Below are 144,179 nucleotides of genomic sequence, written 5' to 3'. Positions count from 1 at the left end.
TCCTTCTCCTTTTTTACATTTGCCCCTTCCCTAAATGGACTCAGAAAAACCTCTCTTGGTGTTTTGTGTCACAATGCCATTTTGTACACCTGTGATTCCCATGTTTGTGATTAAACCATAAAACCTGATTTGGAGCTGCTGCCCTGTCCCTAGTCCTCCTTTCCACATGCACCAATGCAGCTCATGAGCAGGCTTCAAAGGGGAGCAGAGGGTCTCAGTTTAGCTGGAACAAAGCATCTCACAGAGCCACAGCTTTCACTCACCTCCCATGCTGCAGGTCACTATTTGCTTTCCCACACTTCCCTTTGGGCTGGAATTGAGGCAGGCACAAACTCTGGTTAAACCTGCTTAGATAGATGAATGTGATCATCAAAATCACACCTAAAGCTTCAGAAGCTGAGGAAAAAGCAGACTTGTTCCCCTGAAAAGCTCCCAGCCTAAAAGTGCTCCAGGGTTATCTTTATAACAAACTTTGTGATGCAGTTTATTGAAGTCACCTGCCCCCCATTTGCAAGTGGGGTTTTTCTCATTTAGTGGGCAAGGTAAACCCAAACCCTCTCCCTCCCACCTGAGCTGCTCAGGCCTCTGCTTAGAACCCTGGCTTTTGTATCTCCCTGACAATAAAGGTCTGTTCTGTGGGCAAGCCAGCCTCCAAACCTATGGCTGGCAGTGGTTTTATTAGGAGCAGTTCTGGGAATTCTCCTGTAATTGACAACAATTCTCCTGGACTGACAACAAGCTCAGGCATCCCATTTTGGAAACCCAGCAAGGAGGTGACCCCATGGGCTGCTTCTCATCCAAGGCCCACATTCAGCCACTTCCTCATCATGAATCAAAAGAGAATTTGGTGCTGTGGCCACCCAGCACTTCAGAGACAGTTAATTTGTGCTTATTTCAGCATCACACTGTCCTTCCTCTGCTCCCACCCTGGTACAGAACCTCTGGCTTCACTTCACTATATGTGCCTGTAAGTGGACACAGACAAAGCACATTTGCTGCACATCTGCCTACTTTGCACTGAGGATGAAGCAGATCAAGCACCAAAAGTCTGCCAGAGCCTTTGTAGCTCCCTCCTGGAGAGTGTTTCTCTTCATTCCTCCTTCCTTTCCTTGCAGTCCTACCTGAGCAAGGTACAGCGCCCAGCTCTGGCAGTATCCTCACATCTTGTCAGCAGCATCAGAATTCTGGTGTGAAGCTGTGAGAAACTCTAATTTGATGGGAGCTAGAGGTAAGTAGCTCTGCTTGGAAAGAAGGGGTGGAACCTCATTGTGAGGAGAAATTAGCTTTCTTGAGGTTATCAAAACACACCCTGGGCTCTTTCCCCAGGCTGGCATTGTGACAGTCCAGTGAGAATGATTTCACCCCAAAAGAAGATAGGAGTGAATGGTCAGTGCTCCCTGGGTGTGGGGGTTGTGTTCACAGCCAGCTTCTGAGCCTTGGCAGGATGGGGGAGGGAGGTGAAGCCAAGCAGAGCCCAAGCCCAGGCACAGGACTGCAAGACCTCATCAAACACTTGTTCAGTTCAGTTTAGGCTGGCCTAAATTCTAGTCCTCTCTTGAATAATTGAAAAGAAAACAATTGTGGGAATAGTTTCATGTAACAGGAAGTCCAAAGGATGTGCCAGGTTTTGGCAGCTCTGTGCTTCCCTGTGCAGCTCACAAGCCTTGTCCTGTCATGAACTGGCCTGTCAGTCACTGAAATCAAAATAATTCCAGGGCACAGATGGACAGCCCTGTGCTAGAGGCCAAGACAGCCCTGGCTCCTAGTCCAGAACCTCCAGATCTGCCCATGCCACCGCAGCTGAAACTCTTCAATAATCTTTTTGTTTTACTGCTGTCTGAACAAAAGAACACCAAAAGATTCCTTAGTGCTTTTAACAATTAATCCAAAGTTATTCCTCCCTGCTTAAACAAGACTTTCAAATCAAAGCATTTGTTCTTGGCTAGAATTGATACAAGTAAGGTCTGAAATCTAGAGGGAAGAGCAGAAGAGTTATTGCAGAAGGAAGCAAAGTGCTTTCAAAGAGTTGATCTCCTTACTTTGGTATAGTTTAAAAAAAGTTTATTACAGTATTCCATGCTTGGCACAACATCATCCAAGCCAAAGGAAACTTCAGTGGTCCTTAGGACAGAGAACACAGGCAGGGCTAATCCTTCCTGCAGCCACTCACACAGCCCTGCTGAATGCCTGGAAAACTGCACAGAATTACCGTGGTTCAAATGTCTGCCAGAGTCTGTAAATTCAGCTCCTTTACTTCCTTTAACTTTAGGGCCATGACACTTAATTCAGTTACTATCCCAGCTCTGGTATGCTCATAAAAAATTCACACCTGTTTCACAAATGTTCACCTGTTTAACAGACTCAGGTTTAAAGGAAAGGAAATTTTTGCTTAATTATGAAAGTATAACTTGCTATTTTTAAAGGAATTCCTACTATTACACTTGTTGTTTACAGGCTGTAAAAGCAAAACTGCCCAGTGAATCGAAAGGGGAAAAAAAAAACAGGGAGGGAGAGGGAAAAATAAGAGAGAAAAGAATGACTGGGATTAAAATATCTTTCCTTAACCTTGTGGAAGAGAAGCTCCTCTGCCTTGGCAGCGCAGCACAATGAAAACGAAATCAATGCCAAGTGTCTTACCCTGAACTCTGAATGGGCCAAGTTCCCATTGACTTTCAAGATTCGCTCCCCTGCAAATGGCATTACCTGCACCTAAGGCACGTCCAGCACCCTGCTCTGTCTCTCCCCTTTGTGTCTCTCCCCTTTGAGTGGATGTATAGAATTTTTGAAATCAGCACAGCAAGCTGTGAATGATGCATGAAATGAATAAGCTGAGTCTTGTACAAAGGGGAAATCCTGAAGGCTCGGTGCAATCACTGCTCTACTATTTCCTATGGCCTGCATAGAAAAGATGCATAATATTCTCCCCAGAGACAAAGGAAAAAGCTCACCGAGGCCAGAATCTCAATCAGAAGCTGCAGAAGAGATAAATGACAGCAGCTCACAAGTTTTGAACGTTGCTTAATTTCCCTCTTATTGCTGAGCTGTTCCCCTGGGATGCCTGGCTCTCTGAGCCCCCGGGTGCACGTGGAATATCCTCACGGGCTGGGGTGGGATGGGGGCTCTGAGAGCCCGGCTCACTTTGCATTTCTTTGGAGGCAGCCCGGTTTATTTTATGCAGGAGTTTGTGTTTCACACCTCACCCCATCAGCCAGGGGAGTTTGCACCAATCCCCCAGCATGGGATGGCCAAAGCATGGAAAAAAGTGCAGATTTTTCCACAAGATCCACGGGATGTGTTAAAACCCCATCTCTTCTCCCTCATGTGGACTTGAATCAGAGGCTTCACTGATATCAGCACAAATATTTTCAAGCCAGGCCAAACCATGCTCTGATTAGTCTTATTTTGGTGTATTCCTGAATAAATATAAATATATTACAGTTGAGCTCAGAGACAGCAATAAAGATGAGCACAACACTGTGGTACACAATTTTTTTTTTTTCATCATGGAGAAGGTATAAATACATCTTTTTATGGATGTGCTGTGACCTCTCCCATTTCTCTTGCTCTCTCTTATGTTTGCTCAGGTGCTTTGCCATCTCCCCTCCTGCACTAGGGAGGTAGAGATATTTTTTAAACTGGAAAACTGAGGTTTAATAGGGGTACTGAGCTTCTGAAGATGCCTTTGGAAGAAACAAACCTGAAATCCTGTTTGCTTGACTAGCATCACAAAGAAGCTGGCTGTGAATGGCATTTGCAGCAAAGAATAATTAATTCCTCATCCTGAGGACATTCTGTTGGGAAAAAGTCACTGTGCTGCTCTGACTGCTTCATCCAGTGGCATCAATTAAAAGTTGTCACAGGGAAGTATGTGGATAACTATTCTGGAAATCTGCATTAACCACTAAATAAATAGGCCCATGCAAACACATCTGAAATGATGGCTATCCACACCTTCCTTGAGAAATCATAAAAGAAATTGATTCAATTTTTTTTTCTTTGTTATTTCAGAGTTGTGTCAGAATTTAGTGATGGAATTTGCCATAGGAATAATCTGAATCTGCAGCATGTGAATAAACTGTATATGATTACAGGAAATCTGGGATCAAGGTCTGTGTAAGTGGAAAAGAAATCAAGCTCCTCACTTCTGCAGGCACGGAGAAGAGCAGCAACATTCCAGCCCTGAGCATCACCCAGCTTCACATTTCAGGTGTGCTCATTCCTGAGAAATCATCCTTTCCCTTCGCCTTGGAGGATGGTTAGACAAGTTCCTGTCTTGCTAATAATGTTCCTGAGAAGTATCTTTGTATCTTTCTTAGTCCCTTGTTTGAGATGGGACAGCTAAAAAGATAATTTATGAATGTTTTCACTAAGTGTCTATCCCAATGCTTTTCCTGAATTTAGTCTTCATCTCTTCTTGTAGCACAGAAATAGCAGAAATACAAAAGCATGCAGTTTAACATATATCCTTAAATCATTCTTAAAATACCCACAGTTTCCTCTGCTAATTATTATACTTTACTCACTGTTTCAAAAATATAACTTGAAGTATTTTTACTTACCAACTTTTTTTGCAATAAATTAACTCTGAAGTTCTTTGGCACAGGAAGGAACCAGAAAAATGTAACCCAATACACAGAGTTTAGAAAAACCAGCAGCACCAAATGTTATCTTCCCCTCAAAACCAGGTTAAAATAAAAGCCTAAATATTGTCATTACACTTTTATGCCAGCATTAACCTCTTCAGAACCAGTGCTCTGTCACTCTAAAGATAAAGGGTGCACTTGCATTTATCCTGGGTGTTGTAGAATAAGGCTGGAGTTGTTTTAACTGTGCAAAGAGCTGCTGCTGATGGTGCACATGCAACAGCCCAGCACTTCAGTTTGGAACTTTACCTGTGAATGTTAATGGCTCCATTCTGAGCTCTCCCACACCAGCAGGGGAAGGAAATCCTGCCTGGGCAGTGCTCAAAAGGCATTTAGAGTTAATGCCTGCATGCATGCTGGAGGGATGTCAAGGGCCAGATACCCTGCAAATTTAAAAATGGAGTTCAGCACAAGTAAAACAAACTTACATCAGATCTGAAGAGAACACATTTCTGCATTTGCTCAGGAGGAAAATCTCCTGGGCCCAAGCAAAGGATATAACTGTTCTTTGGGGGAAAAAAAAGTTGTCTTTCAGGCAATGTCTCCCTCTATGCTGTTTGCTTTCTAATTAAAAGCACTCCAGTTGATGGAAGAAGAGGCTGTATCTGTATTTATCATTAATGTACAAGGCTGGGTTCCATGGGCCTGTCCAGAACCCTTCCCACAAGCTCTGACCACTGTTTATGAACTTTGAGATGAAGTTTAGGCCCAGGAAGCTGAGAACAGCATTGGGAATTTTACCTGGACATCTCAAAACCAGTAAATCAGGAAAAGCAGCCCTAAGCCAAACCACTGGTAGGAGCTTCCAGAGGGAGCAAGGCAGAAACATTTATACAGAGAGATTTATTTCTCTGTGACCCCTCAGGAACTTGCTGACAGACTCTTCCTTCAGCCCTGACTTAGGCCAAACAAGGATAACTTGAGCCTAAGAATACTACAAACTCTGAAAAAACCAGTGTTTCTCCCCTTTCATGGCAGAGAATCCACTTCCACACAACTCAGATGTAAAGAACAACTATTTATAATGATGCAGCTGCAGTTTGACTCTGAAGACACCAAGTACAATTCCAGTGCTGGCAGCTGCTCACCTGCTCAGGAGCCCTGGCTTTTGTCAGACCTGCACCTGCACACCTGCCTGGGAAGGTGGAGGGAGAATTTTTTCAGGGAATGGGAATTTCACTCTTCCTCACTGAGAGCTGTCCTGGCACTGCCAGTTCTGGAGAGCACTGGGGAGCAGTTTGAGTCCAGCTGAGATGAAATCCACCCTGCTGCTGCCCTATGTCCTGTGCTTTACTAACCCTGCTGATGCTACCACCTTCTCTCAGACTTCCAGGTTATTTATGGATCTGCTTCTCCTCAAGGACTAGCAGGTCATGGTACCAGCTACTATACTCTCCTGCTCCTACCTGAAGGACAGCAGCACAAACAGGCAGAGGCAGCGCCACAGGCTCGCCAGATTTCACCAGAAACCTTATAGAAGATAATGGAGCTGTGGGTGTGAAACACGCTGGGTTCCCATTCACCGGGTGATCCCCCAGCCCGTCCCGGGGGCAGCGAGCGGGGCCTGGGGCTGCCCCGCTGTGGGACCCGCTCCGGGAGCTGCCCCTTCCCCGGGGGCCAGGAGCCGGGACCCCCGCCAGAGAACGGGGCTCTGGGGGAGCTTTGCAGAGCATCCTCGCCCTTCGGGAGAGCCCGAGGGAAGCCCTGCCAGAGCCCGGCCGCGCTCGGCAGAGAAGGCAGGAGCAGCCCCGCTGCGGGCCGGGAGGGAAGCGGCGGGGAAGGAGCGCGGATGAGACCGCCCGGGCAGCCAAGGGGCGCAAAGTGACCCCGAAACCGCTGTCGGTAAAGGGGTGGCAGGGCAGCTCCCCGTGCCCAAACCCAAAGCCCAGCAGCGCCCTCGCGGTCCCTCTGCCCCTGTCCCAAGGCGAGCAGCAGAGGGGCGGCGGGAACAGGCAAAGCTCGAAGCGGGGATGCGCTGCGGAGCGGCGAGCTCGGAGCCAGGGCCCTGCCCAGGAGCCGTGGACACACGTGGGGACCCGGCCAGAACAGGGCTCGGAGGGAGGGAGAGGCGATGCTCAGCTCCGACGGCCGCCCCGGGACTCCGCGGTGCAGCCACGAGTAACGCACATCCCTAAGAAATAATTAACTAAAAAAGATATAAAATGGGCAGGGAAAGGAAAGAAAAGTTGTCCGGGACTCCAAGCACTCCGTCAAACATACTGAAAAGATTGAATTATTTATTTCCTCTGGGGACTCCTGTAACCATTCATTTTTAATGGAGTCTAATTAAGAGTTCCCCAACGGGTTTTACCTTTGTAAATATTTTAGATGACCTGGCGTATCTAGGCAAATCCTCCTGACAGAAAAAAAAATAAAAAAAAAAAAGGAAATAAAAACACAACAAGCCGAGGCGGAGCCGTAATCCCCTTCGCTCCCCGCCGGCCGAGAGAAGGAAGGCAGCCGGGCCGAGAGGCAACAAGTGGCCGCGGCTCGCAGAGCGCCAGCCCCGGCAGCGACGATCCCCGGCCCGGCTCCCGCTTCACTTGAATAGAAAACCAAATCCAAGGTCCGCGTTGTCCCTCTCCCGCCCCCCAAAACACAGCCCGGGGCTCGGCAGGCGGAGAGGCGCAGCCGAGCAGCGCTGGCAGCTGCCGGAGCGGGCGGTGGGGCTGCGATCGGTCTCGGCCCTGCCCCGCTCCGCGCTCCCCGCACAAAGCGCCCGGACACCGCCGACGTGCCTGATAGAAAATTTATTGATCTCTCTTCGTTTGGAAGAAGGAAGCAAACGAGGACTAGGAACAGGGAAGGAGTATTTCGATGACTTTTTTTTTTTTTTTTTTGGAAGGAATCCGGTAACAAAACTAAAACGTTTTTTATCCGATATGTCAAAACATGTTTCACAGTAAAATTCACAAACCCATTTACATAAGTTTACAGCTTAAGAAAAACCAAGACATACAACTTACTATAAATAAAACAAACGCGTTTGCGACCCGCACAGCTCTGCTCTCTCCCACCTCCCCTTTTTCAAGGAATAAAACCTCAAAATTAAAAAGTCGTGGAAGCTACAGATTGTGGATGGAAACCAAGCGAGGGTCGGTAACAAAACACTTAATAAACCACAGCGATTATGTGAACAACCGAGTTTAAAAACAAAAGCCCGCGGTTTTTGTTTATGTCATTGCAACGCTAGAAATCAAACTGGAAGATGAAAGATTCTTTTAAAAACTTTTAAGCGAATAAAACAGTGCCCAACCTAGCCGAAACCAGGAAAGGAGTTGCCGTGGTTTGAAAACTTCACAGCGGCTTCTAGGAGGCAGGAGTTGTGCTCTATTAAAATAACAACTTGCTCAAATATTATTTCTTGTACCAAAAAAAAAAAAAAAAAGGAAAAAAATAATAGGACACAACTAACGGATTTCCTTTTTAAAATTTCTCCAGAGTTAGTATTAAGTCTGCTAAGCCGAGCAACACTGCCGTACGTCCCGGTGTAGTCAGGGAGCGGTGGTGGGGTTAGGGATTAGGACGGGGAGGCGTCCGGAGCAGCCAAGTTTATATGTGAGTTAGTGGTACGGTACCATTCACGGCAGTCCCGGCACTCTGGTAGTGCTGGTGGTGCACGCTGTGTAACCTGCTGCCCTGCAGGGCGGAAGGGTCTGTGGCATCCCCGCCGGGGGGCAGGTACATGCTGATCATATCCCGCAGGTCTCCCAGGCAGGCCCTCTGCGAGTGGGAAGTGATGGCCGGAGGCGGCGAGCTGGGTTCGGATTTCACCACGGAGCCCATGGAGCCCAGGCTCATGGCCGTGGAGGGCTGCTGGCCGTAGGCGGCGGGGGACATGCTGTAGGTGGAGGCGGCGTTCATGTAGGTCTGGGCCGTGGACATCATGGGGCTGTACTGCAGGCCCGTCATGTCGTAGCGGTGCATCTGCTGCAGCTGCGGGCTGTTCATGCCCGGGTGCTGGCTGTAGCCCAGCTGGTCTTGCATCAGCGAGTAAGCCCCGTTGGTCCAGCCGTTCATGTGGGCATAAGTGTCAATCCTCTGCCCCACCCCGACGGGGCTGCTCACCGCGTTGCCCCCGCCCGGGGCCAGCAGGTTACCGGGCAGCGAGTATTTGTCCTTCTTCAGCAAGGTCTTGGTCTTCCTCCGGGGCCGGTATTTGTAATCCGGATACTCCTTCATGTGCACGGCCCGCAGCCGCTTGGCCTCGTCGATGAAGGGCCGCTTCTCGGCGTCGCTCAGCAGCTTCCAGTCGGCGCCGAGGCGCTTGCTGATCTCCGAGTTGTGCATCTTGGGGTTCTCCTGGGCCATCTTCCGCCGCTGCCCGCGGGACCACACCATGAAGGCATTCATGGGGCGCTTCACCCGGTCCTGGTCCGAGCCCGCTCCCGCTCCGTTGCCGGCCCCGCCGCCGCCGCCGCCTTTGCCGGTGCTCCCCGGAGCGGGGTTGCCCCCGGTGCTGCCCTGCGTGGGCTGCGGCGCCTTGATCTCCGTCTCCAGCATGCTGTACATGGCCGGGGCCGGTAAAAGGTGCGCCAGGGCGGCGGCGGGCAGGCGGGCACCGAGCGAGGAGAGGAAGTTCAAAAAAAAAAAAAAAAAAAAGAAACAAAACAAAACAAAAAAAAAAAAAAAAAAGAAAGAACCTGTCTGGGCGGCTGCCACGAGAGAAGGAGGAAGTTTCGGTGCCTGGCAGAAGTGCCGCTCCCCGAGGTGCCGGCGGCGGCGGACCTGCTGCTGTGCGGAGCGGCTCCCGCGGGCGGCAGCGGGCGATGCGCGCAGGGATCGCGGGGGTCCGTGATTGACGGGCTATAAATGAGGGGGCGGCGGCCAATCAGCGAGCGGTTCCCGACAGCCCCACGCCGGCAGCGGACCGGCCGGGGGCGGGCGGAGGGACCCGGGCCCGGGGATGCCGCTGCCGCGGGTGCCGGGCCCCTCCCGCCGCGTCCCGCAGCCCCCTGGCCCCGCACCTGCCCCGGGGTAGAGCGGCTCCCGCAGCTGCGGCCGGGCCGGGGGTGCCCTCGGGGCCGCGGGGAGGAGGAGCGGGGCGGAGCTGCGCGGCTGCCGGGCACAAAGGGGTTTGGGGCTCCCGGGTGGATGCACGGTCCCGGGCCACGCTCGGAGAGGCTGCCCGCAGACCGAATGAGCCCGCACTGCACCGACGCACCTCCGGAGCGGATAAAGGGGCGGGGGAAGGATGGATGGGCTAAACTCTTCCACTCCTGAGCTGTCGCCTGGGGGAGAATCTACATTGCCGTGCTGGGATCGGGCACGGCTGTCCGTGGCGAGGGGCTGCCCTGCGGGGCTGGGATGGGTGGCTGCCGGCCGGGCACTCCCGGCTATCCCCACCTACACCCACCCCGCTGCCACTTGAGCTTTTCCACTCGGCTGCCCCAAAAGAGAGGAGGGGGGGTAGAGGGGACGGCGCTCGTGAATCCCCCGAGTTTCATGGCAACAGAAAGTTCTCTCCGTGTGAAAGAAAACTTTGGCGGCGGATATGTGAGTGGAGCGGCGCCCACTTGAGCTGTCAATCATCGGCTTCCCTGTCCGTCCCTCCCTCCGCTCCCTTTACCTCTCCTTCCCTTCCTTCGCCAGAGGCACGGACACCGCACCTGCATGGACAGGGCCGGCAGCTCGCTGGGAGCACCGCGGGCACAGCGCTCTCCACCGGGGCGGGCTGGGCTGGGCTGCCCCATCCCCGCGCCTCCCGCAGTCCCCGCTCCAGCTCCGTCTGCAGAAGCCGGGCGGCTCTCCGGGCTGGGGAGCGCTGGGGCAGGAGAGGCAAAGCGAGCCGCAGGCTGCTCCAGGAGAGCCTCCCTGCAGGAGGATGCGGGCAGCATCGCCGCTATGGCCTGGAGCAAAGTGCTCCAGGGGCGCCGGGGAGGGTCAGGGGCCTTGAGGTGCGGACGTGTCTGAGCCTCCCCTCCCGTCCTGGGCGGCCGGCGAGGAGCGATGCTGCCGCCGCAGCTCCCCGGCTTGGCGGGCACCGGGGTCACCCCAAAGACAAGACCGCGAGTGTAAGGACGGTAATGGGTACGGGGAGGAGGAAACCTGCAGGGCAGGGCGGGGATGCGGAGCTCCCGGCCCTGCTTGCAGCCCGCACGGGCACTGGGGGGACGCTGGAAACAGCGCGGTGCGTGGAGGGGGTTGAAGTGAGCACCGCTGGGATTTAGCAATAGAAGGTCTCGCTCGTTTTGCACGGATTTCTTTTTTGACAAAATGATCTGTTAAGCAACGTCGAAGGGGAAATAAATCCCGCTTGCGACCGGCTATGGTGTTGTCAGAGCTTTGGTTTTTGCTTGGTTTGCTGCTGGTGTATTGAGCAAAATCAAAATTTGGCAGCCCGAGGGGACAGGGTGACAGGGGAAGGGTTGTTCCAGGAGGGAGTGGTTCGCGTGTAACTTTTGCAATATATTCGAAAAGCGGTTGTAATTAACAAAATAACCTTAATATATTTTGGCTCCTCCAGTCGAGGTTTAAGACCTGCCAGGCTGTCAGGAAATCGGACTGACATATATCCTGACAATACTTTGATATTTCTTTATATGAGCGTTTGTTGGAGGGACTGGACACGCTGGGGTGCAACGAAAAATTGGGCTGTATGGAGAATTAGAGGACGCTCTCAAATCCCCCTGAATAGTGTTTCCGTCAATGCTTAAATAAATATTAGAACGTGAAGTTTCTGACTCTTACTTTGTCTTTCAATTCGTCTTTGAACTGCCTGAGTCTCAAATTAGAGATTTTCTTTCCTCTAAAAGCCAAGCTCTTCAACACTTTTAAAGTCCATATTATTTCAAACCAATACGTTTCTCTTGAACGCTAATCTTGTAAGATGACTGAACCTGACTGAATAAAAATATAAGTACAGACTGATGGATTTCAGACTTCACAGGTCCCTGTAACGCTCCCGCTACCCTTGGCTCCCCACGCCGCACATGTTCTGAGGAAAACTTCAAAATCCGGCTGATTGCTATTTCCAGAGGGGATGAGCAGGACCCCGCGCTCCAATCCCCCCGCCTCGGCGGCAGCGCTGTGCGCTCAAACGCTCGACTGGGATTTGGGGAGAGGAGAGGGGAGCCCGCAGCCGCCTTCCCTCAGGGCTGTGCCCGGGACCCGGCTGAGCTCCCCGGGCACGCTGCTGCCCGGGGCTGTCGCCGCTCGCAGGTCTCCACCAGGAGTCCCTTCCCGCGGCCACCCTGCACCTGTGACAGCTGTGGCTCTGTCCTTCCTTGTGCCTGCCCTGCAAACGCCGGTGGGGCGGCGTGGGGAGCAGGAGGAAGGAGGCGAGCCCGCTGGAGCAGCTGCTGTCCCCAAAGTTACCCGCAGTGCGCTTTGAGAGCCCGTTCCAGCACCCCCTTGGCAGCAAATTCCAGCCTCCGCCGGCTCCCCGGGAACGGGGACGGAGCCTGCGGAGCTGCCGGGAGGCAGGGAAGGGGCAGAGAGCAGGAGGGGACCCAGCCCGGCACAATAAACCTGATGCCTGGAGCCATTTTCTTAAATTCACTACGAGAGAATCCCCGTGTGTCTGGTGGGGGTCGGGAGAACACTTGAGGTCGTGTAAATACAGTTGTCAAAGGCTGAGGAGCCTTTTATTATTGTTATTTATTTATTTGGGTGACAAAGGAGCGTGAGGAGAGATAAGGAGTTTACAGCACAACCCAACTCGAACTCGAGAGAGACGCCGAGATTGAAAAGGGCCGTTTGAAAGGGTCTGTCTGGGGTTTCTGCGAGATCAACGCTTAATAAGAAAGAACCATTAATATATGTTAATTACAGCTCCAGAAGAGCTCGAGGGAATCTTGGAACTGTGTCAGGGAGGATCGCTGGCTTTTAATGAATAAGTCTATGTACGGACTCGGCCCCGTCTAATCCTGTTATTAAAACATCCCCTTGGTCACCAGCCTAATTCCCGACCGAGATCAACGAGGAGTAGTCGTCGAAATTTGCCCAGACAAGGGAGTTGGGCGCCCCTTTCGTTTGGACCCTGATGACCCTCTCTAGGTTGATCCTCCGAAAATGTCCAGCCTTTTAGCGATGCTTAAGATAAAAGTTCACGTGATCCCTGTTTCAGGCTGGCATTCACATCCTCCCCAGAAGTTTTCAGCGTGGTAATGTGGCTACTAAATGGGCCATTTAAGGCCGATTCTACAGCTGAAGGTCGTTAGGAGATTTTTTTTGGTTTATTCTCCATTTAAGTGTCACGCCAAAACACAGCTCGAGATTGCCTCGCAGCGCTGCTGCCTCCCTCGCCGCGGGGCTGACACGGCTGGAGCGACCTCCCAGCCCGGCGAGGAGGACAACAAAATCATTAGTTCCGACAAACGAGCTCCCAACTCCTTCCCGTGGCTGCCCCAGCGCCTTGGCGGGTGGAGATCGCAGCTGTACCGCCGCTTCCAGCTGTCCCTGCTGCTCCCCGGTCCGGGCAAGCAAGGGTTACTTCTGATGACATCATTAAAAATCGCAACATTTAGGAACAAAAATCTGAAGTGCGTGGGTAAACCCGGCCAGCGTCGTTTGGTCGATCCCTTTGAACTGAGCCTCCCAGCGCGTTCAGGAGGCAGCGGTGAATGTTTTGGGAGTTTTTTGGGGTTTTTTTTTATGTAATCACTTCCCTCCCCCCGCCCCCCCAGCTGAACTTTTATTTGGCTTCTGACAACAATAGAGGGCTGCAAACAGACCTCTCGGAGCGCCCTCTGAATAGACCCTTTTCGAGCCCGGATTGTTTCCACCGCCACAAAAAAACAACCAGTAGCTCCCGTTTTTTAATTGGGTTGTTCCTGGCCCTGGCTCATTCAGGTGTTCGCCAGGAATTTGTTTATTAGCCTTTGACAAATAGCCCTTCCTGGCAATCGCCTCCCGGAGCTGTCTTCGGCGGGAGGGGAGGGATGCGGAGGGGGCAGTTTGCTAATAAGGACTCTCCCCATCCCCGAGTTACCAATTAACAGAGTTCTGGAGGGGACCACCAGCACAGGATAATTCGCCAGGGCTCGCTGCGGAGCCCCGAGGAAAGCAGAGATTTAGCTCATGTGTTTTCCCGCAAAACCACCGAGGGAAAAACGAGCCAGAGAATAGATGCTAAAGAGACCACCCCCGCTGCCCAGCGCCTGGCAGAAATCTCATCCCGGCGGATGAGCCAGTAACAGGAACTTTCTGCAACTTCTCCTCGCTGTTACAGCGTACAGAACCCCCTGAAAGAATTATCCAGCCCCAGCACGGCTTGCCCGCTGCGCTGCTGGAGCTCCCATCCCCTAAAAACCGCGGGGATGCGGCGCTCGGGGACATGGCTCGGTGATGGGCTGGCAGTGCCAGCTTCACTCGCCGATCTCAAGGAGTCTTTTCCAACCTGAACGATTCCATCGTTTTCTCACACCTCGGCTCCGTTTGCCCGCCCCGCCCCGAGCGCCCCCGGCAGGGGCAGCCCCGCTGTCCCCTCCGTGCGGGGACACAGCCCCGGGAGGGTGGCCCTGGCTGGCAGCAGCCCCTCCGTGCGGGGACACAGCCCCGAGCGGGTGGCCCTGGCTGGCAGCAGCCCCTCCGTGCGGGGACACAGCCCCGGGCGGGTGGCCCTGGCTGGCAGCAGCCCCTCCGTGCGGGGACACAGCCCCGGGCGGGTGGCCCTGGCTGGCAGCAGCCCCTCCGTGCGGGGACACAGCCCCGGGCGGGTGGCCCTGGCTGGCAGCAGCCCCTCCGTGCGGGGACACAGCCCCGGGCGGGTGGCCCTGGCTGGCAGCAGCCCCTCCGTGCGGGGACACGGAGCGGGCGAGCCCCGGGCACAGCAGCCCCTTGCCCCGGGCCGCTCCCCGCAGGGACAGGGCACCTCCCCCGGCCGGGAATCCCCCCCTCCCCGGTACTTGTTGCTGGTCATTAGCGAAGACACAAAAAAAAATCAAACCGAACAAACCCCACAAACTCAAATAATCTCTGTTTTTCCAGTTTAAAACTTCGCGAATCTTTCCTCTGGCGTTTTCTATACAGCTGCAATAACCGCCTTATTTACTGGTAATCATGGCCGTGCTCCTTTTTAGCAGTTGGATTAGAAATCGGACATTAATTGTAAAACTCTAACTTGCTAATTAGCTGCAAATAAACTATTCATTAGTAGCAAATTAAAATCAAAACACACCTTAGTCCTACTCTCTGACACGCAGTTTTGAAGGCACATATTGTTTCAAACTACAGCCTGTATCACTGGCACAGCAAATTGAGATCCTGAAAGGTTTCTCTCCAGGATATATAATTAAAATATATTCTACTTTAATTGACATTATAGAGGACACAAATGAGATTTTCCTTTTAGAAAGAAATAGCAGTTTCTAAATAAAGCTTTGCAGGCTGCAGAATGGAGGTTCCAAGCAAATGAATAGTCATTACTACCTTTTCAATGATGTGGGCCTTTTGATCAGAAAAGAAATTAGCTCTAAAGGACAGACAATAGGAAGCCTGCCCTGCAATAGGAAGAAAATTAGATGGCTAAGGCTCTTAACAACACCTATTTCTATAAACCATGGAGCTTCTTGCTTTTCAATTACAGCTGTTCATTTCAAATAAGGAAAGTGGAAAAACACAGAGGGGAGTATAAACTCTGTTGCACCAAAAAAAAAAGCCGGAGACAGGGCAGGCAGGCAGCTTTCCCATTTCCCTTTTGTTTTTATTATAATCAGTTAACTAATATTACATATTTTGTAATAGTCAGACAGCCCGGTGTGGCATTCTCCAGGTCAGTCAGGATGGATTATGTTCAGTAAAGGAACTGGTGAAACATGAGAAACTTCACATTAGCTAGCTGGATGTTTCCACTGCACATCAAATAATTACATTTTGCACATGCACCTCATACTTGTGTGCCTTCTGCAGAGGAAACAAAACAGGACTGCGGAACCTGAGGCAAATGAAGTGCTGAATAAGACTCTGCTGTCTTTTGATTATAGTCAAAAACTAACCCCAGTTGTTCTGAACTAAATTGAGTTCTTTCATCACACTCAGGACGGAGAGATTACTTCAGGCAGGTTCTCCCCACATTACTTTTAACCCATTATTATTTTAGAAATAATACTTCTACTCTCAATATATAAAATTAACTTGCCATGTAATAGCTTTTAAATATGAGCTCTCTTTCATGTTATTCAGTTTGAAACTTATTTTTGAACATTATTCTCCTGCTTATAAAAATAATACAAGTCTTCTTGTGAATCTGAGATACAATCACAGAAACAATCCTTTCTTCCTCTACCATTTCTCTCTTTTATGATTAGGTGCAACAAGTAAATTATAATTGGTTATTATCCAATCAATATGGTGTAATTGAAATTGTCTTTCAGTAATGATTTAAACATAATAATCACAAAGCTTCATTGTAAACAAGTTCTGTTCTCATATTAACTCAGCTGGACTATTGAGATGTCTTTAAAAAAACCCATAAAATCACAAAGATTACATACACATTGTTTTTCATCCTTCCTGTTAATCTATCTGTGACTTTCATAGTTTCTCCTTTCCCTCTCCCCACTCCTCTGTCTTTACTTTTCTTTCTGTCTCCTTCCTTGTTGTATTATTTGTTTAGAAATCAGGTTAGATGTTCAATTCAAAGACTTGATCAAATAAATATGAATTGGTTTTGCTGTGATGAGGTGTCTTTAAATCCTTTTCATCTCTGAAAAAGTGAGCGCTCAAGAAAAATTATTTTTCCTTGTCCAAAAACCTAAATCATGTTTGTCTTCTACCTAGAAGTGATTTTAGTATGAAATACAAATGACAGCTTTCTATTTGGTGTCTGTATCTCCCTTCACTCCTGCCTGGCCCTGAGATAGAGCAGAATAAAAGAAATACTTTAATCTGGTAAAGAATGATCTCCTAACTCCCAGAGTGGAGTCACTCATGTCAGTATTTGAAGTAATCTCCCTGCTTGAGAGCAGTTAGAAAATTATGAATAATGCAAACTTCAGCCTCAGTTTTTAGTGGAACAAACCTTCCGGGGTTTTTGGGGGTTTGGTTTTTTGTTTTGTTGGGTGTTTTTTTTTTGTTTTGTTTTGTTTTTTGTTTTTGTTAGATCTTAATTACAACGTCATTTGATTTGAAATTATTTCGTCTCAGTAAAGTCACCCGAACTAACTAGTGGGAGAAACTTCCCTCCATGCAAATGAGGGCTCAAGTGTCGTTGAGACTGCGATTTACAATACAAAACCCACAGAGAGATCTGCATCCCTGAGGAGATTAAGAACTTGGGAAAACCCAGTCCTGCTGCTCCAGTTCTCAGTCCTGATCGTGTCTTCAGCCCCTGGAAAGGAGCCGAGGGTGAGGAGCTGCCCGCACGAGAACAAGTGCATTTAAACCGAGCTCACACTCAGAACCTGAACATTCCACCTGAAATTGTTTTAACTATCGGAACAACGAGATCTTGGAGCAGAGCTCTACAGAAAACCAGAGAAATAGGGAGCCTGATTTGCAGAGTAGAGCGGGCAGTTTGTGAGTGGGGCTGTGCCCGAGGGCTGGGACCTGTTTTACCTCCAAGACAGCAGCACATCTCACTGCGGCAGGAGAGGACTCAGCTCCTGGGACCATTCCAGTGCACGTGGCACTCATGAGAGGACTCCACTAGCCCTGAAAATCCTTTCTGCTCTTTTTTCCCCCTAACACACTGATAAATGAGGGCAGTACGGGCTCCCCAGCCTTCAGCAAAGCAAATATATACATCCATGCATGTGATAGATATAAAATAACAATAGATAGATACAATATATCTAAAATAACAATAGATATATACAACGGATATAAAATAACAATAGAAATATACAATAGATATAAAATAACAGACGAGGAGCTCCCCGAAGAAACAATTATTACACGGGCTGTTTCCATGGGACAAACCCATTTCTGACCTGAACGTGGTCACAAAGAGCTGCACCATTTAAATGGATATTCATCACTCATCCTTTATTTCTCTAATAGCTCAAATCAACTGCCTGATTTTCAAGGTTTCCCAAGAACTACTCAGATTCCTGCCTTGCAGTGGTGCAGCTCTTAGCTGTCTCTGTGGACAACAATTCCTCTCCCAGGAGGGCAAGTGCAGCAGGCACTTGCAGGGGAGGAATTTATGCAATGAGACATAAATTAAGGACTTGTAAAATAGGTGTAAAATAGGTGTAAACATTGTAAAATAGGTATTTCCAGGCCATTTTTGAAACAGAAGTACCGATTACACTAGGGGCATCCACACAGTGGATCTCGCTGCTGGTGTACCCAACAGATTTTTCCATGCAGAGAATTTGGGGCAAATCCAGTTTTCACTGGTTAAGAAGCCTTTCTGATGGCACTGGACACCCTTCTCTCACCAGCAGGGTGATTATTGGGAGCTGGTGCTCCTTGCTCTGTGGTTCAGCAGCTCCCGGGGGATGAGATGTGTGATCTCAGTCTGTGTGAGGGTCACAGGACAATCTGGGTGACAGAAAAGAGGGAAGAACCCACCAAACCCAGCCTTGTTCTGGCAGAAGCAAACAAAAGGTGGCTCAGTGAGGGGATCATGGAGGAAAAGAGAACCTTTGGGATGCAGTCCTGAGCCTACTGCCTGAAGAACCCTGTTAGGAAGTGAGGAAGGGAATGCAGGAGGACCTGCAGGGGGAAAAAGCTTCAAAAGGAGCCATGGAGGGGAAGCCAGGGAAGGGCCACCACACAGTTTGTGGCTTGTTTCCCTTTTCCTGTTGTCAGTTGCCTCTGTCCTGGCTCACCCCATTCCCACTTTTGCAAAACAGCCCAACAGGTTCTGTTTCTTTTTAAAAAAGAACTCCACAACCCCTTGGAAAATGGTGAAATCTCACAATACTCTCATATTCCACTTTGATTTAACTTGATTAAGATCTCACAAACAAGGCATGTCTAAGCTATGTCCAGTGAAGTGTTGGGATTAGCTTGCAGAAATATATTGTATACAGCTTCTTTCATCCATAGATTGATTTGGATTGGAGCTGTAAAACCACTGCAGGTTGTTAGGAAAAGAGGTGGTATTTATAATTTTGTATTTTAATCAGTGCAAATGCAGATGATTTCTGTATCTGCCTTCCAATTTCTATACACAAAGTCCATAAAGACCCAAGCCTGCTCTATTTGCACACCAATGGCTCCCAGGAAAGCTGATGGAAAACTAGAGGGTGGCACTTGTGCCTTATTTTTGCTAGAAAAAACAAATTCTGCTTATCAACAGTATTGCTGCCTCTCACTTCAGGTTGAGTCAAGCTCAACTGCTCAAAGAATGGCAGCAAACCCATCCCAAGCACTGCAACACAGACAGCCTTTAAATAAAAAGGAGAAGACCTCGTTCTTCTGTTCTCCAGATTCCATTTACAAAGGGAACCACAAATTCCACTTGATGCTTTTATGGCTCTTCCTATGGCAGTATTTGGGTATATTGCAATAAATGCAGTTTTTACTGAACACAATTCCACGTGAGGGAAGGAAGCCCTGGGTGTATTCACAGAGGTTCAGAAAATGGGCAAAAGAGCAATATGGGGAAAGTCTCTGAAATAAACAGGAGATATAAAATAAGTGGGAAATAAACAGGGGATGTGCTCTGTGGGAACAGATCTCTGGGGCTAAATCACATTAGCACAGGGCTTGAACCATCTTGTATTTCTGTGATGGATCATGCCCATAAATATCACAAGCTGGGAAGTACTCAGAATCAGCAGGGAACAGTCAGATCTGCACTTTGTAACCCCCTGGGAACACTCCAAACCAAACACCAGGACAAAACAATCCAGAAAGAGAAGAACTGTTAGTAATCCCGTCCAAAGCTCTCTCTCCTTGTAACTTGGTTCAGGATATGTAAAGGTCTGAATGAGGTGGGAACTGACTGCAGTGGCATGGGAAATACTCTACTGCAGTATTATAGCAAAAAAAGAAAAAGAAAAAAGAACTTTGTAAAGAGAGTTGAAAAAGATGAGGCACTAGGAATTCGTCTGAAAAAAACCCAAATTATTTATTTCAAGCTCATGTAAGCCACTTAAGACAGACACTGACAGCTAGGATGTCTTCCAAATAAGAAATCCTACACCTTGGTGTGCCAGCAAAAATGGGAATAATCATCTCATGCCCCACAGCTTCTGCAGAAAGAGAGGGGATAACTCCCTACCCCAGGAGAGGGCACCCTGTGCCTCCTGCAGGTGCTTCTCCAGTGCTGCCACAGCGCCAGGGAAAACATTCTCTGTTACTATTTCCTCTTCTCAGAACTAATCCCGAGCCATAGAACACTTTTAAATCTACAGTGTTATTATTCCTTTAATTATAAATGCCTGAGGAAATGAGAGCTGCAGAGAAAAGCTGCTTTTGCTGTTGTATGAAAATGCACAATCAGAATTCTGCAAGACTCCAACTTCCCAGCTGATCATTTTCCATTGATAGTTTTACACCAGGGCTGGAGATTACCCGAGGAAAGCCTTGAGCTTGAACCAAATGCACATTTTGAAGGTTTGCAAAGCTGCACACTCCCAGGTTGAAGGGGGATGTGAGACCTGCTGAGCTGACACAGGATTGAGATTTATGCTGTTATATTTTACTTTAAAACCCTGGCTGGAAGATGAAGAGCACAGAGAGTTCCACTGTTTGCTGATAACTTTCTGCTCAAGAAAGGACAAGGTGGCACAGAGGATGTGGACTGGTCAAAAAAATTCCCTTTTTCTCCAGGTTTTTGGGGCTGATCCCAGACGGTTACAAAAGAAAATTGCCACTGTTTGTTGGGTGCTGCTGCCTTATGTACACTGAGCTGGAAGTCCTTGGTTCCCTGTACTCATTTGTGCATCATTAACTCTTCAAGAAGTTGCAATTGGGACGTAGTGAGTGTGAACTGAGTGTTCTGAGAGAAATGTGTACAGTGCTCCTGCACACAAAGAGCCCTCCCAGTTAAGCTGCCAGGAAAGTGTGGATGAACAGGTCTCCTTTCTGCTCATACCATTGCACTCGAGGTGAAAATAGAGGATTTTTTTATTTCAAATAATTGCTAATCAGATCTTTCTCCTTATTCCTGCATTCATATCACACTCAGTATAAGAGCAACATTTCCCCATTCGGATTTCTATCAGAAAAACTGTTTTTACAATTTAAAGGTGCATTTGAATTTTCCTTGTCATTTATCAGCTTCTGGCCCTGCTGCTGCTACTCAATTGATGCATTTTGCTTTGAGCTAATTAGACAGCCAGCAACATTTTTATAGACTTGAAGTAATACCTGATTAGTTCCTTTATTGCCTCGAGTAGAGCCAAAATCATTATAACAATCACACACTTCCTATTTTTGTCAGTCACACGTTTGCAAAGTGAGAGGGATTTTTAAATCATGATTTTTACTCGTGATGCTCATGGCATCAGGCAGATCATGCTTGTTGGTTCAGTAAAAACCACCACAATTACATCTCAGATACCTGCAGGTGATAGCATATCTAAAGGATGATGATAAATACTTCTAACACATTGATCAAACACAGGCTCTGATTACACTGACTCACAGAGGCATCAACACTGTTCAGCTTTTCATGTTATGCTCCCCAAATTCTGGTGTTTTACAGCTTGATAAAAATGCTGCAGATAGGACAAATACAGGTGTGTACACACCCACGGTGGCAGACACAATCACTGAGCAATTCAAAGCAAGAGCAAGATGAAACTGAAAAAATCTCCCTGTTTTGTTTTTGTGGCCATTGTGTGAGACTGAATCTGTATTTCCACTTAAATAACTGTGGAGTTGCCAGGCAGGAATTAGACATCACAGAGCCCAGCTTGGTCTATTTATTCAGCAGCAAGGTAGTATCACACAGTTACGAGTCTTTCCCAGAAATTTGTTCTGCACACGAGGGGGTTTGTATTCTCATTTCTGAAGTTTGAGGGGTAGGAGCAGGACCTATTTGAGAAGACTCTCTGTTTTGAATTAATCCCTGCTGTCTTCCCACTTTAAGAGTATTTTATGACAACGTGATGAAATTATAGTTGATAAAGCATAAAGAATTCACAATAAATAACTATTGATGCAAATTTTACAGTGTTCCTATACCACTGACTTTGATTATTGTTGGTTATTGATGCACCTGCATCACACTGAAATACATCCTACTGCTTGATTCTATTTTTGGAAATAGATAAGCAGTCCTTTTATTCCATCTTTAGAAAATGGGTAGAAAAATGACAATTCAATTCACTGAGGGTATCAGATGATTTTACAAGTGGCTTCAACTGATTTACTTAAACTAGTGAAATTCATGGGTGTGCCCACTTGCATATTCCTTATGATGAAAAGGAGCCCAAAACATGACAATTAAAATGATTCATAAATAAGGGCTGTGCGTGGCATATTTTTATTTGTTTGGTGTGAATTCTGTGTCACAGGAATGTGCTTAGGGATGTTACTAATGGTGATGTGCTTCTTTCCAGAAATCCAGGTAAAAAAAAAATGCAGATAGCTGAGCAGGAACAGAAGGATACAGAATGAGGTAAAATCATTTTAGCAAAAATGCCAGGGTGATTTTAAGCGGGATTTTTCAGTCTTCAGGACGTGCAATAGAATTTATAATCTGCATGAGAAGCTGCCCGGGCTGTATGTGCATATGGGCCCTGAGCAGGTGTGAATGGCCACCAGGACAGCTCCGTTTGCATGTGGCAAACACGAATTAACCTCTCCTGCATATTCATTAGGTGGCCAGGGCAGGTTTAAGTTTTGAGCTCCGGACCTCCAAGGTCCAGCTGTGAGTGCCTGGAGCAACAAGAAATTCGGAACTGGGAGGGTCGGTGTAAACGCAACTGGCACCGGGCTGCCAAAATGCAAACTGGATTTTTTACCATTGAAATCGAGCTCCCACTCAGCGGCAGCTTCCAGACTAGCGAGGAACAAACAGGGTGTGAGGCACATCTGCAAAGTTTGATATCAAGCTCAAATACTCATTCTGCCAGGTGAAGGATTTAATCTTGCTTCTGAAACAAATTATCTTTTTTTTTTTGTTGGCCTGGTTCTCAAATGGAAAATATTCTGGTTTAGAACACTTGCCATGCAGTCCAAATCCATTGCATCAGAACAATTTTGTTCCAGTTCTGCAGGAAAACATGAATAGAGCAGAAGCTTCTTGACAAAAAAAGATTTTAGAGCAATAATTGAGATCAAGCAGCAAAGAATAACTAACCTGAAATGTGGCAAGGCTTGCATGTGCTATGTAGTTAAAACTAATAAATTATAAAATATAAACTAATAAACTAAAACGATATACAAATGAAGCTAAAATGCCAGAAGTGTTTCAGGGGAATTTGACAGCAGCTTCCAGGAGCTCAAGGCAATGTGGGGAGGTGGAAGCTCAGGATATTTTATTGTAGCAGCAGACTGCATAAGGGAGCTCAGGACAGGTGGGATTATACACCCTCAGTTCTGAAAAAGAGAATAAATTGCCATTTGAACTCTTACTGCTTTTCAAATGCTCACTGCTTCCTAATTAATCTCACCCTTGAACTCAACATCTTTTTTTTACATTTTGTGCTTTTCAGCTATCCCAGCTGAGTCCTGCTCTGCTCTTCTGAGACTCAAATTTCACTAAGTACCTGGATGCCAATTATGTTTTTGTCTTAATAACAGCAGTTTGATAAGCAGTCATTCTTATTTATATTACTTTTTATTATTTAGAGACTTCCTCTTCTCTCTGCTCACACAGTCTGCAGTACATTCCTATTGCTCTGTCACGTGTGAATTTAACCTGGCCTTACAGCACCTGTTTTCCTAAAAGTATTTACAGATCTTTATTTGTGAAATAGGACCCCAAGTGGCAGACTGAGAGCATTCTGATCTGAGTGTGAATCCAATGCCACAAGTGGGACTGATGCTGAGTTAAGCTACAGTAATCTCTGAAATCCAACCAGAAACAGGAATCTCCTTTCTCTTTTAATTGGACCCCGATTTTCACTAAGAATATTTAGCAAAACTACAGGATAGAAGTCAAGGGTTTTTTTTTTAATAGGAGTCAGAATCAACAGCAAATCTTCAAGCAGGAATTTTCAGACTTGTTATTTAAGAAAATCCAGCCCAGGCAATGCAGGTGTGTGAGCCTCTTGCCCAGATTTAACCTGCAGAGACAGAGAGAGCTCCCAGCTCTGCTCCTGCTCCTCTGCAGACAGACTCAGGCTCTGCAAATATAAATACAAGATGTGTTACTGAAGGATCAGACCCTTAAATCAGTTATTATGAGTCGATTAAAAAAATGAATTGCCTTTAAGGAAAAAAAAAATCCTCAATCATCCTTTTTATACCAAGCTGCAACCAGTAAAATTTGATTATAAAAGGAAAGTCGTGCTTTGTTTTCCTCAGCAGTTACTCAGTCATTTTAAAGTCAGTTCACTCCCTAAAGCCAATGTTATCTGTATGAAAAGAGTAACTAAATTGTAGGTGTTTCTTTATTCCACCATAAATTGACATGTTCTAACAAGACAGTCTGTTTGCTTTTATTGTTCAAAAGCCCCTAAGTCTTTACTGCCTGCTTCTCCACTTGTCTTAAATGTTTGATTAAGCACTGTGAGAATTGTCAGTATTGATAAACTTCTTTCCAGTACATTAAGCACTCTAATCCTTTACATTCCTACTCCATCTCTATTGCCAAATCACTTAGCATTTGATTTTAGGCCAATATTTGCATTAGAAATGGCCTATAAATAAAAATTACTGTGAGAGCAGGAAAAGCTGTTTTTCTGCATCTGAAGATTTCTGACAGAAACAGTATGTGAAAGGCTCTGCTTGCTCCTCTGTAATCACAGCAACTAAAGAGCTGTCTGGTGAGCTAATTAAAAGGGTAATTAAGCTCAGCACTTTTCCCCCCAGTTTTCGAAAAATCTTAATTTTGAGGAGTGACAGTGTTATTTATCTTTCCTTCAGGAGCCTGAATGAAGCAGGAGGGTTTTGGTGTCCGTGCTGTATTTCAGATTAAACTGCTGTTTGCTGGGATAATTCCACATCGGGGCTGTTCATAACTCTGCCCACTTTTGGCACTGTTGGGGTCAGCATTTTGGGTTTATTTTTATTGCATTCCCTTCTCCATACCACTCCAAGATTGAAATTCCCGTGTCAAATACAGAACATGTCAAAATCTGTTTCTCAGTGCCTAAGATTTCAGATTCAGAATGCAATAATTTGGTTTTTTGTACTTTACTTTGGCTTTCTCTCTGTGAATTTCTCACTCAGGTGAGTTCTGAGGAGAGAAGGACACTCCAGGGCAGCAGGGACATGCTGGAAATGATGTACACCCCTATCAGGATCACACAGACATAACTCTGGCAGAAAACTCTAATATCCCCTTTTCCATATTTAGTGTGAGTAAAACTGTAAACTCAGATAATTTGGATGCCAGAATTATTTGGTATTTCAACACTAACACCAATCTATCAGGAAACATGATGACACAAGCTCAATCATGGCACAAGGGCCACAGAACTCTGCCACTTCCAGGTGAAACCCAGCGTGGCCCACACTTGTTCTGGCCAAGGTGAGGGCAGTATTTGGGTATGTCCCTCTTTAAAAGATGATTTGGGCATGCCACGTGCAGCACAGAACAAATGTCAGTGATCAAAGTGCATTTCCCAGGTCCTAACCCTGTGATCTTGACACAGACTTTGTTTCCAGGCACAGCAATGATTATTTTGCCTGGGTAAAGGCAAGGAGGATCAGGCTCCACAGTGCAATTTCATATGAAAATGAAGTGGATGAGATACTTCCACCAGGCTCATTTGAAATAAAATAGGAGGGCTGCCTTTTTGTCTGTGCTGCTAATAAGAAAAATATGCCAGAATAGAAGGTAATTGTAATAAGGAATGTCCCCATTTTTCTCAATTTTGCCCAGTTTTCTTTGATATTATTATGGATGTCATATATAAATGGTATTCCTTCAGGGTGGAATCATTAATTTTGGAGCTGTACGTCCTTCTAGTACCTATATAAGAATTGACCATTTATACACAGGGGAGGGGAAAGAGTAGAAGACCCACAGGAGACAGAGGGTGCAGCAGAGAACATTGTGTCTGCAGCTTTCTTCATAAATAACACAAATCACACACAATTGCCACAGATTATTTTAATGGCTCGACCCTTATGCTGTTATGGTAATTACTGAGAGAGTTTTTTGAAGCCCCTCCACCAGGGAAATTCTGCATTAAAATAGTAAAATTTTGTAATGAGCTTCAACTGATATTCAAAAGTCTTTATCAGCACTTCTGGGATTAATAGTTGCACTATTTTTAATTATTTTTTCCTTCTGGACAGCCATAAACAGAGCTTTAAAAATGCAGCAGAAAACATGCAGGATACCTAAAATTGATGCAGGTCCTGTTGATTTCAGTGAGATGGGTGTGACTTCCCCCAGGGAATTCCTGGCTAATCTCTTCTAGATGGGGGAGAGAGCAACTTGGGTGAGAGGCTCCTGCATAGGCAGGGATGCACTTCAAGGACACTGAAACCCACTGAAGCCTAAAGTTCACCTGCTGGGTTAAGGAATCATTTCAATTTGGATATGGGCAGAGTTTCTCAGTCTGCCCTTCCTCTCCTTGTGGAAATCTGCCCAGGGAGGATCTGTGGGATCACCTTTTGTGGCTCTGATTTCTGCCCACCCAGCATCAGGTCAGGGAGGCACCTGATGCACCCCGTGCCTGAGCACTGATCCTGCCAGGGAATCATGGACAGACCTTAATGTCAGTGGTGGCTCAAAAACCATTGGGCATCTCCTGGTTCAGAGGGAGGCACTGAGCAACAGGTTTTCAGTATTATTTTGACCTTCTGGTCTTCTGCCACAGGCTGAAGGAGTAGAACAGTGACTGTTGCCTCTGGTGCTGCTCCATCAGCACAGAGCTTGCCCTCACTGCTCTCACTGCCACAAGCTGAGCTCCCTGGGACTCTTCTTTCATCAGTTACCAACTAACTGCAATGGATCCCATTCATTTCACCACCAAACCTCAGTGCTGTGGGCAGAGGACTGATGCCTCAGGTTTCAGCTTTTCTATTTCTCAGATTCTGTGCTGCTTTAGTGTGTGGGTCTGGGCTTCATGTGAGGGGATGGTGAGCTCTGTGCACAGAGCAGGGAGACAAAACAATTCCTGCTCCAGTTAGGATCAAGGACAAATGATCCAAATCTCAGCCCAAGAGCACAAACACCGTGGGCTGGAGAGAGAAAAACAAGGATGGGACTGCCTGGGCTAAAGCTGTAATTGGACAATGAACTCCAAGATGCAAATGGAGCAGAACAGATAAAAGTGAGAGACCCCACAGCCATTTTGGGATCATTTTGGTTCATCTCGGGTGCAGCCCTGGCTGGGCTCTTGTGCTGCCCCAGGTGCACCCATGGAGGCCTGTAATAAATCCCTGCTTTATTCTTTATCTAGCCTCTGCTCTAGGTCAGCCTTCACAAGGCACGAGGAGGACAGGATCTGGCTCTGCAGAGCTGAACACAAAGAGTTAAAGGGTCTGTTTGCAGAGCAGGTGGGCTACAAGCAAGGTGCTCTCTCTGGGCTGACTGGAGGTGCAGATTTTCCAGGAGAGGATAAGGCATTGCCTGCTTGTGGATTTGGTACCTCCTGGATTCATATTGCAGCTTAATGCTCTCTTGCTGCCCCCCTAGACAAGCCCAAAGATAATTGTTTGTATTCCAAAAAGCTGTTCTTTCTTTAGCAGGAATCTCCTCTCTCTCTAAAGGAGTATATTTAGGGAGAGATTAAAGGGAAACCCTCAAAAGCTGCTCCTCAGATGTAAACAAACCCACCAGGGTCATTAGACACATGAAAATAATGATACAAGAGTTTTCCAAGCATGATAACATCACTCTTTGTATCACACTAAATTAATAACATCTCTCAAGCACCTGCCTAAACCAGAAGTCTTTCCAAGAGACTGAGCACAACCTCTCTCATTAAATCAGCATTCAGGGAGCTAACTAGCAGATGCTGCTGACATGAACCCAAATGTAATCTCTTTAACCTTGTCCTGTGGGGAGCAGACAAGTCATGACCGAGTAATTCCAACTAAATTAGATTTTATGTGAAAGTGTATAATCTAAATTAAATTTGATTAAAATGATTCACTGATTTGTGTTTGCTTTTAAAGGTCCTAATGTAGCCAAGGTGACCAGTTTTCTGTAATCTGTGTAATCAGATTAATCTGTTTTTACATGGTTGGATCAAGATTCTTTTATCCCAATGATTTTTCTATATTAATCATATTGCTTGAATATCCATGGATAGATTAGGTGTTTTCTCCTCAGACAGAGGCTTGCCATAATTCAATTTTCACCCTGTTAATGAAATCTAACTGTGGTGACTCTAAAGATGTGTGATGTAAAATATCTCAAACCATCTGCAAAGAGACAATGATCAGGTCATTGAAACCAAATGTAAAATGTGAAACAATCCCATCCCCAAAATTTTCTCCTGTGGCAGATTTTGCTGGGCACAGACTCAGGGCAGCGCTAGGACAGGAATTGTGCAGCTGCCTGTTTGAGCAGTGATAAATTTCCTGGGCTTAACCCCTTCACATCCTCTTCCCCTACTGGGAATTGCTGCAAGTGGGATGAATCTTGGGCACTGCCTTAATTACATCTTGAAATCTTAATTGAATACCCCCGGTGCTGATGAGTGGCTGCATTCTCAACACTAATCACAGTCTGCAATCAGCAAACTTTAACAGGTCTGAGGCAGTGCCTGGTTGTGTCAGCAGGAAAAGACTCAGGGCTGGAGGAGGAAAGGAAGGTGCAGTGCTGGTGTCACCCAGGTGATTGTGCTGTAAATCCCCAGGTTAAATTCTGGGTTACACACAGAAAGAACTGCCAACTGCTTGATGTAATTATGGCAAAATATGAGAATAAATCAAAGGGGGTGAGGTTCACCTGGCACTTGGTTGCTTCAGGCTGCTCTTCTCCCACCCTTAAATACCACAACTTCAGCTCCTTGCTTGTTTTTCCTTATCACACCAACAAATCCTGTGTAGACCAGCCAGTTCCCCGAGCCTGTCCCCTGCCTGTGGAACACAACCCTTCAGCTCATGTTTAATTTTAGTTCTGGGAATATAGAGGCTTAAATGGGATTCTTCAGAGGCTTAAATTCCATGAGTTTCTGCTCCTTTCTGAAGGGGAGCAGAGGAAACTTCCTTCTCCCTCAAAGACTGTGCCTGAAATCTACTCTGGAGCATTCAGCAATTTGTTTAATATGTTATTTCTCATGACAACATCTCTGGTCCTGATGAAGAGAACAAAAGCATGAGTCAGTGAACTGCTGCCTTCTCCTCATTCTCCACTGGGAGCAAAGCAAAGATGTTCCACCTCAGCATCTGCACTGCTTCTGAGCCCAGAGTTTCCTTTGTCCTGCTCCTTTTTATTGAGTGGGAGAACAGAAAACAACAGAAATGGTTTCCCTGTTCTAGAGGATCACTCCTCAATTTCTTCTTTAGTGTAATAACAAAAAGTGCACAGTGCTTTGCTTCTGCTTTTCAGGCTTTGTGTTTTCTTTCCAAACACAAATTTACCTCAGTGAGAGAAACTTAAACAGGAGTGGAGGCACTGGAGCAGTTCTACTGTTTAAAGTGAGGTAGAAAAGCTCTGTGGTGAGTGAGCAAACAGGATCAGCTGAATGTTTTTCCAAGGAAGGCTGTGAAATCCCTTCAATCACTCTTTCTCTACATTTTGCAGTTGACAAATGCCCTTTCACTGGATCTTGATAACTGCCCAAAAAAGAGTGAAGAAGAGAGAACCTGTAGCTCCTGAAAACAAGTATAGGCCAACCTAATAATCTCACTTATGTTCATTCATATTTAAACTGCTGTTTTGTGTTTGGGAAGTTTGTGACCAGAAAAGTGAAGTGCTTTGCAAGATTGTCTCAAATTTAAAATAAAAAAATTACCAGTCATTGTTACTGTAAAGAATAGCTCCTTATTTTTCATATCTTAAAGATTGAACCCTTCACAATGATTAATAAAGCCTGGTTGTTATCTGCTTTTGTCATAAAAGATGGTATACAAAAGAAACAGTCTGAAAAACACGAAGGTAAAGCACCAGCATGAACATTCCTACCGACACCGCTAATTAAAAGGCTTAACTTATTAGTCTTTAAGTATCAAAAAAAGAGAGAAACAAACAAGTACAATTTGGCAGATTAATTTTATGTTCTGTTCTATTTAATCAAACTATACCTATAGTGAAAATGACAAATCTGAGTTGTCACACTATGGATGATAAGAAAGATAAAGGTCATATATTTTAATGTCATAGAAGGTCTTATTAAAGGAACCCTAATTACATTAGGTGTCCATGAAACATTAATTAAATACTGTCTGGAATAATTAGGTCCAAGTTACTGATGATTTAATTAAACTCAGTTTTTTATTTTATAAAAAACTACAGGTCCAGTATCAGCGTGGTGGCAGGGTAATTGATAATGTGTCAGAAGAGCACAACAGTAACCTTGACCAGCTGCATGGGAAGGACATTCTGGGGAGCAGGACACCTGGGCAGGAGCACATGGGCTGTGCTTGGGGTGTCCCAGAGTGACAGAATCCAAAAAGGAAAAGGTTTGGGGTCATATTCTCAACTTGTGAGGGCTCATCCCTGACCTCAGTCCACATCTGCGTGAAGGTCTTTGCCTTACCAAGCAGCTGGACTTCTCCAGCACAAGGCAGCTGCACACCCAAAATTCTGGGTGAAAACTGTCCACCACACACCCCCACAGAGCTCCAAACCCTTCTTCTCTTCCCCTGCACAAGGGGACAATGATGGAGTCAGCAGCTAAAAACTCCTGGGCATGCAGGGGGCTGAGCCAGCTCCGTGGTGATGGATGGATGGATGGATGGATGGAGGGATGGATGGATGGATGGATGGATGGATGGATGGATGGATGGAGGGATGGATGGATGGATGGATGGATGGATGGATGGATGGATGGATGGATGGATGGAGGGATGAGGGATGGATGGATGGATGGATGGATGGATGAGGAATGGATGGATGGATGATGGATGGATGGATGGATGGATGGATGGATGATGGATGGATGGATGGATGATGGAGGGATGGATGGATGGATGGATGGATGGATGGATGGATGGATGGATGATGGATGAATAGAGGGATGGATGATGGATGGATGATGGATGGATGGATGGATGATGGATGGATGATGGATGGATGGATGGATGGATGGAGGGATGGATGGAGGGAGGGATGGATGGATGGATGGATGATGGATGGATGGTGGATGATGGATGGATGGATGGATGGATGGATGGATGGATGGATGAGGGATGGATGGATGATGGATGGATGATGGATGGATGGATGGATGATGGATGGATGGATGGATGGATGAGGGATGGATGGATGATGGATGGATGATGGATGGGTGGATGGATGGATGGATGGGTGGATGGATGGATGGAGGGATGGATGAGGGATGGATGGATGATGGATGGATGATGGATGGATGGATGGATGGATGGATGATAGATGGATAGATGATGGATGGATGGATGGATGGAGGGATGGATGGAGGGATGGATGGATGGATGGATGGATGGATGGATGGAGGGATGGATGAAGGGATAGATGGGTAAAGAAAGTGGGACTGGAGCAGCTGGGCTGGCAAAGAGCTTCCCTGAGCTTTCAGGATTAGGGAAATATTGCAGGAGTGAAGCATCATCCCCTGCTTAAAACTGTCACAGAATATATATGAGATTTTCCAGGGGGAAAAAAAAAATAAAAGAGGATTGGAAAGGTGAGAAATATGAGAAATATGCATTTGTATGTGGAGTTAGGCAGTGAAGGACTTTTGAGGGGCACAGAGCATTTTCCTGTCTATTCCAGGAGTGGGAATGCTGGTCATTGAAACCAAATGGGAAATGTGAAACAACCCTGTCCCTGAAGTTTCATCTGTGGCACTGCAGGGATGGACTCTGTGACTGGGTTCTGACACCTCCACTGGCAAGATTTAAATCTTCCTTTTCTCCCAGGCTGCCTGGCTGACCTCAGACCAACAAACCTCACACTTCAACTTCCCCTCTTGCAAAATGAAAAGGAACATCTCAACCCCTTCATAATTATGAAGGGGTAAAGATGTGAGGGATAACTCTACAGAGCAAAGCTATTGAAATGCAAAACATTGACTTGAGAGCTCTAAAAATCAGAGGCAGCAGTGAGAGCCACCCTTCCCTGAGATCAGCAGCCACCAAGTGTCACCTAGCTAGCCCAAACACCATCCTTGATGTGCCCATAAGGAAATGTCCCAGGACATCCTCTGGGCAATCAGCACGGCTCACATGGAGGGTTCTGGGTTATCTTCACAGGAGAATCAATTTGTAATTAAAACCTGTGTGCCCCCTAAGCATCCATTTCCACAGAGAGCCTTCTGGTTTTGAAAGGGAATTAACTTGTTGCTACACAACCAGAAAGATTTTTTAATTTTAAAATTTATTTTAAATTTATTTTTAATTTTATTTAAAAATTTAAAAACCTGACTAGAAACATCCCACAGTTTGTATTGTACAGAATGAAGCAGATTTCACAAAGGAACACCCATTTTATCCTCTTGATAAAGCTCTGTGAGCTCAGGAACCCACTGATATAAAAAAGATCACTGAACAGACTATTATTTCACTATGGAAAAGTAATAAACTCTTAAAGCCAGAGAAGTTCACCACAATTATCATTGGCAGGATGTTCTGGGGTTCTAAACCAGAGCTGTCATTATGACTCCTAACACATACCTGGATTTCACAAGAGATATGGGAATGATTCCCAAGGGCCAAGGAAATGTTCAGGTATTGACTCAGGAACTGGTAAAATCTCTAAATTAAACCCAGAAAGGTGATTTTGCAATAAATATAACAATTGGCTGATCAGCTGGGCACTCCTGGGGAGGTGGGATGTGTTCTGTTTAGGGTATAAAAACATCCCAGCTGCACTGGGCACAAACACACAAATATAAAACACAAAGTACCTTTGTGCTTGCTGCTGCTTCCCCATCTTCCTCCAGAGGTTCAGGAAACTTTTCTCTCAGGCTTTTCCACTTGTGAATCTCCTCCCATTAAAGATGAGGACTGAAATATAAAGAAAGATTGATTTTAAAGAGTAATGGAATTTTGTTTGTTTTTAAAGAAAGCTTTCTTTGAGTAATTCAAAAGACAAAACCAGGTAAAGTTTTGTTCTTTTCTGCAGCCTCTGCATGACATCAGTTCCTAATTTATGCTATAAAATAGTCCTGTATTTCACCCTGCCTGAGTCCTTGTGCCATCTCTGTAATTCTGCCTACACAAAAACCCTTAACTCCTTCAGGCAAAAATAAAATTTTATTATTACATATGTCATTAAATCCCCTTACTTCGTTACAGTAATCACTATAACAGCATGAATTAGCATGTGTACAATGTTTCAAAACTAGTAAAATTGTAAATATATGAGGTACCAATGAGCTATTAAGCAAGCAAACCATTATTGATAATGTGCTGGCCCCAAATAATCGGTTGCCACTGATTGTGGCAGAGTACCTGTATAAGAATGGCATTTTCCCCATGAAGTTTGAATTTCCACTGGAATAAATTGCCTTTTAAGCTGTTTTGGATGCCCTTTTCAAAACACAGAAACCTTCCGTGTATTTGACAAGGACATAATCGAGTAAATATCCCCAAATAAGGAGCAATTGATACATCTGCTTTTTTTGGTGAGGCACACAAACACAGAGTGCAAGGTACTGGAGGGTCATTGTCTGCCTGCAGCCAGGGCACAGACAAAGCAGAGCCAGCCCTGAAATGAGCGGGGGGTTTGGGACAAAGGGACAAGCAGCTGAATTAACGGGAAACTGATAACAGGGCGTCGAACAGGACCCTGCTCAATACCTGCAAATTCCACCCAGCAGGATTCTCCCCAGGCAAGTGTTCGGGGTGTCACTCAGCCACAGTTCGAGTATGTGAGTGAGAAATAATAACTCCAGCCCTGCTGCAGCACACAGTCCCTGCAGGCAGATATCCAAGGGCTTCCCCCCAGCTCAGGAGCATCAATTCTGTCATGAGCAGTCAGAGCCAGAACTGATGTTTGCTGCCTTTGAGAATTTGTCTTTTCCTTTTCTTTAGTGTAAAAACGGGAAAAATCTAAGTAAATGCTATTAAATATGATGCATGGTGAAGGCATTAATGTATTTTTGATATTCAAGATGCTGAGCTGGATCCTGCTCCTCTAACCTAAGCAAAACACAAACTGCAAAGGAAATTCTGCTTCATTTACTTAACAGGATCAAGTCCTGTACTGCAGGATCCCTTTATGTCACTGTAACAATCAAATACTTTAGAGAAACGACCCCTCAAATGAATTCCTTCCAAAATTACATTAACTCTTGGCAAAAGAGGTGGAGAAGGAAAGGAAAAGAGCTGCCTGTGTTTTACCTGTCCAGCCACCTGTTAACTGAAATAGTGAATAAATTGAGCGCTGCTGGGGAATCCTTGGATTTCCTGAAGAGTGTCCAGAAAATCAGCTCCCATTCAAAGACACACTGGTGACTTATTTATATAAGTTAAATTACCATTACATTCTATGCAAAACAAAAACATATCAGACTGTGAAGGCTGAAAAGCAGTTTAGAAAATAAAAAAAGCTTTAAGCAGTGTTAGTATCTGAAATTCTAGACAGAACAAGCTTGAATATTGACAATAACATTGGCAAAATCTGTTATTTGAAAAACCCACAAGCTGTGCACATGTTTGCAACACATCCCCCCCCCCAGAATATTTCTAAATATTGCCTTCAGACTTTAACAGCAGTGCAGATCCAGTACAAATTCCTTTGTGTGAGCAAAGATGTTCTCCTAGAGATGTGCCACAGCACACAGCTCCCCACAAAATCATGAGAAACAACATGGCAGAAGCAGATCTACAATTAAAAAACAAAATTTGACAAGGCAGTTGCTGGATCTGTACTTATTTTTACATTACAAGCACTTACCTGATGTCTTGTGCAATGTGTTATAAAGATATTTCCTAAAAGATTTTGGCAAATGAATTATGTAGCTGAAATGTAATAACGAAGGTAGAAATTTGTCCTGTTATCAGTCACACACATTCAAGCAGAAAGGCAGTGCAGCACAGTAGATAGAACTATAAGCTCTGGGATCTTCTCATTCAACCAAGATTGCTTCATACAAAAGTTGACAATACACTAGTGAAAGCCATTGTTGATATTCAACATTTTTTAAATAGCTGAACAGAATAGACAATAAGGCATGAAGGAAAACTTGGATAGGAGGCTGGCCTGGAGTCTGGGTTCAGAAAGGGAAAAAAAAAAGCATTAAAATGGACAATAAATATGTGATTCTCATTTTTTGCCCTGAATGCATCAATTAACTGATCTTTACTGTGCTGAAATTCCACTGGTTTTAAAGGGAGAGTAAAATAGAAACCATATTTTTTAAATTCCATCTATTTAAGTCTAGGTGCAGTTTGAAATGCTGGCACTGAGAGGGACAAATGTTTTTGTGGTTCACATACCAACTAATGTAAATTAAGGACTTTGCAAAATCACTGAAAGATCCTCCCATGAATTGTCAGACCCACCTGCCCAGGCTGAGGAGATCACACATTTCAGTCCTGATATCAGAAAAAGGATTCCTGTGAAATACTTTTTTAAACTGTGAAAAATCCACTATTTATAGTTCCTGTTACTGTGCCTGAACTCCCAGTTTCCTCAATAAAAAGATATCAGAGCACTGTATCCAGGCTTTGAAGGAGTTCCTAACATTGCTGAGATCTTGCACATGGCAGACCATAGCTTTTGTTAACAACTGCTTGTATTTGGCTTGTTTTGCCTAAGATTTCAGTGCCACCAGAGCAAAATCCCACCTTGTCAACTCTGAAAGACTTCAACAGCACAAACATATCTTGCTTTTTCCACTGGCACACCTGAAACACCTTGGGTAGACCACAGCAAAACCAGCAAAGGATGAGTTTAAACAATTTTATTTCTTGATAATTTAGATATGGTAGCAAAGCTTTGTACTTTACCCTTACTCAGAACTGATTTCTCCAGCTCTGCCTTGGTTTTCATTGTATGCTGCTTCACCCATGCAGCATAAACTCAGAATTGCTCTCCCCAGTTTTTTAATTTTTAATTTCTTTTACAGGAGAACAGGTGGACAAAGCAGTTTATGATGAATGTTGGTAATCTAACATGGGAGGATTTTTGTTTGTTTGTTAATCCTGGTGTATCATCCACTAACTCTGCTCCTGAGTTCAGAACATGGAATGTAACTGCATTTCTTTGAGCATTTTCCCCTCTTATTTTCAGTCCTATTAGGCATGTGACTCTAATTTAGACATCATCTGCATTTTTCAGCCTTCCTTGAAGAAAGGACATTGCTTGCTTTGTCTGTGCTCTGTGTGTGCTGCTCTCCCAGTAAATATCTGGAATCCAGGTGTGTCCAAAGCTTGGCACCGAGCACACTCATTTTTGTCAAAACCAGATTTGCCACTGATGTGATGAATGCAGAACTGGTCAGGAGATGACTCCAAGCAGAGTGCCAGGCAAGGAATTCTGAGCAGGGAAGGGTGGCCTTGATTACATCCTCCTAAACAGCAGTTACCTGAGTCCCCCTAAAAACATTTCTCCTAAAAGCAAGGACTGAAACCAGCTGGGGATCCCTTGCACTGCTGCAAAGCACAATGGCTGCAACCATCTCCATTTCCATTTCCATTTCCATTTCCATTTCCATTTCCATTTCCATTTCCATTTCCATTTCCACTTCCACTTCCATTTCCATTTCCACTTCCATTTCCACTTCCATTTCCATTTCCATTTCCATTTCCATTTCCACTTCCACTTCCATTTCCATTTCCATTTCCACTTCCACTTCCATTTCCACTTCCATGTTCAGAGGCCCCTCCAGGACAGTCCTAGGAGCCATTGCCCATTTTAGTTGTCCTTGCCAATCCTGCCTTTGGCCAGAAGTCACCCCAAGACAGCAGAGTGGAAATTGAACTGAAGGCACTTTGGTCCAGGTCCATTATGAAGCACCACCACAAACCAGATTTTCTCTGACCTTGGGAGAAGAAGCTGTGAACAGAAGTGGTCAAATCTCTCAAGCCAGGAGAGTTGGAAGGAAACTCCTGGTCCTTCCATGGCTGCAGTGGGAAGTGTCTCACAGCAGCTCATCCCTCTCCTTGGATGTTGGAATTTACAGGGAACAGGTGGAGTTGCACTCATATTTGTAAAGCTGACTCTTAGCAGGGTCAAACCCTGTCAATTGTCCAGCCCAGTGTGAAATCTATTTTCCTAGCTAAAAGAGAAGGAAGTTTGATGCCCCCATTGATATCAGGAAGAAATCAAACAAGCACAGGGCATTTTGCTTTGAAGAGGCCTTTGAGTCTAACACACCAACACCTCCAGCTCCCTCACTGAAATTATTTGCATTGATTTTCAAGCAGTTCACTGATGTTGGTGAACATTTTCATATGCCAGAGGACTGGGTCTAAACCAGCTAGAGACATGACATCTGTACTGAACACTGTTCCCTCTTCTCTTGTTCCTATGAGATTATAAAACAACTTTCCACAAGAAATCTAAACATCAAATATCAGTGTAATTTGCTATACCTTATTATGCCTTTCTTCCTTCTTGACACTTAGATTGAATCGTTTTCACTATGATTTGCAATCTAAACAATTACATAAACTTCTGGGTTTCATCAGGGCAGGAAATCTCCCAAATAGCTGTGCAAGATCTTTCTATGCAGCAGTGCTCATAGGAAAAACCTGGTTCTAAATGCATTTATTGACTGTACTCCAAAGCTATGTGAGAAGAAATCAGAATGTGAACCTGAGCTCTTTTTACATCTTATCTGAAGCTGTGACTCACAGAGCACCTCAGCTTTCAAACAGGCAGAAGAATTAAACAAGGAAAGGATTCCACCACTGGTTTTCTGGGTCAGGCTCCTCCTGTGTTATTACACAGATGCTATAGACACACTGTCTGTTTAAAATTTGCCTCTTCTTAAAAGGATGAGAAATTCCGTTCTCAAGCCCCCAGTGTTTCACCCAGTGGAATTCTAAAATTGTCAGTAATAATTCTGTAAATTATGTCTACAAGAAAATTGCAGTTCTCTCCTTCTGAAGGAGAGGATTATTTTACCACACAGCTCAGTGTTCATCTCTGAAAATCACTTATTAGGCTGCCCTTGGCAAATTCACAAACTGCAGTTGTCAGGACCATCATAAAGTTGTATGCAACATCAATTTAACGATAACATTACACTGGTTTTCTCTCCAGCCTTGCATGGAGCCTGTGAACTTGTGGGAAAGAGATATTCAATACCAATGTATCCCTGAACAATGCAGAAAATGACAGATCTGTGTTCTGAGGACATAACATACACCTTGTCCACATTTCATTTGGGTCCTTTCAAACAGCTGCCAATCCTGCTTCCAGATAAGCACAGAACATTACATGTATTCAGAAACTGTTTAAATTATTTTAAAGTTTTAGGTTACTACTTTAATTGCAAAGTCTGAATTTTCCTCTCTTCCTAAAGGCAGGACATGAATTCTCCTCTCATTGTTGTAATGTTCTGTGATATAAGCCTGCTATAATTTAGCACTCAACTGCACTGAATCCCATTATGAAGTCTCATCTTATATCACACAGACTATATCTGAGTATAAAACATAAAATGCTTAGCTTGTAAGGATAGGGAGCTTGTCATCTCTTTAATTTGATCACTAAAGTGGAATTTTGGATTAAAAAAAAAAAGTTGGACTATAATGGCAAGATAATGCTAAATATCCAGATTTTTAGAATGACTGACACGCTGTGCATTGCAGAGATAGAGATATGTGTGACCTTCACAGAAGTTAATTAAAATATGGAGGAAAAAAGAAATCAAACTGCTTTTTTTTCCCCTAGGAAGTGTGTATTTCAAATGTCCCTGGCCCTGAGCAATACATGGGGTAGTCCAGCATGTCTTCTATTTGCCACACAAGGTCCCCTTGAACAACTTCCCTCTAGAGATTGTCACAGGGAGAGACCCTCTGCCACTGGTATTTACAAGTTTAACAGAAATCCTCTTTTCTTGGCCCACAAGTGACATTTAGGCTTTGAACATTCACTCTGTTCTAAAGAAATCCTGGGGCAGACCTTAAAAGGAACATTTGTGTTGACTTTGAATAGAATCATAGAAATGTTTAGGTTGGGAAAGACCTTCAAGATAATTGAGTCTAATTGTTGTTACTATCTAATGATTTCTTTCCTTAATATAATTATCTTAAATGTGCAATAATGAGGATATTGCAGTGATAAGTATGCAGACTTTCTGATTTACTGAGTTCTTTTATAGCAGTAGGAAAAAAGTGTTAGAAATAATGTAACATAAATTTAAGAAATTTATTTGCTGGATGAAATATCAGGCTGAAAATCCAATGAGTGTCTTCAAGTTCTATTTGAGCAACAGTCATGAAGAAGCTTAATAAATCAATGTTTGCTTGCAGTGGCTTTTCAAATTGGAAGCAAATTACATTTTGTACCCTCTCTGCTCACTGACTGCTCAACAGCTGCAATAAGTTACTTGGAAATGCCCAGACCTCTGTGATAGAAGGATTGGTGAGAGCTGAGCAGGGAAATAATGTTCTGTGATCCACAGAGTGTTTCCAGGATTGCCCCAGGTTTGCATTCCAGCTTGGGGTGGAACAAAACTCCATTTTTCCCTCCACCCCCCAGAGCTGTGAATCCCATGGCAAAAACTCTTACCTATGGTATGGGAGATCCAATCAAAGCCTTTCTTCTCCTGCTCTGTTCCACCTTTTTTGCTCTGAGGACCAGGCAGTTTAAGAGATGGAATGCTGTCCTAAATTTTATTGGAGCTGTTCTAGGTTGCAAATTAATTGAATATTGTTTCCACAGGAACTGAAACACACCTGTGTCTGCTACAGCTCAAGAGAATGCTCCAAGCATGGCAAGAGGCCATGGAGCCCTTTGTACTCTCCCAAATCTCATCCTCAGCTGGGCTCTTGCCACACTGTCGAATTTATGTGGATTATAAAAGTTTCACACCCTCAGCAGGGTGGGATAAAGGAAATTCAGGACACAACCAGCACCACCTTCATGGTCAGGTTGTGATGGTGCAGGTGGTGGAAGGGCAGCACTACAAAAGGGTCAGGCTGTAAATCAAAATATCCCAACAGTCTGGTGCTCATGGAAAGTCACCCAAAACCTGAGAAGCCTTTTCCACTGAAAGTCTCTCCAAAGTGCTCTGATCCTGTCAAAAAGTTTTCATTTCAGTGAACTGACATTTTCTGACAAAAACCCCTTTGTCTGAACATCCCTTGGTAGCACTGATGGTAAACAAGGGGGTGAAATAAAAGATTTGCCACTGCTGGAAATAATGGAAAAATGGTTGCAAACACATGTTTCCACTAAGGAAAGGAAAAAATGCTAACAATGAGTGGCTAAATACTTGCTGCTCACATAAAGACACTTTTTTTTTCCCTAGCATAAGAGATGGAGGTGGGCTTGGGGGAAAAGATGCAATAAACAGTGAACTCCTTTTTTTTTTTTTCAATAAATTTTCATAAAAATATCTACAAAAAGGCCAAGTTAGCAGTGTTGGATATTACAATGCATTTGATTAATTTTTTTCTTTTTTAATATAAAATTGTCAGATAATCTTGTCCTGTAAAAATACTACATTTTAAAATTCACCGTGGAGCTGTCAGGCTCCCACAGCCTCTTAGAGCTGGAGCTGGTACTGAGCTTGTGCTCCTTGTCAAAATTTAATGAGACGACCAGTTCTAAAATAATTGAATTTTCATATCAGAGCGAACCAGGATTACTCAGACAATAAAAATGCTGAGTCCTGTACTGTTACTGGCAAATACCTTTTGCTTTGCTCATGGAATCAGTATGTAAATGTTCAGGGTTTGTATTTAAGGCATCTTATGCATTTAGAGTTGTAGTACTGGCAATAATTTCAAATGGTGCTGTTGATAAGTAGCTGGGATTTTTTTTTTTTTTAAATAATGTTCAAACTGTAATTTGTTTGGTGAATCGGGATAAGCGTTTGGTTTATATTTTATATAAATGTTAATGCACTTGCAGTTTAATTACATTCCTTAACTTTCAGCATTTCAAAAGTAGAATTTGAAGGCCACTCCATCAGATTGTCTTGCTTCCAGGGAATACTTATGAGTACAGTCCCACTGACTTTTGGCTTTAAAAAGTGGAACTGTCCCCAAAGTTAATGCCAGCTCCAGAGGGTGAATATGTGTGCTGAGGCATGAAGAGCAGGACAATGCTGGATGTATTCCTCAGCTTGCAGGTTGAAAAGTCAGAGACAAAAGGTCCCCATCAGAAGTACAAAAGGAATAAAAACCAAAGCAAAAGCAAAACCCCACCCCTGACTGGGATAATTTACAGAAATGCTCCAAGGAACACTGAAATGCACTTCAGCAGTGCAGGGGTTGGTGCTGCAGAAAGGGCTCGTGGAAATAATTAAAGGGGTTCTCAAGAAATCATCACATTACCAACATCTTTATTTCCTTTTCTTGTTTTACAGAGATTATTAGGAGGTCTAAAACTGCAGGAATGAGTTTTTCTAAACTTTTACAGCTGCCCAAGCGTTCTGGGACTGTCTTAGCATCAGAATTTTGCTTGACTGTGTGAAGCTGTGGTGAGTTTCCAACGTGTGGCAAGAACATATTTGACTGTAATTCACAGGGAAGGAGAGCTTCTAAACTGCTCCCAGCACACAAAAAGCCTTTAATCCATTTTTTCATGATGCTTCCCAGCCCATCTTCCTACAGAACACCCCAACAGTCTCAGCATTAACACTTAGGGCAGAGTTAATTAGCCAGATGTAATTTTGTTTCCTTGCCCAGCTCTAATTTAACAGATGTTCCTGTGTACCTGCCTCAGACATGCCACAGAAAATCCACAGAAGAGAGGAGAATTTGAAAACTACGTTTCCAACCCCAAAAAGCGTCTGTGGGACAAATTCCAAAGACTGAAAAAGAAGAAGTGCAAAGGTGCCTGCAGGGGCTGCTGTCCTGCCCCCTCGGGGAAGGCAGGGAGGAGCCCGCTCTGCTCCGTGGGAGATGTAGTTCAGTCCCCAGCCCTGAATTTAAAAAAGGACAAAATGCAAGAAACAGGCCATCTGAAAGGAAATGAATGCAGCTCCTGTGTGTCACTTGAATGGTGGTAGTGCTCTGATGGAGGTCTTGTAAGGCATGCAGGGCCAAGAGAACACCTGGATTTTTTTGGTTGTTATTACAGTAATATTGGTTGGGAAAGTCATTATTCTTCATAATGGCATTAAGTGGAGTTGGGTGGTAAAGTGTATTTGTTTTTCCAGTCTGCAATCTTAACCACTTCATAGTTGCCTGACTGATAATTCCAATTTTTTTCTGCAGATGAAGATAACCTATAAACAGCATTGTCTCTCTCAGATGAGACTTCTTTACTATGGACATTGTCCCATGTTAAGGAGTCATAAAATCACAGAATCACAGAATATTTAGGGTTGGAAAGGACCTAGAAGTCAACTTGGGCAACTTCAGGATGTCTCTGTCTTTTCTCATTGGCCTCACACTGTCATTTTCTCAGGCTTTAAATTCAGGGTTGTTTCTGATATCATGGCACCTGAGTTCCCACTCATCCTTAAGACAGAATATCATATTTACCAGGAATTACATCCATTTCTTTTCCACTCTACTCCTCCTGAAAGCTTTCCTACTCAAGTATGACTTTAACAATACCTCACATATTTCTCTCCCTCAATTATGAAGAGATTTTACACTCTGAAAATTGCTGCTGGCAGGAGCTGTGTATCAGTAATTAGGTGTCACCTCTGTGCCCTGCAAAATGCTCTTAAAGGCACCAACACTGAGCAGTGGACAACTGCATCAGGTGACTCAAGAAATCAGCAGCTTATTATTTCCTGAAATGAACTGAAAAAATGTTAGTTGGAAGAGACAAATAAGAAATAAAATCCTGTGACAGTGTCTTAAAGCCTGCAAAATAGGGAAATATTGCAGAGTGAAATAAAAATTTGCATATCAAAACATGAGTTTCTGCCCAAATAATCACTTGCAGGAAAATAAAATTGAAATCCAGGGACGAGACTGAAACTTTTCAGGCAGATACAAAACAGGAAAGGGCCCAGAGTGAACAACTGAAAACTGCAGGTGCCAGAGCAAGAAGCATTTCCCATTTTAGCTAAAGGATAATACTGCCTTGTATCAAAAAAGTTTGTGTCTCATTTTTTTGGATGGCCCTTTCCCAAATTTCCAGCAGGAGAAGAAGCTACAGCAGTAATGATGTTTGTGCAACTGAACATTATTGGGGGGATTTTTTGTTTGCTTTTTTTTTGTTTGCTTTTTGTTTGTTTATTTGTTTGTTGGGAGGCATTTTTGCTGTTGTTGCTTTTTTGAGTTTTTGTTTGAGTTTTTTTTTTGAGCTTGGGTTTTTTTATTTTTTTTTGAGAATGGAATTTAAAGAAAACTTGCTTTAGTGTTACAACCCTAAGTGAAGCAGCCAGCTGGTTTCACTGGCTCTGCTGCAGTGCTGGCAAGATCCAGAAGAGCCAGGAGAAGAGCAGCTGAGCCAGTTTTGAGTTACATTTATTGCAATTGCACAGGGTGAGCCACTCCTGCAGAAATACTGACTTCTATTAATGTGCAAGAATGCCCTTAGTGCATTGGCTCTTCAAAGCTTGCCTAAATTGTGATGCAGCAGCTGAGAAAAGGCAGGTAAAGCTCATTAATCTTATTAAACTGGTTAAATTCTGTGCAGGTGAAAACTTTTTGGGCTGTACCTAAAACTCAGTGTTGCTGCTGTTAGGAATGATGCATCCCTACCCCTTCCCCTGCCCTTTTGCATTTACACTGGAGCAATGGTAATGAAACATCATTTCTGTGCACAGGGGTGACCTCCTGAGGGTTTGGTGGCAGAATGCTCATTTGTATGTAATCAGCCCCAAAATGTATTTTGTCCCAGGACTTAAAAAGGGTAAAAGAGTCACTAATGTGGTCTTTTAGCCCAAACAGAGTTTAATACCCAGGGTTTTTTAATCTCAGATCAACTTTATTATAATACAGTAATTACAGAGGAAAAAAAAAGGGGTGGTGATAATGTCAGGCACGTTTAACCTCCCCTGGTGTCCCACCATTCCCAGCACTGAGGGCTCAAGGAAAGGCCTCCCCTGACTTCCTGATAACTGGATGAGTGATTATCCCCCTTGTTAATGGGCAATGATAGAGCAAAGCCCTCCATATGGGCAGAATATTCATGAGGGGGCTGCACCAGCACAGATAAGGGTGGGAGATGCCACAAGCAATCACTTATGAGAGCACCAGGAAAGAAATATTCACACTGGGGGACACTGAGCCAGGCCTGGGGGTTCTGGGTGAGGGTGGCAGCAGGACAGAGCATCTGGGGACAGGGACTGAGCCCAGGGCTGGGCTTTGCCACTGAAGGCACCACGTCCATCTGGAGGAAGGTGGCCCTGCCCACCAGGCAGGGACTGGGGGATCTTTAAGGTCCCCTCCAACCCAAACCATTCCATGATGCCATGACAATTTCAGCTGCCACGAGTGAGATTTGCCTGCCCCTGGAGTCACAGCCCCAAATCTGTGCAAGCAAGGCAAAGCTCAGGCACTTGTGAAGGTCCAGGTGCACTGCAGTGGCTTTCTTTGGGACAATTGTCCCCACACCTGAAGGGCTCCCCTTTATCAGACAATCAGAGAATCTTTAGGTCAAGGATTTCAAGAGAGGAGTGGCATTATTTTCATTTTTCAGTCTGTTTCAACATTTTCTTCCCCAATGAGATGGAAACACTGACATTTGTAAATATTCCCACATCAAAACTCTGATAAGTACACAATGTGCCAGACAAATGTTCTGAGGATTTTGAGATGTGCTATTTAATTTATTTTTGGTTAGCTTTTCTCAATATTTTTAAAAATGTATTTCTTAAGAAGGAGAAGTAAGTTATTAGGAAACAAAAATGTCATGGTGATAACTGTGAAATTTCTTGACTAAATTCATACATGTGAGGCACTCTCACTTTCTGATTTTACAGGTTGATTTCTTAGACCCATCACACTTTGGGAAGTAAACTGATGATCATGGTTCTCACTAAAGCAGCTCTTCTGACCACACAGAACAAGACTCCAGCCCAGTAACCTTTTGAAAAGTTAGTGAGTTATGGTGATGGGAGATGTGGTGTTCTATGTCATGGTTAATGGCTCCTCCATTCTCTGCTGTGCTCCTTCCCTTCAAAGCCCTTTTGAATGGCAATATTATGCACTGAAATAACTTGTGTAATGTGATCAGCTCAGCCAGGACCAGCCATGATCCACATTGCTTTGACAACAATCTCACTTCCTTGACACTTCTGTTAAGTGAAAAATGGGTTTCTAATTACACAGACTTCTGTTGGGAAAAAAAAAAAAAAAAAAACAACCTTTTTTTTGCTATAACAGATTTTTGCTTTCATTAAAAGAAAAAATATTTACCATAAACTCTTCCCAGCAAACACGCATATCTGGGGGAAAAAACCCCAAACCAACCAAAGAACCAAAAACTGACCTCCCAAAAACCCTTTCCTTTCTAATCCCATTCCACTGAAATAAAGCACCAAAGCTGAATGCTTTTCTCCCAGCCTGGAAAATACCAAAGCTGAGAGGGTTTCATCCCAACATGAAGCTAAATCTGAACTGACTGACCTGCAGTTCTGCTGAACTCCCACCAATCTTAATCAAAACAACTTCAGCCACCACCAAACCTGAAAGGATTATTCTTCAAGCAGGTACCAATTGATGGAAATTCATGAGGTAACTCACATGGACAGGCAAAGCAACAGATTCTCAGTGTCAGGATGAAACCCAGAGTAAAAAATGTATGGTCACCAAATTGGGAGGTTTTTGTGTTTTTCTCCAAGAGGAAAATGCCTGTCTGGTGTGGAGGCAGCACGGAGGGGTGGCTCCACCTGCACACCTCCTGTGCACTGTTCTTCTGGCACTGCCACCAAAAGCAGGCCAAAAACCAGCACAAAAACGTGGCCACATTTCTCCCCACAGAGAAAAGCCAGGCCCAACTTCCCAAGGATATTTTCAGTGAGCAACCTCAGAAAAAGAAAAAAAACAATTCTTATCTCAATTGCTGCTCCTCTTGTTGTGCACAAGGGGAAGGCATTGTGGAAGATTGTTTACCTGAAAAGAATGAATATTGGATTCTGGTGTGAGTGTTTTAATTCATTGACCAATTGAGTCCAGGTGTGTGTTGGGACCATTGGCTGACAGTCACAAGATTTGGTTCAGTTGGGTGCTTGTGTAGATTCAGGGCAACAAAGTAAAATCTAGTGTAGAATAATACAGTATAATGAAGTAATTAATTAGCTGTCTGATATCAGTAGAGTCAGATACATCATTCCTCCCTTCCTTGGGGTTGCCTTGTTTTTCTACACAAAAACCTTGTCCAACCCATTTCTGTGCATCCTACAGAGCCTCTGGAGGAGTCACAGTTGGGATACACACACAGGGTGGGTCATGGAAGAGGCTGGAAGATTTCTCAGGATGCCAAGTCCTGAGCACTGGAAGGGCTGGGCTGAGTGTGGACATTCTGTGACAATTCCCAGCATTTCAGCCCCACAGCTCAGGTGGAGCTGAGGGCTCTGCACTTCTACCTGCAGCACCAAACAATATTTAACCTTTCTTTACACACAGCAAATATGTTTTATTATTTTTTTTCCTGTATCAATGGAAACAAAATTTTTGTTATTTCTATGTTTAAAAAAGTGCACTAGATTTGAAAACTATTTCTGCAGAAATCCTTTATCTGCCTCCCTTCAGAAGTGCAGCAAATCCCAATATGAGTTATCGAAAGTCCTTGCTTCCAAAAGGCATTGTGGCCACTGAAATAATGAACTACTTGAAAGCCACATTTAATTTACTTCCAAAGAAACAAGCTAGCATTGCTCAAGGTTGCTGGGGAAACAGGAAAGCTGCTTTAGATCAGTTTGCAGCAGAGAAGACTTGCTGATATTCTGCAATTTGGACATGTTCACCATAACTTTAAGCATCTCTTATTTTCAGAAACTCATTTCTGATTTTGTGCTAAGTATTAGTCTTCATTCCCACAGCATGGCCTTGTTTTCAGTTGTGGATTCAGATTCATAAATCTGACTTAAAAATAAGCTGGTTTATCACAGCTGTGTACATGTTTCTTCTTTGGGGGCCCATTTATCAAAGAATGCATCCAATTTCAGCCCAAGAGAAGCCCACAGTAGGCAGAAAAATCTCATTTTTGGAAGCTACAGTGCCAACCTTGTTTGCAATTTCAGGTGATCAGACCCTTCCCAAAATCTTTTATTGGCAGCCCTTAGACTTCCCTGCTTTAAAGAAAAGTTGTGATAACTCCCAGAGTTGTAAAATTCAGTTAGAGCATTCACTTAGGGCTCTGCCATGAAGAAAAAGAAAATCACATTTGAAAGCCACGTGCACAAGTGGAGTTCTGCTCATCCTTCTCCTGCAGACAGATCAGGAGCCCCTTTTCCAGCAGTTGCAGTGCCCAGATGAGATTTAACATGTACATACCCAATTTTATCCCAATTTACTCAAAGTTGCAGTGGGGGAATGAATGGACCAGCAGAGAAATGGGGAAGTCTGTCCTTGGCAGTGAGGGAAGATAAACCAGGTCTGCATTGCTCCTCCCTGGAAGTTCTCTCACAATATCCAGTTTTATCCAAGAGATCAATCTCCTAAAATGTCACGTGAGTTTCATGTCTAGGGATAAAAGAATTATCTGTGCATCGATGTTTAATTACAATATTATTTTTCTTTTGGAGTCCCAGGATTACAGCGAGCACAAGATAAGTTCAAAATTAACAAAGGAAAATATTAACCAAAATTAAAGTGCTTAAAATAATTGATGGTATTGAGTTCAGATTGCTCTCAGTCTCGTAAGAACACAATTTAGAAAAAAGCCTACACAAGAGCTACAGAATATCTCTGATGTAGCTGCACCTCATGTCTTGGTTTTTTCCAGATGCTGAGGCAGTAGGGATGTGTTTTGAAATCTCTACCAGAAAACCCCCAGTTTTTCTACCAACACACTTTTAGTCCAGCTCTTGGACATAAAATTTCATCTCAACCCACTTTGCTTGGTTTAATTCATTAAATTTCCTCTGTACATCTTTCAAAGTGCTTTTATGGTTGTTTTTTTTTTCCCTATTCTTTGCCTAAGTACACATTTTGAGACTTTTGGTGACATTCCATCAGGTGTTTAGTGAATTTTGCTCTGGTTCAAAATCACTGTATTCTATAAAGTACCAGAGTGACATTTTTGACGGAACACTATATTTTTATTATAAATATAAATATACACATAAACATAAACACATAAATATAAATGTATTTTTAAATCTAAATCTAAATCTAAATCTAAATCTAAATCTAAATAATTTTAGTAGATATTTTATATATTTTCTTAATATATTTTATTTTATTATAGATACGATGTATTATATATAATATAATATAATATAATATAATATAATATAATATAATATAATAATATAATATAATATAATATAATATAATATAATATAATATAATATAATATAATATAATATAATATAATATAATATAATATAATATAATATAATATAATATAATATAATATAATATAATATAATATATAATATAGTATAATATTATATAATATGATATAGTATAATATAATATAATATAATATTTATATTGCATATTATATATTCTATATAATATGTTTTATTATATATTTTATATATGTGTATATATATATGTTTTATTTTTATATATATTAAAAATATAAAAATATATAATTCAGTCCAAAATGTCCCTCTGGTCCCTTAAAGAATACACTGATTTTAAACCAGAGCAAAATTTAATATATATATATATAAAATATATTATATATACCCACATACACGCACACACACACACACACACACACATATATACACTTAAAAAAAAAAAATATTTCTTTAAATCAAGGTGCTTTTACCCAGTAGGATGACCTGAAGAAAGGAGAAAGCAGAGGGATGCCAAAGGTAAGGAAGTAAGAGGAAGGTTTGGACCAGGTCAACTTTGAATGGCCAATGAATAACAGAAACCAGGAGGGTTGAGAGGAAAAGTCTCTGAGAAACTGAAGATAAGGTGAAAAGGGCTTGTTGAAAAAAGACCGATCTCAGAAGAGAAAGATTTGCTTTCCAAGGCTGCAGCGCCTGGAGGGGTGCGAGCAGGAAATGTGCTCCTGCCCCAGGGCATGCATGCCTGCCTGGGCCGGGCAGGGCTGGGGCTCCCGGAGCCCGGGGGGCTCACTGCCCTTCCCTCCCACTGGGAAATGCTGGAGGGAGGAGAACACACCCGGCAAAACCGATAAGGCAGGAGTGGGGACCCGGCTGTGACCCTGAACCGCTCAGCCCTGCTCCATCTGATAATGCTTTTTATATTCTGAACGCTTTTCACCTAAAACTTTCAGAGCTGGGAATGTCCTTTCCAGATTTTCATCTACAGGAAGAGACACAGAACAGAGAGAGCTCTAGGAAGGAGAAGAAAAATGGAGATGCAAAAGGATGCTTTAAGACAAAAAAGAAAATCAAAGGAGGAAAAATAAAAAGAAAGACAGCTAATAAAAGAGAAAAATATTTAGGTCCAGATGCAAAAGGATGCTTTAAGACAAAAAAGAAAATCAAAGGAGGAAAAATAAAAAGAAAGACAGCTAATAAAAGAGAAAAATATTTAGGTCCAGTCAGTCCCCAAGGTGAATCACTAAGGGTTGATTCTGCCATAATTAGGTTTATTATACAGTAAGATCATTGTATTTTACATTGATTGTGATTTTCTCTGATGTCTGTTAGCTACTGTGAGGTAGTGCCCACTCTGAACACTCTTAGTAATAAGGGTAATGCAAAAAATGGGTTGTTTTTTTGGCCACAAAAGCAAGCAGTTCCACCAAGAAAAGTACTGCCCTGTCATCTTTCAGATCATTCATCAGATATCTGGAAGAGAACCTTGTTTTCTTGAGGGAAAACCTCTCACAGCTGCCATTGCTCAGAAGGCACCATCTGATAATGCTTTTTATATTCAGAATAGCTCTCAAATAAAACTTTCAGAGCTGAGAATGTCCTTTCCAGATTTTCATCTACAGGAAGAGAGGCAGAACAGAGAGAGCTCTAGGAAGGAGAAGAAAAATGGAGATGCAAAAGGATGCTTTAAGACAAAAAAGAAAATCAAAGGAGGAAAAATAAAAAGAAAGACAGCTAATAAAAGAGAAAAATATTTAGGTCCAGTCAGTCCCCAAGGTGAATCACTGAGGGTTGATTCTGCCATAATTAGGTTTATTATACAGTAAGATCATTGTATTTTACATTGATTGTGATTTTCTCTGATGTCTGTTAGCTACTGTGAGGTAGTGCCCACTCTGAACACTCTTAGTAATAAGGGTAATGCAAAAAATGGGCTGTTTTTTTGGCCACAAAAGCAAGCAGTTCCACCAAGAAAAGTACTGCCCTGTCATCTTTCAGATCATTCATCAGATATCTGGAAGAGAACCTTGTTTTCTTGAGGGAAAACCTCTCACAGCTGCCATTGCTCAGAAGGCACCATCTGATAATGCTTTTTATATTCAGAATAGCTCTCAAATAAAACTTTCAGAGCTGAGAATGTCCTTTCCAGATTTTCATCTACAGGAAGAGAGGCAGAACAGAGAGAGCTCTAGGAAGGAGAAGAAAAATGGAGATGCAAAAGGATGCTTTAAGACAAAAAAGAAAATCAAAGGAGGAAAAATAAAAAGAAAGACAGCTAATAAAAGAGAAAAATATTTAGGTCCAGTCAGTCCCCAAGGTGAATCACTGAGGGTTGATTCTGCCATAATTAGGTTTATTATACAGTAAGATCATTGTATTTTACATTGATTGTGATTTTCTCTGATGTCTGTTAGCTACTGTGAGGTAGTGCCCACTCTGAACACTCTTAGTAATAAGGGTAATGCAAAAAATGGGCTGTTTTTTTGGCCACAAAAGCAAGCAGTTCCACCAAGAAAAGTACTGCCCTGTCATCTTTCAGATCATTCATCAGATATCTGGAAGAGAACCTTGTTTTCTTGAGGGAAAACCTCTCACAGCTGCCATTGCTCAGAAGGCACCATCTGATAATGCTTTTTATATTCAGAATAGCTCTCACCTAAAACTTTCAGAGCTGAGAATGTCCTTTCCAGATTTTCATCTACAGGAAGAGACACAGAACAGAGAGAGCTCTAGGAAGGAGAAGAAAAATGGAGATGCAAAAGGATGCTTTAGGACCAAAAAAATCAGAGTTGCCAAGTATAGTAGCTTGGTTATTCACTGGTAGCTAATTTAGAGCATAATCATCTACTCCAAGCTGAGGAGTAAACACATTAGCACTGACAAATTTTACCTGCTGGAATAAATACAGGTATTTATAACAGCATGAAGAGACCCTATTAAGAGATTTCTGAGAAATCTGAGTTTTATACCAAGAAAACTCCACTTATCTACTCTTAAAACAAATTTGTGGAGTGCAGACTCCTTCGTGCCTGTGGCCCTAAGAATTGTGTGAATAATCACACTCAGAACAGGGCAAAACTGGGTAATTACTATCTCCATATTGTGTTATTGTACAAATTAGTGTATCCTGCATCTCTTTGGAAGGAAAATGAGGCATATGGGTTTGTGCTGTGTTGTAGGCCCAGCCGACAATGAACCGATTCTTCATGAGAACACAGCAATGCAAAGTGTTGCCTTGTGTCAACAGGAAAAAACAAAGAAAAAAAGAAGAAAAAAAGAAGGAGGAAAAGAACAAAATGACCAGAGAAAGCAAAAAATTCAGTGAAGAAAGTGATTTAATTGCACGGGGAAAAAAAAAATTAATATGGGAAGAAAAAGCTCTTCTGTGAAATTGAGGGTGTATAACAGATAACAGAAAATAATTTTTTTTTAAAAGCCATAAATTCTCCTTGGTTATGTCAATTTAATTGAAAATGCTGCTAAATCTGCCCGTATTCCAGGAGTGTGCATGTTCAGATTGGTGTGTCCATAAAGGCACTCCAAGAGGAGCACACAATGCCATGCTAATAGGGTTAGGTGCTCAGAATATAAGGTAACACAAGTGCCATTTGATGCAAGAGTTGCTAGGGAAGGCTATTTATTTTTTTTTTTCCCAGCCTGTTAATTAAGTGAATTTAGTGCTTTTGAAAGGTGCCAGATTGACAATCAGGACTGAAGTCCTCTATTGAGGGAGCAGCAGAGCCCGGGCGGAGCTGCCCCAGCCTTGACCCCCAGGGCTCACCTCCAGCGCTGAGCCGGCCGGGGCTCCCCAGCGCTGCTTCTCCCCTCGGCTGATCAACCTGCTAATTAGGGCCCTTGGCAGCGCCCTTGTGTGCCCGGACACCTGTCCTTTGCGAACCCAACCGGCTTTTCCAAAGAGTTAAAACCAGGGCAAAATAAAAAAAATAAATTTATATATATATATATATATATATATATATATATAAATAAATAAAATATATTTATATTTATATTTATATTTATATTTATATTTATATTTATATTTATATTTATATTTATTTGTGTGGGTATATGTATATGTATATAATGAAATATAACTAAAATTATTTAATTTTTTATATTTATATTTTTATATAAATATATTAAAATTATTATATAATGAAACTTTATACTTTATAATATACTTTAAATTAATACACAATATTATAATAGTAAATATGCTATATAATACGAAATACTAAATACTACTACTAATAATATAGATACTATATAATAGCATATATACTATATATAAAATAGTATATACTATATAATAGTATATATACTATATATAATAATAGCATATATGCTATATAATAGTAAATACTAAATACTAAATACTACTACTAATAATATAGATACTATATAATAGCATATATACTATATATATAATAGTATATACTATATATAATAATAGTATATATGCTATATAATAGTAAATACTAAATACTAAATATGACTAAGAATAATATAGATACTATATAATAGCATATATACTATATATATAATAGTATATACTATATAATAGCATATATACTATATATAATAATAGTATATATGCTATATAATAGTAAATACTAAATACTAAATATGACTAATAATAATATAGATACTATATAATAGCATATATACTATATATATAATAGTATATACTATATAATAGTATATATACTATATATAATAATAGTATATATGCTATATAATAGTAAATACTAAATACTAAATATGACTAAGAATAATATAGATACTATATAATAGCATATATACTATATATATAATAGTATATATACTATATATAATAATAGTATATATGCTATATAATAGTAAATACTAAATACTAAATACTACTACTAATAATATAGATACTATATAATAGCATATATACTATATATATAATAGTATATACTATATAATAGCATATATACTATATATAATAATAGTATATATGCTATATAATAGTAAATACTAAATACTAAATACTAAATACTACTAATAATAATATAGATACTATATAATAGCATATATACTGCATATATAATAATAGTATATATACTAATAATAAATAGTATATATACTATATATATACTATATACTAAATACTACTAATAATAGTATAGATACTATATAATATATAATAGATGCTATATAAAAATATAATAGTATATATACTATATAAAATAATAGTATATGCTATATAATAGTATATATACACTATATATAATAATAGTACATATACTATTTAATACTAAATACTAAGTACTAAATACTACTAATAATAGTATAGATATTATATAATAATATATATACTAGCTAAATAATAATAGTATATACTCTATAATAAATATAATAATATACTTTATAATACACTTTATCATAATACTTTAATACTTTATTATACATTATATATTTATATAGATTTTATATTTATATTTTTGTATATTATAATTTCAAGCATGAAGATATTTTTCTATAAATATGTAAATATACAAATATAAATAAATATAAAAATGAATATATAACTTTAAATTAATATAGAAATAAATGTGTATAATATATTAAAATATAATATATAATATTATATATACTATATAATATATCCTATATTATAGAATATATTATATATTATATATTATATATTATGTATTATGTATTATATATTATATATTATGTATTATGTATTATATAATATATTTTATATATTATATATTATTTATTGATATTATATTATGTATCATGTAATATATATTTTTTCTATTTGTTATATGTTTATTATTTTATTTTAAAAAAAATTTCTTTAAATAATGGAGCTTTTCCCCAGGTGAATGAACTGAAGAGAGGAGAAAGCAGAGAGATGCCCAGGGAGGGGATAACTAGGGAGGGGATTTTCCAGCCCTGCTGACCCAGGGTGGAGGCAATAGGGACAGGAAAGGCAGCTCAAGGTCTGGGTCTCACCCAAATGTGTCTTTAAGGGAGTAAATGGGAAAAATGACTTTTTAACAATATGATGTCCATCCAGCTGCCTTGGTGACTCCTTTTCCAGAACTCTCCTTCTTGACTTCTGCTGCTGGGATGGGAATTCTTTCATGGCAGTTGCTCCTTTTGAAGGGGACATGGAAGGCTCAGGGCAGAACCAGAGAAAGGCAACCAGAATCCCAGCAAGGCAAGTCCAGCTGCCTGAGGCTGATCTGAACCTGGAGAAGGACAGTGCTGGCACAGCCCCCCTTCCCTCTGCCCCCAAGAAAGGGTGTCTGTGTCCATTGGGAAGGGTCTGCTGCTGAATAAAACATTCCAAAGGACCAAAGCTGACTTCATGGGCTGTTTGAGGGCAGAGCTTACAATACTGGTTTTGCCAGAACCATTCACAGCCCCTAAGTTTTTCAATAATTAGATGCATATGATGATCTGTCAGATAATTTATTTTAATTATGCAGCTTCTATTCCCTGGTGATGATAATCATTATCAGTCTAGAGGCAAAAACCCCCTGAAACCCTGAGCTTTTTGGAAATTCTTGCCTTTACTTGATTGAGCAGAAGCAAGTCAAGTAAAAGTCCCCCTTTACATAAGTGAAGAGCTGAGCTGATGAATCTACACTGGCTAATATAGCACAGTTCACATTGAAATAAAAGATTCTTTAAAAGTGTATGTTTTGGGTTGGGTTTTTTAATCAGAAAGGGATGACTCCAAAGGGCTGACTCCAAGCCTTTCTTTCTTTTCACCTCTGTAAAGGTGCAATAGAGATACAGCAGCTCAGTGTTCTTGACATCAGCAAACAGGCTGAAAAAACATTATCAGGAGAGAGCCAATCTCCTCTTACAGTTGAATAGTACTCACCCTGGTGATAAAGGTTTGGGTGAAAGATAAAATGAAAAATGTGTCTATAGCTGCTTGCAGCAAAACCTGCTTTTCTGGAGCACTTTTGCCCCCTGTCTTGAGTGTTCTATTGAATGAATAGTGGGTGCTTTATGTCTCTTTGTTGTTGAATGGAGCAGTCTACCTAGCATGAACTTTTGGATGGCCCTACCTTCTGAAATGGTGTGCAGAGGTTTCATGGATTATGCATTAGTCCCATTTAACTTTCCACTTGAAGATAACACGGGCAGCAGCAGGTCTAATAAAGACTGAGCAGAGAGAGGCAAGCCAGCACCAAAACCCTGAAATCTTTGCTCACAGAAATAATTTCAAGTGTCCCCTGCATTAAAGTGCCTGACCTAAGTGTGATTTATGGCATCACCTCTGATGGGGCAGGTGTTTGGTGATATTTCTTCAAATTTTCTCAGCTCTGCTTTGAAAACTGAGAAATCTCCTCTTGGTTACTCCCCAGTGGTTTAAATCTGCAACAACTCCTGTACCTAAACATTCAAATAGCAAAAATCCTGCACTAGGTCTGCTTGCTCTCTTAGCTAAGGTTTCAAAAGATGGGTGTGAGTTAGGAATCCCTTTAAAACCATGACAGCCACATAAAAATTGTTTTAAAATATGCCCAGCCTGCTCAGAATGCCACAAGTATTGACTCTTGTTTCTCTTCAATCTTTTACATCGAGGTCACGCTGGGGCATCATTCCAGGTTTTTGTTTATTTTCATGGAGCAAATATTAAAATATTTAAATTAAAAACTAAAAAAAGCAAAGAAAAGCAAAAAAAAAAAAAAAATCCCAACAAATGGTGGGACAGAAAGCCAAGAAATCATCAGTATTTTCCAGAATGTAAAACTCAGGATTTGAATACTGCAATAAAATATTCATTTTCCCATTGCACAAACCCAGCCCAGCTCTCATCACCGGTGCTCATCCTAGGAATCATCTCATGGCATTTCCCTCCCATAATGCCCTGGGTATTTTATGGACATTCCTGGACCATGGGTTAAATTTTAGAACAAACTGACACAGAATTTTTAGGATGGTGCTGGGAAATAATGGGGTGTTCATCAGAGTAAATGATCTTTCAACAAAGAGCTGAGTAGCCTGGTGACAATTAAGAGCCATAGTGAAAATTAAGAGAGGCATTAAAGGATATCAATCCTATGAACACTGACATGGATATTTCTGTTGCCAGCTAACAAAAACAAAGTAATTAATTGTTATAGTAAATAAGGTGATGAAGACACACACACAACACAGAGCCTGGAATGAAAAAGCAACACATGCAGGATAAGTTCTGTCTTTAAAAGTCATTCTCAATGCTAAAGCTGATTTGATGAGGACAAAAGGAATAGCACAGATGAATCAAGGTCAGAAAGGTGAGTAAAAATAAGACAGTTATTATGTCTTTTCTGAAAGCAGAAGCAGATTAGAAAATAGGTCAGGGAGTGCAGGGAAAATGTTATTTGTATTCTGTCAATTTGCAAAGGACATGCATAACTGAATGCAGTGAATTTGTAGTAACCTCTCATTCTAGTCCTGGGGAGTGATGTATTCCATATTATCCCCTTTTATTGCTAGTACTACATTATGTTTTAAAAATATTTTCCTGCCAAAATCAAAATCCTATGGTGATGAATGCTGCACAACCAAGCAGTAGGAGAAAGTTTCTGTTGTGGAGACAGTGGGACACAAACAAAAAGTAGGAGCACTGGCAGGAGGAGGGGATGTGGCTTGTAAGGAGCCATGTGGCAAAGCAGGAAATAAAGCTTTTCTCCATTTCCCAAAGCAGTGCCACGCCCAGGAAAGGCACAGGCACTTAACAGAGCCACTAAATATTGCTCCCCTGGTGTGCCAAAATGGCTGTCTGATAACAAACATCTTTTAGTTGTTTGGAAACTGGTAATTAATGATTTTATCCACTTCCTGCTGCCTTGGGTTTAGCCTGCATTCCTCAAGAAATAAATCTAAAGTGTACTGAGAGAGCTGTTTAGTGTAGAGAAGAGAAGATTGAGAAAGGAGCCCATTAATGCACATAAATATCTCCAAGGAGTGTCAGGGGATGGTTCCAGACTCTTTTCAGTGGTGCCCAGCACCAGAATGAGGTGCAAGGTTATAAATAAAACACAAGAAGTTCCACCTCAGCACGAGGGTGAGCTTCTCTCCATGGAGGGTGGCTGAGCACTGGAACAGCTGTCCAGGGGGTGGTGGCATCTCCAGATTCATCCAAATCCCTCCTGGATGTGTCCCTGTGTCACCCTGCCCTGGTGGGGGGGGTCACTCTGGACCATCTCCAGGGGTCCCTCCCAGCCCAAGTTGTTCTGGGATTCTGGGCTGCCTGGGGAGGTGCAGAGGGCCAGGGAAAAACACAGGTCACTCCCTGCTCCCAAAGCTCAGACAAGTCTCCCACAGTGGCAGAATTCTCAGGTGGCAGAATTCACAGTGGGAATTCTCAGGTGTTCCACGATTTCAGACTTTCATTGAGGAGGACAACCCATGCTGATGCCTTGTGAAGGCTGGCCTAGAACAGAAACTAGGGAGAGTTAAAGAGTAAAGCAGGGATTTATTAAAAGGCCTCAGTGGATCCACCTGGGGCAGCACAAGAGCCCAGCCAGGGCTGCACCCAAGATGAACCAAAATGGTCCCAAAATGGCTGTGGTGTCTCTCACTGGGATCAGTTCTGCTCCATTGCCATACTGGAGTTCATTGCCCAATTCCAGCTCCAGCCCATGCAGTCTCATCCTTGTTTTTCTCTCTCCAGCCCACGGGGTTTGTGCTCCTGGGCTGAGATTTGGATCATTTGTCCTTGGTCCCAGCTGGAGCAGGAATTGTTTTGTCTCCCTGCTCTGTGCACAGAGCTCACCATGCCCTGATGTGAAGCCCAGACCCACACGCTAAAGCAGCACAGAATCTGAAAAATAGGAAAGCTAAACCTCAGTGTAAAAAGCCCACACTTTCTTCCTCTCCAAGAGCCAGCCATCATTTCCATCTCCCACATCCTTTACAGACATCCAGGATTTCCCACCTTTCACACTGGAAATGCCAGGAGACTTTCTACCTCTACTGGAACTCCTTGTTCCAATAATTACTGCAACAGAAACAGCTGATTTACAGCTCATAAATATGCCTTAAATGCAAATCTCCATTTAATCCAGGAGGAGGTGGCTGGGGAGAATCAGCTGCAGTTATCAATATTCTTCCATACTGATGTAGAGGGCTGGGCAAATCCTAAACTCCCTGCTGCCCTTCCCCACTGCTCACTGAGGGATGTGCTCCCAGAGCACTGCTGGCTCTGCTCTGCTGCTGGAAACTTTATGCAGAAAATGGATGGACAGACAAACCCAAAACCTCCTGTTAACAAGTGGGTGGTGAAGCAAAGCTCTCAAAATTATAGCCATAAATATATTTTTAGTGCAAAAATACCTCTTCTGTAAAAAGGCTTGATAAAAAAACCAAAACAACACCTGCTAATTTTAATTGTTGTAAATGTTGACCCCACCATGCATTTTCCTTAAAATGAAATAACATAATTTAGGTAAACATGTAAAAAAAAAAAAGAAAAAATGTGTTTCAAGTATTTTTTTAAATAATAATAGTAAATATATTTTAACTTGATTTGAATACCTGTGTGTTGGCTTCAGAAAGCAGAGCATTTCCACAGTAAGAGACATAATCATGACCTGATTTTGAAAACAATGCAAGGTTGCCTCAAGATTATCTTTTTCTTCAATTATATAAGGAAAAGATAAATGCAACTAATTTTTTACATACATACAAAACTGCATTAAAAAGCCATAGGAATTGTATTGCTTTGCTTTCAAAGACATTTTAAATTAGTTTTGCTTTTGAGAGCTTATTGCCTTTCTCACAGGCTTCCTCCAAATTCCTGCAGCATGTAGGGGAAATGCTGCCTAGAATGCAGATTTCCTGCTGGATGTGTGGATTATTCTTCCTTAATCTCAAGTATCAATGACTGGAATCTTATCCTAAATAAGGAGCTGACATGTGTAACTAATTTTCAAAAGAACTTTCTTTAAGCTTATTACCAAAGCAACTGCTTTCATTCTTAAGATTTGGACAATATAAATAAAGGTAATTCCTTTATCACCCTGCATAAAATCCTTTATTACGCTGTGTATTAGCCAAAAAAAGAGTAGATTTTTATATATTCACAAAAATTAATTCACATAAGTGATAAATATATTATATAAATATATATAATATATATATAATATATTTAGCATTTTATTTCTAGTCAGTATTTATTGTGGAATAATGCAGAAAAAACTTTTCAGTGTGTCACACTTGCCATCAGACTTTTTCAAATTAACTATTTCCATGCTCAAAATATTCAGCCACTGTCTAAAATGCAATAAAATATTAACATAGTTAAAAACCTAAATTATTTTGGCTGCGTAGATTTTGTGTGTTTTAATTTTTATTGCTGTCTTTGGCTTCTAACATCTTCACGTGAGCTTTCATAGGAGAAAACCAAAAAAGCTTTACCTGCTTCAGGTAAAGCAGAGGGGAACAAATCAAGATTGGAGCAGAACGAGAGCAGGGGCACAGAGTTTAAAATTTAATGAGCCCAGTGATTAAAAACTTCTGATCATACAATAATTTGTTACCATGGGAGATACAGCTCCCAGGATCATTTTTAACACCATCATTTATAATATTTCACATAGTTTTGAAATTAATTTTTCTCCCCTCAATACCTGTTGGTGTTTAATTTTCACAGGATTGTTTTATTGAGCTGAGCCATGACAATGACACTTGAGGAACTTTAAGGTGGTTTTCCCTGCACTGGTTTGCCCATAAATGTTGCAGAGAAATGGAAATAGGAAATAAAATACAAACTGCTCCTGCACAGTGAAGTTATTAAATTTGTAGATACACAGCCCCCAGGTTAAGCTGCTCTATAATAACAGGAGCTGTATTCAGCAGCTCCAAAGGCACAGCATAATTTCTTTTGGAGCCAAAGACATTCCTGGGTGGAAATGAGCACAGGAAAATTCTCTGCTATTAATTATTTTACTATTCCTTCATTGGGACAAAATGGGTGGAATTTTGTATAAACATTCTTCATTTGACTCATCCTCTCAGCCACCTGGCAGCAGTTCTGGCTGCTTCTGAAAGGAGCCAAGGTGAAGCTTGAGGGTTGCCCAAAAATTTAGGAAAAAAAGAAGAATGGAATGGAATGGAATGGAATGGAATGGAATAGAATAGAATAGAATAGAATAGAATAGAATAGAATAGAATAGAATAGAATAGAATAGAATAGAATAGAATAGAATAGAACACTTTACTTTCTACCCTTCCTGAAACAGTTAAATTAGAGTTGTTTACAATATCAGGTCAAAATATGAAAATGCTCATAGGGAGTTGAGCTTCTGGGATATTAATTAATCAAGTGCATTGTTTATGAAAATAAATGTTTCTTGCAGGGACAGCCAGTGAAATTATCACTGCCATTGAGAAGGTTTTTGAACTATTTTAACTTTTTTTTTTTTTTTTTTTTTTGAGATGTTTTATAGAAAGAAGCAGCTGAACCCTCTGGATGTAGGAATCCACAAGACCAGAAAAATCCTGAGGATTTTACCCACTGCTCTCACTCAAGGCTGAGGGACGGCAGAGAGGGATTTACCTGAAAACTCTCACCAGTCAGGGAGCTCCCCTTTCTGGTTGTTTCTTTGCAGCAACAGGACACTGAATTACTGAAAAGCGGTAAAATTCACTGTGAGTGGTGAAATTCAAGTGAGATTCACTGGGCAAGGAGCTGAGCAGTAACAAGCAGGACCTGCATCAGTAGTTGTATTGTAGACTATTTTCTCAACCTAAATATATTTATGCAAACATGCTGAAAGCTGAACCCTCCCTTTTGTTGCTGAGCCACAGATCATTCTGCTCCTGATTTAAAATGCATGGCTAAGTTTAAAACTTTAGTAAGGGCCAATCTCTGAATAATCCTTTCAGGATTATTGTAATTAAGGGACTAATCCTTAGATGCTTCTTAATTTGTGTTCGTTTTAAAATGGAGTGCCACTTCTTTCATCACAAAAGAGAGAAGAAGAGGTGAAACTCACAAAGGTTTAAACATTTAGCAGCCTTTCCTGTCACCTCATGCATCTGAGCAACACAAACAGGTAGAATATTTAAAAGCAGGAGGTCATTAAAACCAAACCCGAGCACAGAACCCCACCCCACAAAAAAGCACGGCTGAAAACCAAGAGAGATTTTAAACCTGGAGGTGTGTTGATGGTGAGAAACATTCCGTGTGCAGATATGGCAAACACAGTTTAAGGACAGATATTGCAACTTGTGAACGCTCTGTGCATGCACCCTCAAATGCTTGTTTGCATCAACCCTCCCCCACAGCGTTTTTATCTTCTTTTCTTTCCCTTGTCCGGATCGGGATGAAAGCGCTAGGGAAGGTATTTCATCTTCGGGCTCAAATGTTTATTACTTCTTATCTATATCACAGTCTTACAAGTCCTGAGTTCTACAGCATTCTAGTAACAAGCTACAAAATGGCTAACTATCCTTCTAGACAAGGTCTTTTAAGGCTAAACTATCCAATTAAGAAATGACACAGAAAATATTTTCATTTATAATCCAATAACTAATCACCTGAAGTCTGCAATGTGGACTTTTCTGTCCAATTACAAAATACCACCCAAACCCAGGGAGAAGAATGTGGAGAAGTAGGACCAGCCACTGCCCTAAAACCTCCATCTTGCCCTACATATATTGCTATATTCTAAAACCTTCAACACTAAGTTTTCACCCTGTGATATTACACACTTCTAATCAAACTCCACACCCATAATCCCAGTGCTATCAATCAGTTTTGGAAGCCTTCTCCACGGCCTCAGGTCAAATGTAGTATTCTCTTGTGGGTCTGTGCCCTTTGTCACAGAAAGTTTTAAATTCTCAGCATCCAGGGTTCCAACACTCCCCTTCTCCCCAGCAGAAGCCTGTTTGAAGAATACATCAGTGACAGCAGTTTTTCTAATCACCCCAGCATTTATATTTATTGTTTATCATGGGAAGAGTGAATTGAGCAACCTAACTTTGAAAATTTAGTAGAGAGGGATGTTAATGTAATTAAATTCTTGATGCACACGAGGGAAGCTTCATGGTCTAATCTGAGGAATGTTGAGGCTGAAGACGTGCACAATCAGCGAGAGGAAGCAATGGGGTGGCTTTGCTGGGCTAAAACCCTGCCAGCAGTGCACTGGCTGCACCTGGGGATCAGCTGCCATTGCTGAAGGGTGCTGGTGGTCTCTGCTGGCAGCAGTCCTTGCTAAGCAGTGTGAAAAAGGAGGCAGGAATACCTAGCAGTGCTACAAGGCTTGGAAACAGCCTCTCTTCCCAACTCCAGTCTAGATCTGGGCAAGACACAGACCTGGATGCCCCTGTTCCTGCATCTGTGAAACAAGAATGTTTATAAATATTTACAAAGGGAAAAACCCATCCTAGGGATTGCTGTTATGAGCAGAAAGAGAAACAAGAAGTTGATGCATCTCTTGCTGTGTTGCATTTGTGTGGATGTGCAGCACTGGAAGCTGAGTAGGAGCAGGGATGAGAAATCATTAGGAGACGTGGGAAAAGGCTCACTCTTGTTTATATCCCTTAGAAATAACACCTCTTATTTTTATTTCTCCCTGAAACATGCAAGTATTACAAAGATTCCACGCTGGATGTTTTGGCAAGCCTGCAGGGGCAGGTGTTCATCATTCTACGGGCTCCATGAGGATGATTGCTCCATGATACACATTTATCTTTAATACAGTTTACAGAGTTGGGATTTTTATTGTTATTGTTGTTGTTATTATTTTTTGTGGGTTTTTCCCCCTTTCCTCTGTGACAAATTACATTGTGCTTTATGGAAATGTAACATTTTGTATGAATGGCTGGCAGCAGCCATGTTGCATAGCAATGAGCAAGACAAAGTAGCCCCACTCCTATTTGCAACTGGCTCAGACCTTTCCATTAGCAAATTAAAATCTGTTCAAATTTATTTACTAATATATTAGGAGAAGCTTCAGGCTAACCCCTGTTGACCTGTATTATATAGCAAACAACTGTAGCAGTGAAAATAATTAATAGAATGTATTGCACCTCCTGCTTGCCTCTCCATCACAGCCCAGGGTCGGCTGCAGAGTGGGTTTGCCATCTGCATTCTGTTACAAGGCCACATTTAGTTAAAAATTATCAATTATATTCTGAAATTACTTCCTTTAATTGAACTCTCTCTATTCAAGGCATCCCCTGTTTTTAAAGCTTCTGAAAGCATGTACATGAAAATGTTTTCTTTTTCAAAACTTAAGGGGAACTTGCTGAATTACCTGCGGATGCAAAAGGAGCAAATATGCAACAGCAATTCCTTGTTACATCAGTTATTCATTATTGTTATCATATCATACTTGTGTCATTCAGGTAGAAAGTATTACAAGACCTTCTTTTTATTTTGTATTTGCTATTACAATGTTTTCCAGAGAAGCTGTGGCTGCCCCATCCCTGGAATTGTCCAAGGCTGGGTTGGAAGGAGCTGGGAGCAACCTGAGATAGTGGAAGGTGGAACTGGACGAGCTTTAATATCCCTCCCCAAACCATTGGGGTGTTACCCCTTTTCACCCTGGAGAACAGCTAATTCTGAGGTCTCCATCTGGTTGATGAAGAAGAACACGATTATGAGACACAGAATGATAAAAAAACGGGGTGTGAGGAAAAAAAGCAGTTTCCAGCTGCCCAGACTGAAGTTTAGGTGCTAATAAAAGCTGGGGATGTGTAAATGCTCCCTTTCCACCCACACACACAGCTGCAATAAAAGCTGTCAGAGGGTGGTCAGCTGGGAAGTCTTAGCCCTACACAACATATTCAAGTTTTAAGAAGGAAATTAATGTGCCACTTTAACATCTCAGTAAATTTTTTTTAAGGTATATAGATATAGAAATAAATTTGCACATTAATGGCCATGGTAACAAATTTCACATGGAGAATGTAGGCCTATTTTATTATTATATGAACAAAACCAATCATGATCTCTGGAAAACATACAATTCTTGATCATTTATTTAGTTTTTGATAACTTTCTTTCTGTATAAAGGCAAATATTAATTAATGATCATCACTCTTCAAATGTCTTTAGAAAAAGAGATTGTTAACAATCTCTTCTAACAATCGTTATAATTATTTCTATAAACAATAGAAGATCTTTTCTAAAATAACTAGAAAATCTAGTCTGATTAGGTGTTTTTATTTGAACATATTTCATTTACAGGAAGAAGGGGCATTAGCCATTACAGGTCGCTGTTGACCTCTTGTGGTCCCATTCTGTGGTTACAGTAAAACCCCAAGGCCAGCCAGGCGTTGGACATCGATGTTCCTTGAGGGTTCCTTCCAACTCAGGACATTCTATGATTCTGTAACTCTCTGAGGGCCAGGAAATCCCTGGAATTCTCCCCTGAACCTTAAAAAGAACAAACCCAATATTATTTCTGCAGCATATAAATGTGCTATAAATGGAATATAAATCAAATGGAATATAAATAAAATGATTGTTTAGAACAGCTTCTTTCCTGTGGAGGGACCTAAAGGCAGATTTGTAAATTATTAACTATCAACTAATTTATCAATTTATCAATTATCAATTCTTTAAAATTGTGTTTAAATTCATTCAATACTAAAAAAAAAAAAAAAAAGACTCACTGCCAGTAGCCAGTGCTTTCGTTTCCAAAGTGGAAAAGAACAAAAATTATTTTAAAAAAAATTGAAAAGGATGCAATACAACCCGATGTTCTTCTTCTCTATTAAGTATTCAGCTAAGCACAAAGTAACAATTAGCAGCAGGAGAAAAGACAATCAGTGACGTGCAGTGTAATTACTGTGCCCCAGGTCTCATCTGGAGAGCAGTGAATCCTACAGGGACTGGTGCACTGCTCCCAGCAGCCTGACTGGAGTTCTGCTGGGTCAACTTATTTACACAGCAGTCTTCACCCCAGCAGGCAGGCAAACACTGACAATTCATTATTTACTGATCACTGCTATTAATATCGTGTTAGAATGTGTTCATCTCTTCCAACAAAGCTTGTGAGGGTCAGTGCTTTGTTTTGGAGGGGAAAGGGGAGAGGAGGAAGATGAGAAATAAAAGAATGAAGATCTAGATTACTTTCAGCACTGGTAAATCAGCATTTAGGCCACTCCACAGGAAAGAAGCTGTTCTAAACAATTATTGCCTCTGGAAGCTCTACAAGCTCTTAACTTTCTGTGCTAGTGAAAGAATATCTGATAAAAATTCAATCTCTATATTCAAGTGAAAAAAAATTGTTCAGAAACTCACCCTGGCATATTATCTGCTTTCTTACAAAGCAAACCAAAGCCTAAAGTGTTAATAAACAGCTGAAAGAAAGCAGCACAGTTCTAATTGTTACTAAGAAAAACAAACAGAGCAGAAGTCCCCTCCATCTCAATAACAGCAATTGGAATATTATCAAGAAAGCAAAATTCTGTTGAGCTACACATATTTGTAAAGATTTAAATTTGCACTTTTATGCTAAGCAGGAACAAGGAGAACTGTAGGTGATCCCATGGGGTTTTTCCACCCTGCAATTTCATATTCCTGCTACCTATAAAGATAAAACAATCCAAGATTTCCCAGCATGAAAACATAGGCATTGCTCTAAAAGCAAAGAAATATTCCATACAATTGCTAAGTGAAAAAAAAAAAAAAAGTTAAAACTGAATAGATGCTTTTGTATCTGTTTTATCTTCTGGCATGTGTCACATTTCCTCTGGTCCACCACAATTCCAGCAGCCACAGAACACCTGGTTCAACCATCTGTGACCTCTGTGCCACTCCAGGCTGCAGAACAGCCCCCAGCTGGTTTTCCCTGGCTGGGAGGGTGAATGGCAAACAGGAGCCCTCTCCTAAGGAAATGAACACAGTCCTAAACTGACTCCAGGAAACCGAACTGTGCTAATTCACAGAAATGCCACGAGGTGGCAAGTTAGGATTGCATTAAACCCTTGTACTCACAACGGCAGCAAGGGAAAAATCAAACTGCAGTCGCTGGGATGGCAAAGGGACATTCAGAAGAACCATTTATGCCATCTAATGTTTCTAACAAAAACAAAAAAGTTTTGATTAATAATAATCATTTGTAGGTCCTTTCTCTGTCTTTAAACTTAGCAGGATCCTCTCACACACTTCTGCATGGAAAGGGTTGTCACACCCTGGAACAGGCTTCCAGGAAGGTGGTGAAGTCTCCATCCCAGGAAATGTTCAAAATCCATGTGGGTATGGCAGCTGAGGACATGGTTTAGTGGTGAGCACGGTGACAGTGCTGATGCTTGGTGATGCTAGAGGGCTTTTCCAACCTTAAAGATTCCATAATTCTATTTCCCTTGGTAGATTCTGTTTTGTTTTAAACAATAGCAAAAATAAAGAACATCATATCACAGGTTTTAAATATGTAACTACAAAATATGTATACAACCGTTCACTTCCAGTGAAATGGACCCAAAACTACATGATTTCACTGCAAGAAAATGGGGTTTTTTTGGGGACCAAGCCAGGGTAGCTGTGAGAATACATGCCAGGAACTGTTCAGTATCTGCTTGCACACATTTGTACCTGAGGGTATGGAGGATCTCCACCCTACACCAGAATGGTTCAAGTGCCAGAACTCCCAGGGCTTCGGTGGTACTCTGCATTCTGCACACAATGTTTGTGCCTTTAATTGATGAGGAAACCACAGGAGCACTGCCAGCTCCTCGCTGGGAGCAGGACAGCTCCTGAGTGCCACTCCACCACCAAGAGCTCATGATTTATTGCTAGATGTGAACACGTCCTGGGAACAGCACGGTGTCACTTGAAAACTGTCTGCTTGAGAAAACGGAAGAGAACAAAACTGCTCTTCCAGGCTCTATTCCCTTTGCTCTGCCATGAAGATTCTTTGCTTGGTATTTCTCCTGTTTTCCAGAAAAGTGAAGCTCTGAAGCACCTGGGTGCAGGTCACCTTTGGGCCTGAGGAGTGATCCATGTCTCCCTCCTATCCCAGTCTCCACCATTCCCATTTTTCCTCAGTCCCAGTTTCCCCATTCCCAGTCTCTCCCCTTTCACAGTTTCCCCATTCCCAGTCTCCCCCCATTCCCAGTCTCCCCATTCCCAGTCTCTCCCCAATACCACTCTCCCCATTCCCACGCTCCCCCCATTCCCAGTCTCTCCCCAATACCACTCTCACCATTCCCAGTCTCTCACCATTCCCGGTCTCTCACCATTCCCAGTTTCCCCCATTCCCAGTCTCTCCCCATTCCCAGTTTCCCCCATTCCCAGTCTCTCCCCATTCCCAGTTTCCCCCATTCCCAGTCTCTCCCCATTCCCAGTTTCCCCCATTCCCAGTCTCTCCCCATTCCCAGTTTCCCCCATTCCCAGTCTCTCCCCATTCCCAGTTTCCCCCATTCCCAGTCTCCCCATTCCCAGTCTCCCCCATTCCCAGTTTTCTCCATTCCCAGTCTCTCCCCATTCCCAGTTTCCCCCATTCCCAGTCTCTCCCCATTCCCAGTTTCCCCGTGCCCGGGCTCTCCCCGCCTCAGGACCCTCAGTCCCGGCCCGGCAGCGCCCCCTAGCGGCCCACGACTCACAACCCCGCCCCGAGCCCCGCCCCTTCAGCTCCGCCCCCGCCGCCGATTGGTGGGAGCGGCCGCGGGGCGAGCAGAGGCCACGCCCCGTAGGAATGAAGGGGCTGGTGGGTCCGTGCCACTATGGCGGCCAGGCGGGGGTCCGGGGTCCGGACCGGACCGGACCGGACCGGACCGGACCGGACCGGACCGGACCGGAGCGGCGCCCCCGCGCACCTCGCTCTCTCCTTCTCGGCCCTGGAGGAGGCGGGCAGCTCTGGCATCCTCCTCCTCACCGGGCTGCAGCTGCTCGACGAGCCCAGCAGCGACAGCGCGGCAGCCGGTGAGGGGGCTCCGGCAGTGACCGGGCTGCCGCGCCCCCGCGGGGCCGGCTGTGGCGGCCGCTGGGGAGGGGCGGTGCGGGGGCCGTGAGGGGAGGCAGCGGAGGCGGTGAGCCCCTGTGGCGGCAGGGAGGGCTGATGGCTGACACGGGAGCGGCCAGTGTGAGGGCAGTCGGGGCAGAGGGGGCTACGCCTTTGAGGGCTCTCCCTGCGGGCAGCGGGACGGGCTCTGCAGCGTCCGGGGACTCTCCCTCTCCGTGTGTGGGGATGGGGACTGCGGGTGTGCTCGGAGCGGGTTGTGCAGCTCCGGAGCTGGCGCTCGGGGCAGTGGGAGCGCCGAGCTGAGGTGGGGTCGGACCTGCAGGGTGGGGGATCCCTTGCCGTGAAGCTGTCCCGGTCTGTCCTTCTCAGCTCAGCAGGAACACGTTCCAAGTGCCGATGAGAGGGATGTGTGATGGTAAAAGTGAGCCCTGGACAGCTGCACAAGCAGGGCAAAGTAAAGCCACCCCATACAGATCACTCTGCTAGTGGGAAAGCCCAAATGAGCAAATTTCTTGATAACATGCACGGAAAGAGCTCTTCACATAACACCAAATGAAATTCTGGGAAAAGGAATCGTTCCTGAGTACTAGTTATTTAAGTAACATTTTTTTCCAAATGTATTTCCCAACAGATGGATGCTCATGGAGAAGGGAAGCTGCCAGGGATGAGAAGATCACTGTTAAAGCAGGGCACACTGCAAACATGACGTGCTCTTTCATGCTTGAAGCTGGATAAATCTCCCTGCCTCAGCAGGTGGAAAGTGAAACCCAGGCCTGGAGCAGTTCTGTTGGTTAATCCCCAGGCAGTGCTCCCCACTCCTCAGAAGCTCATGGCACTTCTGGGCTTTGCTCTCTTGGTTTTGGTGATCTCAGTACCACATTTTACACTGAAATGTGGTCCAGGAGCCCTGGGTCAGCTCAAAATCCTGCTCAGGTCCAATAGCCCTGGGGCAGCTCAGAATCCTGCTCAGGTCCAAGAGCCCTGGGGCAGCTCAGAATCCTGCTCCACGTTCACTGCTGACATTTCTTGTGTGGATGGTTTGGTTTTACTTGATGCCTTGTGCTCAAATGCCATTCCTTACTCCTGCTCTTGCTGAGGACACTCAGTGGGTTGGGGCTAGGCCCTGCTTGGAGCAGAGAAGGATGGGATTGCAAGGAGCTTCCTTCCAAACTGAGGGAACACAAGGACCCTGATGAGACAGGCACTGAGACTGTGCCCAGTGCCTGGCAGTCTGCCTTTGTCACAGCTCCAGGGGCACAGCCTGCTCCTGCAGCCCCTCCCTCTCTGCCTGTCCCCTGGGATCTGTATTTCTTGAAAATAAATGGAATTTCACCCTTCTAAAGTTTCCTTCAAAGTGACAGAGGAAAAGCTTAATAAAAATGCCATGGTCACATTTTCTTTGCCTCCTAAAATAATATGACAGATCCAATATCTGCATTATTAACTATGAGTGTGAGCTTGTGTTCTTTTTAGGGGCTTTCTAATTTACCTGGGGCTGTTTTTCTCATGCTGCACGAGCACATGGATGCAGCCACTTCTGAGCCTGTGGGCAGCAGCTCTCTGGGACCAGTAGTTATTTATTGTCTTGGCTAAAGATGCCCTCTCACTGCAGAAATAGCTCTGTGAATGCTCCTCTCTTGGCAAACATTGTATTCTGACAAAAGCCTCAGTGTTTTGCAGAAAAATCCCTTTGCAAAGGACATTTATTGTTCTGTTTTGAAGTGGAGCAGTCCTCAGGCTGAGCAGAGACAAGCAGGATTTCTCCCAACATCTCCAGCACTGTCCTCACCTGCCATTAGCAGTCCAAGATAAGGCTGTAAAATGTCACTAAAATCTTCAGGAAGTGATTTAGCAGCAATTAAAAAAAAAAAAAAAGGTGAATGTTGATGAAGATGGTATTTCATGCAGCAGATCACTTTGGTTTGTAGGTAAAAGCTGGTGGAACAGAGTGTGTGATCACTTGGTGTTAGAAACATCCCTCAAAAATAGCATGTGTGGCAAAAGTGGCAAATTAGCTGCAATAACTGAGGTATCAAAGACAGTTACTGATGGGGTAATTTGGGTTATTTAAGTCTGTTCTGGGGAAATGAGGATTAGGAAGAGGCATAATTAAAATATGCAAAGCCGAAGGGGAATAGAGAATAGATATTAAGTCACTTTAAATTAGTAATTCATGAGAGGGTGGAAGGGAGAGAAATGGATGAAATTATGCTCTGAAAGGGCCCTGATATTCCATTGTTGCAGAGAGAAAAGCTATTCAGAGCCTGAGCACATCTTCTGTGCACACAGAAATTGGAGAGGAGAAGGATTGAAGAGCTGTCTGTCCACTGAGGGAGCTGATCCTGCAGGGTTCCCTCACATCCAAGGGAAAATGTTTTAGCAGGGGCATCAGGGGTTTTCCAAGCTCTGTGTTCTGTACAGTGACAGCAGAGCTACAGGAGCTGGACCAGGAGAGTCCTTAGCACCTCAGTGCTAGGATTGTGAGAGGCAGAGTCTTTCCCCCACAGTGTTCCCTGGTGTGCTGAAAATTAATTCCATCAGGGTGGGGTTTACCCTCTAATCAGACAGCAGAGACCATTTCAGCAAGATGTTTTTGTTACCGAGCATCAAAAGTCCAGTGCAAAGCTCCTGAAGGCACTGTTTTGTCTACCAATAGAGAAGAACTTTGTAATGGAATCAAAGAATCACCAGAAAAATGAGTTTAGCCTTAAATCTTTACTCCATGGAAGTGCAGAGATGATTTCCATGGTGAGTTCCATGCAGAAGTAGGAGCTTTGCATCAGGAGGAAGGTTGACATCTCACTGCCATAAAGGGATGTCAGGCTCCAGAATGAGCAAAATTGAGCATCCAGTTGCTCCAGAAGCAGCCTGGAACCATTCCACAGAGTGTGAACCTGCAGCTGCTGCCACTGTGATGTCAGAGCCCGCTGGGCTGTCACTTAAAGGGTGGCACATCCTTGCAGTGCCAACAGGACACTGCCATTCCTGCAACCCAGACCTCCTCAATGCCCCTTCTGCTGGCATTCCAGGAGGATCCTCCTCCTCCAGGAGTTCTCAGCGGGCTGCCTGCAAACCAGCAAGGGTTTTAGCTGACTTTGAGTTATGCTGCTGTGCAAGTTCTAGCACAGCTCTGCAGAAATGATCCAGGAAGTTGTTGCCACAGCGTGTGATTTCCTGTCTGCCGCATCCACACTGTATTTTTGTTCAGATAAACCCTGGCTGGTGACTGCTCATCTGAGGAGTGAGTAGTGCTTTGCCCTAGGTGCAGCATATCTAGCTTTGAGATCACTGTGTTCTTTCTGCTCTTCCTTAGGAACTGAGCTCAATTTGGAACAGGAATGACAGTGAGATGGCATTGGTTTGGTAGAGCTCCTGTCAACAGCTTCTGCTAAAAGGGGTGTCTCAATGGGGACAGCATCTGGAACGTGGAGAGCCCTGTGGGGGTTCTATTCCCTGTGCACAACAGCTTGGGGAGTCTGTAGTTCCCTCACTTTGCTGTTTCAGCCAACTTCCAAAATGCAGAGCTTGTCAGAAGTGCTCACAAAAACTGTGCAACTATCTTCAGAACTGAGGGAAAAGATCTTTTTTCTCATAATTAAAGGATTTGACTAACAACCTGTGCTAAAATAGAGATGACATTCACAAGGAGATGTAACTTCCCAACTGTGCTCCTGAACCCAGGAGCTGTTCCTGTATCAGAATAGAATTCACACAGCTAAGGGGATTTTGGGAAAGCTTTTCTAGGGAAGCATTTTTAGCAAGCTAAAGAGAACCAACATATGCACTTTAATAGTAGGAAAAATAAAAGGAAAACTTCTTTAGATCTTGGGCAGAGCAGAATCATTGACTATTAAAGAACAATTTACATTTTCTTGACTGAGTTTCTATGTATTTGCTGGTGAAACAGCACAAAAAAATAGACAGAAAGATGTACAAAAAAATTAATCTGGTATTTTTTCCTGTTCTGTTGCTTACTGTGGAAAAGAACTGTTGCTCCTGGAGGGATGATGTGAAATAAAAATGCTCTCTTATTTAGGCTGACTTGTTCCATGTGGGATGGCCCACAAGAGGCAGTTTTCTAACAGCATCTGGTTCATCTTCTCTTGCCCACTGCAGATCTGATCATCCAGTTATCCAGAGGTGGATACATGGCAACCTGTCCTTTGGTGAGTGGGAAAGGAACCTTTGACATTCCTAGAGTTTAAGAACTGTGGGGCAAACTGTGAATGAACTTTGCCTGCTCCAACAGCGTGCCAGCCTGAAAAAATGTCCATGTCTGGTTTTGCAGCAGCAGTGGGATCCCTGGCTGTTTCCTCAATTTCTGTTCAAAGCTTTTAAACAGATGCAAGTCTGGTTTTGCAGGGGGAAGATTGTGGGTTTAGCCATGGTGGAATATCTAATTCACAGCAATTTTCAATACTGTATAATTGCCCTATTTTAATTTAGTTTTAACAACTTAGATTTCCCTTTCTAGCAAGTTTCATGATTTATCTTTAGTACAGCCGGATATGTAGCTGAGCATAAATAAGGTTATAATTGATAATGTAACTCACTGGAACCATTGAAAGGAAGTTTTAAATAACAATCCACACTAATAAATGTTGGGTTGCAATAACAATTCTAGAGAGAGGCATGACATCCACTGGCCAAATTTATTAGGGTTAATATTAAATGTTTTAAATAGAGCACCAGTGAGGTGTGAAGGTGTAGAGTGGTGCCTTTGGTTTGCTTCAGTTCTCTAAGTGGCCTTTGTGACATCTTTAAAGCAGTTGGAAACAGCAAATTTGGGGCAACTTGATGTAATGCTCTGGCCCTGCAGAGCAGCAGCTGGAGCTGTTTCAACCCCCCATAATTTATAGATATTTAAATTGTGCTGTGACACGTGCAACAGAGGACAGAGGCTGTAGGACCACGTGCATGTCTAGATCAGTTTCTGATGTCAAAGCAGCCGAAAGTTATAACTATCAAACCTCCCAAGTGGCAGAAGGGAGACTCTCACTCCTGTTACTGACTGTCCCCAGGCCACAACATTGCCACCAAGACCTCAGCTGGCTCTTTCCCTTCCTGGACAAGAGGATAATGAGAAGAAGGTGGACAAGGAACCTGCAGCTGTTTCCTCAGGAGAATCAGTGAGTGTCAGCTTTGGTTACCTCTGGTGCAATTGAGAGTTTCTGGTCAGCCAGCAGCTGTCCTTCACAGCTGGAGGTGCTGAGGCCTGGAGTCCTGCCATGACATTGTGATTCACCCCAGCCACTGGCACCTGGAAAATTGGGTTTGAATATCCCTTTTAGTCATCAGTTTCCCTTGCAGGATACAGGGTAAATTGTCTCCTGGATGTACCTGCCCCTCTGCACAGATTATTTGAGAAAATCCCTGAAAATTGAACATGAAACTGGCCATGAAGTTGTTTTGGTTTTGTTCATTCAGTTTGTGATGTGGAAAGCAAAAAGCAGTTTAAGAGCACTGGATATGGCTGACAGGCATCTTCCTGAGGGCTTGCATTTGGAATACAAGCTCAGGGGATCCCTGCCAGCTCCCTTCCTGACATTAATTTCTCATCACAGATCCACACGAGCTCTCTGCTGGGAGCTGAAGATGCAGATGATGAGACATTTCTCCTGTCTGACACCCTCAGCAGAAGCTCGGGCACTCTGGACAAACCCAGGGTCCGGCCAAAGAAGAAATTCTCTGTGATAGAGGAAGTGCTGGAACAGCTGAGTACGTGTGCTGTGCCTCTTGTCTGGTGTGTGTGTCCCAGCCTCAGCTGCACCAAGGGACACAGGAAGCAGGAGTTCTCTCTGGGCACTCCTCAGGGCAGTTCAGACTGGGTTCAGGTTCCCTGCCCTTCCATCTGTGCTGAAGGCAAAAGCAGGGATGGTTTCTGATTCAGCAGGAGGTGCTTTGACCTAGTGAATGAACTACTGAACTCCTGAGTGCTGATGGCCTAATCAAGCAGGATATTTGGGTTCCTAAATTCTCTTCAGTCCCCTGACAAGTCATTGGAGCAAAAGTACTTCACAGCAACCTATTAGACTGAAGACAAGCAGTGTGGTCCTTCAGATGGCACAGGCAAGGCTATCACCAGAACTTAGCCTGGTAATCCATGACGAGGGTCCTGGATCCTAAAGCCACATCATTACTGATTATAACATGAGATGCTGTTCTTTAAAATCATAAAGACAATCCTTTGGTGAACTGCTGAAAGTTGGGAAGGTCCCCTTCTCTCCTGGAAACACTTTGCACCGTTTCTTATAAATGAATCCCAGAACCCAAGGTGCATTAAATCTTCAGAAATATTAAACCTCTTGTTGAATCACACAAAGGGTTTATTCCCAGAAAAATAAAGGCTGTGTTGTTTTAGCTCTCCTAAATGTTTGTAGAAAACTAACTCTTGCTTTGGTACCTGGTCTTTCCTGATGTCTGTCTCCTGTGGATATTTCTACAGGTGCTTTGTTTCCTGTCAAGGGAACTCTTCAAAGCACTGTAGAAAATCAGAAAATCTGTGTTTTGGAGCTGCCTCTGTTGCTGTTGTTGCCCACAGAGGGCTCACAGCCAGACAATCTGCTGGAGGGTGGTGTCTGTTTGAAGTGAGCATCCTACATTTCATTTCTTTCAGGGGGCATTGTGAACGAGGGGGACCCTAAGACCAAATACACTGAATTTGTTGAAGTTGGCCAAGGGTAAGTCCAATCCCAGTTACTCCTACAAAACCATGGCTGGGCACTTTGCTGCTCTAATATCAAGTGTGAATCCAGGCAAGCTCCAAACATGATGTGGGTTTAGATCCTCCACCTCAGTACAGGTCGGAATTAATAATTGTGGTCAGAAGGTGTTGTCAAAGAAAACCCAATGCTGGCAGTGCCTCACCTGCAACAAGGAGCAGGACCTGAAAAATATCCCATCCCTCAAACCTTATTGCCTAAAAGAGCACCTTACCACCCCACAGCTGTCAGATAAAAGTTCTCAATAACATTTATTTCAAATATTTTGCTAAAAAATATTTGGTACTCTGGATTATACACTTGCAGGACCTGAAAGATCTCTCATCCCTCAAACCTCGTTGCCTAAAATAGCACCTTACCACCCCACAGCTGTGAGATAAAAGTTCTCAATGACATTTATTTCAAATATTTTGCTTAAGAAATATTCAATAATCCAGATTATAACCATGTAGTTTAGCAATTGAAACCGGAGATGAAATAATAAACTCTTGCACTGCCATACAAAATCCCACCCTGTGTAGTCTGCAGCATGCATTCCCTGGAAAAAAATAAACACACAAACACAAAAAGAAAGAAAAAACCCAACGCAACAAGGCAAAATGGAAAAAAATTAAATATTTCTCAGTTTTTGTAGGCACACCCTCCCCCTGCTCTTAGGTTTTGAAGATCTGTGCTCCAGCTCTTTTTCTCTCTGTTTTCCCTTGAACACCCTGCATGACAGAGGGCTGCTGTGCTGCTGTTTGAAGAATAGATGAACTAAGGTGTTTTAAAACACTTCATGCAGTAGAGATCTCCTGTCTGGGCTGGCTTGCACTCCCAGCACCTGAACTGCTTCTCCTTTCTTCACTGCTCTTTTGTTTCCAGGGGTTTCGGGACTGTTTACAAAGCCATGGACCCAGCCACAGGAGATGTGGTGAGTGCCAACACCCCCAGCACACCGTGCAGCTCTTCAGGGCTTTCCCCTCTGCTGTGAGCTCTGCTAGAGCTTTGGGTGCCCAGTAGAGCTTCCTTGCACAGCCTGTTCTTCAAGAACAGAGCAGTGGCAGCCTGCAAAACTCATTTTGGACAGGCTTTGTTCCTACTCAGGTCCAGAAAGAATGCCAGAGGGCCAGTGGTGTCTTTCAGAGGGGGACATAATTAAGGCTTAAAATACCAGAGAATGGGTTATTTCTTTAGAAACCCAGAAAAATAATTGCAAATCTGAACTGTGGAGTTCAGATCGCTCACTGGAGTAGCAAAATCGAGTTCAAGAACTGAGAAATGTTGTGGAATTGTAATTTTTTTTTGCATGTGTAACTGCTATGATCTTTTAGGATGGGATTTTATGCATCATGGACAAGTGTGTTTGCTTTGTTATGCAACCAAGACCAGCAGCAGTTGCTGAAATAATGGCCAAACCCCATAGAATTGATGAAAGATTCCTAGCTGCTTTGATGTATTTTCACAGTCACAAAATTCTGCTTGCAAAAACCTGTGTGAATAACAACAGAGGTGATAAACTGAGGCCATCAGGGAAGAATGTTGGTGATAGTTTAGGAAAATTTTTGCAGAGTTTAAAAGGCCAAATGTGTGTGGCAAGTGTCCTGTAAGTGGCAGCCAAGCAAGTGGAGAAATCAGCTGTTGTCCTGTCACTTCCTGAGCCCTGGTGTCTGATCACAAGGTCACAGGCAGTTGGCACAGCCCAGCCCCATCATTCCAAAAACACTCTCTCCATGGTCATTGTGCTCTGTCGAAGCCAGGTGCCCCCAACACAGCAAATAATGTTCTCTGACTCCATGATTCAGAAGGCTGAACAATGGCTTTATTAAAGCCATACTATATTACTTACATACTAATACTATATTATAACTATACTAAAGAGATACTCTACTATACTATGCTAAAGAAAACCCATGACTGTCTCCAGACAGCCAGGACACAGCTTTGAGTGATTGGCTAATCACTCAAAACCACTTTTACCCGTGTCCAATTAACCAATCACTTCAGGTAAACAATCTCCATAACACATTCCACATGTGCAAAAACAAGAGCAGTGAATAGAGATAAGAATTGTTTCCTCTTCTCTCTGTGCTTGTCACTGTCTTCCCAGGAAAAATCCTTGGGAAGTTGTGCCTGCTGCTCTCTGTGAAGAGAGCTGTGGCCACAGTGCTCTCCTGCAGCAGAACTTCTGGAGCCTGTGGGCTCCACTTTCATTTCAGGTGGCCCTAAAGAAGATGCCTCTCCGCAAACAGAGCAGGAAGGAACTTCTTGTCAATGAGGTTCAGATCATGAAGGAAAATAGGCATCCCAATATTGTCAATTATATAGACAGGTGAGTGGTTCTGCTGTTAGCATGGGAATGTTTGTTCACACATGGCAAGGCAAAGGTTAAAAAACCCCTTTGGGCACTGGCAGAACATGGAGCTCTTTCTTATTTCTCTGTTCATCTCCAGTGGATGGTTGGAGGTGGCCTTGTGTCTCCATTAATCTCTTCTGGTGTATGTAGTTGGAAACCTCTTTTCAAAACCTGGATGTGCCATGTCTTACTAAAACAACAGCCTGTCAGTTCATTACCTCTGTGTTGTTTTGGGGTTTGGTTTTTTGAGGTTGATCATATTTTCTATGCCTTAACAATAAGTGCTGTTAAACCATCACAGAAATTATCTCCCTTGGGCTGTTCCCACCATTTTCCATTGCTGTGGAAGCCAGGAAGACTAACTTCTCATTTGCAGAGCCACATGATTTGCCAGCTTTTATACAGTTTTTTCCTGTTTGTGACTTTATTTTATGCAGTGTTTTCCAAATGGTTGGCCAACATCTGTCCTCAGTGCTGCAGAGCCTCCTCCCATGGATAACTCTGGAGTTGTGTTGCCTTGTTCCTGGAGTGAATGGTGGAAGAGATAAATTAAGATAATGATTCAGTTGATGGCAAGTGTCCTGGTTCCAGATTGATCTCTGCTGTTACTAAATTGCATTTTTCATTTCATTTCTCATAAGCCTTTCTCATTTAGACTGCACAGCTTCCAAATACTCTGTAGCCTACAAGCAATGTCTCTCCATTTCGTTCTGCCTCCATTTACAAGTGACCTGGAAACAAAACTCCCCTGCAGTCTTTTCCACAAGGTAATTTAGCTGTGCACATTCATCTCCATGCCTTTATTTTCCTCTCTCAGCTACCTGGTGAATGAAGACCTGTGGCTTGTGATGGAATATGTGGATGGAGGCACTTTAACCAGCGTTCTTGTCCGAGTCTTAATGAAGGAAGGAATGATAGCAGCTATCAGCAGGGAGGTGAGGGACTCTGCTTGTGCTTCCAATGGGTGGGACAGGAGTGACTTCGTGTTCAGAGCTTTGTTTCACTGCTGCTGTTATGAAATGTAAAATAAAAGGGTTCCTTGGTTTGAAAAGCCAGGTGTCTATTAAGGAAGGCAGGAATAGAGATAAGAATTGTTTCCTCTTGAAATGGAAAATGTAAACCCCCTCTCTCTGAATTATTATAATTTTGAAATTAAGAGGCTCTCAGGTAAAAAGATGTGGGAATAGGAATAAGAGTTCTTTACTAGGAAAGTTAAAAATACAAATGCAATAGTACACTGCACACAGAACCACAGGCAGTAGAGGACAGAAAATGGGCAAAGTCTTAGAGGAGATGGGGTCACTCACAAGGACGCATTTTGTAAGAAATGGACTTAAAGAAACCCCAAAAAGCCGTGCCACAAAATCACCAAGTGTACCTAGATCCAAACCTCTATTCCCCATGGCTCTTCTCCCTTAACAGAATTTCCTTTTGTCAGAAGATTTGACTAGGAAAAAATTCCATTTTTGTGAGGTGTTGTGAACTGGTTTTACTACTTGTAATAACCATCCCGGGTCTGAGTATTCTTGTAATGCAATGCCATGCAGCAGAGAACCTGTCTACTTTATAGCTTTGCTCTCAATAGTTGTTACTCATTGTTTTCTCATCTAAATGTACATTTGCAAGATGTGTGTCAGCCTATGACAAAGAGCATCTGAGTGAGCCTCCTGCCAATACAACTGCATTTCTTATACTCTGTTATTATACACTTTTGTCAGTCTCTTTTTTAATTTATTTAACATTCTAAACTTTGCCTCATTAAACTGGAGCATATCTGCACTGCATTCTTGGCCTGTAAAAGCAAACATGCTGGTGGCAGAATTTTAAACTAACAGCTAATTAAAACAGAGCCTCATTTCTCACAGCCCTCAGCTTAAAAGGAGAGCATTGCACCCCAAATGGTGTTTGCTTCTGAAAAGTGACTAATGTGCTGCTTAATGTGCTGTTGAGGCTAACATAAAACCTCTGTCATGCAGCCTCCCACACAAAATTGATCACATCATAATGGAGGGGGAGATGTTTTCCTCTTTGACAAACCCTCCTTCATCACCTGGATGGAGAGAGCAGAGCCACTGCGGCCATTCTGGCTGGGTTTGGAATGGACAGCCTGTATCAACAATTGGTGTTTCACCTAGAAATTCAACCTTTTAGAGCCATTTCCTTGTCTTGTGTGATGAAATGAGGTTAATTAACTTTTGCCCTCACGGGTTTTGTCTCAGTGCCTCAAAGCCCTGGATTTCCTTCATTCAAGGAACGTGATCCACAGAGATGTCAAAAGTGACAATATTCTTCTCGGGATGGACGGATCTGTGAAACTGAGTAGGTGTTCTTGGTCAGGCACAGCATCCCCGTGTTCTCAGACACAGAGAGGGGAATTCTTGTGCTTGGTTTCATGGTTCAAGCTGGGTTTGACAGTATTTTTGTTTCCTTCCTCAGCTGATTTTGGCCTGTGTGCTCAGCTGACCCCGGAGCGGAGCACACGGTGCACAGTGCTTGGCTCTCCTTACTGGGTAGCACCAGAAATCCTGAAAAGAAAGGAATATGACACCCAAGTGGACATCTGGGCCCTTGGGATTGTGGCCATTGAAATGCTGGAGGGAGAACCTCCATATTATAAAGAAAGCCCCATCCAGGTAAGGTCCAAACGCTGTCAGATGCCACTGTCTTGCCAATCTGTCCCATGTTTTGTCTCCCATTAACCAAAATCCCACTCAATTCAGCCTGAAATAGATCCACCAAGGCCCACTTCTAGAAATGTCCCTGCAGAACATGTCATCAGAGGAGAAGTGACCTGTGCCAGTGCAAAAATGTGCCTTTTTGGCCTCCAGCACTGCTTGAGTTCCTCCTGCTGTGTTTGATCTCTCTCTGAGCTGGAGCTGGGAATGGTAGCAGCAAGTTTCTCCAGTTGGGAAATTATTATGAAAAGCATTACAAGAAGTCTTTTCAAATTCTGACCAGTGCCTTTAAGGGAGGGTCACTGGTTCTAGTGATGCCATAATTATGTATTACTCAAAAAATTTCTAAAAGTATATTTTAGCAAAGCTACTTGTAGTAAACATATTTAGAAGTTTTTAGTTTTAGATCCTAATTCCTTAAAATGAAATTATGAGTTCTTACACCAAATGAGCAAGGAATAGTGGAGGAATGTATACCAGGATAAAATCTCATGACTTTTAGCTGAAACCAGGTTAAATGCTGCACAGTTAATTCCTGAGGAAGACAACAGTTCTGAAGATTTCAGTCTTCCACTCTTTTTGAAAACGTTCCTTGACATTTGGATTGCTTTTGCCTTGTATAAGGCAGCAAACCCAGATGAAGAGAATGATTTCCAGATCCCAGAATATTCTGAGCTGGGAGGGATCACCAAGTCCAGCTCCTGAGTGAATGGCCCATCTGGGGATTGCTGTAACCAGCACCATGCTCTGACCAGCTGAGCTACACTCAGGCTCATTATCATCACTGCTCTGGAGGCTGACAGTTCCCTCCTTCCTTACCCTCAAATGCTGATCACAGCCCCTTGAGAAGCACCAGAAAAGCTCTCAGAAAGCCAGGAGGGGCCTGCAGTGGAGCTGTCACCCCAGGGATGGTCAGTGGCTGTCCCGTGCTTCCTCTGTCCCCAGGCTCAGCGCCTGATTGCCCGGAACAGGTACCCCCCTCTGAGGACACCCAGCAAGATGTCAGTTCTGTTCCATGCCTTCCTGCACTCCTGCCTGGACACCAACCCCAGCATCCGCTGGACAGCCAGGGAGCTCCTGCAGGTAAAGGCCCAGTGGCTGCAGGGGAAAGTCTCCTCTCCTGTTAATCCCCAGTCTGGGTGCTTTGCAAAGTAGAATCATAGAAGAATTTGGTTTGGAAGGGACCTTTAAAGTCCATCTGGTCCAACCTCCCTGCCATGGGTGGGGACATCTTCAACTTGTTCAGGTTGCTCAGAGCTCTGTCCAACCTGACTTTGGATCTCTTCAGGGATGGGGCATCCCACACCTCTCTGGGCAACCTGTGCCAGCGTTTCACCACCCCTGGCATAAACCTGAATCTCTCCTCTTTTCATTTAAAACCTTTATTCTTTGTCCCTTTGCAACAGGCACTACTAAAAATGGGTCCCCTTCAAATTTTGAAAGGCTGCAGTAAGGTCTCCCTGGGGCCTTCTCTTCTCCAGGCTGAACAATCCCAGTTCTCTTGGCCTCTCCTCAGAGGAAAGGTGTTCCATCCACCCTCTGTTGTATTTTGGGAGTGCATTCAGTTTTAGCTGGTGGCAAGAGAACTGCAGTAGAATGGTGCCAGGTACAAAGGGCCCAAAATGGTGTTGGTGGAAAAGGAACCCAGTCCCAGCCCAGCAGTCAGAGATTTGGCTGTTCTTGTCTTGGTGCTGAAAACCTGCACCTGAGTGTTCTTCAGAACAGCACAGCCCTAAATCCTAATGGGATCAACATTTCTTGGAGGTGCTGGAGTTCCCTGTGGAACAGCTTGCACTCATCTTTTCTGACAACTAAAGCAGCCCCTACCTTTAGAAAAAAGGAACCTGAGTGAGTCCTTTTAGTTTCCTGAAATGGAAAAAGCCCTAAGGCAGCAAGTGGCATTCCCAGAGTGCTGGCAGGGTCAAAATCCCAGCAAGCTGAAGACACCTTGATAAATTGATTATTGCCTCTGACAGCAAAGTCCTGAATATTAAGACTGAAGTAGAGATGGTCCCCTCAGTCCTATTTATGTGTATTTCTGGTAAGCAGAGGAATCATGCTTCCTCTTGTGAGGAACTGGCTTTGGAAAGTAATGGTTCCTTTCTTTCTTTCTTTCTTTTTCCCTTTGGACAGCATCCATTTTTACGAACAGCCGTGAGTCTCTCTGTCCTGCCTAACGTGATCTGTGTAGCCAGGAAAATCTGTCAGGCCAGCAGTGCCAACCCAGAGCAAAAGAAGGAATAAAATTTGCACTCCTTTGGGAGATTTGCTCCCTTCTCACCCAATGGTTCCATTCACTTCTGAATTATTGGTTGCTTCTTAAAGATGGAAAGTCCCAGTTATGGGGGTTTCAATATGGTTTGGAAATGGGGAAAGGTCTCCTTCATTCATCAGCTTCAGACCATGCTGCCTCTGGAATGCCCAGGGACTGGGTTTTGCCCACTTGTGGCACTTCTGGGTGAGGAAGAAAGTGCAATTGCATTTCCAGCCAAAAATGGGTGAAGAATGGGGCAGCCAAAACCTCCTGTTGGATACACACAGTCAGCTGGGACTGTGGAGGGTTTGGAGAATTCCCTGCCCTCCCTCCACCTGGCAGAACATGTGGACACAAAAAATATATAGAGATTAGAGAGAAAGACATATATATATAACATAGATTGCTAAATGGGGGGGGGGGGGTGTGCAAATGTACATAAACACATAATATACTGGATAATTATTATATGTATAAATATTTATAGAACATATATATTATTATAGTACTCTCTATATATAATGTTTTTATATAATTCTATGTATAGATAGTGTGTTACAGAGCTATGGACATACATTTACCTTGTACCTTATATTGTCCCTTATTCACAACCCTCCCATAACTCTCTCACATAACTTCATTTTGCTCCTTTATATATATATATATATGTATGTATGTATATATATGTATAATATATATGTATGTGTATATATATATATAAAAAATATTTTTATATACACTGAGAGGTGCTTCTATAACTGTTACACAGTGGGTAGAGAGATGTAATAGCATGTATAGGATAACGTGTGGCACCGTCTATAAATTAAAGGTCGTTTTTATCCGGGTGTGTTGCGCCCACCGCGGTCAGGTGTCGGTACCTGGTCCTGGTCACACCTGTGTGGGTGGACACCGAGCGCCCTCTCGCGGCCGCTGCCGGCGCAGAAATCGCAAAAATTGAAATTTTTGGTAAAATTTTATTTTACACTTCATATTGAAAAGTTACAAAATGTTGCGATGAAATATTTTACACCCATTTCCACCTGTTTTCATTTTTGAGGTGGCTCGAGTGTGTACATAAATGCAGCCCTTCTCCCCTCCCAAAAAACAACCCCAAGATGTTTTCTCACATATTGATATTGTTAAAAAATGAACAATTCTAAGTACCGATGTTGGAAGCAGGCAGCAGCAGAAGCTCCTGTCAGCCTGCCCTTGCCTGGCTTCACCTGGGAAGGCAGAGGCATCTGTAAACCAGCAGAGCCAGCTGTGTTCCCAGGCTGGATCAGCTCTTCCTGATGGGAAAACCAAACAGTTCCCAAAAATAATCAGTGCAGAGGTCCAGGCATCCTGCTGAGCCTCCTGCAGCTCCCAGCACTGCCAGTCCCTCAGGGCAGCACTGGCCAGCAGTGCCTGTCCCCATGCCATGGGGACAAACTGGGGGAATGTCTGGAGCTGGCACAGTGATCAAGGCCTAGAAGTCACCATGTCTGTGCCCCCCACCCTGAGTTCCCACTTTGCCAGGCTGTACATGCCCCAGAACTGCTGGTCACACTCCCTGTGTCCCACTGATGCTGGGGACAACCCTGTACAGAGGCTGGAACAGGCTCGTGGTGCTGGGACTGGAGGCCAGGGCTGTGTGGCTGCAAGGAAAGAGCCAAGGCACTCCCCTCCAGCTTGGGGCTGAGCTGGCTTTGTGCCCTCCGTGGGCTCAGGAGCTTTCTCAGCCAAAGCGTGGGGCAGGGAGGCACAAACCTCTGGTGCCATCTCGGTGTGGAACATTTTTCAGGCTGAACACTGACCCTTGGCCAAGCCAAGCCCTGGGAATGGCCCCATCCCACAGGGAACACTGCAGGAAGCAGCTCCCACAGCCTGGAGCAGAGTGTGAGGAAAAGCAAAGCAAACAGCTCTCAGTGCAGGACTAGGGCAGCCCTGACATTGGCAGTTGCCCTCGTCCAAGCTCTGGTCTGCATGAGACACTTTATGCTTTTAAAGAGAGAAATCTCAGTTTACAAACATTTCTGGAGAAAGCAGCCCTGAAGCCATGAGCTTCCAGAGATTGTCACTTGCCTGTGGGGCCTGTAGTTCACACCTCTGACAAGATCTCTGCTGTGCCAAAGGGCCTGAGCCCAAACTGTCTGAAAAGAGCTGGATTTTGTCCCTTGGTACGTGCAAGCTGATGGCATTCACAGCCCCACAGACCATCTCTGGCATGTCAGAGAAAGCATTTTCCTACCCCAGCAATGATCCTTTTGGAGCCCTGAGGAGACCTTTTGTGAAAACATTAGCTCTGTCAAGGGCCATTTCATAAACTGTAAAAATCGCACAGTGTGGCTGAAGTGGCTACGAGGCACACAGAAATCCAAATTTCCTGGCTGTAAAAAGGCAGAATGGTCCTTCAGCTTCACTTTCCCACCCAGAATCTGCAGCTGTGTAAAATCCATTTCCGAGTGTCTGGCACAGAGCCCCGTGCACTGCCAGGGTCACTGCCCAGCATGCCCACCCCAGACAGCTGCTGAGGGAACCCAGCCCAGGGCTGCAGGGGAAGGGGAGAGCTGGCACCAGACCCCCACTGTGAGAGAAATGTGAAATAACACCCGTCCTCCATGGTACCCGAGAGAAAATCCATCAAACATCAGCCGTGCCAGCAATAAATGACTGCAAAATTTTAAGAGTGAGACCTGACAAGTGCCAGGGAAGAGCACCCTGCTTTTACAAACCCATCTTTCTCATGAGCTCACTTTCTCCTCTTTCGGGCTGGTGCTACATCTACCAAAACAAGAGGGCTGTTACCCCATTTTTAGCATTATGTGGCTTAAACAAACCATTCCCATTACTGAAGCTGTGCTCTGAACAAAGCCACAGCTGAACTGTGAGGTGCCCTTGGACAGAGATACCAAACTGTGAGTCACCAGCTCGAGGTGGAGGAGAGAACAATCAGAAAGTCAGTCTCAGAGCCCTTGGGTGGACAAAGCTCTTCTTTGCTGTGGTGTTCAAACAGGCACTGGAAGATCTGCCCCTCTATTTTAATGTTGTCGTGGCAAGACTGGTCTTAAGGCCATGAGCTATGACTGAGCTCGAGTAGGAGTAGTGACATTTTCAGCAAGGAACAGAAACACCTAATCTGTAGTGAAATTCATCAATAAATGTATAAATGCATATCCTTCTATGGGAAGGATATGGAAAAAAAAAAATCCCCATGAATCCCCCTTGTATTTGCTAGTCTCCAAGCTGCATCCTCAAGGATGCAGTGCTGCCTGCATCCTCAAGGATGCTTGCATCCTCACAAGCTTACCTGCCAGCATTCCATTTGGCCCCTCTCCTGTCACCCTGTTCTTCTAAGCCTTCCGATGTTTACATTCTTGTAATGGAGTTTCTCACACGCTTTGATGTAAATAATTATTGGTTTTACATTCCTCTCTGGAGGAGGAGAGATTTGATAGTCTGTTGGTTTGTCCAGCGTCATTGGAGAAGTGGCACTTTCATCCTCCAATCCACTGTCACTTTTAAAAGTCTATAAATGTTAGAGTCAAGAAATAAACCACCCTTCTTCTTCCCTAGCAGTTCCAGCATCCGCGTCGTTTTATTTCGTGTCCTATTGCGACACTCTCCTACTGCATGAGCTGTATCCCGAGCATAGATAATGATTAATATGCATTTCCCCCTTTCCCAACGGAGAGCCTGGGTTTCCCCCCTTTAAAGCGATTATGCTGATGTGCTCCCTGCGCTGCCGAGAGGCGACAGCTCCGTCTGGCTCCGCGGCGCTCAGAGCTCGCCGAGGTCATCGCTGCACAGCACGGTGACGCTGATGTGACCCGGCACCTCGGCCGCCTCCCCGCCGCCCCTGCCCCGCAGCTTCAGCCTCTGCTGCTCGCGGGGCTCACCGGGGGACGCTGCCAGCACCGCCTGCCCCAGGAGCTGGTCTCTCAGGAGGTTGCTGTTCCACACCTGGCGACCAGGGGACACAAAGAACGCGGCTGAGGAAGCGCTGCTGTCACACTCTGCCGGGAAGGGTCACCCCCGATAACCCCTCGGAAAAGCGTGTGTCTAAATTTAGCTAATTGTCTAGAGAGCACGAGGGAGAGTCTGGATTTGCATGCTCATTTACATAGACTATGCAAATAAGGAGAGAAATGCAGCTTTTTGCTTTCTAGGTCAGAGCCTGCCTAGGAGAGGAATAAAAATGACCTTTTTTAGCTCATCAGCAGTAAAATCTACCTACAGTAGCTTGTCTGTGCTGCTCTGCCTACCTGTGCCCACCCCTGCACCTCCTCAGTGCTAGAGTTTTAGAGCCTGGCCCACAGAGTAGGCTGAAGACTAAGTTTTCCTGGACTGCATCATCTCAATGCCAGGCTCTATTTCTCCAGCTAATGCTGAGGTAAACAGTGAGGTCTAGTTCTCACAGGACTAGAATTCAGGGTAGAAAACTTCTTAATAACAGCCTTAGCTTTGGGTTTGTTTCAAACACTGACTCTGGACAGCACTTGGCTTTTCTTTGTCCCTGTTTCATCAGGTAGCACATGGGGCAGAAGGAATTCTGTAAATTCCTTCAAAGCCTTGGAATGAAACCTGCCTTGGAATTAAACATTCCTTGTGATCCCCACGTGCCATCAGCTGGTGGTTGTGGAGCAGAAGCAGCAGCAGAGCTCCAGGCAGAGCCCAGCAAGGGGAGCAGAGGCTCTCACTCTTCTCTCCTGGGTCACACAGAGAACAGCTGGCCCAGTGAAGCCCAGGGCTGCTGCTGTGCTGCCCTCCCTGCCCTGAGCAGCTACCCTGTGGCTGTCTCACCTGGATGGTGACAGGACTGTCGATGTCCTTCCTGTAGAAGATCACCTGGGTGTTGAACACGGGGCTGGTGGTGTCGTGCTGCACCGGGGAGCGCCGGCTTTGGTTCTCACACTTGATGAGCACATAGGGATCTGCTCCTGGAACACAATCAGCAGCACAGCACTGGGCACACAGAATGGCAGCTGAGAGCTGCCCAGAAACCCAGGAGAGACAATCCCTCCTGGGCCTGGCAGCACTGCAGGACATGGCACCAGAGCACACCACAGCCACTGCTTCCTGTCCAGGTGAAAACACAGACCCATGGAATGGTTTGGGAAGGACCTTAAAGCCCACCCAGTGCCACCCCTGCCATGGCAGGGACACCTTCCACTGTCCCAGGCTGCTCCAAGCCCTGCCCAGCCTGGCCTTGGGCACTGCCAGGGATCCAGGGGCAGCCACAGCTGCTCTGGGCACCCTGTGCCAGGGCCTGCCCACCCTCAGGGAGCAATTTCTCCCTAATATCCAATCTAACCCTCATACATGAGCCCCTGCAATTGTTCATCATTCTAGAAATGCTTTGTTTTTACACTGAGCATTTTTATTTCTTATTAAAGTTGATATTCTGTTTCCTTTACAATAAGGAGCAAGATCTGTTTTGGAAACACCACACACATTCAAATAGAATGGGCCATTCCATTTTCTAATTAACTTTTAATTAAACAAAGGCAGTAGCATGTTTTTATTTCAACACAACTCTGTCCATTTCTGTTGTTAATGACAGAATTTTTTTTTTCACAGCCTGCTACTTCGTAGATAAAGATTTTAAATAAACCCAGGGTATCTGTAAATCAGGCTCATGAGAGTTTCTAACACATTTTTTTTCACCATCTACTTGAAAATACCACCACAGCCAGAAGGCAGCACAATTTTAGGCAACTTTAGCTTTTTAACAAACCACACCCCGATGATTTCCCTCAAACTCATCGCTCATTTACCAGACCAGGTACCAACACGAACAAACCCCGTAACAGCTGCATCCAAGGCAGACACAGATTTTTCCATATGTTGCTCTGTGGTTACACCAGGCCAGAGCTGTTTCCCTGACAACCCCTCACGGTTCCATGGCAGGGAGCAGGGTATTGGCTTTTCTGATGGGCAATTGCCTTCTCTGTCACTGAACTGTGAATTCAGCTCTGGGCCATGGGGTGGCACCAGGCTGTGCCACCAGGGCTGGAAAAGCTGCCCCTCCTTTGCAAAGCAATTTGGAAAACGGATCTGGATAAAAAGGGGTCTTGCCTGTCACCCCAATGGTGTTAACAGCTTTGTCCGAGGGCAAAGAGCAGAGCAACACCCGATCATTAACAGTAATTAAGAGATAAAGAGCATAAGGAGGGGTGGGGAAAGGGCACAGAGCTAAAGAGGTGACAGGCACATCTGCTGGATGGATGAGGGAGCAGTTAATGAGGGGACTGGCTAAGTGAAGGGAAAAGGAAAGAAAATAGCTGAAGGAAACATTCAAATTCTCAGCAAGACCTCGAGAAACAGAGGGAAGTGGAAGGGGGACACAAAATGTTCCTGTAGCCATGATGCTCCAAAATGTTCTGACCCCGTGATGGCAGTGCTGGATGGGTCAGTTGCTTTAGGAAAATTGGCTCCAATTCCACAACAAAAGCAAGCAGTGGGAGAGCACATGGGGGATCTGATGTTCTCAGCTATGGATGGCCCAGTTCTGTGCCTGGTTTATTTACAGGACAAAGAAAAAACACCAAGGTCTGCTAGAGTGGAAAAGCAATGTCCTGGAATTGGCCATGAGCTGGGAATGAAACTGGAGCTGCTGCTCAGGAAGCTCTGGCAGTGGAAGGAGGGCTGGGTTCAGCTCTGGGGCACACAAATGGCTCCAGCTCTGCCCTGAACCCCGTAACAGCTCTCCTACCTCAGTGCTGGCCATGCTGCAGCTTTGGGAAGTTGTACAAAAGAACAGTGCAAAGGGAAAGGTTGGAATCTGTAAAAGCCAGAAACACCTGAACAGTAATGGCATTTCTAAGGCCTAAGGAAATCTGTGCTCAGTAGTCTAAGGCTGAATTTTTGGGTTTTTGAGAACAGCTCCAAGGATCGAACACCCACACCCTGCAGCTCTGCACCCAAGCAAAAAGCTTTCTGGAAAACATTCCTGAGGGAACGTTGCCAGCTGCATTCCCACTCCTCTCCACTGCTCTTCCCAAAACCTGGAGAGCTCTGACAGCCTCAGCCTGGAAAAGGGCATGGCACAAGCAGCAGGAACAGTGCTGAGACACAAGCACTGCCCTGCCAGCCACAGCAGGCTGTTTTGCCTCTTGCAGGTGAATCTCTGCTTCTCCTTCCTTCTGCTTCTCAGGCTGCTCCCAAGGCAGCTCCCACTAAAGATTCTCTGCTCCCAGGGCCACCACACACCACAGATTTCAACTCTCAGTTATATTCTAAGTGGTGAAAAACAATTCAATGTGCAAATCCAGCATGGAATGTCAGCAGGAAGACTTAAAGGTGCAAAAGGTGATTTGTTCTCAAAGATAAACTCAGGGAAAAGGCCTGGCAGAAAGCAGTGAGAGCCATTTTTAAAACAGGCTTGGGAATGAGTGACAGAAAATCCTCTAGCACAGAGTTTCCTCATCATCCTGCAGACCTGCCACCGTGCCTGGCTCACAGACAGCTGGATCCACTTCAGAACACACTGACTTGGAGAGAGGTACTTCCACAAGGAGCATCCAGGACTGAGTCTGGATTCATCCACTATTCCTGACAACAGCAAACCATCCATTACTTTGTCCAGACAGAGCAATGGATCAAAGACAGCACCAAGGAGGAGCTTTCCAATAAACATTTAAAATAAAAATAACATAAATTTCCTCTGGCCTGGAACAGGGCTCTAATAACAACCAGCATTGAGCTGTGAAAAATGAAGACTATCAGAGAGCAGGAGTAGAAAATGAAAAAGCAAATGACAACTGGGCAAGTTTCCTAATTAACTCAACTTCAGGTGTCATTTAGGTGCCCTTCAGGACACTTCCGCTGACAGACACAGTCATGTACAAAGCATTTAACCCCTGTTCTACTTTACCCAGCTGAAAATGATTGTTTGAAAATCAAAAAGTCCTCCCTGAAGTGCTCTAATGAGGTAAATGTAACACACTACAGGAGTCTGTGCCATTCAGCTGCCCCCTGGATATTTTCCATTTAGAAAATACACAACCCTGTCAGAAAAACCTTACTCATCCCCACAATTAGCTCCTCAGGAGGGTCTGGCTACTCCTGCCCATCCTGACCAGTTATGGACCTGCCCATAACTTGCTGTTATCCCCATTTTCGTCTGATCTCTCCACTGGAGCAGGTTTTACAGCAAGATGGAAAAACAAATCCCATAAACCCTCTGGAAAATATCAACTCAAATCATCTTCAGAAGACTGAAAAGCCAATTCCACTCCAGACTCTCTTTCCACTTACCTCCTGATCTGTCTTGTTTCTGCAAACCCTCTGCAGAGTGGACTTTGATTTGGGTCACTCTGCGTGGGTAGCCACAAAGAAGACTCCAACATGTCATTTTAGGCCTGTCTGCCTTCAGCTCCCTGAAAAATCATGGAAAAAGCAACCTAAGCAAAGAATGTCAAGCAAACAATCAATGCTTGTGGAAATCTGGCATTCTTAGAACATGAGATTTGTAGTTTTTCCTCATCTGCCGGTTTTGAATTCTGTGGTGCAGAAATGACAGATGTAAGAAATAAAAACAGAGCAAAGCTAAGTAAAACAAATTTGTGTTATCTTTTGCGTGGAAGCAAATGTGGTGGAAAAAAAACCCCAATTTTAAATAGTGGAAACTACTATTAAATCAAGAAATAAATGCAGTGGGTCTGATTCATGAAGCACTGGTTCTACTCTTGCAGCAGCCACTGCTTTCAGAGGAGATGGCCACAGAAACAACAAGTATCAGCTGTAGCCACAAGCACCAGCGCTCAGTGTCCTGACCTAGAACTGGGGGCCACTACAAGAACTGAACTAAAAAAGCCAAAAGACTCAAAGTGAATCATCCAAGATGTCCCTAACTAAACATTTCCTGACCATGTATGATAAAAACGAGAGCAGGCTCCCGGGGCTAAAGTGATTTCAGCATTTATTACAATAAAAAGAAAGGCCTAAAGCACGGGGGCCCGGGCCGGGCAGGAGCGTTCCCTCGAGGACGCTGCAGCGCCGGCGCTGGGGCTGCTCAGCAGCGATGGCCCCGATGGAGCAGCACGGATTCAGTGGGTCAGAAGCCCCTTTTGATCCTGTTTTCTGTCCCTTTGGATTGGTTTCCTTTTGGATCCTCCATCTGCATGAAGGTTTAAGGCGCTCGATTGGCCATTACAGTTCTGTCCAGGCTGGCTCATGGTGCACTTTACTGAGATGTGCTGTGGTACCTTGAGTACCGCATTTCTTATAACTGCCCTTTTAACCCCTTTCACAATATAATAACCAAACTAACAGTACAGGCTCAACCATCCATCAACTATTTTACAACCGTTTCTAAGCTATTTTTAACAATGTACAAACCTGGATATTCTCAGAGGTGCTCCTGCTGTCTCCAGGGCCCAGTTCTGGAGCCACATGAGTTGGAGGACAACCTGGCAACCCCTCCCATGGAGCTGCAGCCTGCAGGCAAAGGAGGATCTCCTGCAGCTGTGAGCGGCACCCACCTGAGTTTTGAGGGCACATCTGTGTAGAGCCTGAGGATGAATTTTGTGGGGACACCTGGGATGTAGGTGGTTGGGACCAGGACGTAGCGGCCTTGCTGCAGGGTCCTCCTCAGGAACACGCTGCGTGTGTTGGAGTAGGGAGACGTGGCCACTCTCTCCTGCACCGTGAGCTTGTGCAGCCTGTACCTCCTGTTGTCCTCCACCTGCAGCAGGAGAGGGGTTAGGGACAGCAGGGCTGAGGGCAGGGCTCTCCCTGAGCACCACACAGCTTTTCACCCAACAAGGCAAATCGTTTGGGAAGTGTTTTCTCATCCAGTTAAGCTGTGGCAGGTAAAAGTTTGGGGCTGGCAAAGACAGGAGCCCACTGAAAGAGATGATGTGATGCTGCTGCAGAGCTTGGAACACTTCCAGAGATGGACACACAGCCCAAGGACTGCACCTGCTCAGAGAAGGCTGAGATCCTGTGGGAGGGGTTTTACAGAGATTTCTGTGAGCCAGAGAGAAGTTTGGTAAGAGGATCCATGTTTGATAAGAGGATCCATGTTGACCCCTGAAGGAATTTTCTACCAAGGTTATTCATGCAGAAACCAAGAAAGAAAGAAGGATAAATAAGAGAAACCTGCAACTGCCTATTCCAATGAGCACTTTGTCTCTGGTGCCCAATGAGTAAAGTGTAAACTGACAAGTTTTGTTAGAATGTATAAAAAGCATCCATGCTATTAAAAAAACAGTTTGAAACCTTCTGACAACGGAGTGTTGCTTTGTATGGTGACCATCTCAACTATGACAAGATCCCTCTGCCTCCCTTCTCTACCCTTTCACAGCAGGCTCCCAGTCCAGATGCACACAGCTGGATTTTCCTTGCCCTTTCCTGAATACAAAAGCCACAGAATAACCATGCATGTTGTGTTCTAAGCCTTGAAGTTGTGCTTAACATCCTCTCCAGGGGACGGGTATTGCCAGAGCCCAGTTTAAATCTAAACCTCTCTTGGAGCAAAGGCAGCCCTTCATTTTTTTCTGGCAGCTCTCTTCCCAAGGCCTTTAGTCATGCTAATGAGCCTGGTGTGTTAGAATATATCTAAAATAGAAAAATTATTGATTAGAAATAAAAATAGAGCACTGAAGCTTTTAGGAAGGTGTGGTTTTCTTTTTCAAGCCTTTCTAAATTACAGGCATGAACAAGGGAAATTATTATGCTTTCTGCAACAACACTTTTCAATATATGTGGTTAACAGGTGATTAGCAAATGAGTAGGTGTGATGCAGATGTCAGCAGATCTAACCAACTGTTAAAAATTGATTTTTTTTAGCTTAGGGCCATAGATTTAATGTAGTTCCAGGAGCTGTAGCAACAGATGACAGGATTGCCCCAATCCTCAGTGAAAGAGTAGAAAAATTGCTCTTTCTCTGCTTCCCTCCTCTGAGTTTGAGTGTTTTCACTTTACTCAATTTGCCTTGAGAGTGCAATTAAATTACCTTTTGGGATCCCTGTGGTTCCTTTTCCCATATATTCATTTCCTGCTCACCAGTCCAGCTTTTGAAAAGACTTTTTTTTCTAATGGCAAAAGAAAAACTGAAGACTTTTCAACCTCATTCTTATTTGCTGGTGAAATGGAGGCAGAAGAAGGAGAAAAAACCCTCCATGTTTTAAGTATTAATATCATTTTGCCTTTCTCTAGAAAGTTTTGGGGTAGGAAAAACACTTAAAATTCTTTTGCAAGGCGCAAAAATTATTTATCTCAAATAAATGAAATTTATTCAAACAGAGTTTGAGCTGAATTAAATTCAGCTGAGTTCCCATGGCCTGAGTGCAGTGTCCACACAAAGTTGGAGCACAGAGGCAGACCCCAGGATAATCCTGGTATATTATCTGAAAGATCCATTTCAAAGTAGCAGCTACCAGAGTGAGTGCCCAGACCCCAGAGACAGTAACAGAAGTTGCATGTATGAATTTGCATGTGCTGGGAGAGAGAAGGGCAGGAAGGTGGGAAAGGGAGTAGGAATGGATGAACAGCTCACTGATTATCTAGATCTATCCATCTAGAGATGATCTCTAGCTGCCAAAGATCTCGCTGTCAGGGTGAAGCAGGACTGAGCAAACTAACCACGCTCTGCACCAGGAGCACAGCTGGCTGCCTACCTTGAGGATTTCAAAGCCAATTGTGATGTTGTCTCCTTTCCCTTCCTTCTTGTACTTGCGGCGATCCTCCTGCTGTAAGGACACCAGCACTTTGTCCTGGGCCTTCTTCACATCAAAGAGGTACTGGGAGGAGAGAGGAGAGAGAAGAGCTGTTGGAATTTCACCCTCAGGAGGCTGAGGGTAAAGCCATCACCAAGGAAATATGTTGTCTTAGGTTGGAAATGGGGCTGTGTGTTCTATCACCATCTGTCAGAGCTGGGTGTCTTGGTTTGGATAAGACAGGTGCCTGCTAAAGAAGGCAGGAGCTTCCCCTGAAATGGAGAATGCAAACCCTCCCCACCCCTCCAAATTGCTATGAATTTTAAATTAAGGGGCTCTCAGGCAAAAAAAATACGGGAGCAGGAAATAACAGTTCTTTAATAGGGAAGGGGGGAAAAACCATAAAATGATAAAATAAAAACAATGCAGTACACTAAAATGACAGAGTCAGAACTCAACCTGACACCCTGTTGGTCAGGGTGCTGGCAGCAGTCCAGTTGGAAAAGTGGCTGCAGTCCTCCTGAGGTGTCAGGTGTGGTTCTGTTGGAGCAGGGGGTCCTGTAGAAAAAGGGTGATTCTTCCTCCGCAGATCCGTGGAAGAAGAAGCAGCTGCTGTTCCTCTGGTGAATCCAGTGGAGAAGCTGTGCTGGTGTGTCAGAATCTCCTGATTATATCTGGATAGCAATGCTCGGCTCCTCCCTCTGGGCGGAGCATCTCACAATGGGATGTTACAGTTCTTATCAGCCATGCAGTGACATTCAATAGCCTCTTATCACGGGATGCCCCCTGCTGAGGGAGGAGTGATTGTGATCTCGCAGGGAGAGAGATAAGGGGAAATTGCCCACTTAACACCTAGACAACTGCCATACAGATGGTAATAGAATACATCCTGCCTTGCAATCCAGAACATAATCCACCCCTTATTCTATTTCCATCTGCATCACAATGAATCCTTACACACAGTTCTCACTTAAGACTAGGTTTCCCTGTGGTACACAACGGCTTTCTCCATCTTTCTGCATTACCCACCAAGTGTAACCAGGTCCTTGAGCAAAAACAATTCCACGGATGGGTTTGTCTTTGCCTGAGGTGGGAGTAATCCAAACAGTCTTTCCTAAAATACCTTTCATGTGTACAACAGGGACTTTATCTCCATCTACAGTGTGCAGGGGTTCAGACTGGGCAGGACCAGCTCGATTGATAGACCCTCTGGTGTTGACCATCCAGGTGGCCTTTGCTAAGTTCATCTCCCAATTTCTAAAAGTCCCCCCACCAAGTGCCTTCAGGGTAGTCTTGAGTAGTCCATTGCACCGTTCAACTTTCCCGGCAGCTGGTGCATGGTAGGGGATATGGTATATCCATTCAATACCATGTTCCCTGGCCCAGGTGTTGATAAGGCCGTTCTTGAAATGGGTCCCATTGTCCGACTCAATTCTCTCAGGGGTTCCATGTCTCCACAGCACTTGCTTTTCCAGGCCCAGGATGGTGTTCCGGGCAGTGGCGTGAGGCACAGGGTGGGTCTCCAACCATCCCGTGGTGGCTTCCACCATGGTCAGCACGTAGCGCTTGCCTTGGCGTGTCTGGGGCAGTGTGATGTAGTCGATCTGCCAGGCCTCCCCATACTTGTACTTGGACCACCGCCCACCATACCACAGGGGCTTCACTCTCTTGGCGTGCTTGATGGCAGCACACGTTTCACAGTCATGGATAACCTGAGAAATACTGTCTTTGGTTAAATCTACTCCTCGGTCTCGTGCCCACCTATAGGTGGCATCTCTACCTTGATGACCTGAGGCATCGTGGGCCCATCGAGCTAGGAACAACTCCCCCTTATGTTGCCAATCTAAGTCTATCTTCGACACCTCTATTTTTGCTGCCTGATCTACCTGTTCGTTGTTTCGATGTTCCTCATTAGCCCGGCTCTTGGGGATGTGGGCATCTACGTGGCGGACTTTCACAGGTAGGTTCTCCAACCGAGCGGCAATTTCTTTCCATTCCTCAGCAGCCCAGATTGGTTTTCCCTTACGCTGCCAGTTGGCCTTTTTCCACCTTTCCAGCCAGCCCCACAGAGCATTGGCTACCATCCACGAATCAGTATAAAGATAGAGCCTTGGCCATTTCTCTCTCTCAGCAATGTCCAGGGCTAGCTGAACAGCTTTGAGTTCAGCAAGTTGACTTGATCCACCTTCTCCTTCGATAGCCTGAGCAACCTGTCGTGTGGGACTCCATACGGCTGCTTTCCACTTCTGGTTCAACCCTACGATGCGACAGGAACCGTCAGTGAAAAGAGCGTAGCGTGTTTCCTCTGCTGGGAGTTGGTTGTATGGTGGAGCTTCTTCGGCACGTGTTACTTGCTCTTGTTCCTCTTCATCAGAAAGACCAAAATCTTCACCTTCCGGCCAGTTTGTAATTATCTCTAAAATCCCAGGGCGATTCAGGTTTCCAATACGGGTGCGCTGTGTGATGAGGGCAATCCATTTACTCCATGTAGCATCAGTGGCATGGTGGGTGGTGGGAGCCTTTCCTTTGAACATCCACCCCAGCACCAGTAGTCGGGGTGCCAGGAGGAGTTGTGCTTCCGTGCCAATCACCTCTGAGGCAGCTTGAACTCCTTCGTAGGCAGCCAAGATTTCCTTTTCTGTGGGAGTGTAATTGGCTTCGGACCCTCTGAAGCTTCGACTCCAGAATCCCAGTGGTCGGCCTCGAGTCTCCCCAGGCACCTTCTGCCAAAGGCTCCAGGACAAACCATGGTTCCCGGCTGCAGAGTAGAGTACGTTCTTTACCTCTGGTCCCATCCTGACTGGGCCAAGGGCAACAGCATGAGCAATTTCTTGCTTAATCTGGGCAAAAGCTTGTTGCTGCTCAGGGCCCCAGTGGAACTCGTTCTTCTTGCGGGTGACCAGGTAAAGAGGGCTCACGATCTGACTGTACTCGGGAATGTGCATCCTCCAAAAGCCTATGGCACCCAGGAAAGCTTGTGTTTCCTTCTTGCTAGTTGGTGGAGACATCGCGGTGATCTTGTTGATGACCTCAATGGGAATCTGACGCCGTCCATCTTGCCACTTTACTCCCAGGAACTGGATCTCTCGAGCAGGTCCCTTGACTTTGTTCTTCTTGATGGCGCAACCGGCTTCTAGCAGAATCTGGATGATTTTCTTTCCTTTCTCAAATACTTCCACTGCCGTGTTCCCCCACACAATGATGTCATCGATGTATTGCAGATGTTCTGGGGCCTCACCCTTTTCCAGTGCAGTCTGGATCAGTCCATGGCAGATGGTGGGGCTGTGCTTCCACCCCTGGGGCAGTCGGTTCCAGGTGTACTGCACGCCCCTCCAGGTGAAAGCAAACTGAGGCCTGCACTCTGCTGCCAGAGGAATGGAGAAAAACGCGTTAGCAATGTCAATGGTGGCATACCACTTTGCTGCCTTGGACTCCAGCTCGTACTGGAGTTCCAGCATGTCTGGCACAGCAGCGCTCAGTGGTGGAGTCACTTCATTCAAGCCACGATAGTCCACAGTCAATCTCCATTCTTTGTCAGACTTGCGCACAGGCCAGATGGGACTGTTAAAGGGTGAGTGAGTCTTGCTGACCACCCCTTGGCTCTCCAGCTCACGGATCATTTTGTGGATGGGGATCACGGCGTCTCGATTCGTCCGATACTGCCGGCGGTGCACCGTCGAGGTGGCGATTGGCACTCGTTGCTCTTCCACATTCAAGAGTCCTACTGCGGATGGGTTTTCTGACAGTCCAGGCAAGGTGTTCAACTGCTTAATGTTCTCTGCCTCTACAGCAGCTATGCCAAAAGCCCATCTGAGTCCTTTTGGGTCTTTGTAATAGCCATTCCGGAGGAAGTCTATGCCTAGAATACATGGGGCCTCTGGGCCAGTCACAATAGGATGTTTCTTCCAGTCTTTCCCAGTCAGGCTCATCTCAGCTTCCAAAAGGGTCAATTGCTGTGATCCCCCCGTCACCCCGGCAATGGAAACAGGTTCGGCCCCCACATGTCCCGATGGTATCAGGGTACACTGTGCACCAGTATCCACTAAAGCATCGTACCTTTGTGGTTCTGATGTGCCAGGCCATCGGATCCACACCGTCCAGAAAATCCGATTTTCCCGTGCCTCTCCCTGGCTAGAGGCAGGGCCCCCCTAACCCTGGTTATTATTTCTTCCCTGGGCATACATGGTAGAGGTACCCTCAAGGGGATCTGACGGATCATACTCAGCAGCTCGGTCATGGGAGGTTGAGGCTACCTTCACTTTACTGGAGTTCTCTCGGTTAGTGTTTCCCTCCTTGAGTTGACGCACCCTTGCTGCCAGGACTGAAGTGGGTTTTCCATCCCACTTTCCCATGTCTTCCCCATGGTCCCTCAGAAAGAACCACAAGTCAGCCCGTGGGGTGTACCCTCTCTCTCTAGGTGGAAAATGTTGGGCTCTAACTCTGGGGCCTGTGACTCGCACTGGTGCAATATGGGAATTGTTCCTTCTCACCGCCTCCCTCATCTCCCTCATCTCCTCTCTGAGTTCTTGGACCACGGCAGAGACATGAGCTTGCATGGGGCCATTGATCATACTTTCATAATTTCTAAGTTTGTTTGCCACAGAACCCACTGTCTCTCGGTTGGTATCAGCATTGATCGTTGCAATGAAAGTGGTGTATTGAGATGGCCCCAGATTTGCCAGACTCCACAGCATCTGCCCTGTGCACCTGACCTGGTCGGGGTCATTATCATGCTGTCCATCTCTCCCAAAGAGTACCTCCAATACTGCCACTTCCCTCAGCTGTTGGATCCCTTCCTCAAGAGTCTTCCAGCGCATTCTGTGGTGCTGCTCCTGCATTCTTTCCCTGTGGACAAATCTCTCTCTGACACTTGTTAAAAGCCGCTCCCAGAGGGAAAGGGACCCTGGCTCCCTTACAAAAATCTGATTGATACCGGAGTCCTGAGTTAAGGGTCCCAGATTCCTTGCCTCACCACCATCCAGTTGCACACCTGTACCCATAAGGTCCCAGACCCGAAGTAGCCAGGTTGTATAAGCCTCACGTCCCCGTCGTACAATGTCTTTGTGTAGATTACGGAGACTTTCGTAAGTCAGGGACTCGGTGATGATTGCAACCTCTGGCTCCCCTGTGGGTTGTGAGGGCCCTCCCCTATCTGGGTGCTCTGCTTTTGTTTTAGATCTCCTTGTTTCTACAGGGGCAACTGCTGCTGGCTGTGACTGCCTCTGCAGTTCAGCTGGAACCTGGACAGTTGTAACATCTGTGGGTTCTGCTGCTGCACTATTAGATTCTCTCTCTTCAAAGCAGGGGGAGGGCTCTGCACCAGCTGGGGAAGTGTACTCCTTCAGGATCTGGCCTATCTCACGCATCTCCTTCACCAGACCCCCCACCCAATCTGGGTAGTTCACATCTGGCACGGGCTGTGGGGTAGGAGTAGGCTCTGGGGCAACAGCATCCCTGGACTCTGGTGGCGTGTTAGGTTCTGATGCAGGTGTCAGGGTAGTTATCCAGGTTAGTCTCTCTCTCTCTCTAAATGCTAAATAGAACAGGCCTATCAGCAACACCAGCCACTGTATGATATCATTAATGTTTAGATTGGATCTGAACCCTTCAAAAACTGGTGGGGTGGACCCAAAGAGGTGATTAAAGGGTTGGGAGAAAATTTCCCCTGGTGTAATTTCCTTACAGCAGGTGCCATTATTAAAGTAACCCCAAAAACACATAGTTAAGGTGTGATAGCTGTGAATCCATGTGCCTGCCTTCCAGAGGAAGTTAAAAATCCATGAATTCCTCACCTTATTCACCCATAAAACAAACCGGATAATAGCCACAGTAGCCTTGGTTATAGGACCCATGTTAAGATAAGGGCCTACAAATGGGAGAAATACAGCCATGATCACGTGCCACCCAAACCAGGGTAAACTGGACCACATGGTGTCACTTGATGAGGTTTGTATAGCCACACAAAAATTAGATTACTCAAGAACTGTTATTCCCTTTTTGTTTATTTGCCCTCGAGCCCCACGTTGGGCGCCAAAAATCTGTCTTGGTTTGGATAAGACAGGTGCCTGCTAAAGAAGGCAGGAGCTTCCCCTGAAATGGAGAATGCAAACCCTCCCCACCCCTCCAAATTGCTATGAATTTTAAATTAAGGGGCTCTCAGGCAAAAAAAATACGGGAGCAGGAAATAACAGTTCTTTAATAGGGAAGGGGGGAAAAACCATAAAATGATAAAATAAAAACAATGCAGTACACTAAAATGACAGAGTCAGAACTCAACCTGACACCCTGTTGGTCAGGGTGCTGGCAGCAGTCCAGTTGGAAAAGTGGCTGCAGTCCTCCTGAGGTGTCAGGTGTGGTTCTGTTGGAGCAGGGGGTCCTGTAGAAAAAGGGTGATTCTTCCTCCGCAGATCCGTGGAAGAAGAAGCAGCTGCTGTTCCTCTGGTGAATCCAGTGGAGAAGCTGTGCTGGTGTGTCAGAATCTCCTGATTATATCTGGATAGCAATGCTCGGCTCCTCCCTCTGGGCGGAGCATCTCACAATGGGATGTTACAGTTCTTATCAGCCATGCAGTGACATTCAATAGCCTCTTATCACGGGATGCCCCCTGCTGAGGGAGGAGTGATTGTGATCTCGCAGGGAGAGAGATAAGGGGAAATTGCCCACTTAACACCTAGACAACTGCCATACAGATGGTAATAGAATACATCCTGCCTTGCAATCCAGAACACTGGGGCAGTTCTCCTCTGCTCCTTGGGCAGTTTTATCTCTCCCACAGCCCATCCTCCCTCCAGGAGATCTCTGCTGTCCATGGCCAGGGAGTGTCCCTGCAGGGCTGATCAAATCCCACCATCCCATGGGGAGATGCTCCGCCCAGGGGAGGAGCCAAGCATTCCTACCTGGATCCAATCTGCCCTGGGAACAGCCCAGCAGCCTTTGCCCACTGCATTCCCAGAGGAGCAGCTTTCTCCTGCCCTGCATTCCCAGAGGGAGAGCAGGCTCATCTCCAGCAGCCCTGGAGCTCCAGAGGAAAACTCCCCCCTTGTGCAGGATCCCTGCTCCAGCAGAACCACAGCTGGCACTGCAGGAGGGCTGAGCCCCCCTGGGATGGGACTGTGCCACCACCCTGAGCCCCCCTGGGATGGGGCTGTGCCACCACCCTGAGCCCCCCTGGGATGGGACTGTGCCACCACCCTGAGCCCCCCTGGGATGGGACTGTGCCACCACCCTGAGCCCCCCTGGGATGGGACTGTGCCACCACCCTGAGCCCCCCTGGGATGGGACTGTGCCACCACCCTGAGCCACTCTGGGATGGGACTGTGCCCCCACCCTGAGCCCCCCTGGGATGGGACTGTGCCACCACCCTGACACACAGGGGACAGGGCCTGCTCTGACTCTGGCTGTAGTTTTTTTGTACTCCTGCATTGTTTATTTTCTTTTTTTTTCTTTTCTTCCCTAATAAAGATCTGTTATTCCTGCTCCCATATCTCTGCCTGAGAGCCCCTTAATTTCAAAATTATAATAATTCAGAGGGAGGGGGTTTATATTTTTTTCATTTCAGGGGAGGCTCCTGCCTTCCTTGGCAGACACCTGGCTTTTCAAACCCAGACATATGTGCATACAAAGGAGACAAATGGAAATACATTTGAGGGAGGAAGGAGAGTTCTCCATGGAACAGATGTTCCCAGCAAGTCACAGCTGGAAAATGAATGTTAATAATAAGGATCTTAAAATCAAAAGTATCAGGTAAATAAAAGGCATTGATGAAAATGGTAATCTTAGTGATAGGATGTGGGGAATGGCCTTAAGGTGAAGCAAGGTAGGTTTAGACTGGATGTTAGGAAAAAATTCTCCCCTGTGAGGGTGTGAGGCCCTGGCACAGGGTGTCCAGAGCAGCTGTGGCTGCCCCTGGATCCCTGGCAGTGTCCCAGGCCAGGCTGGGCAGGGCTTGGAGCAGCCTGGGACAGTGGGAGGTGTCCCTGCCATGGCAGGGGATGGATTGAGGATTGAGATGAGCTTTCAGGTCCCTGCCAACTGAAACCATTCCATGACTTTCTGATTCTATGAACTCACATAAAAGACAGCCTGGGACAGTGCTACTAAGTAACTGGAATCAGCAGGAGGACACCTCACTTGAAAGCAAAAGACAAAATATTAAGTTTTATTTAGCTATAAATCAGGAATGAGATTAAAAAATAAACCAACAGACTCCACATGGGGTCTTAGATAGTTTTTGATTCTCCTTTTAACTAAACAGTGCCTGTAAATTTCAAACATCTTTATATAGGGCCTGCAAATAAAAGAATCTTTCAAATCTTATTTAAAAGGCACTTTCTTCTGCATCCACAGTTCCTATTTAATGTGAGAATGACAGGAATGCTAATTTTGGACTTCTCAGTTTTCCTGAATACCCAGTAACAAACAGCTAAGAAAAATTTCTGCACCTCTAACACAGAAATATTTCATCCAAACTGTTTACAGTAAATTCGAGTCAACTTGGGTTTAAGACAAATCAAAGCAATTTATCTCCAATTTAAGCAGCAGTTCCCACCTTACTCAATCCAACTGGAACATTAGCATTACTAAAAATCACTACCAGACTACTTCATAAGTATGAACAAAAGAAGGTCAGACAAGTGTTTCTTTATATGATAAGGAATTTAATTAATTTGTTCATTTAAATTTTCCATTGTGCATGCACAGGGCAAACCTGAGTTGTCAGGACCAGAGGAGGGAAGAGGACATTATTTACCCCAAGTTTGGGCAGATGCTGTACTCTCCTATCCTCAAAGACATTTAAATGGGAAGAAAATAAATAGAAACATAAACCTGCAGCAGTGCACAGCTGGGTACCATGTGCACCACATGCTCTGATTTAAGCAGAAATTCCCTGGCAGTGTGGAGAGGAATATCATCATTGGTCCAACTCCCCCCTCCCTTTTCCTTTGACTGCTGCTAAAAAAGAAATTACTACAGAGCTTTGCTCTGAGGTAGATATTGAGATTGCCTTGGCTATGGAACCATCCACATCCCTCTGCCTTGGAGCTCTGCTGAGCAAGGCCCCATCCCAAGCTCTGACTTGTGTTTTATTTCACTTACTGCAGCACAGAAAGCACAGGGTCCTGGGAGAGTCCCAGGGGTTATAAGAGAACCTAAAAAGTGAGATATAAAATGCAGCAGTGCCCAGTAAAGCACATTGAAATCCTTGTCCCTGCTGAGCCATACACAGGTTACCCCCCCAGGCAGCCCAGGGTGCTCCAAGGCCATGGAGGGGTGGAAGGGCAGCAAGTGGACCAGGAAAGTTCTCCTGGTCTGGTGACAGCTCTGCAACTGTGACCTTCTTCTGATGGCACCTCTGCTATCCCAATGGGTAATGGCCTAGAAGTCAGCAGGTGACTGTAGAATACAGAAATACTTGAAATTGCCTTATCAAAGGGATTGGAAGTGGCACAATCCCTCTCTGCCCAGATAAACCTCACAGGAAGCCTCAGTGCCAGGAGAACAGAGAGATTATCTCTAGATTATGGTGGGGTGTGCCACAGTAACCTGTAATGGCTCTAAGATGGCAGAAATGTGTTCCAGCACTGCTGCTAAGAGCCTTTTAATCACCTGGCCCAGAGATAACACTGGAATACAGAGGCCTTCCACTGCATCAGGCATTGCACTCAGCTGGAGCTGTGTATTTTGTTCTCTGAGACAGCTCAACACTTACAAATGAGACCAGACAAGCTCTTGGAACACACCCAGAATCTCACAGGGCAATACCTGATTTACATCACCCCCTGGAAATGAGGCACTGACAGAAGGCAGAGCAGTGAGGAACTGCAGGATGAGCTGGGAACCTGAGATCTGATGTGAGCAGCAGAGGCTGCCCTGCTGCAGCATCCTGCTCTGAAAACACAGGCTGCAGGCAGAAACCTCCCCTGCAAGTGCACAGAAGCAGATGCAAAAACATCTTTAATTAATCTGAACACAAAGATCCATTTTCAAAGTAGAAACTACCAGAGTAAGTGCCCAGACCCCACAGACAGTTACAGAAGTTGTATGTCTGAATTTGCACATGCTGGGAGAGAAAAGGGCAGGAAGGTGGGAAAGGGAGCAGGAATGGATGAACAGATCAACTGAATAGCTTGAAAGGACTAGGTAGGATGAGACAAGGAAAATTCTGTAATGCTGATGAGAGGGTGAGCTTGGGGAAGAGATCAGGTACTTCCAGAATCTGACAGTAAGGCCAAGGGGTACTAACTAAATACAGTGGATCAAATCCCTGAGCTGTTTAAAGGAGTTAAGTGAGTTCTGTCATTAGAAAATCAGACTTGCTGCCTTTCTATGACTGGGAAATGAAAGAAGTCCAGGCAGGATGTCAGTAATTCTGTTGTGTGTGTGACTCAGCAGCATGATCAGTCCTAAATAAATATATAAACCCTTCTGAGAAATTGCACCAAAATCATGAAACATGGAGTACACAGCACACCCCCAGGGCAATGAGATTTTTGTCTAGTAGTCACTGCCAGCTCCTAAACAGGGTGGATACTTCAGGAGCCCCAGCTAAAGTGGGTACACTTCAATTCCTCACAAAACTTCTCACCTGGGGGTTCTGCAGGAAGGTCTCTCTTATCAAATACCCCCCAAAACACAGGGGTTCCCACCTGGGGGTTCTGCAGCAAGGTCTCTGTTATCAAATACCCCCCAAAACACAGGGGTTCCCACCTGGGGGTTCTGCAGCAAGGTCTCTGTTATCAAATACCCCACAAAACACAGGGGTTCCCACCTGGGGGTTCTGCAGGAAGGTCTCTGTTATCAAATACCCCCCAAAACACAGGGGTTCCCACCTGGGGGTTCTGCAGGAAGGTCTCTGTTATCAAATACCCCCCAAAACACAGGGGTTCCCACCTGGGGGTTCTGCAGGAAGGTCTTTGTTATCAAATACCCCCCAAAACACAGGGGTTCCCACCTGGGGGTTCTGCAGGAAGGTCTCTGTTATCAAATACCCCACAAAACACAGGGGTTCCCACCTGGGGGTTCTGCAGGAAGGTCTCTCTGTTATCAAAGCAGCCCCCAGATCGGTTCAGCAGGGGCTCTGGATGCTTTGTCCAAGCCCCATACATCATTTCCTTCTCCCAGGTCTTGTGGAGGCTGAAGCAGGAGGTGTTCACAGTCCTGCAGATGTCCACATCTGTGAAATTCTTACACCAGTCCTCAAACGTCATCCTGCTCCAGGGAACACCAGGGAAGTAATGGTTTGTTTAAAAATAAACAGTGATATTCACGCAAAGAGCCAAAACAAAACACAAAATCTTCCAGTAATTTGGAGAGGAGGCATTGCTCAGCTGTCCAGGGACAAACTGATCCACTGATAAGCTTTCCATGTGGAAATGCCATGAAACCACAATCACAGTTTTAATTCAGAGCAGCATCACTCAGTGTTTGGTCAGATCAGGATCTGCCCTCTTGCATCTCCTAAGTCTAAAGGACTGCTTGAACCTCCCAGGCTGGATTTGATAACACATTTTACAAAGGCCAAAGAGATCACCTGCAATTGAAGCAGGATCCACTCCTCATTATTACAGTCCTTATTGTCACATCTGTCCCTGAGCACCACTCCAACCTCTGCCCTCTGGACAGAGCTTTGCTTTAACCCCATCTCACCTGTGCCTGCTAAAGGAAGGGGCTGGACTGCAGAGCAACTACAAACCAGCTTGGCTATTTGAATTACCATCATGGCCTGCCTTCTTCATGGCCCAGAGCCAAACCCTGCAGCTGCCAGTCCCGACAAAGCCAACAGAATGATTTTCCCTGTGAGCCCTGCCAGCTCACTTGATGCAATATTGATCATCTCCTGGAGGACCTGCTGGGCTAAGGATCTAAGCTTTAAGCAAGGTCAAAATTAACAGAGCTCTAGACATTGGAGAGAGAATGAACACTTGGAAAACACCAACAAATATCAAAATTCACTGGATGCAACTCTATTTTTAGATGCCTCAGCCATGGCTGAACTGCAGATGGTGTGAAATGCACATGGTACTTCCTCAGATATTTTTGCCCATTTCAAAATTTAGCTGGTCTAAACAGTGTTCAACATTGGGCATTGTGTCATGTAAACCAGCTCATGTTCTCCTGGTTTCTGAGAGATTATCCTAAATATAGGCAATAGATTCTGAGAGCTACTAATTTTGTTCTACTAGTTTTAAATCCATTTTTATTATTCTTCCCTGTCATCCCTTGGGAGTTTGAAAGAAACAGACCTTGGGATAACTTTACCCATCTGTTTTTGAAGCTGTTAAAAGGCAGATTAATGACAGTTACTCAGTGTAGCCAGTGTCTCCAATCCCTTCTCATCACTCCCACTCACCAGAACTCTCCATCATTCCCAACAGTGAGCCCCAAACTCTTGCGCTCAGAATCGCTGACTTTCTTCCACTCTTCAGAACTAAAAGGAAATAATTAAAAAGAAAAAAAGAGGAAAAAAAAATCAAAACAATAAAGATGATTCATAACTTAAAATAAAAACTCTCACCTGGAAAAAAAATTGAAGCAAAAAAATCTCTCCTGGTCTGTGGTTTTAAAAAGAATATCAGAGTACTGAAAGGGGAGATGATGTTGATGAAAGTGTGAGGCTTTCAGGAGAAGTTTTAAAACATTAATTGATTTGAAAGCTGCTAAAAAAAAAAAGATTAATAGGAAATAGGCTCAACTAGAGCAGAACTTTATTGATTTCCTTTGTCACACCCTCCATTAGGACTCTTAAACACTTAAACAGCTGGTTTCCAAGGTCACAGGAGATTGACTCCATTCCCTGAAGGCCCCTCAAATGAAACCTGGTTTTCCTCCGCGGGAGCTTATTGAACACTGAACACCTCACTTAGACCAGAGTATTCTCTTTGTCTTTTAATCACCTTAATGAAACAGGCCTGAGGTCTGAGATTTCCCCGGGGGCCTTTGAGCAGAAAGTGCTGGAGCCTGAGCACAGTGTCCAGTGTGCAGAGGGATATTCCAGTGCACAGACCCTTCAGGAACACAGCCCCTGCAGGGGAGCACAGACCCTAAACTCCAGCAGCCTCCTGCTGAAACCCAAACCAGACCCTGGTCCTGCTGGGTTACACCAGACAAACAGAGCCACAACTCCCCCCTGCCCCTCCAAAAGCACCCGGAGGCTAAAGCTGAAGGGGGCTGGAAGGAGGGAAGGGAGGATGCTCACCCTAACAGCCATTTTCTTAACCTGTTTGGAAACTGTCAATTTAATTCTGCTAGAGCAAAAGCCATGGGCCACCATCAGAGTCCTCAGTGCTGGCATGAGTGGCAGCTGTGCCAGGCTACTGGAGAACCCTAAGGGCTTCAGTTAAACAAGACACAGCAGCTCTTTTGTGCATTCTCTGCATTTCACCCAGACCAATCCCTCTGAAAGCAGTGGATATTTGCTAGCTAAAGCATGGATGATAAGAAGTTAATATGCTGCTGATAAGAACAGTGCAATATTAAATACTAAATGCTATCTGGTGAGCCCAGTGCTGAACTGTCACATATTTTTCACGTATAAATCACCCATGATGGGAGACATCCCCTCCAGCAATCATTTCTCTTTGGAGGTACCTGCTAAGCCCATGGCCCACGAGACAATTCATAGAAAGTTAATTAGAAAGAAATCACAAATATGGCACTTTTACAGCATTTTCCACCAGTCACTTAAATTATCCACAAGACTTTTACCATTCCCAGCATCTGGAAATGCCAGGTGAGAAACTGAGTCACAGACACACTCGGTGGTGAAGCTTAGAGCAAGCCTCATGTTGACTCCTGAGCTATTTTTCTTCCCATCTTCCAGTGGGCCAGAAGAATGATGTAAACAGTAGCTAAGGTCCAGGGAGCCATAGACTCCTCCATGCTCATTTTCTCAGAGGACAATGGGCAGAGGTGGCAAAGAGGTGCAGCCATCTCTGAGTAGGGGTGTGCCCCACCAGTGTTTACCCACAAATTGCAGTGCCCAGCACAGCTTCACCCTTTGACACTGGGTCTGCAGCTCTTACCTGTCACTCCAAGCACCGTGCCATTCTTTCTTGCCCCAGGGATTCCTCAGCCTGATCATGAACAGCTTTTCTGCCTTGAAGGAGAACACCAGGCTCTCCCCGAGGCGCAGCTTCCTGATGGCAGTCACGGAGTAGGCATGGCCCACGATCAGCCCCATCCCCGTCTCTGCTTCACTGGGCCGCCCTGGGGACTCCTGGGGCACGAAAAATGACAATGAAACAAAAAGAATTCACATCTCTGAGGAACCTGATATGGCAGCAGCTCTCTGGCCACAGGGAGAAACAGACAACTTTTCCAGGCATCATTTTGGGAAAGTCTGGGAGAAGATAAGAGAAAAGAATGAGAAACAATTCTTATCTTCACTTGCTGCACCTGGCGTTGTGCACATGTGGAATGTGTTATGGAGATTTGTTTACCAAAGGGCTGTTTCCTAATTAACCAATGGTGATGGTGTTTTAACTAAAGGACCAATTAGGTCCACCTGTAGCAAACTAGGGTATAAAAAGTATGGGTTTCTTAATAAAGAAATTATCAGCCTTCTAAAATACATGGAGTCTATGTCAATTATTACCTGGCTGGGGCCCCATTGTGCTGACAACCTGACAGCTCCACATCCAAGGGGAAGGACAAGAAAAACTTGTTTTTCATTCTCTTCCTGAGTGATTTTACTGTGCATAACAATAACAGCACTGGGAATCAGAACTAGGGGCTCACTAGTGTGCTGTTGTTAGTGCCAGACAATCCCAGGGCACAGGGGAATCCTGCCTGCTGCAGCCAGTCTGTCTGCTCCTGGCCTTAGAGTTAGGGACAAGACTGATGGAAAATCAGTCCTCCCAAAATCTTGGCATCTCTACCAAATGGCTCTTCTGGACACTGGTGGCTGTGCCCAGACTGTCTGGGGTGTCCTCACCTGGGCACTCATGAATTTAGCTGCTGGTCCAATGCTTGTTCTTGTGTTGGAATAAATATGATACCCAGGAAGAACTACTAGCAGTGGGTAAAAATGGGAGAGCACAGGCACAAGTCAAAAAGTTTCCAAGGCATTTGTGAAGCCTGTCCAGTACCTCACTCACTCCTGGCAGGGCTCTCTTACGTGGCAAAGGGAGGATCCGTAGGGTGCTTTGGGAACTGGGTCTGCCCATCATAAACTCCACATAAGAATCCCAGTTTCCAACAGTGATCAGGCTGTCTCTAAACTGTCCCTAAACTAACCCTAAACTGTCCTGTTTGATGACCTAGGCCTGATCAGATGCTGATCTAAGAATTCATAAATGTAATCAAGCTCTGAAAAAGAGCAAAATTTCATTTAGTGCATCCAAATCTCCTGATCTAAACCCAGAAAAGCAGCACCATGCAAGGATGTTGGAGGTGTTTTGATGGTTCTGGATCCAGATTCTCCTCACCCTCACTGAATCCAGCCAAGCCATCCTTGAGTCTCTCTCATCTATCACTCACAGAGCCTGGAAACACTCATTCCCATGGACATCAAAGAAGGAAGATTTGACTCAGTGCAGATCCTTGTGTGTAACCTTGTAATTACCTAATTAATGCTCAATCAAGCCTTGGCTGGGGTGGAGAGAGCAAGAGGTGTGGTCTCTTGGTGTTACTAATGCAAATATTTAAATATAAATATGTTTTCATCATTGGACATTAATATATTAGTATAAATATATGAATGTTTAAATATAAATAAGGACTTACCACAAGTATTAAATGTACATAGTATTTCCTCAGATATTTTTACCCCTTTCACAATTTAACTGGTCTAAACAGACAAGGTCCTTGTCCTAAGGCAAATGTTGCACTGATACAACAGTGCTCAGCCCCCAAGGTAAGAAATCACATTAAAAAAAAAAAGGGGGGGGGGGGGAAGAAATTCCTATCAAATTGGAACTGACAGATGGGCTGGCAACTGTGAGAGTGTCACCAAGGCCTCTGTGCTTCTCATGACAGCAGCTCCCAGAGAATCAGCTCAAGTGTTCCCCCTGCCTGGCTGACATCCCCCTGGCTCTGGGCTCCCTCCAGTGTAGCACTTTCACTGGCATTTTTCACAACTAAAAGCAAACAAAGAGTCCTTGACAGCACGGGAGTCTGTAACTTCTCCTGCTGCCTTTGTCACCCGCCAGGCTTTTCTCACTGCTGGCCTTTCCCACCTCATTCTGCAGATACTTATTTATTTCTTTATGCAAATCAGATATTGAAGCATCTCCTGTCTGTTCAGATTTCCAAATGGTGATGCTCAGGGCCATTCTGTAATCCAAGGCAAATGATGACATGTTTGTAAGGCAGCAATGAAGCCACTTGAGTATTCAATATTCTATACCTAGCAAGCTCCACTGGGTGCATATTACATCAAAAAGCGACAAATGCAGGCAAACTTAGGAATGGCCTCTCTCTAATCAATGTTTAGAAGCATTTGTGTTTAATTTGGAAGGCAGAAACATAATGCCAGGAATGAGTGGAAGCATTACAACTGCCTAATTAATTGCTTTTAAAAATACCCTGTATCCTGGTCAATCACCTCAGCAAATTCTTGTTAAGAAACAGAACTGCTCTAGCATTTGGGAGCAACCCATCATTCTGGAAACAATGTCTGCAGTAACAATTCACACCAGGCAGTCTGCTCTGAGCAAATCAGATGAAATTCTTGCAGATAAAAATTCAGGCCTTATGGAAAAAAAAGGTAAAACAAACCCCAAAGACCTTGAAGCTTTTGTTTCTGAGCTGTTTCCTGATGTTGCTGGAAGGGGCAGTCCCTGTTCTATCTCAGGGTAAAGTTTGTGTCCCAGAAGGTACCAGGTGTATCAAATTCAGGGTGCCCCAACGTGAGGAATGATTGGCATCTGACTCCACTGATACAGAAGGCTGACAAATTGCTTTATTAAAACTATAATATATTACATTAATACTCAATTAAAACTATACTAAAGAGATCCTATACTATATTAAAGAGATACTAAAGAAAAACCCATGACTGTCTGAGACAGCCAGGACACAGCTTTGAGCCAGTTGGCCAAGGAATCAAAAGAATCCTCAGCAGAATCCAACTGACAAATCCCTTCAGGTAAACAGTCTTCCTAGCACATTCCACAACAGGAGCACAGAATAGAGACAAGAATTGTTTTCTCTTCCCCTCTCTGTGCTTCTCACTGCCTTCCCAGGAAAAATCCTGTGTGGATTTGGGAAAGCTTGTGCCTACTGCTTTCTGTGAAGAGAGCTGAGGCCACCCCAGGTGTTCCTCTTTGGTGCCAGCCCCTGATGCAGGACCACGCATGGCCAGGGCCAGATCAACAGGCAACATTCTCAGGAACCCCCAAAACCAGCTGATTTTCTGCTGTTCTTGACAATTCCACAACTCTCTTCATACTCACAAGAATTTCTGAATGAATCATCTTTGTTCACAGAGAGGGAAATTAAAGCAAAATGTTTAAGTGATTTAACTAAGATCAGCCTTAGCTAAACCCTAAACTGAAGCAGGGGCCGTGGGAGGAAGATGCTGAAGTGCACTTAGATGCCAACCCTGCAGCTCCTAGAAAATAATCCCTTTTCTGTGGACTGCTGGGTTAATGGTTCACCATAAATTATTTTAAAAAATCATTTAAAAGCAATCTTTTAGGAAATATTCAGGTGCCATTGCAGTTTGTTAGCCCTTCTGATGTGATAACAGCTGTGGACAAGGTGAGGGTTTCACATTGCAGACTTAGCTGTCAATGGTTTGCCTCCAGTGGCCAGGGGCTGGGCCATAGGTGCTTTGTGAAGCACAGAGCATCCTTTGGGAGCTGCTATTCATCTTCTAGCACAGGACCGGAGAGGGGTAAATCTTCCTCAGAAACCATCCCCTCCCTGCTGACTAAGGGAACTTCAGGGCTGTGGGCTCCTAATGTGGGCACTGAGATACCTGAGCCCCACGTGAGCCAGCACAGGCAAGCTCTGCAGGTTAATGCCAGTGGGGAGATTATTCAATATATTCAATATATTCAATATATTCAATATCAAATAGCATTACCTGAATAACCAGGTGAGCTCAGCCTTTCAGCTCAGCTCCACTGTTACCCTGGCTGCACTGGCACAACCAAAGTCAAGAAGCCTCAGCAGCTCTGTGCCAGAACTGTTTTCTCTGAAGAGATTCTCTAAGAAATAAAGCAGTTGAATGCTGCTATCTGCTGTGTAAATTAGGGTGGGTTTACTTCAGGTCAATTCACAGCTCTGACCATTCAGAAAAAAGAATTTCAGACACACAGTGAAGTGGCAGCACAAGAAGTTGTGATTGTATTTAGTGCCTTCTAGAGCTGGAAGCACTTGCTAGATGTCTCCATACAAAGCTTCTCCAAACATGCAAAGGAAGGACATACTCAATATCCTAACAATGGTATTTCTTCCAGAATATTTTCATTAAAATCCAGCTCTCTGTACTCACCGAAATGGAGCAGCTGATGAACCCTCCTCTTTTATGCACTTTCATCAAGTCTTCAAACAGCTTCATCTGCTCAGAAATAACCTCACCATATTTGCCCTCTTCCAAGTTGATGGATTCTGCCACTGCTCCAGTGAAATCCACCAGGGCTTCTGCAGCACAGCCTCCATCCAGGGCTTGGTAGGATCCAGCCAGCCTGGGGGCAACACAGAACATTCTCAGTTTACAGAGGGCTGGAACAAGTGCTCTAATTTGGGTTGAATGTAGGGAACATGTTTGTGTCTCACCAAGGAAAAAACAGAACAAAAAAGCCTGAGCAAACTGCAGATAAATCTTCCCTGGTTTCTAGGATCCTTAAGGATTTGGGCTGCTGAAGTAGACAGTATTGCAGTAATTTATGATTTCAACAGAGATTAAAGAAGGAGTTTACAGTCTTTTTTAGGTCCGCTACCAGCAGCAAAACTAAAACCTATGGAAAGCCTGATAGGACTGAAAGACAAATCAGACAAAGGGACAACACTGAGGACAACAGACCAGCTCATACTTAGCATAAGCTTTCTCCAGCAAAGCACTCCAGAATTCATTTCTCACGTTGGAGTGGCAGTAGATGAGCTCCCCATCCTCTGTAGGCAGCTGATCATCCACCACCACCTCTGTCCACTCTCCAAAGCGCCAGAAGCGGAAACGGAAAATCCCAGCGTATTTCCTTGGGCTTTTGGGGTTCCACTCCTGCTCACTGTAGTCTGGAATCACCTGAGAAACCATGGAAGGGTGGGAAAAATGCCAATCACTTGGTTTTAGAATTTTAAAAGTTTAATAGTAATAAAATGGTTATAAAAGTAGTAATATAATTAAAGTAATAAAAATGTGGACAATTGGGATTAGGGCAATATGAGACAATTAAAACCAAAGAGTTATGGACAGTCTGGGTACCTCTTTCTGGGCAAAATAAGCCCAAAAAAGGACCCACGTTAACAGAGGATTAACCTTTAAAAGCAACAGCCTGTTGTATATTCATACACCTCATCCATGATGCATAAATTCCATTCAAACACAGGATTCTGTCTGGGCAGTGTCAGCTTCTTCCTCTGAATCCTGATGGCTCTTCAGGACTGAGTGAGGCAGGAAGAAATTTGTTTCTTCTGATAATGGAGCAATAAATTCTCCTTCTCTGAAAGATTTAGGTGTCCTGTGGCTGCTATCTCCATGTGAGTACCTCATTCCTTTCATTAAAAAAATATCCCACACGCACAGTTTCTATTTTAACATTATGTTATAACCTAAAACTATATTTAACACACTACTTAAGAAAATGAATACAGCATAACTTTCTAACATAACACATATAATATTCATTTTAATATTTGTGAAAAGCCAATCATAAAATATGCATTTTTCACAAAGGGCAAGTTCAGCAAGTGCACTGTGCTGAGGTTTATTCCCAGGGCAGACTGCCCTGGAACATGTTAAAGAAAGGGAAGATTTGAATCCACCAAAATTCACCCCTTGCTAGTCCTAGGGAGAAAAACAACCAAGGTTAGCTTGGTTTATTTGCTTTATTTCCTGCACCACACACACCAATCACCCACCTGCTGCCAGAGGCTTTTCCTCAAAGCCAGGCAGGAGCATGCAGCCACAAACCAGCAGTTCCCCAGCTTGCCCTGGTGGAAGTCGTGGGAGCTCATTCCATCCACGAGGAGGTAGGGGTCTTCACAGAGGTCCTGGCAAAGCAAACCAGAGATTGCTGGAGACTCCACTCCCAAAATGATTACAGCATCCTTCCAGTCAAGAAAAGCAGCAGGAATTGATGCTGCTGACACCTGAGCTCTGAGCTTCTCGTTCTCAAGATTCTAAATGGGGGGGGATGCTGCCTTAAGATTTTAGCCTTTAAATTTTTCAAATCCTGTACTACAATAGTGCATAACTCTACACTTCATATAAAGTGTTAACTACTGTCTTCACACTTTGGTCAGACAAAACAATTCCTCTGGGCCTGGAACCCCAGGACACCCTACAGCCTCAGGCCCCAAACAGTGTAAACAAAAGTGAATTGGGGGGAAGCAAACTGAGGGAATATAACTTCATTACCTGAAGCTGTAATGGGAGAATGAACCTGATATGCAAACAGACCAAACTTCGATCAGCCCAAAAAACTCATGACCATTGTCCATCTTGGGTGTAGCTCTGAGAGGCTTTTGACTGCCCAAGGTGTGCCTGTTAAAGGCCTTTAATAAATACTCACTTCATTATTTTAACTTTGTCCTTTGCCTTGTTCTAGGTAGGCACTCCAAGGCATCATCTTCCCTGCCATTCCTTTGGCTGACGCACTGGAAACCCTCCTTCACCAACAGCCTGGCTCACTGCAGTGACCCCAGCCCCTCAGCACCACAGCAGGAAGAGAACACCCCTTTGTGAAGCACACTTTTTATTCTCTGGGTCTCTTAGCTCTCATGGCTCTGGCTCCTGTTAGAGCTATTTGTCCCTCCTTTCCTGGCTCCATCTCCATCCACATGCAGATTCCCACCAGTGCATGGCTGGGATGTCTCCCTGCTCCTCCCTGCACTAAAGGGAGATCCTCTCAGTTTCATGGACCATGGGAAAGCCACAGGGGTGCATTTTGCAGCAGTGGTGTGTTTGTCCCCAGAAAATCCTTGGCAGAGGTGTCCTGCTGCATGGAGAGGGAACCTCCCACCAACACTTCATCCCTAACTGGTGTGGAACCTGCAGGGTTCAACCCAGTGACTACTCCTGACACTCTCCTGTCAGTCACTGCTCTTCCTGACTGAGAAGATGGCAGAGAAGTTCTGCTCTTTCACAGTTTAATAACCCTCAATTTCAACACTGTGGAGATGATCCTACATCCAAGCATTAGAAAAGCAGAATAAATAACTCCATCTCATCTCAAAAAGGGCAGGAGACCCCAGATTTCCTGCAGTCTGTCCTGTCTGCCATCAGCAGCAGAGGAAGGAGCTGTGCTCCTTACCTATGGATTCTCTCTGCCCTCTGGTAATTAAAGATGATGTTCCCAAAATAGCAGGAGTGCAACCCAAGCATGGCTAGAGACTACAAGCCTCTCTGGTGTGGCTCTGACAAATCAGAGCCAGATGAACTCATTTCCAGAGAAAAGAGCCACCTCAGTGCTCAGCTGATGGTTTTAAAACCTGGGCTGGTTTGGCCAATGGCACCTGAAGTCAGCTCACAGCATGGAATTCATAGAGCTGCAGCTCTTCTCTTAAAGGAAATTATATTTTTGGCATGAGACTTTTCTCATTAAACAGCAGCTGACACTTTAAATACCTTCTGGGAAACAAGAACTGATCATTGCATGACACTGCTCTCCTGGCAGGAACTCTCATGTGGCTGCACTTAGAGAAAATTTAAAGCTTATTAAGAGACCTTAACAAAAATCTGAGTAACAAAATGGTGCCCAGGAGGAAAACTGAGCATGTACAAGAGGCTCATCAGCATCGTGGACAGATTCATTCAGCCTCCCTGGATGCTCTGACATGGGATGGCACTTCAGAGATGTAAATCCACCCAGCTGCAGGGGTGGACATCACTTGGCCACTTGGCTTTCATGGTGGTAGCACACATCCCACATCCACGTGGGCCAGATTCCATTTTACATCCCATTTCCTGGCATCTCTGGCACTAATAATTTCTAGTTTGTTTTTCCTTTCAAAATGTTATTTTGTTAGAATAATAAATGAGGGATAAATGGAGCCATCGAGGTTAGAACTGTCCAAATTTTCTGGCACTAGTGGAAGCCAAAACTTTAATTAGTTTTAGAAAGAAATTAAGCACTGCTGTGTATTACAAAGATCTTATTTGGTTTGTTTTGATAAAAATAACCACAATAAACTGCCATTTTTTAATTGAAGTGTGTCTTGCATCTCACTAAGTCCTCAGAGGAAAAACAGAGCAGCATGTGCCAACTGCCCAAATTTATGGGTGAGATCAGCATTTGCTGAGTGCTGGGGTCCAAAGCAAACATGGAACAGCAGAGCTCAGAAACAGAACCTCCCTGCTTGCACCAGAGCCATCAAATTCTCCAGGATCCTGCCTGATAAACCCTTTCTGATTAAACCACCTAAGAGCCCTGGAGTTCTGGGGCTCAAGAACAGTGTAAGAAAATGCCACCAATCCTGTTTCTTTCATTAATTATTAAATTAAAGAATTAATGTCATTAACATTATAGTTATAACAGCTTCTGTGGTGACTGTCACTGTGTGGCTCAGATGAGACACAACAGCACTGAGGCACAGCCTAGAGCTCATTTCAGCTCTTTGCTCTCTTCTGGGCTTTGTCATTTTCATCACTTATGCCATATAGTCAATTCTTAGGAATATTTTATCTATCTAAGCCACAATTCCCCCAACACAAGTTAGAAACGTGCTATTTCAATATATTATTCTGCAGTCCTTGTGAGGGTCTTTAAGCATTTTTGGTTGCCCCAAGCATGTAAAAAATAGAAATTAAAAAGAACAACTATAAAAAAATTTAAAAATAAGTTTTTCTCCAATGCTCCCAGCAGTTAGGATATATAATGTTCCCAATTTAGGATAGTTGAGGATCAAGCCAGTTACCATCAGAGGAATTCCAAGGAGAAGACACTGACAGGAGATGTGATCCAGGCACTTCAGGAGTCCCAATCCCCTCTCTCTGGCTGCCTAAGCACCCAAGCACTGGGGCTGGGAGTTCCACCAGAACCTCCTCCTTTGCAGACACAATGGTTTAACCCCAATCCTTTTTCTCAGGATCATCTTGCATCATCTGTGCTGTGAAGGAGAGAAATGTCTTCCCATTTCCAAGGAAACATTTAATGGCAGTTACTAGAGGATCCTGCCACACACCACTAATGCCTGGCAGCCACCCTATTTCTGACACAGCACCACAATGAAAGCAGCTGTTGCAGTATTTGTGCCTGCAGGGAGCATCCCAAATGCAGAGCTCTCCCCAGTTCTCCCCTCCCACATGGAATAAACACAGTGAAATAAGCACCATCTGCAGAGCTCTAATTGGGCTGGGCACAGTCTGGAAGTGAGGTTGGAGGTTTCAGGGCCTCGTGGTTCTGCTGAAAGCCCTGATGCCCTCATTGTCCTACCAGGCTTCCATTTGCATGGCAGAAGTCTGGTTGTGTCACCTCCCAGCCTTGCTGTGTAGTTGAAGTATCTGACATTCAGAGACTGATGCTCTGAGGAATAAAGTGGCTCACAAACCCCTTTTTCCTGATTTTAAATAGTCCCTTTATTGTAACAGAGCAGCCTGGTCTTCTGGTTTGCAATCCTATCCCAGCCTGGATCCCACAGAATTCCCATACCTGCCTTCCTAGCCCCTCATCCAAGCAGAAATGAAAACTCTGATGGGGGAGATTCCTGTAGGACTCCAGCAACACAACCTGAGAGTAATCTAAGTAATTAATTTCACCAGCTATGCATCCCCATGAAGGAGTTTTGCAAAACAATGTGAACCATGGGAGACAACAGACACTCATTCCACTGGAGCCATGAAATGGTTTGTGTGCTGTCCTGCCACAATTCCCTAAAATTAAAAAAAAAATTAAAAAAGAAAGGATGGGTTTTATTTGAGACCAGATGCACCACTGAAAGTACAGCAGGTAACTGACTGTGCACTGATATATGCATTGACTCTTAGAGTAATTTAGCTGAAGGAGAAAATTCCCCTTAGCTCTGAACATGCATCTCCTGGAGTGAGTATTACCAATATTCATGAACTAAAGGTTATGCAGTATTGGTTAGAAATAGGGAGAAAGACATTCAGAGGGTTAATTAATTAGCTGTGTGTCTTCACAGGCTTTAGCTGAAGCTGCACTGTAAAAAATATTATTTCTTGGATGATCTCAGATGTCCAAGAAAAGAGAAAGATGATTTTTTAACAGATTAGGGTCTGTCAGCTGTCTCTGAGACAGATCCTCATCATTCAGAGATCATGCAGGGTCTATATCACAGAGATTACATAGAGATTCAGTCAAGGGAAGAAGACAGAAGAGCAGTAATTGTTTGCAACTAAGATTTTCAAAGGTTCCTGTAGTATTTAGAGCTTCCTTTCTCCAGCACCCTTTAAAGAACCCAGCCCTGGCAGGACAAATATTCCACCTTTGCTTGCACATGAGGCCTGCAGGGCAAGCACTAGCAGACTGATCTACTTAAGCTCAGCCACCATTCCCTTAAAATCTTTAAAGCAGGTTGATTTCTGTCAGAGCTGAGAATTGTTTCCATTTTCTTCCCTTCTCCCACCCTCACATCATCCTGAGACAACTCCTGTAGAGGCAGTGTAGGGAGCAGGGGAAAGGTAATTCTTTCTGAACATGGATGGGAAAATGCAGCTTTGGCTGCAGCTGACACTGAACCAGCCTCACCTAAAGGAAGGCAGCAAAGGCAGCACCCTGTGGTTGTGGAGCTGAGCAGGTAAATGGGGCTGTCCATCCTGTAATAGACCCCAGCTGGGCTGGCACGGCCACAGAAGCTCTCCCCAGAGCAGGCTGTGTGCCAAAGCATTTGCAGTTAGCCCCAAGAAGCAAAAGGACCAAGCCCAACTGCACTGGATACCCCAGTGCATGCAAAAAGGCTTTTATAATCTCGTTGTGGCTGCAAAAAATCTGTCTGTGGAGTGGGGAAAAAGAAGTGACCCCTCAGGGGGCATCCAAAAAGACCCAGGGTCAGAGGTGACCCGACTGAAACAGCCCTTGCTGAGATCAGGAGGGGACTTTGGGCAGTGCTGTCACACCCTGCAAACCCCCAAAAGGCAGGTTTAGCCCAGGTTTCTGTCTGTCCACCCTGAGATCAGGAGGGGACTTTGGGCAGTGCTGTCACACCCTGCAAACCCCCAAAAGGCAGGTTTAGCCCCAGGTTTCTGTCTGTCCACCCTGAGCTCAGGATGTGCAATTCCTCTGAGAGCTCTGGGCCCAGCATCCAGCAGCACCAGTCCCTGAAAGTGAGCTAATGCCCCGTGCTGCTTCGAGAGAAACTGAGCAGCACAGGAGCAAGTGAAGGGCATGCCAGAGCTCCAGCCTTGTGTAAAAGAAAACTCAGCTATTGGGGGATTGAGAAATGCTTCTTCCCCCTCCTCCCTCTCTGCTAAATCCTGTTACAAAACCAAATGCATCACAACATTTTTATAGTGGGTTTTTTTTTCCTTTTTCAGTTTGGGGCTAGTGGTGACTAATACTCAGTCCATGGGTTTCAGCCTTGCCCTGCCTGTGGGACACGTGTGTTTGGGAAGGATCTGAATCAATGTTTTGGAAGAAAAACCCCCCAGAATTGGAATTGGGCAACGTGGTGTGTATCTTGGCTGCCTGTGGGTTTCACCTGACCCCTGGAGCAGCAGAGCTGCTCTCTCCAGAATGCTGACAGGGCTGGGCAGGGCTCAGTGATGGGCCCTGGCTATGACCTCCTCCTGAACCTCCTAACAAAGCCTTTGCTGAAGCTCTGCCAGTCCTCTGCCACTGCAGCCCAGAAACCACTGCAGACTCCAATGAGAGATTTGCTGCCCTCCCAGAGCCCTCAGACAAGGACAAACCACCTCAAATCACCTCTTGCTGCATTATCTGAGTTTGTGATGCTACAGAACTGCAGCACATCCATAACACCTCTAGAGAAAAGCTGCCTTGTTTGAGAAGAACACTTTGATTTTCACTGAATTTACCAGAACACTGCCTTTGCCTCCTGCCTTCTTCCCCTTGGACCTATTCCCTTCTCTAAACTCAATTTGTGTGACTTTTCCCCAGCAGCAGCAATCAGAGATGCCATTCTTAGGACAAGATTCACCCCAGGAACCATCAAATTCTCTCAGCCAGATGTGCAAACTCCCCTGGAAGCAGAGCTCAGGTCCTTCCAAAGGGCAGGGCACAGACATCACCCTGCCACTGCCACGGTGCTGGGACTCTGGAGAGAGCCCTGTGTCTCTCCTGATCATAGAAACCAACAGTTCACAGCAATTCCAACCCCTGTGAAACTTGATTTTCAGCTAGTCCAAACTACAACAACTGTGACATAATGCAGGGGGAAAATTAATCAAAGTCCCAATTTAATTGGTTCAAAAAATATATGTCTCAAGTTCCTGGGAAAAGTGATAATTTTCCATCCTAAAGGGACCATTTTGGCGTCACTAATCTGAAGTTTTCTTGCAAAATGCTTTGATAAGGATTTACTGTTCTATTGAGGTGGTGATGCTCCAGGAAAAACAGGTTGATGTAGTAGCAGCATTTGAAAGAAAATCTGAATGTAGCCATGCACCAAAGCAGGGGAAATGTCTTTGCATTAAATGCAGTAAAAGAGGATGGCCAGGGACAAAGCCAGTCCTTGGAGCAACTCCCTGCCATCATTTCCTAAACACCCTAAGGTGGCTGAGGTCAGACATGGGCTGTAAGGCCACTCATCAGACTCAAAGGCCACCCACTGTCCAGCTCCAGCTTTTTACTGCTTCCCCAAAACATGTTTGTCTATCAGATTCTTGGATGAGTTTCCTCAGATGGGGAATAAAAACAACAAGGAAAAGAGGTTGGAAAAAGTCACACACATTTTTTCACAGCACTGACATATTCAGCACTGGAGCAGTGTGGAATCAACTATTCCCAGGTCAGTACTCATGACTGTCCAGCTCTGCCTGGGGAAGAAAATATTTGTTTGCCTGATAATGAGCATCTTTTTGGCTCAGGGGCCATGATCTTGTCCAGTCTGACCTTTTGCTGTGTCTCAGGGCACTGGCAACTGATGCAGATGGAATTCTCCATCACTGCCTTGTCTGAGGGAGGGAATTTGCTGTTTACAAAAGAGTATCAGGCAGATTTCAGCAAAGTCACATTTATTTTTTTATTACTTTGAGTTTGTGGCAAAACTAAAGTCAAGTCATCTAAACATTGTCTGGAGTGAAAATTCAGATTAATCTGGGAGATGATTTGTTTTTCCTTAAAGGAGATATTTCTCCCTTGCCCAGTGGCAATGCACAGACTACAAAGATTAAAAAGCATAAGTCTAAACACCACCCTAAAGAGCATAAACCCCTTTAGCAACAAGTTCCTCCTTTCCACATCCCTCTTCCAGCAGGATTTGTTTCAGCCTAGATTCATTTATCTCAGACACTTAAGGATAAAAATCCTTTTATCCTCTTCACCCAGACTCCTCATCTTTTTCAGACTGCACCTTGAGGTGCTCTCCCACTTATTTGCTTCAAGCAAAAATCTGTGTGTGCCTGGGGTAACACTTCAAGCCTATCCAGTGACACCTTGCACAGAAACCTTTGGGATTGTGAGCCACCCCACACCATTCTGCACTAGATATTTGCTTCATAACATAAAAAGGGGAACTGTAAAGTGACATCCAATCCCTGAGCATAAGACACAAGCTTCATAGACAAATTTTGGATTTTGAATTGGTTTTTTATAGAAATTTTGTTTTAGCCAGCACAGCACAACTTTGCTGAGTCTGTGAGGGTCAGAGTCTATGGAGGGTCTCTGTCCCCAACATGACACATATCAGACTTTAAATTCTAGTCTGGACATCCTTTCTGGCAAGGATCAGCCTTAGAACATGCACACCAGAGTATTTTTCTTTCAGGAAGAGAGAGAGTTCAAGTTCTAATTGCCTCAAAAGTGACACAGCAGAATTCATTTTACTCCTGAATACTGAGAGCACTTTTATGACTCAGCCAAATCAGCGTATCACAGAATCATAAATTCACAGTAACTACCAGGAAGGCTTTTATTTACACATCTTGAAAACAAACAGCAGCTTCTATCTCTGAAACATCTTTTTAAACTTTGTCTTGGAAAGATTTTCACTTAGCAATAAAGTTATCAGCATGTGAGATAAGTTTCTTCAGTTTTGAGTGATGACACTGAAAAACCCACACCAGTGACTTCCAAAGAAAAATTAAGGGAAATCACAGTTGCTGTATCTGCCAAGCAATCAAGCTCATGCTTTTCCTTCTTTGTAGATGATTTTGTCTTGCACAGATGGCTATTAGAGTACTGAAATGAATAAAATATGTTTGGATAACATGCTGTTATACAAAGTGATCTTGAGGATTTCTTCATTCCAGCCTCAAGAGAATTTCCAGGATAAACCAGTCTGAATGTGCTTTAATGTTTTTACAAACTCTGCATGTCACTTTGGATATTATTATTGTGCAACTTAAACACCCAAACCATTGAAAAGCCAGAAGAGCCTGGATGCTTTAATCACTTAAGGACTTGTGAAAATGTGGAGCTCTACCACTGTCTGGATATTCAATGTTTCCTAGCACCATTAATGATCATTAATTTTGGATTCTCTTCTGCTTCAACCCAAAACAAAGACTAGAGCAGGTTCAGCCAGACAGATCCATGGACAAGAGCCTCTGGCTGCCTGGGAGGACTCAGCCTGGCAGGGTGTAGTCAGAATATTTACTTGGTCATGATTTTATCCCAGTGGAAGCACAGTGAGTTTCATCTTTGTGATTAAATTGTTCAGACATTTAAGAGACTTCTTGCTTGCAAAGACAGAATAAGAAGCTTTTTTCCTTATTTATATCATGCTATTTCTTTCCATTGCTCTTTCACTGCCTGAGCTAATTTTTGATCTTTCCCAATGTGATATAAATACACTGAGTTGAATTCACCACTTCATTTCAGACAAATTTCTCTGTTAAACACTAACATCAGTGCCATCACTGACAAATTACCCTCCTGATTTACCAGCTTAGAAATCTTTGGAATCCCAATAATCTCCCTCCTATCTTTAGCAATGACTACTGGCAGCCCTAGGAACATTCACAGTACCCAACCTCACAGCACTTCCCAGAGAACACAAAGTATTTGATTTGGAATGATGGATTTGAAACCAGATCCTGGGTAAAACAAAAGAGATCCAGACCTCCAGTTCCTGTTGTGTGTTCAAAGCAGCACAAAATTTCCTCTAAAGATGAAGATTCTCTACGAATATCTAGGAATTGCTGGGAGAACTTCATCATCTTTATTTAATCAGGGACTAACAGCTAAAGTGAAGTCAGTGAAAAATCTAAGGAAACATTTCTTAACTCTCAAAAGACAGCAGAAGGGCCTGTTTCTAATAATGCTGAGGTTTGTCAGTGTTGCTTTTCCCTTGTCTTACAACAGAAGTATTTACAGTTCAGCCATTATGTTCAGTGGGAGCGATGTTGGTTTTTAATTTTTTGCAGATTTTGGAATGTCTGCACAAGTAGCTGAACCTGGTGTCCCTGTGTCTTCCAAGCACACCCTCCCCCTCAGGGTCTGCAGTTTGCATTCCACCCAAATGCAGAGCTGCAGGGCAGATTCTCAGCTGCAAATCATCCCCACTTCAGCTAAACCGAGGGGCTTGCAAGTCCCCTCAATCCACCTCTGTCCCCAGGCAGATACAGCTTTGGTTTGGTTCACGAGACATTCAGCATTTTAGGGGAATAAATGTGCCCATTAAGACCAGGAAGGAGAAATGCCATGGTTGGATTACATCTGAAATGTTTGGACTGAATTGGAGTTATTCCTCTCACAGAGCAGACACCAGCTGTTTGACCAGTTAGGTCATGGGCCCAAATGTGAAAAGCAGCTTTTAGGCAGCTGTCACTCCTGAGGAGTTTTGTTTGTGGAGAGCAGAGTCAGAGAGTCGGGGAGGAGGGAGGAGAAGCCAGAGGATGAGGTGCTGCATTCACATCTCCATTTAGGGAGGAAAATCAGATGTCCAATGCCCTTATCTGAAGGGAGGAGGAAACAGATAGCAGTGGTCATGCACAGCAAATGCAGCTCTGCACAAAAATCCATTATCTATAGTTATCCTACTGACCCAGGGAGAGAAAATTCCTGATTCTTTGTCTTTTATCAGTCCCACAAGTGCTTCCTTAAAGCTCCTGTGGTAAACTTGCAGCAGCAATAAAATTCCAAACGTGCACACCAAAGCTCAGCCCACAGGTGGATCACTGCTAAATGAGATTTAATTTTTTACTCACCATCACAGGACTGAAGATTTAGTACAGTCTTAGGAAAAAAAAAAGACCCTATTTTGATAATTATTCACTATATCAGACTAGAAAGTGCTGTCTCCAGACAAAAATCAGACCTCAATGTGCTTTCTACAGCACATACACTGATTATTGACCACTGTTTATTATTGGGGAGCCACTTTGCACCTCCCAGGCTCAGGAAGGGTCACCTGGAGCAGGAGTGCCCAGATGGCTCCTGGACAGCTCCAGACACAGATTCCATTTCCTGGGGCACATGAGGAGCTCAAGGTGGCCTCTGCCACCTCCAATGCTGGCCAAAACTCAGTGCAAGAACTGAATAATTGTGAGATAATTGTAAGATAACACTTGCTCTTAACAAAAAGTGTATTTATCCTGAGGAACAACAATTTATTTCCTGAAAGCTGGAAAAAAAAATGCAAATTCAAAATGTCTGAGCCTTTGTGATTAAGTTAAAAACATTGCCACATACAGGCAAGAAAGCAGTTCTAAGAGGTTCTTTCAGCTGTGAAGGATTTTAAAAAGCTTCTTTTTAGCCAAGAAAACACACATATTTATTTAGTATTTAAATAGAATTAATCTTGAAGGAAACATACAATTGGATCACAGGAACACAGCATGAAATTCAAACAAATTCCTCTGCAAATCGAAGGCAGAATGGCTTACTAAACCTCAGATTCCAGCTCATCCCAAATACCCTTTTAAATATGGAAATAATATGACAAAAGCATGAAGCTCTTCACACAGAAAGCATTTTTTGGATGTGGATGCTTTCCACTCTTGCTGAAGAGTGTTGACAGAACAATACCTCCATTTCCTCTGCAACTGGCATGTTTAGGCTGTAATTTTTGCTTCAGAGAAGTCAGACATTTAATTCTTTTGGAAGACTAAATCAATGAACTACCAATTACTGTAAGAAGACTTATGCTAGCTGGGGATATGATCCTCAGGCTTTTTGTTTCACAGTCTCAAAATAAATTTTACCATGTCATTCTTGCCATCACCACATTGCCTCGGGACAAACAGAAACTGTTTGAGAAACCAATTTTCATCTAATGACAACTGAACCAACTAAATGAAACCTGACATTTTAAACTTTAAAGAAACATTCAGAGCCTTAGAGTTGTACTGTTTGTGCTCTAGAAATGACATTGAGGTCGTTTAACATTTTTTTTCTTTAGAGGAAACAACCACAACAACATAAGAAAGCCTTCATCCAATCTGAGGGAGGGAAATACAAACTGGAAAAAGTGCCAAGAGAGAAGATAACAGAATACTGGCATCTGGAGAGCTGTCTGCTTGGCAAGCATGCATGTCATTTACAAATGTTTGCCTTTAATTATAGTCCTGGAAGACTTGGGTGAATAATCCCACTGAGCAAGCTGCCACTTTCCAAAATTGCCACTCCATCCTATGGAAATAAAGGGTGGCCACTGAGGGGTTTTGGCTTCCTGTCAGGATGCAGCCAGCACCAAAGGGCACAACTAAAACCAAAGAATTTTGTGACGTGACATCAGGAGTGGGATTGGGCCATCCAACTGAGTCATATGGGATCCACTCAGTCACCAGACTGCACTGCAGAGCTCAGACCTCCAGGCTTTATGGTGCCTTGCTCAGCTCTTCTTCTGGGCAAGTCCCATCTTAACAAGATTTTCCAGGCAAAATGAAAATAAAATTATGGAATTCGTAGAATAAGGGTGAGCAACAGCTCAATTCTGGGAACATTTTGGCAATTCCAGAGAGAAACATGTCACAACTTCCCCAGATGGAAACATTAAGGACAGAATATTATGGGAGGAATGTTTTATCCAGGCAGAAACCAAGATGGAAACATGCCAAACAATGTTTTCATGATGCCTCCCATACTCAGCCTGTTGGGGGACAGACAAGGTGACAAACAGAACACATGAGATTCTCAAAGCTTTGGAAAGAGCCAGGGACCAAAAACCCTGATATGAATATTGAGGTGTACCAGCATAAATCACTGGTGGGACTAAAAGTGAATTAAACTATGTTTCTAAGTTTCTATTGTTTAGAAAAGGACACTTTCTTAAAATAACATCCCCAAGAGAACAAAGCAGTATCTGTTTCAGTCTCAGTAGAGCTTCTTAAATTAAACACTCATCTCAGAAAAAGTGAGGCCCTCCCAAGTTCTGGAGCACTGTGTGCTCCCGTATTTTCATTTTTCAAATTAACACACAAGATCTCTTTGGGGTGAAGCACTCTGCCAGAGCTGGGCATCACCAGCCTGCTGCAGAAAGGTGAGGAGAGACAAAACCCTAGAACAGTGTGGAATTCCTGATCCTGTCCCTGGTGGACCTTCACAGGCACAGAAATGGAATTTTATCAGGTTCTCAGGGTTTGTGGTCTAGAGGCACAGCACACTGCACTCACCTCGTTAGCATTCAGGAACACATAATCACAGAATGATTACAGGCAGGAGCTTTTATTGAAGAGCTCTGGGTGTCAGGGGTGCACAGACCCAAATCTGACTCTGCCATGGGTTTGGGATGAACATGTTTTTATTTTCTATATTATATAAATTACACATTCATTATTAAACTTACATTGTTCTATTGTATACATTGATTCCATCCAAGCATGGGTTTCTCATGATCCCCCTCAAACCCTTGAACATAGTTTCTCATGATTCTTCTTACTATTAAACAGCAATTATACCTAATTACTGAGCAATCATCACATTAACAATTATATCATTTATCATACACTGGTACACAGGTGCAGTTTCACATGATCCAGCAAACACAAGGCCTAACATTTCCCAGGGCTTACTAAGCCTGACTTTCTTTCTAACTCCCCTGAATATACCATGATTTTTAGAAACATTTTATCCCTGTATGATCAACCTCAGCCTGGATGTGTCCTGCAGACCCTGGCCTGGGGAATGGGACCTGGACAAGGCTCACACAGCTGGACATGACCCCCAGGAGAGGAATCCCAGCCCCTGCCAGCAATAGCTGCTGGCAGGGACTCAGGGATTTAAGAGATCCCTCCCTGTTTGTTTGGCTGTGTGAGAGGAGTCCTGGGGCACCACCCACAGCTCTGCTCCACTCCTGCCTCCAGGACCCAAACAGCTGGGAAAGAAAGTGCCTAACAACACATCTGGAACAACCCTTTGTGTCTGGTGGCTGCTCAGCCCAGTCACTTCTCTTTGGACCCATCCTCTTTCCCATCACTACTCTTAGTACAAAAAAAGAATTGCATTTCCCTTATAAAGCTACCACCATTGAAATTGTACAGCACAGATTCTGGGGCTCTGCCTGCCTTCCAAATGCCTCAGATTTGCCCTGGGGTGGCAAAGCAAGTCCAAAGCACTGCTTCACCCTTCAGCATCCTGCTTCCCAAACCCCTGCCCCATTCATGTCTACATATCCATGTGCATTTATCCATTTAAACACATCCCTGCCTGCCTGCTCTGGGTTCATGCCCTCACAGGCTTCATTTTCATGTTAGAAATTGGGTTGGTCTCCTCACAGACAGAAATGCTGTTGCAAATGAATCCAGATTTCAGCTTGCTGGGGGGTTACATTGTGAAATTGCTAATTGTATGTGAAGTTTATATTCTTCAATTTAAAATTCTCTTTAGCAATTGCAATCCAATATGAAATATTTGCTGTTAACAGGATTTTCTCAAGGTCCAATGCCCGTCAGATTTCCAGAGACAAGCCTGTTAATTATTACTTTGAGGCTTTGGTGACAAAGGTTACTTTAGAATAATGACAGGCCAAACCTGCAGACAAAGTCAACACACATTTTCCAGTTTGTCTGGTGACAGCAGAACACCTGCAGAAGCTGAGGCAGGGCTTGCAGCAGAGATGTCATAGCCACAGAGAAAGGATCAGTGTCACGTGGCCATGGTGTGGGCATTTCAGCCCTCCAATTCCCTTTTCCTGGGATCAACATAACATTTCCTCAACTGACAATGAAGTATTTTCACTATATTCAACAAGGTATATTTTGTGGCAGCTCTTCTGCTGTAGCAATGAGGCCCTTCCCTTTGCACTGCAGGCTGGCTCCAGAAAAACTTAGCTAACAAACACATTAATAATAATATCAGCCTGCAACACAGGAGACTCCTTTGGAGTCTTCCTGGTTCCTCAGGAGGCTGCTGTCAGGTATTGTGAGCTGTCAAGCACATTTTACATGCCTGATGTAACTAAAATTCTCCTGTTTCGTTCTTCCTTTTCCATCCAGCTATGAAAAAAAAAATCCCAAATGAACCTCCCAGTTGTGAAACACACAAACACACTCCCAAAAAAAAATACACCTTTGCTATTTCTCAGCTGCCTGGAGCTCCCTACCTTCACTTGCCAGGGTGCTAGTAGGTGCCACATTTTCTCTTCAGAACATGTTCAGTGAAAAAAAATAAAACAACCCAACCTCAAAACCTTAGGAGAATATAATAATAGGAGAAGGGAAAAAATAAAACACAGCCCACAATGTTTTCAGTGAATTGTTTGGCTGGACACCATCAGAACATGCTGTTCTAAGTACCTTAAATCACCAGCAAGGGAAAGCCCTTCAGGGCTGAAAAATGTTTCCTTGACTCCAAGAAAAAAATTCCAATAAATAGTTCAGCTTTATTAGCACATTTGGGGAAAAGTTGCAACATTAAATTTAAAACCAAAAAGTATTTTAATCCAGTATTTTCCCCCCACAAAAAAAAACACTATTTCTCTCTTTCATTCTTACAAGATGTATGTGCTCCTCAAAAAGATCAATTCCTTGGAACAGCTGGGACTGTTCTTAACTTCAAAATGATTACAGGATTGTATTAGGGTAGCACAAATAATGACAATGTTATTCTGTCATGATGTGCTCTATGAGAACTTCCATTCTTGGTTGGTAAAATGAGAATTCTAGTTCCAAGGGATTCCAGCTGCTTTTTTGATCTCTGTAGATCAGTGCATCCTATATGCATTGGAGTTATTAGAACTCTTATTTAAATTACATTTATATTTCAAAATCCTGGCTGCTAAGTGCTTCAGAAAGTTTTGAATTTCAGTGAATTCCCATGTATCTCATGCACCAAATCACAATTGACCTCCTCTGTCTCATCACTCCAGGGCAAAACCAGGTGGCCACACTTCTCTTGAAAATGAACTACATTTCCAGCTGCTGCTGAAAATGATCCAAATCAACAGATTTCACCAAATAAAACAAGAAAGAAGATTCTGAACCCAGCTGATCCAGAACTGCAGCCATACAGGAAGGATAAGACTTGTTTTGACCTGGATTTGAAAGACCTTGCCCTCCACTTTTGGACACCCCTCCCAGGAGCCCAATTCCCTGGGATCTTGGTAATCCCTGCATTTCCAGCCTGTGGATCACCAGGATGCAAGAACAGCAGTAGCTGCACAGAAGATCACTCACTCCACCAAATCCACCCTCGTTAAACAAATGAAGCTCCCGAGGCTGATTTTTAGTCGCTCCAACAAAAATCCCCAAGGTTCAGAAGCCAAGTGCCAGCACTAATTTACCCTTAAAGAAGCCCAGAGCACCATGAAGCCCTGCCCACGCCGGCACCTCAGAGGGGTGGCAGCTCATTGTCCTACCCCCAACGCGCACCCAGCACCCCTCCCCTTCCCTCCCAGCTCAAAATTAATTCTAACAACGTGAAGACAATTCGACTTAATTGCAACCGCATCATCTCCTGCAGGATCCCGCTGCCAATCCCGCCCTTTGAATGTGCAGTTGCCAGGGCAACGGGTGCGAAGAGGATGCTTTTGTGCTGCCACTTGCATCCTCGGGAGCCGTGCCAACCTCGCGGCTCCCGCAGCTGGGATGGATGGGGTTAACGCCTTCCTCCCCGGGAGCCGCCTGTCTGTCCTTCCTGCCATCGCCAGCCCTTGGCAAGCAGCTCCTCCCGCTCTGCAGATCGACACCTGCACGGCAGGGACAGATGGCTGCAGCTCAGCTCCGGGCACCCAGGGTGCTGGAGGAGCTCCCCTCAAACTGCAGCAGGGCCAGACTCCGTTTGCAGGAGCTTTGGGGTACATGGTTTGTCCTCAGTGAGGAAAGAAAAGATGCTCCACCATCATTCAGGAATTATTTTCCAGTGGTTTCCCATCTGCCTGTTGTTGTCCCTCACCCACCCCTCTACACTAACAGAGGACTGCACCATATCTGAAGGACTCCATGGTCCCTGCCTCCACAATTTTAACCTAAAACCCATGATTAATGTGTCCAGAAACCTCCCTATCAATCTGTGATTATCTTCCAGGGCAGACTGCTTCCCAGAGCTTAGCTCTTAATAGCTTTCCTATTCCTTAAGATGAAGAGTTTAAACTTGGGTCAGAGCCTACTTTGCCTATGACCTTTTATACCACTTTTGAGTCTGCAAGGCTTAAGCCCTTCTATAAAAATTAAGGTGCACTGCAATCATTCTCTTTATATACACACACACATGCAGTTAACAAAGAAATATCTGACTTTAAACTTTTCCACAGATAATGAGCTGAAGATCGTGAGCTAAATCTGCTTTTAATGGCAAGCCAAACTATTTGCAGCAATGGCAAACAGCCTCCCTGCACTCACAACTAATTACAGCACACAAAGTGCCTGTTGAAAGGATCACCAGTGTCATCTAGGAAGTCCTAAAATCCTCCAGTAGCCCTGGACAGCTGCAGCCATGGAGTGAATGTCTGAAAGTCACCCACTGAGGGACGCTGGACTGTCTGTGAGGACAGCATCCATGGTGTTGAGATCCAGGATGTGACAAGCAAAAGAAGCCAGTTCAGGATTGATTTCATCTTAGTGCAAAGCTGAGTGCAGAACAGGTCCCAGAGAAGCCCAGCAAACAAGCAAACCACAAGACAATGGCTCACCCAGCCTGAAACCACCTTTGTGTCCCCAGCTGTGCTTGAGGCACATGAAAGGATTTGTGAGCTCCCTCAAAGCTCAGCAGAAGCTCAGCACCATCTGAAACACATTTCCTCACCTCCCAGATGCCACATGTGCCATTATTTCCAGTGCAAACACGAATGTCAGCTCACAGAGCTTTGCAGCTTCTGTTTACCTGCACTGGAACAAGAGTCAATAACCACCAAGAGGAGAGAAATGTGGACAATTCTGGGATAGGCAGGGAAACAGAAGCCTAAACTTCAGCTGTTTCAGTGCATGTAGCCTTTGTAGAATAAGTATTTTTTTCAGAAAAGAATAATTATATCATGCAGATCTTTAGGGGTGAGGAGGAGAGGTAGGAGGGACCCCTATTCTAATTAAGCAAGATGATTGCTGCTGCTCCGTATTTTTAACTGGAAAAAAAAAGGGGCTGAAGGAATTAAAAAGGCCCATTCAGATGTGAAAAAGTGATCATTTAACCACCAGCCACACTCCAGAAGGGAGCTGGGGCACAGAGGGGGGATCTGGCAGACCAGGTAAGTGTCACTGTTCACAGGTGCTGTTACAAGCCCATCACTTTGTCACACAGGAGGCAGCAGTGCAGCTGCTCTGAGAGGAGTGCACAGCACTGCCTTGCCAGCTGATGGCATTCCCCTTTAATATCCACTCCCCTGCAGCTCTGGATTCCCCCCAGGCCCCATCCTGGCAGATATCCCAGGATGTGAGGAGCTGTCACTCCTCTCCACGCCCCAAAACTGCTTTTGCAGTGGTCATGCAACTGCTCAAAGCCTGACACAGTGCCAGGACACCTCCCTCTCCTGCAGGCACCACTGGGCTCCACACAAGTCCCAAACATAAGCAGATGTCTCTGGTCTTGTTCAAACTGGAAAAGAGGGTCAGACTGCAGTGACACAGCTACAGAGCAGACAGGAGTTAAATGATGAAGAGCATTACATCTGAGGGACATTTAACCTGACAGCCAAATCTTTCATGACCCTCATTCCCTGAAATTGATGACAACTAGATTACTGTTGGTTATTCTGGAGGACACTGAGACCACAAATCCTGTCACTGTGGAATAAAGAACATTAATGTAAAATCTCTAAAGCTCACCCAGACTAAGTGCCCACACAGGGATTTGCCCCAAGCTTCCTCTGCCTTCCAAATGAGAGCAAAATCTTAAATAGGTAACAAGGTAGGGGAGGGTTGAGGGTTTCAATTACACTTGTAAAAATGAAGATGTTTCAGCTCCTGAGACAATGGATCATTTTCCACCAGTTAGAAGCAAACAAAAGCTGGTGCTGACTCCAGTAAACACGTGAAGGTGCAGAAGTCAGAGCCCCCTGAATTCTCTGGCACCTCAGCCCTGGATAAATCACCAACCTCTCACCCCACACATCCCAATTTGGGAAGTGGGGAGACACTTGTTCCATCTATTCTTATCAGTGTATCATTCCAGGACAACAGTTCTGCCTTATTTCCTGGACTTTTCACTAGCAGGGTGATAACCACCCCTGAAAAGGCTGGAAAAGTGGTGAGAAGGGTGGAGAATGGGGCCCATGGCACACAGTGCTTCCAGGAGGAAGGGCACTGGGCTGTGCAGATGCAACTCCCCACCTTCAGCCAGGTAGCTGACCTTTGGAGTGAATGGGAATTTAATCAAACAGAGCAGTGTCCCTCAGTGGGCTGGGACACAGGAGGGGTTTCTGGGGAAGCAGATCAGCAGCCCTGTCTCACGGTGCCTTTCTGTGCTCTTCTCCTGGACACAGACCAGCTCTGTCTTCCCAGAACATCAGGGTGCAATCACAGCCCTCTCATAAAGAGAAGATGCAGATGAAAGCAGAATCAGGGCTTAGAAAACACAGGGTCAAGCGGGGAAACCAGGAAAGCACATGATAAAGGTCTCATTCTGTAGGATCAGACGATTTTCCTTTGTGAATAACTAAAGAACATTGTTTGTCTCTGAAGCAAGCTTACCCACTCTTTCCTCACATGCCTGCCTGCCCTGCTTGGGGGATCACTGCTGTTTGTTTAACACTGACAAAGATGTCCTTGAGATTCCAGCCTTTCTGCAGGGTCAGTGAAAAAGTTCACACAAACCCGAGGTTTAGTTAAAAATAAGACAAAGCATCCATTCAGCAGTGACAGGAATTCCTGGGTATTTCAGCCCATGCTGAGCAGGACCACCACACACAGGCAGTGTTAACCAGGACAGGTGGCCAAGGACATCCCCTCTTGGCAGGACACAGCTGCCCCCAGCCCCACTTCAGCCTGGCAGAGGGGGGAAACTCCAGAGAAATCACAGGAAAATAGCAGGATGATGCTAATATCAGTGGGCAGAAAGAATGCCCACTAACCAGAGGCAATGTTTCTTACTCTTTTTCCAACAAACCAGCAGGTTTTCTCCACAGAGGATCTCCCCAGGAGGCTTCCTGCATGAGCTGAAGGGCTCTGGGAGATGCTGCACCTTTGAAATGGGCGTGCTCAGCTCAGTTATTTCCCAGGTTTATCCCAGAGGAACTGGGGTATTAGCAAAGCCCAACGTTCTGAAACACCAGCAAAGGATTCACACACCAGGAGAGGTTTAGATTAGATACAAGGAGGAATTTCTTTACCAAAAGGGTTGTCAAGCACTGGAACTGACTGCTACTGGAAGTGGTTTTTTAGGGACATAGCTTAGTAATGGGCTCAGTGGTGTCAGGGTAAGTGTTGGATTCAATGATCTTAGAAGGCTTTTTCAACCTGAAAGATTCTATGGTTCTGTGTTGTTGGCATCCACACCAGAATTCACCCTCTGAACTTCTGGTTGGCAGAGGCCAGGGACTGGTGGGATATGGTTCAACATCTCAGGAGGGCCAGGTCAATCTGTGCTTCGTTTTAGGATAAATAAAATAAAATTGATGTTAATAGAACATTAATTAATATGTGAGGTTTCCTACATTAAAATCATGTTTAATGGGTAATAATTAAATGCAAAGCTAACCACTGACCTACAATTAGACTTCAAACCACTGACAACCACCTTGAACAATCTCATACACACAAGAATGGCCCAAAATGGCATCCCTGGCTAGAGTTTAGCTCTTGCTTCACATCTTTTATGAAGAACAAACACTCTTCCTGACCTCACTGTGAATGGTTGCACAGTATTTCCTCTTCTAGGAGGGGATGAAAGGCTCCAATAAACAGGAAGGTGCTCAGAAATAAAAATAAACCCACAGACTTTGGAATGTCTTCTTTTTCTTTCCCAAATTACTTCTCCTCATTCTTCAGTCTCATGTCTTACTTAGAAAACTGAAATGAGAAGCAGGAAAGCAACCCTTGGACTGCTGACTAAAATTCCAGTAGAGAAGCTGCTGTGAGGAATGAGCACCACCAGGAAAGAAGAAGAGAAGCAAAAAAGAGAAGCAGCCTCAGGCCATCCTGGCCAAGAGTCCAGCCTTGCTCAGCCTCATCTGCTGTCCCCTGTCACAGAGGACACAGATCAGCACCAGCTGCTTATGAAGGAGATCACATTGGCATCGTGTTTTCTAAGGAAAGACACCCAAGTCTGTGCTTCCAGATGATTAACTCCAATCCCAAAAGTGGGCCTGGGTGAAGTAAAGGAGTGATTCATCACGCTTAAGGGCAAAAATACTGCATGCATCTGGCTGGAGGCTTCCACTGCCCTCTCCATTACACTTGTCAAAGTAAGAGAACAGATGACACTGATGGAAAGCCAGACTGGGGATGGGTTTGTGCTCTTCTGAATGGTTTGCTTATGGCTGTGAACTGATTTAAAAATACATGTGAAGCATAAAACCTCAGAGCAAACCAACTAACAGGCCATGGCTGTAGGTGGTATTAATGATTTGAAATGCCTACTACATTAGTTACAATTCAAAGCAAACCACATATTTGTTTTCCTGTTAAGATGCCAGTAAAAGTGGCAAATAGACACAAGCATTACAGATAATAGCTTGTTCATTTGGCACAGAAAATCACTGGTGGGTAATTGAGGTTCTACAGAAGTCAGAGACAAAATCCACTGTGAATTCAGCACAGCCATGCAGAGATCAGAGCTGGCATCAACCAATAAAGGAGAACTCTCCACTCTCTCTGGGTAGAACTTGCTGCTAAGGCTTCACCAGACCCAAACTGAAACAGCTGAGGGAGAGGGTGGCAATTCAGAACAGAACAAAGCTTTGCTCAGACACCTCTTGGTGGAAGTGTCTCTGCTGGAGGAGCCAGCAGGAGTGCAAACACATCCACCCGTTACCTTTGGCCGCTTCCATTCCACTTTCCCTTGTGCTGCTGAGTCGTAGTACAGGGATTCATCCGAGGCTGGAAACTCAGGGTCCTCAAAGAGGATCCCCTGCTGGAGGCACTGCCCCTTCAGCTCCTGGTACCTCTGATCTCGGAAGAGCTGCACGGATGAGGACATCTTCTGTCTAGATAAGATCAACATTGGACAAACCATGAAGGCTCTTCAAAGTCCATAGCTGACACCACTCCCTGGTCTTGAACAAGAGAGCATGTAACTTGTTCTAAATGAGATCACTGATTTAGTTAAAATAAAACAAGAAAACTCCCCAGATTATAAATTAGACTATGTTAAAGACTAGGAAAGTATAAACCCAAGAAGATCTTATAGATAAGAATCATATTTTTGTCTGAACAGAATTCTTATCAGGAAAGAGCCCAGGCCAGGCACAAACCCAACATTTTGCTTTGTCTAATTGATTGGAAAGGTAGCAGAGTGAGGCTTGGCTCTCAGTCTGCACCATGTGTGAAGGACTGGGCCATCTTTCTGTCCTACATTCTTCTTCTGGACACTACAGCTTGAATTATCTACTCCAAATTTCATGCCTAAAAAAACCAAAACCAGATTTCTACATTTCTCCATCTTAATTTAAGTGACAATACTTTGGCTTCTACTATTGTCTTTGAACTTTATGTTACATTTCAGGGAACTAAATTCCCAGAAGGAGAAAATATTTGCAAATAATTGATGAGAACTAAAAGTATCTTTAAAAAGCACAACAACAGCAAAAAACCCAAACAATGTGTTCCAACCCATAATTCCCAGAATCCTGATTATCAAACTTGGCAGTTTTATGGTCGCACCCACAGAGCTCAAATAAATTGCTTTAAAACATTTTACAAATGAGGAATCAATTACAGAAATCACTCAGGATAGTTTGAAATTTGGAGGACATGAGGGATGCTACCTCTGCTTCGAGAGAGAGAGTGGTGAGAGCATCTGAACTTACCCTGCTTGGAAAGGTCCTGTGTGTCAGTTCCTTCCCTCTTCCTTCTGGATACAGGTTGGAATTAGAGATGTATCTCCCCTTCCTTGCCTACAGCAATAAAGACAAATGCAGGCTGAATTAACCAACATCCTGCTCTGGAGCATGGCACCACATGGACCTGGCAGCCACCCACTGTGTCCAGCTGCAGGGAGCTCAGCTGGTGCTCCTTGAGCCACCTGCAGCACAAACTGGATGAGATTCCAAAAATCTGCAGGAAACTAAACCAAGCTTTTGCAGGTGTGCAAGTGAGCACAGTGAGAGAAATACAGAAGAGTAATGAGGAACACTTGGAAATGTCAAATTTCTCGTGGTCTTTGTTCTTGTGAGTGAAAGCTGTTTGTGGATGCCCCATCCCTGGAGGTGTCCCAGGCCAGGCTGGATGGAGCTTGGAGCAACCTGGGACAGTGGAAGGTGTCCCTGCCCAAGGCAGGGGGTGGAACTGGATGGGCTCTAGGATCCCTCCACATCAAAGCCATTTTGTGATTCTATTGCTTTCTGCTTCCTTATCTCCCTCAAAAAAAAGTCTCAAGGCCTCTCACTTGGCAGGTGGCCTCCCAAGACCAGGCAAATAGATTAGCTTCCCCCACAAATTCAAGTGTAGAACAACTTGTCAGTTTTACAGAGGTACCTCAGGGACCACACCAAAATAGTCTGACTAATTTGGGTGGGATATAGATTATTTCATGATAACTGGCATTGTTGATCATTAAAAATTCCCCATGAGCTATCTAACATTCTAAACCGGGTCTATTTGTTTTTAAAATAGCCCCTGGGTGATGAGGTTTCTGTCACTGCCTAATTCATTGAGACAGGTCTTTCATGACCTCATTCCCCTGCCCTTTCTCCCCACCTGTTTGCCAGACAGGAACGTGAGTCCTTCCAGGATTAACACTCCATTCCACAACAGCTGGAATGTTCTGGCAATGCACAGAAGGTGGTGACAAAGCACTGCCTGCCTCGCCCTGGGCTGCACAGGCAGTGCACAGCAAGGGAAACACCAACAAGGAGGAGGCTTCTCCTGGCTGCTGAATGTTTCACCTCTACCCAGGAGGCACTGAAATGAAGTCCCATCACCATCTGGAGGAACCCACTTTCACAGGAACCCAGAGCTGCCCATTTTAAACTCAATAAAGAGATCTCTTTCTTCTTGGAAAGCTCTCCATCAAGAATGTCAGTGCAGTTTCTGTACAACAGCCTGGTGGTTTGAGTGCTGAGGATGGAGAAGCACAGCTGAGCCCATCTCTCCTGGAGTGTTCACCTACCAGGACATGGCCTGAGGCAGACCTGGCTCCCATTCCAAGGTTTATTTTTGAAGCAGCTCCCAGTTGTTGACCCTCAGTTGATGACTGAAGCCCCCAAACCAAGAAGCACACTCCTTCCTCCAGCTGGGGCATGGGACAGCAGAGCATCCCCTGCTCCACACCCACAGCTTTACCCTGGCTCAGCTGGCACTCCAACCTTGCAGTGCTGAGGAAACACTGCAGGGCTTGGCAGCTGCTCTGCCAGGGCTCCCTGCTCTGCCATGTGATACAGATCAGCTGTGCACAGTGGACTAAGAAACACAGTGCTAAAAATACTGCACCCCAGCCCAGAGCCACTGTCGTTCAGCAGAGAGAAGGGACCACTGCAGGGGAGGGACAGAGGAGAAAAGAAGGGGGAAAAAATGCTGAAGAGCTCTCCAGACCACCCAGTCCCCGGGGTATCAGCAGAAATACAGGAGGTCTCATGTCACTGAGCTTTCAACCTCACAGCTTTTAAGTCTTTCTCTGCCCCTCTGTTTTTCCAGACAGTTTCCCATTTTGATTAAGAAAAGGGATTCAGCAGAAGAGTGAAGTGGAGCTGGTGCAGAGTCCCCTCTTCAGCCTGATCACAGAACAATCTCAGTTTTACTTACAGTTTATTCTCAGAGATGATTCCTCTGCTAGAGGCAGCCAGAGCACAGCTAAATCACATTCAGCCCTGGGCAAATACCAGCTCCTGGCCTTAGCAGCAGCCATTAATTAAAGGGACATTCACTTGAAATCCAGGTATTCACCAGAGCATTAAGGTAAGCTTCGAGTGTTAAACTACCCAACAGTGTTTCTTTACACTCACATTTCCCTGTCTTAACCTTTCTCTCCCCCAGCTGCTACACAGGAGATCAACAACAAACAGCACTGACTGTCCAGACAGGTGTGTGAGGGAGAACTACACCCTCCTTATCCTTGAATTCATCCAACAAACACACAAACCTGAACAGAATTCACCTGCTCTCATCCCACTTTGGTTACTCTGCATGACCAAGTGACATGCAGGATAAAAACTCAGGCAGAGCAGTTACTGCAGCTGCTAAGCCCAGCCATCCCTCCCACTCCCATCCTGGCCCAAGGGGTTCAGGCACAGCAGGGCTGGGCTTTTCCTAACCAAACCCAGCACTTGCAGCCCCAGAGGCCAAGCAGCTGCAGAGGGCCCTCGGTGCCAGATGAAACTCCTCTGCAAGGAGGAGGCTTGATGTGCTGTAACACAAAAATTCTATCACACACCCCACTTTGCTGTTCCAGCTGCAGGACTCCAAGGAATTTCCGTGCACAGCACCAGGACTAAAAGAGCAAAGTGCATTTCCAGGCAGGATTTAAGGCCAAAGTTGGACAAAACTTTGAAAATGAAACTGCTTCTCCTGAGAATCCTGAGTTCAGGCCCACATTCCTGCTGGTTCAGGAGCCCCTGACTGGGAAGGCCATGGAGGGATGCCAGAAATGATGCACACAGCATATTCCCTGCTCTGGGGTAGCCTCCCAGGCTGAGAGAGCTGGGGTACCTCAGCCTGCAGAAGAGAAGGCTCCAGGGAAACCTTAGAGCAGCCTTTCAGTTCCTAAAGGGAGTTTATAAAAAAGAGGGAGAACAACCTTTCACATGGGCAGCAGTGATAGGACAAAGGGAAGTGGTTTTAAATTGAAAGAAAGGAGGTTTAGATTAGGATACCGGGAAGAAATTCTTTCCTGAGAACTGGCACAGGTTGCCCAGAGAAGCTGTGGGCTCCCCATCCCAGGAAGTGTTCAAGGCCAGGCTGGATGGGACTTTGATCAGCCTGGAAGATATCCCTGCCCAGGGTGGTGGGATGAGATGAGCTTTCCAACCCAAAGCATTCTGTTATTGTATGAACCCAGTTTGAAGATTATTGTCCAAGTTATCACCTTAGCAGGACTAACAGCCACACCTGGTTCTCAGGTTTCTCTTTTGCACCTGCAGTTGTGTGCCTGTCCTGACAGCACACAAAAACCTCCCAGCTCCAAGCTCTGCCCCTTCAACACTGACTCCTCACCAAACCTCAAAGCCACTGTTTGAACCACGAGAGCAAAACAGGGACTCCCTGTTTGCAAACATAGTTTTGTATTTTCCCAAACATCTCTGTCTCCACAGTTTGCATCAGAACAATCAAACCAGTGAATGCCTCCAAAAAAGCAGCCCTGCAGCCAAAAGCTTTAAATTACTCTGAACTGGTTTTCTGAAAAAACGAATGAAAGGAACTTCCAGATCTCCAGCTGGAAAAGGTTATTGCTCTTTCTTGCTGTGCAGAGTGATCACAGGTCCTTACAACACAGTGACTTTGCAAATCTGTATTAAGTGCAGGGGAACTTAAAGCAGTTGAAAATCTTCCACTTCATAAACACTGTGGTTTCAAGATCTTGGCTATCCCACTGCTACTGGAGAAATTTACTCATTCAAATTCTTTAAACAGCTCAAGACATTAACTGGGAGGCTTTATGCTGGACTGGATCTCCTCTCTTCCTCTGCATAAGCCAATAAAAATGTATAAAGAGTGTTAGATCTGTGTTGTGTGGATGTGCAATTGCATTAGTAAGAATATATTCAATGCTGATCACATTTGGCTGCACAGGATAATTTAATAGCACCCTGTCCAGTATAAATGACCGTGATCCAGGGTTCTCAGTAGTTTTGGATGGCAGTGCTCTCCCTGACTGGGTGAAACACCAAGTTTATTGTGTGCTCTGGGGATGCCACGATTGTGCAGCATTAGCCCTTCCTTCATCCACTATTTAGATTTTCCAACAAAATAAGGTTAGTTTGGCTATTTTACAGCCTCTGTAACTCAGGACTTTTAGAGGCATATAAAGAAGGTTTCTCTGTTAGCTCAGCTCAAGAATTAGCTATGGGAAGGAGACACAAGCATTTGCCTTCTTGCAGAAACAGCACCGTGCCAACCTTGCTCTGCTGTGCAGTTTTGCCACACTTAAAATCGAGAAAGAAAACCACATATTTTCATCTGGGAGTATCTCAGCCCATATCCTATCACTTCTGAGCAGGAATGTGGGGGAGAGCAACTGGACAGCCCACAAGCTGTTTGCTTTCATGGCCTGGCAGAATCAACAGGCTATAAACCAAAGTATTTCCACAATAAAATTAATGACAACACTTGTACTGCAACAGCACAGTGCTTATTAACCAGGTTCTTCTTTCACATCTCACTGGGACAGGAGAGGTGGTGTGGTACTTCAGCTGGGAGTCAGAATTCAGATTGTACTGCAGAAGGTAGGTGCTGGGTCAGGACCAAGCCTGACTTTCCTAAGCCCAGGAGTGGAGCAGGAGCTCTGCCAAGAACCTGCCACTGATTTTCACAGCTTGTTCTCTCTCCATCTCTCTATCTCACCAGTTCCCAGTGAGATAAAGTGGAAACTCATTCTGACCCTTCAGGATGGGAGTACAGAAGCAAACAGCTGCTGAGGAAAGCTGCCCTTGCAGGTGACTGTGCCCAAGGGGGAACAGCTGCACCTGGCATGAGCAGAAACACCCCAGATTTGTGGGGCTGGCTGATGGTCAGGGGTGTGTGGGATCTTTTCAGCTTGAGAACAGAGTGAAGTCAATACACACCTGTGATCGTTCAGCAGTACAATGCTGATTTCATAGTCAAAACCACTCAAAGTCCTGGCAGAGCACACTCAGAGGGGATAAACTCTGGCTGGACTTCGCCTCTTCCCTCCTTGCCTTTCCCATGAGAGTTTATCCCCAGTAGCTGCCCATGGAACACTCTACTGATCTCTCTCTCCCCTCAGGCAAGGGCAAGGATTTAAAAAGAAATGGCATTAGCAGCAGAGCAGACTTTTGCCTCCACCTGACTTCCAGGTGAAACTTTCAACAAAATCCTGAAATTCTTAAAGATCACTGCAGCAGAGATAAAACCCATGGCTCCTTTCAGGATTTTCCAAAGTGCACAGATGTCCTCATGTTTTAAGAAACCTTGTCCTTCAGTGGCTTCCAGTATAGCCTCAAAATCAGACACATTTTCAGTTAACATCAGAGAGGTACAATTCCAGTTAGATTTTTTTTAAAAAGTCATTTAGTACAGTAGACGGCAATTGTTACAATTAACATCAATCCAGTCAAGTGATCTATAAAAAGCTCTGAAGAAAATGCAAACAGCATTGTCATTTATTTCATTCAAGCCAAGGTTTTTTGCTGAAAAGGAACAGCTTTCTTCAGAATTCCAGTACCTCTCCATTCTGTCTTTTCATAAAAGTTCGTTCAAATAAAGAGGGTAAAAAGAGATTGCAAATTAATCAGTAACTCCTTATCAGGCCACTCCATTATTTTATATATCCACTTATCAATTATTTAAGATACAGTACAAAAATCTCTCATTCACAAGAACAATGAAATAAAGTAAAAAAAAAAAAAACAACCTTGAATTTCACAGTGAAAGAATCCACGGAGAGAACTGACAATATAATGGAAGATCAGAGACAGGATGGCAAATGGAATTATATGAGCAGAGATCAAATCACACTTTCTCAGTCTGGCCCCTTTCTTTGGAATAACTGTAAAGGATGCCTGTAGAGAGAAGAGTAGAGTGGAACTGGTTATCCCAGAAGAAAGGAGAGCACCCATGCTTTGGTAACGAAATCCTGCAATAAATTTGACTCAGAGCTGGCACAGAGCTGTGACTTTCTGACATAACTACTTATTAAACAAACTCAAATAATCCAAAGCATTTTCTCCCTGTGTTGGCTCGGTAGGGTTCACGCAGAGCTTTCACTCCTGGTGACAAAGGTGTTAATCAGTAAACACCCGTCAGGCACTCACCTGGCTGGGGTCAGACGCTGCTGGGGCACCTCGAACTCCAAAGTGGCTCCTGCAAACAATGATCCCTCGGCTTCTTAACGTGGAATTCTCTGGGCTGTACCACGATCACATCTCCAGAGGGGTGTGTTTTGGGATAACTCTTCCAGGGATGTCCCAGGGACACCAGGAAAGTTCTGAGCTGACCCAAAGTGCAGAGGCTCATGCGCTCCTGACACACAGACCATCAGCTGTGCCTGTGGCTGGAACTGTGAATGAACTCTTAAAGAAGGAGATAAGGCCAGGCTGTTTGGCAAGAGTTGCAGGGTTTGTTTGGATTTTTTTTTCTTTTTTTTTTTGTAGGGAAAACAGATTAATGTGCACCGTGAAAAAAAAAAAAAAAGTTACATTCCTTATTAGGCTGCACAGCACTCATCCTTTTCTCCCTGTCCTAGTAAAGGAATTGGTATCACTTCATGGGGGTAACAAAGTTTAGAACACAGAAAATAGTACATTTCTCAGTGCTGTAGCAAAATAAAATGCAGGACACAAAGAAATTCTCCACAAAAAATGGTTTTGGAAAAACAAGCTTCTCTCCATACTTTGCTCAGCCTCAATTTCCTCTTGGGTAAATCCTAAACATCTGGGTTAATTTGACTTGAATTTTTTCTGATTTGAGGACTATGACACCTTTATTTTGCCATTATGTGGCTTTTATTTTTATTTTAGTAAAGGTAGCCCCAGTGTTGAACAAGCACCATTTCAAAATGCATTACAAAATTCCATCTGTACCATAGTTTTATATATTCTCCCCAGTTTTCTTCCTCCATTTAATCCTCATTTTAGCATAACTGGTCTAAGTTTACAAATAGGTTTATTCCTTCTCTTCAACATTATTATTGAGCAAATTTCCTAGAGGAGACTGGACCTCAGGGGAGTTACATCCACAAAATACTCTGAAGATGATTAAGAAGTATCACAAATTTCTGCACTGCAAGGTTCACCACAGGACTATTTGCTCTTTTACCCCTATTCCTTTTGAAAGCACGCTGAAATTTGGACTGAAAGTGCCTGGAAGCTGCCACTACAGTTTTACCATTTCATGAGTAAAAAAGCCTTACAAACTAAAGCCATGTGTTTCCAATTCCTGATTGAGTAAGTAGCCCAGAGTTTAAATCATAATAAAAAGCTGCTGCCTGTATATTACACGCACACTGTGATTCATTTGCACAGCTGAGGGAAGAACATGAAAACTCCCACAAGAGCACAACAAAATTCAACTCTGTGAGCTGATAATAATATTCACATCTTATAAGAAGTGTTCTCGCAGTAGCTGCCTTTGCTTTGATCCAGTGCAGAACAAAACCATGAGAACTTTTTGATGTGAGTGGTGTAATCCAAGAATGGGATGGGATTTGTCTGGGCTGAGGAGGAGCTCTTGCTGGAAGTCTTGTCAGAAGCAGAAATTCCTTTGGACAGGCAGCAAGATGAGCTACACAGATGGCAACTAATGGAAAAAAAAACACCTGGAAAAGATGTCTCAGTTATTTTGAACAATTTAACCATACAACATCGTACCTGAAATCCTTGAATGAACCCTGCAGCCTTTAGCTACCTTGGTGGATGTGTCCCCTCCTCTGGACTGGTTTTCCATCCACGACTGTGCTGCATCTCCTGGTGTGCCCAATTTCCTCACTGCTCTCCTGCACAGCCTGCAGGCACCCCCTGAGCAGTGCCCCACCACACTCTCCCCTGCTCCAGACTTGCTGCTTTCTAATCCTGACTCCTCCTGCACCCTCGGCAGCAAACCAGAGCCCAGAGCCAGCCTGT

At 44.4% G+C, this 144,179-nt stretch overlaps 2 protein-coding genes and 1 long non-coding RNA gene across 6 annotated transcripts; 1 reads left to right on the top strand and 2 right to left on the bottom strand.

Annotated features, from left to right (window-relative positions):
* Nucleotides 1-7,378: 7,378 nt before the first annotated feature.
* Nucleotides 7,379-9,225, bottom strand: LOC132333929 (transcription factor SOX-3-like). The gene has a single exon (XM_059859507.1). It carries the CDS (start codon nt 9,153-9,155, stop codon nt 8,196-8,198), a length of 960 nt encoding a protein of 319 aa, XP_059715490.1. The 5' UTR covers nt 9,156-9,225; the 3' UTR covers nt 7,379-8,195.
* A 58,726-nt stretch (nt 9,226-67,951) lies between these two features.
* On the top strand, nt 67,952-69,499 carry LOC132333734 (uncharacterized). The gene is made up of 2 exons (XR_009488243.1): nt 67,952-68,066; nt 68,738-69,499. It is a non-coding gene; the product is annotated as an uncharacterized LOC132333734 (long non-coding RNA).
* Nucleotides 69,500-83,046: 13,547 nt separating this feature from the next.
* On the bottom strand, nt 83,047-142,632 carry CAPN6 (calpain 6). Of its 4 annotated transcripts, none has more exons than XM_059859003.1 (15): nt 142,374-142,632; nt 141,974-142,121; nt 136,257-136,343; nt 135,263-135,503; nt 113,760-113,891; nt 112,715-112,923; nt 112,174-112,366; nt 107,756-107,949; nt 106,084-106,161; nt 104,747-104,942; nt 93,696-93,818; nt 91,557-91,759; nt 90,331-90,452; nt 86,875-87,011; nt 83,047-86,034 (listed from the first exon to the last, which is right to left on the bottom strand). In XM_059859003.1, the coding sequence occupies exons 4-15, from the start codon at nt 135,461-135,463 to the stop codon at nt 85,852-85,854; spliced, it is 1,971 nt and encodes a 656-aa protein (XP_059714986.1). In that variant the 5' UTR covers nt 135,464-135,503; nt 136,257-136,343; nt 141,974-142,121; nt 142,374-142,632; the 3' UTR covers nt 83,047-85,851. The 4 variants fall into 4 exon arrangements, with proteins under 4 accessions (XP_059714986.1, XP_059714989.1, XP_059714988.1 ...); XM_059859006.1 differs by having other exon boundaries at nt 135,263-135,434; XM_059859005.1 differs by lacking the exon at nt 141,974-142,121.
* Between the last annotated feature and the right edge of the window lie 1,547 nt (nt 142,633-144,179).

This window comes from Haemorhous mexicanus, chromosome 14 (genome assembly GCF_027477595.1).
Source record: "Haemorhous mexicanus isolate bHaeMex1 chromosome 14, bHaeMex1.pri, whole genome shotgun sequence".
NCBI lineage: Eukaryota > Metazoa > Chordata > Aves > Passeriformes > Fringillidae > Haemorhous > Haemorhous mexicanus.
This window is presented reverse-complemented; position numbering and strand designations above follow the sequence as displayed.

What these genes read in the sequence shown, in the direction of transcription:
- LOC132333929 (XM_059859507.1), bottom strand. Translation starts at nt 9,155, where the DNA reads ATGTACAGCATGCTGGAGACGGAGATCAAGGCGCCGCAGCCCACGCAG.
- CAPN6 (XM_059859003.1), bottom strand. Translation starts at nt 135,463, where the DNA reads ATGGTTTGTCCAATGTTGATCTTATCTAGACAGAAGATGTCCTCATCC. An exon ending in GGAAAAGCCTCTGGCAGCAG is followed by an intron (nt 112,924 to 113,759) that starts GTGGGTGATTGG and finishes ATGGTTTCTCAG; the next exon opens with GTGATTCCAGACTACAGTGA. An exon ending in GAAACAAGACAGATCAGGAG is followed by an intron (nt 87,012 to 90,330) that starts GTAAGTGGAAAG and finishes ATTGTGTTCCAG; the next exon opens with GAGCAGATCCCTATGTGCTC.